This window comes from Rhipicephalus microplus, chromosome X, assembly GCF_043290135.1.
Source record: "Rhipicephalus microplus isolate Deutch F79 chromosome X, USDA_Rmic, whole genome shotgun sequence".
NCBI lineage: Eukaryota > Metazoa > Arthropoda > Arachnida > Ixodida > Ixodidae > Rhipicephalus > Rhipicephalus microplus.
In genome coordinates, this window is record NC_134710.1 from 58,460,147 (window position 1) to 58,604,325 (window position 144,179).

A 144,179-nucleotide genomic window follows, 5' to 3' on the forward strand; every position below is an offset into this window, starting at 1 on the left:
GGCATTGCTATTGGTGCTTCGCCTTTCTGGCAGCAGCATGAATATTTTTGTGCAGCACTCTGAACTCGACAGCAATGACCGATCAAATGGGTACCAACAAAACTTCATGCCCGATAGCCTGCAAGATTGATTTCCGTGAACATGCATATATCATCTGCAAAATACCAGCAGTGAATATAACTTGGTATTTCACATTAATTTTGAAGTGTGAAGGTATTGACACCTTGTGGTGATCTCTTTACTTCCCTCATGTCGCTACGCTGAAGTCAATAAAGCGTTACGAAGACGTCATAATGCCATTTTTTTTTTACCGCATTTGTTCCAGCAGTCTAGACTTCTCGGCGGATGCTCCGAGTCCACGGCCATGGTGCACACATAGGAAGTTTTGTGTTTCATGACACTGCTGTTCAGTTTTCTGTTCGAAAGGACATCCAAATGCAGACAATGCAGAAGTGCATCACAGTTTTGTGTGCTGACGTGGTTGAGCGCTGCACACGCTAGGTGGTGATAGTTGCACCCGGTGGCTTGTCGTGCTTGGAACTGTCTCCAATCAAAACTGGTCGGCAATGAAGAGCCTGTAATTAATTATCTATTGCATGCTGCAGCAAAGGATGTGCCGTGTTATGACCAGTAGGTCCTCGGCAACACATGGCAGCATGTGAGGCCAGAATTTATGTGCCAGTACTTTCATTAGCTAAGGCATAAACCAAATTTCCTCTCATTAAGCTGCAATACATTGTTTAAAACAAGTGTATCGCTCCACATGTTAATTAGATGAAGCTCAAAAAGCAGTTGGCTGGCACTGATCATAATCACCGATTCTCAAGCTCAGTTAGATAACCAGCGTGCTGAATGAGCTCTCTTAATACATACATACAAATGTTTTTCAATCTCGCATGTATTTTTTGTATGTACATACACATGCCCAAACAAATGTTGGTTGAAGGCTTGCGAGAGGCTCTGATGATGAGGTCAGCACCACATTTTAGAGGAATCCTTGTCTGAAATCGTGCAACTGGATAGCACCTCAATGTTCTTGCAGTGTCTTTGTATATAAAATTGGGCAGCACTGCAAGCATTATTTCAACAGCAACGAGGGAACATGGGAATACCAACACTGAAGCTATGACAGACCCCATATGCACCAGTCAGACTACATAAGGCACGAAGAACTGTTCCATTTCACTAGCGAGGCAAAAGATCAGACAGAGACGAAGTTTCATGAATCGCAGCTGCCTATACTCCCAACAAGTGTGGTTATCGCAGTGGAAATATGAGGCCCTACGTAAAAAAACCAGAGAGCACTGTTGACGGGAAGAGGTCTTGCGAAAATGGGAACAGGAAAACGGGAAGATGTCTTGTGTGAGTGTGTTAGCTAGTGTGCTGCTATTTGCAATAGTAAACAGGGTAAGTACTTTACAAGCTTATCTATAACTTTTGATAGTCTTGACTCTGCTCCTAGAGAAAAGCAATTAAAATTTGCTATTCTCTGTTTCAGAAGTTCCTTTCAGCACTTTGGAAGCTACAGGGCCCCTCAGCCAATAGAAAGGGCGATTAGCCCTTCCACATGTATTCATCCATGCCATGTCGTCTGCTCTTCATCTTCACGGCATCTTCTCACCAAATTGTCTATACACACTCATTGCAGATATGGCTGTTTCATTAACTTAAAAATACAGTGAAACTGAAACAAGCAACCTCACTAGGAACTAGGAAGCGTGGACGTGTTGCTCTGCTAAAGATCGGTAGACGTTCATGCTGGCGGATCACTTCACTTTGTGGCCGTTTCTCTCAAACGCTGTTCATGGCTTTCGTGTGACTGCTTCTTCGTCGACGCGTTCATTCGTGTCTCCTGCTGCAATGCTTTTTTGGTTTTTGTTTCCACTGAAAGAGGATCCGACGCGCCCGAAACGCTGTGCCAGGTTGCATGTCAGTTGGAGATGCAGCTTTCCTGGTCTTGTGACACAGCCCAAGCACTGCCTCAGCGCGTTAGGCTTAGCGGATGCGAGTGAGCAAGCAGCATATTTCACTTATGACAAAATGTACCTGATGCTTTATCATCAGAATAAAATGAAACAAATCGATGGCTGCTTTCACCATTTATTGCTGTCAGCGCAGTGAGTAAGCAGCAAGAGCAAGATCGGACCAAAGCGATCGGTCGCTTCTGCATGGGTGCTGCTATGCTGATTTCTAAACCACGTTGATTACTGCCATGTTGATTTCTACTTGTGTCAGTTAGCAGCGGTAACCGACACAAATAATTTAATCCGTACAAAATAAATGCAAAGAATAAACATAGAACGGATTGAAGTGGCGTAACACACACCAAACGAACGCCAATTTCAGTCAACCTTGTCAATTTTAAGGCACTTACTATATGTGGGACTAGGTTTTGCCGTGCAAGCGTGAGACTTTTTTGCACCCCATAGCTTTGGTAGTGCTGAACCACAGTGGTGAAACAGTGCATAGAAAGGATACCGCTCTCAAACCAAGATAAGTATGTTAACTAATGGAAGTCTGTAGGTACAGGCTGGGTAGCATGCTAAGAGCCCTAGAAAGCTTTCTGGCACAAGACAGCCTGAAAACAGCTCTGCAAGAGTCGACTCCTTTGCAAGTGGTTAAATAAAGATCGTCATATAGGACAAAATATTTATTGATATCTCAATCTCCACTAACAAACAGCACAAACTCTATCTCCTGTACAACCATCTTGAAGATATACACGAGACTATCCGGGTACAAGCACGAACAGGTAGAAGCATGTTAGTGCGAAAATCCAATATAATGTACATGCACAGTATAATGCACAATAAAGAAATCCTACCACATTAAACATAGTTCTCTAATTAAAAGAAAATAAAGGACTTCAAATGCTTCGTTTTCAAACAAGTTTATTAAGAAATTGAAACAGTTCTAACAAAGTGACTGAATTCTTTTTACCTTTGTGCAAGAAATGATGGCCTGGCTTCTTCTATAGTAACCATGCATCAGCGAGCCAAGTAATAAAAGACTTCATTATATCTACACGCATTTCTTATTTACAAATGCACAAGGCAACAAGTGTTCCTTAAAATCCGACTTAGAATTCTTCTTGCCATCTTGAAACATTTGACTGTGGTTGTGGTACATGGAGATAAAACTGGTCAAGTTGCCGACTGTGGCATGCATCCACTTGGGTTGTCTTAGAGCGCACGTATAGGTTACGCCGCAAGGCCACTCTGGTAGTTGAAAACACCTTGCAATGGGCTTTGTGCTGCAGCATGGTTTTACCACAAAGATTAGAAAGCGAGGGGATCCCTCACACTACCACAACATGTTGGAAATAAATAAAAAAAGCCTTCACACGAATCTCCAGCACGCACTTCGTCAGTGACTTCGTGGCATTTGACACAGCTTGCACCTTTCATGCTTCAAAAGGTTTGTCGCCAATCATGCCAGTGTTAACACCTTGAAGCCAGATGACTTGGTGGCAGCTGCGGGTGTGTGCAGTCGTCTAAAGCTTTTGATAAAATGCTGAATTTAATTGAGGTTGTTGGAGTTCAAATGCTAAAACCAATTAAAATGATGCATTCTAAAGCAGGGTGAGCGATACTACACCCTTTGTTAAGGACAACGTCAATTACAGTGGTGAGCCGAGGTTCTCCAGGTCATCGAGGATGAACTTCATCGGTGGAATGTACTCCGTGTCACCCAGCGTATCTGTAGGTATGGGCAAAAAGAAGTGGCACCTTGTAACAACAAGAGTACATACAGTATAGACCACTTATAACGTAACCGCTTATAATGCAGGGCTGGTTACAATGCAGTCTTTTTCGACTCTTGTTTACTTTGGCACGAAACCCCATGTATGCGCATACTGCTTATTGTACAGTCCTCCAAGATGAAAGACCGGCTATAATGCAGTTGCCAGAAAATCTTGGTGAAACATGCGGTAGCAAGTGCACGTCTGAAAGGAGGTGCGGTGAGCGGAGATGTCATTACAAAGAAGGGGACGCAGAGTGAATGAACGAAGGGTGGAGTAAAAAAAGAAAACAAGAAATTACAGACCATCTCTCCCAAGAGAACCCTGATGGGATGCGAAGCAGCAGCGATGCCCACGTCGTTGACCCGGTTGAAACGGGTGTGGACGCAAGTGCTAGAAGAACGGTTTGAAGCGAAGCTCTGTGTAGCGTTTACTCAAAGAAATGTTTGTTTGAAACGCAAAGACATGGGAGGCAGGTTGGGTTTCATGTAACTTTCAATAAGTGTTTGACAAGACTTCGTAGTCGTTTGAGTCAAGACACGAGTGTATTACCGCAGCAGGCGTGCGTTTCGCCTTGACTACCACGGCTTTGTGATCGGAGAAGTGTACGCTGAAAGGTTCTTGCGGACACGCAACCTCAAAGTGTCGGCTGCGGGCGCTGCGGCGAGCGTGCTGCAGGTGAAGGAGAGAGTTACGTCAGCGCGCACGTGCGGGGGAAGCGTACAAGTAGAGCATGACATCAAAGCGCAGCTGCAGTGTGACCTACTTAACACCACTCCACCTGTGGCAATGAGAACGTGTAGTGGCGCGTTCATACAGACGCATGTACGTAGGGCATCACGCACATAAGTAAAAGAGCAGCTTCGCATCTATAAAGAAAAGACAGTGGCACTCTGCGCGCTAGCTGAGTAGAAGGAGGGCGGTTGCTTAGGCGACGGAAAAATCCTTAGCACCGGCACCGACGCGGCTACAGTGTACTAGCTTTGCTGGTGTGGCTCCGGCTGTGCGCGGCTTAACATGGCACATGCGATCTCGTCCTTATCAATCGGGGAAAAGCGTAAATATCGAGCATGCTAAAGATATCGCATTAACTCACTCATTCGTAAATTGAAAAACCTTTACAGCTTTATGACAGGAGCTTTCACCTTTGCTACCAAATCACTATGGGCTTGGTGGGTTTTCGTCGTTGATCTCCCATCTGCGAACGCAAACTCCATATCATGCATCCCGCAAGCTGTTCTTGGTTCAGTGCTAGAGCGCGATCTTTTTGATGCCCGATCTTCATGTCTTGGCCAAACTTTCCACCACAACATACTGAATAAAAGGTTAGACCTAATCAACATTGGTTGCTTTTCGATAGCAGTCGCGTGCTATATAAGTCACGGTTTGGTGCAGAATGAACGAAACTTTTTGAGGTGGCTGTACTTGAAGGGAAGGGAATATCATTAATGAAAACGAGGGCTACACGCCCAGCGCTCGAATGGTGGTTTGCAATTAGATTGAAATATCTTGACATCGGGTGCGCGTCGTTGAAATCAAGCGATCAGTGTTTTTTAGCACCCAAACGTTTGGACATGATTCCACAGTTTCTGTGCAATGCACATAATCGGGGCAGCCTGACAAGCAGTCAAATTTTCACGGTAGTGCTTTCTTGTGTTAGACCCCTATCTCCCCTTTTTGTGTTCATTTCGTTGGCAAAGTGGTTGTTTGGACGTTAAATTTTTTTTCAACATTCGGAAATTTAAATGGCTGTAAGCACCATGCATTGCATGCTTCGATTCTCGGACACATGCACTGCATGCTCCACACGGTTCACGCAAGTGCGGCTCTTGAAAGAGTTTGTTTTGGTTATAGTGCGATACTGCTCATATTTCGGATATTCGGGACTCCATAGACTTACACTATAAGTAGTCTATACATATACAATAAGAGTTTCAAACAGAACAAGCGCAATCTACCACAGTAAACGCGAAAATGTTCAGCCTCTGTCACCTCAAAAGGATGCTCACATGTTTTCCTAAATAATATTTTTAAACATTAATTGTAGGTCCATCTGCTCAAAACAACTGAAAGGATACCCCATTCCTGGCACACTTTAAGCGACTCTAAATAACAGCTTTGTTATAGCCAGCGTAAATTTCATTTCCGTAAATAATTCTGTGTTTTGCCTAGAGGCCTGATTTATAGGCACTAAAGAACTGGGTTTTAGGCACTAAAGATAGGCGGGCGAAGTGCTGCTCTAGGCCCACACAATCGTAAATATATGCACAATAAACTTGAGCGAAATTCAGATTTTGGAAGAAATACGTGTGGTATCTGTGTCTACGACAAGAAAGCAAACAGAAATGTTTTAGCTTATAATGGTACAAAGGCGCCAATGATTTAGCATAGCCATGCATTTTTTTTCGGTGGCATTTGCAGAATACAGTATCTCCTTTCTAGTCCAGCATGGCGAGTTAAGTGTCCGTCGTCGAATAAGCACACTCATGTGCCTCTTTTCGCCAATGCTGAGAAGGGCAACACTGGAGCGAATAGCCAGACACCTAATAGGCCAGAAGGGTCTTTTTGCCTCTTTTTAACTTGGTCTAACAGCACAGGGCCAATTTCTCCTGCGTCTGCAAACATCTTAAAGGGCCCTTCACCCGGTTTGAGAATTTCGAGGAGGCAAAAAGAAATGCATGCACTGGGCGGTTACGATCTCATCTGCCAAAATTTGCAATGGTACGCCCCACAAAAGAAGTGAAATATCAGACTGAACCCCACTTGACCTTTATCTCATGGGCGTGCGTCCTAGCATGGTGGAGGTGACGTATACAACAAGAAATGGTCCTGTGTATGTCGAAGTAGTACACGACACTGCGACAAATATTCGAGGCAACGTGTGTGATTTGTGCAATCTATTGCCTGAATAGAAGTATGAAGGTTGACTGAAATATTAAAACATGCAAACAGAATCCATGCCCATTATTTTTTTTTAACTTTGTATAGAGCGAGATGGGAGACTAGGCTGCCTCCTTTTGGTTTGTGTTGGTTTTCTCGTTGTTTCCGCATCATGTCGCAGGCAGCACTCACAACGCTTAGTTTGTTTTTGATGCATCGTCCCTTCGAGCTGTTTCAGCAAGGCGACGCGATGTATCGTGGTAAAGATAGATGATCTATGCTAGCCTCTCCAAACATGCGCACATAGGAGGATCCATCCCACAGAAACGGGCAGTGCAAGACAGAGAACGGTGAAACGACACATAAGCTCTTGCATGCATGACCTGGCACGGGCATGTCATGCGATTGTAACCTTGCCTTCACATGACTTGTTGATGCGTCTGCGTAGTGTGATTTTCTGGCTCCGGGTTGCTCGGATACCGAAGAGGGAAGGAAAAGAATTTGGCTAACGAAGTCTACACTGGGCAAGTGGCAAAGGTGTCAAGCTCACCTCTTTGCATCATGCTTTCGCGACTTGTCATAGACCAATTAAAAGTTTAGTGGTACAAAGCTTTTCATTGGGCATGCAGCAACTTCCAGTGTCTAAGTATAATTTCTCATGTGACCTAGTGAAGCGCAGTTTAAAAAGTAAATGACAAACAAAACAAAACCCACGTGAACATTTTTTAAAAAATCTTCACTCTACTTTCCCATGATGACACTCCATGGTGTCACATTCCTTTTTCATTATCCCACAGCTGCAAAGAAGCATCTCCTGTTTTCTATGCATGCGAGCAGTCGCTTGGGAGATGCTGAGCAGACAATGCAATGCAGATGAATACATGTGTAGACGCTAATTGGCCTTCATATTGGCTAAAAGGCCTTGTAGCCTTGCAATACTGAAAGGAACTTATGAGATGGAGTAAAGGTTGCACCCTGTAGGGTTCCTAAAGCTCAATTTCGTCCAGTGACATAAATACTAATCTCCAACTGTACTTGAAAGCAAAATTTGAAGTTAAGTAACGTTTACATAGGCACCAATTGTGAAATATGGCATTTATAGGCACTCATAGGAATTTAGGCACGAACGTCCAAATTAGGTATTTATAGGCACTATAAAAACACTAAAAGCTCTTTTTAACCTCTAATTTATGTGCATATGTCAAAGTAGCACGATAGGAATGCAGGAAACGAAATAGGCATTTGCCTATAATCCAGTCTAGTTATGATGCCGTGACCCGGACGGTAGGCACATGGGAGCAAAACAATGAGATGTATCGATGCTCAGTCATTTGCTGCATAGATACATTGGTCTCTACAAGCAGCGGCATAGGTGGTGAGCGAGAAAGCTGAAGGAATTGCCAAAACACTGCAATGTCCTGAGCTGGCAAGTGTGTGTCAGCCAGTGTGTATTATAATTTTTTTATGCCACCAGATATGTTTGGTTATGTCACAATGAAGATCTAGGTAATGTTAATGAAAAGCTAATTTTAGTAAGTTGAGCCACAATAGAAATGGCTCACACAAGCTATGTGCGAAGCGATTACAGGATTACTATAAAACGCACAGCGGCATATAACTGCTGTTGTCACTGGCTGTTATGTATATACAGACAGCATTGAGCTATTGGCACAGCAAAAAGTCTTTTTAGCGAATACATCAATTATGTACCTTGTGAACGAAGGCTCCTTGGGTGCCGCTATGAACTCCACTCAGCTGTCAATATGTGCGACTCCCCGAAAATGCACTGCGGAGGCTGAGACTTCAGCTTTTGTACTCAATACAACCGCCCAGAAAGAGGGGGAACGCAATGACAAATACTGTTTTCATACCATATCTTTACAGGCAATGGATGGGGAACCAAAAGTTTTTCATTATTGAAGAAATTGTGTTCCAGCAAAATGCTATTGCGATGCACGTTACATGCCAATTAGACATTCTTCGATGATCATTGCATTCTTTAACAGTCATAACTGAATATAAAGCTATTAGTGGCCATTAGAAGCAGGTTCCCGACCTGCCACACAAGCCAAAATATACGTACCATCTTTGGGAGTCCTTGGAGTCCTTGGGGACCTTGTCTGTGGAACCTCCTGGTTCACTTCCCTTAGCGGACTGCGTGGTTCAGCTCCTGCTGGGTGTGAGCTAAAAAAAAAGTGCACACAGTGCCTCATGCCACTGTACTTTTGCCGTCAGACTTGACGTGAATGATGAAGACAGATCTAGCAGAGATTAAAAATGAGAATGTAACGGAGAAGCATTCCATCAACGAATTGGACTAGTTGTTACAGAGTATTACTGAAGTGGTGAAAATTAAGGGTGTAAAAACATTCAAAAAAATGTTTGAAATATCGAATATTTTTTCGTGTTTGCTATTCGATTCGATTCGCACCATAATTTCACGATACGAACAACCCGAACTTCCCTATGACAAATACAATCAACATTCATCAATTGACAGTGGCCCATTCCGATTTTCAGTATGCTCCACCCCGTCCCACTCTCGTATTGCGGCACAGCTGCCTTTCAGGCTCTGCTACAGTGGCAAATGCATTGACTCAAGAAAATGCCGGTTCCAACATGAAGATGATAGATGTGGCAGAGGTGGAACTCAATTAATGCTGTTTTGGACCGGGAATTTGGGCAGAAAGTACGAAAAATCAGACAGCAAAGATTGTTTGAATCCAAAATTTCAGATGTTCTTAATTCTGACATCTATGAAGCAGATTTGAAACTCCGGTCTAGAAGGAAGCACACCATTGACCGCCACGTCACTCAGGCTTCCAGAGAAGTTGAAAGGGGAGGAGAGGTTGAGAAAATAGCACCTCTGCCTTTCACGTGTAAGGTGTTGTTGGTGACACTTTGGATGCACCCAAATCACGTACATAAATACAATTTTACCTCTGCATTGCTTCGTTCTTGATAAAACACTTATGAAACAGCACCCCACCAGTGCTTCTTCAACCTAACCAAAAGAAAGACTTTCATGTTCCTATTTCATAAGGATATGCTTAAATATTCTCGCCAACTTTTTCTCCTCAATTTCACTTCCAAAAATTAGAAAAATATTCAAGAAACATTAGAAAAATATTTGATTGAATTCGCACACTCACTTCAGTGTTTGAATTTGTTTCGCACCCTAAATTTCCCAACACGCATAGCTCTATTAAAGATAGCATGAAATGTACAAGATGCCCACAAAGAGGGAAAGTGCTCTGCCTTGTGCACTTGGGCACTTGTGCTCTGCCAGTGCCTCCTCTATTTTTTTCAGTGCCCGGGTGAATGCTTCCCTCAGGCCGTCGAGTGCGTGCTCCGCCTCCGCTCACCGCTGCTGCATGATGGCGCTGCGCAAGTAGACTACGGGATGCTGGCGCTGAACGGCAGCATATTAGGAAGCTCGCGAATTCGTTTTTTTCATAAGAGTTGATTTGCCGTCATGCTTCTTGACGACTTTCACGGATGCAGGGAGGATGAAAAGTAACACGGACATAGCGGCACGCTGTTTTCATCTGGCTCTGTCAGGCTGTGCTACCGGTTGGATATATGCGATCGAGTTCTAAAAGCATTCACGTTTTATTTTTTTCTTTCAAGCTATCGCAACCTCATTATTTGCATGCGTCATTATATAATACTGCTGTGTATCATTCTGAATATGTGACAGGAAAAATCAGACGGTCTTTTTTTTTTCCCTTTCTCATTAGTTACCATAAAAAAAAACCACTTGGCGTTCACCTCATGGATTCACCTGAGACGACTGAAAGGCAAAAACTATGCCCATTTTCTTCCGATTTAATGCACGGAATATTTCCTACTTCCTTCCGGGATATTCCTGTGCCCAACATGACTTTCTTACTGCCTCAAGAAGTGAAGACAAAGCTAGCTTCCTGCTTTTCAGCTGGTTATGAAGTGCCCTCGTGATCGGCCCATTTCAACTAAGCGAAGATGTTATATGACACTGTCAAGTTATGTGACCTTCCAATACAAGACAAGCATTTATGATATGTGACGTCATATGATAACGTTCTCATGTAATGATTTCTTGCATCACATGTGTTCACGCAGCTGAAGTAAGAAGATGCTGGATGCCGCCGGCGATCACTTTTTCGCTTTTTATGAGACATTTAAAGCTATCGCCTTTATGCACTGTACAGCTGTAGCTCCATGAAATTGCAGCTTCCGCTGGTGTTTGGGGGGAACGTGCTTGCAGTAAACAAGCAGGACAATTGGTCTCCTAACAAATCTTCGTACCACATTCTAATATGTAGCCGTCATTTACAACCTTAATATTTTATAGATTTTAAGTAGTGGTGACTGAAGACTACTCGTCTCGTTTGGCAACAAGGCAATTGGTATTACTAAACCGGAGTGCGCTGTATCCGAACCGTCAACAAAGGAGTCTATCAGTATTAATGCTGCCTTGCGATCACTGGCGTGTGCAACGCTAACATAACGCCTCGAATCTGAATGGGAGCCCATGGGCACCACACAGCCATTCGGCTCTACTCTGCTCGCTACCGAATTAAGAGGCCAGAGGGAAGAAAAAAGAAACAGAGCTGAGCAGCCGGATATTAAGGCTACAACAATCCGTCCACGAATACACAGTAAGGCTCAAGCAACTGACCACAGGCCGCATTTTTTACGCCTGTCACCTTGGCTCAAGTTGAGAGTCGGCATTAGACTTCAGACTTCAACAGCACCCGTTCATAGGCCATGATCGCCAAAATCGCACCGCATATGGAGCTGCTCTTGTTTTACTTCATGGTGATTTCATTGTTTAAGCTCTCAAATGGTGAATAACATGTCGTAGTTAATCATTTTGTGACACTTGCTTTTTCTCGGTGGCAACACATGTAATGCTTTGCGAAGGGAACGGGTCATGACCTATATCCCTGGAAGCAGTCTAGTGGCATTTTGCTTTATTTAGTGCATGAACTCTAGGCTTTCCCGTAATGTGCAATGCTACTAGGCACTCAAGCTTTTAATATTAGCTCTCAAAACCCGCCTTTCAGTTAGTCAAAAAAGCAACTCTCAGGCAAGCGAACGCCACGGTGACAAAACGATGCGCTGCTACACATTATGTTAAAATGACAAAACAATCTTCTGCGGATTACTTGCATCAGCTATCTGGTATCGGCCTAGCAGAAGATGCGCGAGCGCCTCGAACAAGTAGTCGCAAACAACACATGCTTTTGAAATGAGCCGAGTGTCCAGAACTACAAATGCTTCACAATTTTCATTTTCAAGTTTTCATTACATTTTAAACAACGCGAACACAGCCGAAAACTGAGCCGTATAGCAGCTTCGCATGCAGCCGCGGCATTTGTTTGCGCGAGAAACGACCGTGGCTGCATCTCTACTCCAGTTGCAGCGCCTGGCGGCGAAACGCCACACTAGCACCGACGGCCGCTTCCCATTGAAATCCGCTCCTTTGCCCGGGCACTGAAAAAATTGAGGAGGGGCTGGCTGTGCTTGAATTCTCTATGTCAACGTAAGCATCCTTCTTAGCCCCTTTCTTTTAGGGGCATAGATTGCTTAGGAAAAGAGCCACTAGGGGGATACAAAAGAGCACACCTGATAACCAAATAAACATATGAGCAAGTAAATTCAGCTGTATTAGTAAATTCGTACTTGTACTAACAGGGGCAAAAACCATTGCTTCCACTGACAGGAGGCTTCATAATTAAATTGTCTGCACCAGCTTGCCACGAAGGCAGCTGAGCATTTAAAACAAAGCTTTCTTCCATTCGCCTCGACATCCATTACATGAAGTGAACGACCTGGTGCAAGCACAGCATACAAGGACCATGTGAAGTAAATATTCCAGGAACTGTTGCACACAGTTTTTAAAAAAGTGGGCTTTCTTGTGAAAAAACTATGCTTAAATTTCCAGTGTCTCATTTGTACCGAAGAAAACAAGTGAAAGCAAAAAGCAATCACTAAATCTTGCCTCACACAACTAAGCTTGTTCTAATGCCTTCTAAGTTTTCCCTATTTCATCAGTCCAACTAGTCCTTTCACTTTCTCAAATGAGCCCTAATTCTTTTGGCAACATGTCATGGCTAGCAAATATCGCCTATCTGTTTGGCACACTGCATTGTTGGTACACCAAATTTTTAAGTGTACAATTATTTCTGCGCACAATCTGAGAAAATCATAAAGAGCCTAACGCTGTTATGCCTTGCCATTAGAAAAAAAATTAAATGCATTGCTGTCCAAAAAAAAAATGGGGGGGGGGAAAGACATGGCAAAACGATTCGTCAAACAGAATAGTCCAGAGCTGAGCTAGTTGGTACATATTCTCGTTAAAAGACTGGATGTGCAAACACAGACACAAAAGGGAAGCCGAGGCACCACAAACAGTTGTTAGCGTTTGTGACGTTGAGCTCTCTTGTGTCCATGTTTGCATGCACTTTCGTTTAACAAATCGGCAAATGTGTCGCGACATGAACAAGACCAATGAGAAATGCGGAAAATGTATGAACACATACGAAAAGTTCCAATGTGAAGATGAGTAACGCAGGACACCTTTTGCAACATGCACACACAAAACTAAATTGTCTCAAATATCCGATATGGTGAGACCACATTCAATATCGGTGTATACATATAGATTTCATGCCACTGAACAAAAACTACTTGGCTACTCTTTTTTGCTCGCTGACGCATGCTACTCTCTTCGTGCCTATGATGTATTCTTCATTCATAAGCGATTGAAGCACCCACCTTAGCTTGGCCCACGCCTGTTGCCTCCTTTGTGCAGATGCCAGCTGCTGGGTCTTGAAGGAGAGGGAGGCCCTGCGTTGTGCAATCTGCACCTCCTCTTCAAGGGCTTCAAAGCCTGGGATTGAACTCGTGTCTTTCAAGTTAGCAGCAAAGCACGAAATGCAGATCACTGTCACTCCAACTCACAAAATGTGTGCTTCCCAAGCAATGTGATAGATTTAATTAACAAAGCTTTCCGAGAATTAGACTTCATTGCATATTTATTCCGACATGACACAACAGAAAACCCAATGCAAAAAAAAATATATATAGTCCACCACAGTGCCATAGCGGTTATGGTGCTCGGCTGCTGAGCCAAAGGTTGAGGGTTCAATAAGGCGAAATGCTAGAGGCCAGTGATGTGATGCCAGCGCACTGTAATGATCATCAAGCGATTCAAATTTTCAAAGCCCTCCATTACAGCACACCTCAAAGCCATACAGTGGTTTTGGTACATTAAGCCACGGGCATTATTATTGTTACTCTTACACAAGAGAGACACAAAGGCAAAGAGCCTAGTACGCCTTGTAACATATATTGTGGCTACAACACGTTTAAAAATTTTCTTGGGGACACTTACGTAACACCATATTTATATCAGAGAGTATACTCTGATTCATACATCAGATGCAACACTATGGAAGTGATGCAAGTTGGGTAAGCAAAATGTGCGAGTCCGCACATCTCACATTAGGCTTTAATGATCATAAATGCTTGTGATACAAAAACTAAAAAACGACACTATGTGGTCCAGGACAATGTGATATTAAGAATCGTACAACAGGGCTTGTTCATTTCTGGACCACAAAGCATCTTCATTTAGTACTCAGTCTTCTCCCTCCTCCCTTCCCTCCAGAAAAAATCACACAATGGGTGGTAAAATCATTGAAATATTTCTTGGTGCGAGTGCACATACACTGCAAGAAGTCTCACTATCCTCCACAGCGTTGTACCTGATGTATGAAAGAAAGTATAGTGTGAAGTTCAAAGCATGCAGTTTTACAGCAGTAACTGAACCACATTTCTTGCCACTAGTACAAAAGAAATTATACTTCAATGTTTTTTAAACACATTCTTGTAGAGTGCACTTCAATGGGATTGGTTCGCGAGTGATGCTGAACTAACTGCTTACAATTCAATCGCAAACTGTCCGAAGTGCTTTTTCAAGGGTTGAACTATCTGAATAGCACAGCAAGTCTCCCGGCAAACTGTTTCAGTTTTGAATTTTGCAAACACAAGCAGTGATGGAAGCGAGATATTGCTTTGGAGCAGCCGAGCAGCCTTAATCTCTTTGGAGCGGAAAAGATTGCTAGAGCTAAGGTTGCTTTTGGTGTATTCGGAGCAGATTTGTGTTCCGTTGTGTTCTTAAAGACTCCTGAAATCTAAAACACCACTTAACAATCCAATAAATATTTATATTTATTATTACACATGCTGCATGCTAGTATGCAGCTAGTATACAAGCCGTATAGTAGCATCATTGGCGTAAATCACGAAGGGGGGGGGGGGGGGTCAAGGGAGTTTGGACATTTCTTGTGTTCAGGCTGGGGAGGACAGCCCTTGCAAGTGCCCCCTTTAGATCTAGCTTTAGCACGTGATATAATTGAGTTAACAGTTAAGTATAGTGCAATCAACTTTTTAAAAGGCTTTTTATCTGTTACTGCATAGCTGTGTTAAATACCCTTAAGCTGCGTGAAATATGGAAATCACAAAAAGGTAAATAAAAAAAGCTGAATAGATAATGCAAATGCTCAAGCTCGATCATGACGCTCTTTTTTTCATGTTTTATTTGAAAGCATGATTTAATTCTTATATAAACAAAAATACAACCCATATTGAAAATACGAATTGGTCAGCACGGCCTGATGTGCGTCACCCCTTAAAATTTTACGATTTTTCTGCATTTATGCCACTGAGTAGCATACTAGGATGATAGCATACAGCTTTTTATTGGTTTCGCTTAGGCTCACGGGATGGTTCCCATGGTTCAGCTTCATTCATTCAACTACTTCTTTAGTTTGCCAACCCCATTCCGGAGCCTGTTTCAAGCAGTTACTAGCAAATATTGCTCTTTGGAGCAGCATTTCTCTTTCGGAGCAGTTAGGAGCAATTGGAGCAGCACTTGCATCACTGCACAAGATTACATTGTTATCATAGAGTTGAAGTAAAAGGCAACACACTATTCATTAGGCCTCTGGGATTATTAGTGTGAATAGTGAATTCTAGGTTTAAAGTGAATTTAAAGCAAATAGTGATTTTGGACAATTAATTTCGAATCAAATTCAAATATAGTATATATTACATATAAAGAAAAATGGGCATTCTATGATCTATCGTGCACAATATTTATTTTATTTTTAAATTGAAATAAGGCCTTTGTGCAAATGCCCTTTCTTTTCAGTTCAAAGGAAGTTGAAACAACTTTGAATAATGGCAGGATTTGAGTTACGGTAGATTGCAAGTGATAACCTGTAAAATATGTGACATTTTAAAATTTACTGCACTGAAAGCATATAAGGTGGCATAACAAGCTTTTAACGTAAAAAAAAAAAAAAAACTATGAATCGATTCGAGTGTAACACGTTCATTTAACTTTGAAGTGGGGCTTAGCGGCAGCGCGTCTTTCCCTTGGATATGCGTTTTCAGGGCTTTGCAATCCTTCAACGCGGGGAAGCCACTTTTACAAAGAATTGCCTGTGGATTAACATACTACATCTATTCGTTCACTGCGAATACTTCGAAATTTTTTAAAACTTAAATTCAAATTAAAGCAAACTTTACACTGTACTATTCGTTTGAATATTTGCACAAGCCCAAGCATTACAAGCTATGAACTGTTGATTCTTAGCAATGAAGTTTCATAACATCGATGTTTTGACACACTGCATTGTTGTTGAAAGGCAACACGTTCTGCCACACTGTCACCTTGTCGAGGTGTTTTCAAAAGTAGTGGTACATTCTTTCCTCCACCCCCATCTCTTCTCCAAGTTCATCTATAAAAGCATGCCGAGATTAAAAGTTAGATGCAGACCACAGTACCACTTGAGATTACAATAAACGCATTTTGTGCATTTCGAGATACTGCAAGATGGCATAGAAATCCAAGTAACCTGCATTTAAATTTAAAGGGGTATTGATAAAAAAAAAAGACTTTGATATGACTATTTATTTTTTTCCTTTCTGCAAATATTTTGCTGGGGACTCACCAGTCATAACATGGCACATCACTTGATGAAGCGTGCTACTGATAATTACTGTAATTATCTAACCAGGCACAGTTTCAATCTGGGGAAACTCCGAGACATAATGATGTATACATTCTTTAGTATAATATTGGACCAAAAATCAAATAGTCGCTTCATGAATAGTACTTATTGTCTAGCCACTGCTCAGTAATTTGACCACTCCAACAACTTCACGCACCACGACTCAATGATATTGGAACACAAATGATATTTATACTCAATTTGGATGACATTGTGCTATTTTGACAGCTTAAACAACCACATTGTACAGAAATTTAGATGTCTGTACCCATTCCTTTTTTCCCAACATCGTGCTTAAAGAAAAAAATAAGATAAAACCAAGTCGTCGACCACATTCCACAAAGACGATGTATTAACGATTAGTAATCCGAACAACTAGTACTCGTCCTAACTAGAGCCACTGCCCTCTTCATGAACTTCGATGGCCAGGCCTTGTTGTTTAAATTGTGTCCTCGGTATTCCGTCTATAAAAGTGAAGACGCATGCTTCTTGCATGACTATGTCGCATGTCACCGAAAGACCACTTCAGTAATGTACACCGCAAACTTCAAAAGTTGTCCTAACTTCTCGCAAAAACCTGAGTGCTTGACACGTGTGAAAGTTTGGTTGTTTCGTCATGCTGCATTCACCGCTGTTGCAACAACTAAACAAGAACTCCAAAAGTTTTTGTCCTAACACGAGGTCAGTTCTTGTGGCCCAGTGAATAGCAGTCCCCTGGAATAGTACCCTGAATGAGTGCCACAAGTTTTTTGAAGAGAAGTCAACTCCCGACAATTTGAAGCAAGTACCCCATTTGGCACGAAAACTTGTGAAAATTGAGAACTGTGAAAATAGAACGTTCAATATTTGATTTGATATTCAGTTTTCCTTCATCTGATTTGGTGATATGAAAGGTACTATTTGGTATTCACACACCTTTAACCGTGCAAAAATGGTTATTTTTCATATGTCCCGGGAAGATCACTTTTGCCAGTTTGAAAAGTACTCCAGCACGCATTGCAGCAAACCAAATTTTGCACAATGAATTGCTCTTTCTGAAAATATATATTGTGGACAAACAAAAATATTTTGGAATGAATAAAAATGCAAAAAGTGTGTAACTTCTGGCTGCCAGCTGGTAAACAGTGCAACAAGAACACTATATATGCAAAAATATTCAAGAGAAACATAACTCACAATATACATTTTGAAGACAAATGACCCAGGAACAATATAAAAAAATAATAAATATTGTACAAAATAATTCCATTCACATAAACAAAAAAAATTGGGACCGAAGTGATGCTTCGTTGCTCGTGCCATACAGCGAAGCATTGCTTGGTTTTTCGTAAGACACAAGGAAACCTGCTGATTCTTCTCACCGTTTTTTTTTTTTCCCCGATTAGAGCCTCTAGGTGTTCTAACATAGTTGCATGCCAGTGCTTTGAATAATCCCTCTATAAATCACATGTCTAATCAACTTCGCTATTTCGTCTAGCGTCACCTCTTTTCATGAGCCCCCTCACTCAGCATAGGTTGGTGTTACTCTATATGGTTTGAAACATATTTCTTAGAATTTTACACATCGTATTAAAAAATCAATATCACGAGCAGTTCTAAAACGTTTTGCGCTGCTCCGTAATCAGGGCCAAGCAGTGCTCCGGTGGCCTTCTTGCCATTAGGAACACTGCAGCCGGCTCCAGCACACCGCACCCCAGTGGCATGTGCACCTCGCACGTAACCAGAGTAGCTATAACCCTGTGCACAAAGATCCGCAGCTACGCACTTGCGGCAGAGGAGACAACTCGACGCTGTAAACAAACCAAAACCATGAATAGCTGCGGATGTCTCAGGCTGACGCAAAACATCGTCTCCATAAAACTTGAGGCTGAGGTGCCGTCATCCTCGAACTCTCACTTCTCCTTATTCATTTCAGGTGCTGTTCCAAGACAGTTTAGAGCGACACGTGTGTTTTGCAGCGCTGGTGCGCACCCATGCTCACGTGACGACATAAGTGCAAATAGTGACACTAGATGCAACCCTGTGTCTGATTTAACGATACAAGCGAAACCAAAGCTGCTGGAAACTGGCTGAGAAGTCCACCTCAACACTTTAAACATGCTGCTGCGGACCTTCGCAAATAACTTTTTAGTGACTCCTGGCAACGGCTCGCTATTGAATAGCTGACATTAATTTCTGGCAATTATGAGGCTCAAGACTGTTAATGATGAAGGTGGAACTTTCGTTTAATATTTGGCTTGTAAACGTTCTTATCCTTACAGAACTTCAATATTACTGTAGGATTATCACGAGGGATACGAACTTCTGTCAAGCTTAACAGTCAAGTGCATTTTCCCGACAACAAACGTACATTAGTTCGCATAGAGGTCTGTAAAATATCACATGTAGCCAAAACGGGCAAATTCAAATTTACAATGAAAGTAGAGTGGTTGGACTAACTACTAGAAAGGCTGGATGCACGAGAAACAAGTTTACCATGTAAAAACTGACGATTCAAAGTGTCGATCACCGATGATCGATTTGAATAGGCATGGTAACGAAAGAGTTAAGAAGAAAGGCAAGCCGCCGGCCGGGTGCAGCTAATGCTATGTAGTGTGTGAAATTGCGCGCAAAACTTTGAAGCACTTTCGCGCTGCCTGCACCGTGCTCTGCTGTTCCTTTGCCTGTTGCACATGCTGCGCAGTCATCCTCATCCAAAAATGACTATTGAGACTTCTACACTTTCAGCACATTCGCCAAGCGCATGGACGTGTGAGCAGGCACCAAAAAGCAGCCAGCTGACGCAAGCATGGCAAAAGTGCAATGGTGACTATGACACCACAATAGCTGTGCCAGCTTACAGCTCTGCTGCAGCAGTGATGCCTCGGAGGCTCAGGGCCACCTTCAGGTAGACTTAGATGATGTCAGCATCACGAGGTGTGGCGTATAGCATTGAATCATGCACACAAACATAAAAATTCATATCAATTAACTCCCAAGCGATAATCCATTTTGGTATCGGATGATGTACGCAATTTCACGATAATCGATGCCACAAACTATCTTGGTGCAAAATTTTGTGTCAGTACTCCTAAAAGCAGGAGAAAATGCTTTGACATATTACGTAGTATATGCAGCAGATGCCCAACCTTTTTCACGTACATTGAGATGCTTTTTCTCTGTTTCCTCATGTCTGTAACATAGAAGCCACTAATTTTACATCATGAGGTTTTACGTGCCAAAACCACCGAATATAATCACCAGGCATGCAGTGATGGGGAACTTAAAAATTAATTTTGACCACCTGAAGCTCTTTATCATGCACTGAAATCTAAAAAAACGGGTGATTTTCAATATCGTGCCACTAGAAATGCAGCCACCGTAGGTTAAAAATGTCTCATACCTATCAAGTCTTTATCCTTGTTCTTCAACTGTCTGATGACAGCTTTGAGCTGTATTTCTCGCTTTTTGGCTGCCTTCTCCTGAAGCTTGTACTCTGACTCCCGCTGCTGTAATTCTTTCTTGTACTGGTCCATCCTGCATAAAACCACACCCACTGGCAGATTATTGTTATTACGCAGCAGTGCAAGTGAACAAAGGGCAACTGGTTAGAAGGGCACGGTTAAAAAACAGAAAAGAAAGGTGTGCTTCTCATTACGCGGTACTATATTGAAAACAAGATTCACCACTTATAGAAGCAGGAGCCCCTGCAAAACAGAAAGAAAAAAAAAAACACTAAAATTCAAGTTTAAATAAAATTAAATGCTAAAAAAAAAAGACATCAATGAATCACAATCTTTCAGTTAGCAAGCTGGAGTACGGAACGATGCAATATCTGCTTTGAAAAGAAGGCAAATTTTTTTTTAATGAACATGGGAATATAGGAATAGTGTTCTTTTTTGTGAAATACACTGCCACTCCGGCAATCAGGGGTGTGCTTATGTTTTAAACAGAATATTCAATTCGCAAAAAAGTTGTACGAATCAAAATATTCTTACACCCCAAAGTTTTGAAATAAGCACAAAGATTCACACAGCTCAGCAAAATTTCATTTAATTTGATGTAAAAATAGACAAATAAGTTTCGTTCGACATTTGTTTCTATTAACACATTACTGATTAATTACATTCTGTTGGTTAGTTCACAAGGTTTAATGTCCCAAAGAGACTGGGGTTGTGAGAGATGCGATAGTGGAGTCCGAACAGTTTGATCATCCGTGTTGTAAATGTGCATTGACATTTCACAGTGGAACTTCTGTACGTCACCTGCATCAAAATGAGACTGCCATGGCTGGGATCGTAATAAATATTGGAGTTCAACACCTCAAAACAGCTGTATGAGAGATGCTGTAGTGGAGGACTCTGGAAACTTCAGTCATCTGGGGTTCTTTAACGTGCGCCTAAATGTAATTACACAGGCTTCAAGCCTTTTTCACCTTCATTAAAAATGCAGCTGCCGCAGCAGAGATCTCATTCGGTGACCTTCGGACTAGCACAATAGCCACTACACCACCTTGTTAGGTGGTCTAGTAACTATTAGCTAGACCACCTTGTTAGGCAATCTAGCTAATGAATACTCTATGGACTGCAATTTTGCAACGATCTACAGGTCCGACTCGATAGGCTGAAAGGATAAGGAAATAAGTGTACCGATGCTCCATAAGGCTCATTTCCCGAGTGTTCCAGATGTCTGCTTGGACAGCAGCAGATTTCTTGAGCTGCAAGTAAAGGTAAGTCATTGTATGGTCACAAAATGTAGCAAAACAGTCCAAGCGTGTGCAAGAGGCAGTACCAGGACCAAGAAAATTAGCAAAGTCACTGACATGAACACTTAGTAAAAATGCGGAAGAGGAAAAGAATGGTGAAAGAAGAATAAATTTGCTTCATTTTGCGAGGCTATTAAAGGTATCCAACTATACCTGAAAAAAAAAAAAACAGAAAAAGCGAAGCAAGGAAAGACCATTAGATTTAAGAGACAGAACAAATTGCAAAATGAAACATGAATGGCTAACAGCACAGCAACAGAAAAATATTGCACCAAGAACTTTCTGGTATAAATTATTGTCAGTGCGAATGGCATAGCAGCTACTCAATGATACTCCTTGAGAGCCATAGTAATGAGTTAAGTATTTCAACACAAATAACCCAATTGTGACCAAACGACACTACCACAATATTGTAAAAAGTGATTAAGCATCTCAACATACTAGCCTGTGTGGTGGACATTCCAAAGAAAAACATCAATACTGTGTGAAGCGTCCCAGGCACGTGAACACAATGACTGGCATGCAAGATTCAGGCATTTCATCATGCATAATTAAGCACGTGCCTATGGCATAGTGGTCCAAACATGAGGCTCTGGCACGACTTACTCACTGCTGAAACCATGCCATCATAACACCTTCACGTTTTTCTGATGTGTCAATTTCACAAGGCTAGTGTTACTGTGGGAGTGCATGCATGTGCAATGTACGTGTGGGTGGGTGTCAGGTGGTTGACAACACACCAGAAAGGTCCACTATACATTCATAAAAAATCTATCATACAAGCCAAATAAGTCGTATTCTCATTTTAAAGAAGACAACGACAACGTAAAATAAAAATACTAACTGGCAATAGTGAAAGAATAGAAATTTACGTAAGCCAGCAGTCTATGCACAAAAAAAAAAAGTGCTGCCTCTCTAGCGCAGAATACAACATAAAAAATACAAAATACACATCTAACTTTAAAAGTTGAAGCAGTTATCCCCACAGTTTTCATGTTGGGCATGACGCAGCAACTATCGTGCATAAAGCCAAACAATTGTTAAAATGAAGGTGTAATGGTTACACACTAAAAAAATATGTGAAGTTATTGCACACTGTACACTAGCAACAACTGCAACACGAATAAAGTTGAAGAATAAGGGTATTTGAATCGGAAATTACAATCAGATTGCATGCAAATACTGTAGACAAGGCCAACACCGCGCATCAGATATACAATTGCCGAACAACACAAAATGTTATGCAAGTAACTAAAGAGGCCCACAATGTTGTCGCACGTTTCAAAAGCCCTTTCTCTCCTTTCGAACCAGCGAGCGCACTGAAAGCTATGCAGAGGGGGATGACAAGGGCGCAAGAAGCAACGTCTGTTGGTTAGCATGCGTCATGACCTTGAGCACTTTTATTTTTTTCAATCCAAATGCGTGGCTTATATTCAATGTGATGGTAAATAAACACACTACCATGTTGTGTCATCATGTGGTGGCAGCTCACGATGCTCAAATCAGCCAATGGTCGTGGATTTTGTGTTTATGGCAACTTCATTTGGGAAGAGTGAGATATTTCTAGCTGACTGAAAATTAAGTCGCGAATTTCAGGCTGTACCCTGCGTTATATTGTTTGGCTCGCATGCTTGCAAAAGCCTCGAATACTGATCGGCAGCATTGTCTGATCATAGTGAAGAAATGTGGCCATGTGCCCTTAAGAAAGTAACAGATTGAGTGAAAAGACGTCCCACATCAGAAAGTGTGTAATACCAAGAGCGCAAGAGGTGCTATTTGGCATCTGGCATGAAAAGGATGAAGATCTGAGCTTTGGTGTGCCTACTTTCCTTGAGCTTGGGCTGAACTCAACGGTGATTTTGCTCCTTATAATAATAACCACTTACATTTGGAGTGAGAGTAAAAGCACCAATGCTTATTCCCTTTTCGCCATTACACTGGGCAAAGGTTCTCACCATTTCGCTTTGGCGACACCAGGTCTTTGTTCCAGAGGCTGTAGTTAGCGGGCCCGGAGGGGTATAGTCTGCTGCCTTTGGTTGACCAGCTGGCAAGGAAGCACGGCCTTCCTCCTCATTGAATTTACGTTGACTGGCCCTGAGGGCAGCCAGAATATCCCTACCAGGTTGGCCAAACTGTTGATGCCTTGCACTTCCACTTGCTGTAATAGGTTTAGGAACATCTGGCGGCACTGAACTTCCAGGCTTACCGGCAAGAATGTTTCTGACTGAGAATGCGCTAAATTGGCTACTGCCATCTTTGGCAAAAGAACATTTCGATGATTTTGAGGCAGATTTGTCCCGAGACTTTGCAGATACCTTTGCCTGTGACACGGAGCTTGTTGACATTGGAACATCTTGAACCCTACATTGAACACTTGAAGCTAGAGGAATATGGCAGTCCGGCTGCGTGGAGCTATCACTGAAGGAGCGTGGCGTAGTCTGCACACTACACTTTGACATGTCGCCTATGAAACATTCATTTTGTGTTGTGCTGTCCTGCACAGATGGCATGACTTGCACACCGCTTTCTTTTAGATTGCAATGCAAGAGGCACTGTTGAGTTTGTGTTGTGCACTCTTGTACTAGTAGAGTGGCCTGCACCCCACAGTCTACAACATTCGAAGCTGGCGTGTCCTTTTCACTGTTCTGCACTAGCAACTCACACTGAATAGCACAATCCGTGGCTTTTGGTCTGGTCAGCTGCAAATCTACTTGTGAAGCACAGCTAAGCACCTCCGCCATGACCTGCACTCCGAAATCGGTCCTGTAATCTTCAATCAAAGACTTGTTCACTTGAGAGGCACAGTCTTCCACAACTGGAATGGCTTGGACACCACAGCAGCTGCTCTCTGGCATCACCGTCTGGGTTTCAAAATCTTTCCTATATTCTTCAACCAAAGATGTGTTCACTTGCGAGGCATAGTCTACAACATCTAGAATGACTTGTACACCACTGCAAGTGCTCCCTGGCATCACCGTCTGAGTTTCAATATCGTTCTTATATTTCTCCACCAATGATGTGCTCACTTGTGATGCATAGTCCTTCATGTCTGGAATGGCTTCGACGTTGCTGCAAGTGCCATTTGGCACCACTGTCTGGATTTCCAAATCTGTTCTGTAATCCTCGGCTAAAGATACATTCACTTGCGATTCACAGTCCTTTGCGACTATGCAGGTTTGAACACCACATGCCTGCACGGAACAACTCTTCATAAGAGGCACCTGGTCGCTTAGAACAACAGGCTCGCACACTGCCTCCTGCTTGGTCGGCTCCGCGGCTCTGAATTCTGTGTGGCAGGGCTCTGCCTGAATGCCATACTCTACAAGTTGTTCGGAGTACATACAGCAAAGAATCGCTGCATCTGCGACCTGTGGTCTCTCAAGTACATTGCAACAGGAACCCGTTATCTGAACTCCCGCAGGCTTCAGCAAAGTTTCTGCTTGGTAGCCGACATCCATCAATGTTGTGCCATCAACTACATGCTCAGCAACACTATTTTTAGGCAGCTCATTTGGTACTGGCCTTGGCCTTTCACATGCATCTTCATAGTCTGTCTGGCACATTGCATCTACTGTAGGTGCCTGGACTTGCTGTGACACATGACTGTCTTCTGTCCGAGTGGATTGCAGTGGTGCCTGCAGAAACGGCATGTCATCGGTTCGTGTTGCTCTGGCACAGCACGATGGCTCAGAGACTTTTTGATTGCTAACAAATTTTGGCTGGCTAACGGGAGTGCCGTTCATGCAAAGAGCTGGCGAATGTTTGGGTGTCCACAGCACAGCCCTTGGTGTCTGTAGTCTCGTTCCTTGTAAAGATTCTCCAGTCTTACCACAGTCTGGACTGGTGTAGCTGGCTTCTGAGCTTTCATCGTGCTGGGCCAGTGGAGGGCTGGTGACCAAAGGGCTAAAGAAAGTGCCAGTGATCCGGCTTTCCCGTTCAAGCAGTTGCCGAGATGCCATTAGAGTCTGGATGCAGCATTCATTCATACGAGAGAGTGGCGTGCTGGCTATTTGGCCTGCCTTCTCTGGAGTAACGTGCAGTGGGCACGTATGCATGGGTTCAGACTGTGTATCCGATGCTGTAGTTTCCAGTTGATCTGACTTCTCTGATGAAACAGGCCGCCGAGATGTCTGCACAGATTTAGAAAACAGTGTCACAATCATTAAAGTCTGCCAGTACTTTTCAGAACACCTTTCAAGAAAAGCACAAATAGCTAAAACACTAAAAAAGTTTTTTTTTTCTGCGAGCTTAACAACCAGATATACTAATTAGTGAACACATCCCATTTTTTACAGTTCAAATGTAGTGTTGATTATTGTGCTAATTAGAGGCATATAGAAAGGAATTTGATGGCTTATCAGTATTACTGTATACACCAAAATTGAAGTATTCATTCTATCAAGTACTAGCAGTGTTACTCATGCTACATACACATTTTGGCAATAGTATTCATTTGATCTATCCGGTCTACTATGTAGCTGATTAACCAAGACTTTCTCCTCTATCACACTGCACCGTCCCTTTAAACAATGTGCTCAGCACATGCACGCACTGTAACAAAAAAAAGTAATGACAATTGTCACAATCTTCAGTATTGTTCAGACTCTTCCAAGTAGAGAGCGAGGTGTTAATGATTTGCCTGTCTCAATGTAACAAGAGTACTGTCTCAAAAAGGCAGGAAGTCGCAAAACAAAAGGCTCTACTACTAACATATAGTTCCCGATTCACCAGAGCAGCTGCTGAATCAATACAGATACCCCTATGCTGCAAAAGTACACAATACTACTGTAAAATGAAAGTAGACCTAAGATGGCACGTCAAAAGTTATGACCACATGAAAGACCAACCTCGTTTTGCAAGCTAATGACAGCATAATCATCAATGACTTTTTCACTAGAATGTAACTATTAGGCACAAAGTGTAGAATAAAGCGAATCTTTAACGTCAATAGAAAAAGACTGAAAAAATTCGTCATAATTAAGCTTTATAAAATCGGCAACCTCTTCCGAATTCCTGACAAGGAAAGGGTCACAGATAAGTATAATATCAAACGTTGCTTAAAGAAACGACGCAACTTGTTCTTGCCAGGTGTCATGCTCAGAAACTATAACTTTGAAGGGCACATCTATTTTGTGAGTTCTTGCTGTGAAAAACACTGTAGACAATCAAACTTTTTTTTTTTCAATACTTCTGACCAATTTTTCCAGCTTCAGCCGCTTACAATGCTTTTTAGCTTCAGCCCTTATTTTTGGAAGGCTCGCATTACTGTGTTTGCCAAAACTAGAGTGATGGCTACACCAGCCTTTTCGCTGTACTGAACTAGGGAGAATGCGGCGAAACCACCCGCTTAGTCCAATAGCAAGACCCACAACGAATTATCAACCAAACAGGAACCCACCAACTTGATAGAAAGTTTTGAAAATGGCATCCTGCATCGAGAGGTGACGTCAACACCCGCTGAGACGATATGGGCTGTTTCCTCTTCTGGCACGTACTTCGAGATCTGTCTAACCCAGAATAACAATTCGTGGAGTGACTGATTAGTTTCGATCGCAAACTACAACCCCAAAGAGAGCGCCTTGTTGACCAGTTCTGGTAGGCACACGTCCTTAGATGCATGCACAAGATTTGCGGGTGCTGGCGTCTTGGCAGGAATACGTGTCCGGAGGTGCGCCAACTCCTGCTGCCACAAGAATTTAGTTTCCCTGTCGGCGAGCTCGAGATACCCCCGAAGAACTTTTCTTGAAGCTCCAGCCTTCATTTCATCTTGAATTCCGAACTCAAGGTACTGGCGATAAAATCGCACCTGCCTTTGCCACCCAGACTTCAGTATTTTGCATATCCTCGTTTCATGTCCAGTTGATGGCAGAAACCCACATAAAAGTGTACTGAGCTCACATGGGATCACCTTCTTGTGAACACAGAACGAAAGGGACCAGCACTTGGATCAAGCCAGTGGCATGATGAGAGCTTCGCATTCGCGCCATCAGGTGTCGCCCTCGTTGAAACGACGGTAGTGCCGGTAGCAGCAACAAAAGCCAGGTGAGTCTTTATATATAATCTTTACGTGAAAGGAATAGAGTTTTTTTAGTAAAATTAATAGCTTTTCCAATAAGGCAAAATGAAAAGTGAGGTTAGTTATTCAAAATGTGTACGAGTTCTCGTTTGTAAAATGGGAACGCTGCCAGCGGCGGGGGCAGACGACAGCTGTGCCCGCAGCAGACGATCTCATAATGCGAAAGCAGTGAAATCGGCAAAAGCAGGAAAGCAGTGGTGGAAATGCCTTCCAGCATTTCGGAGCAGCCATTGGAGCAGCTACCTTTGCGTTTGGAGCAATGCAAGAGCTTTCCATGACACACACCGAGGAACAAAATATAGGTTTGTTTTAGTTTATTGTTACTTCAGTGTACATAATCGTTTATACAGAAGCAGCGAACCTGCAAGATTAGCACGAAATATAGACAAACGCAGTATGCCATACATTAGAAGAAACATAAAACAGTGAAGGATATACCACCAACAAGCTAGCTGCAGCATGAAGTTCTAGCAACACGAGTGCGCATCCATCCCGTAGGCGTGCACACGGAGAGGCGAGAGGGGCGCGCAAAGCCAGCCTGATAAATTGACACGATAGGGAGGGGGCACTGTGACGACCCTCTGCCCCCCCCCCCCGTCCCTTTGAAAGGGAACCGTGAGCACCCATATGTCCCCCTCTCACACGCGTTCAAAGCTTGTTTAAAGCTTGTTATTCAAAGCTTGTTACAGTAAAACATTCAAAGCTTGTTACAGTAAAACCTAGTTAATACGTACATATGCGCCAAAATGCGGCTAGCTGCATGCTTAACGTAGTGTGCGTTAATCACCAAGTACTAATTTTTCAAGCGCGCCATCGCCTCTAAAGATGGAATAAGCACAGGGTCACAGCAAACAATGCCTAAAGTGCCCACCACCAAGTCATCCCTTCCTGTTTGCCAATTTTCAGAAATGACTGGCACTCTCGCACGGCTTTCCGATGGCACGCGGTGGCGACATCAAGGAGCATGAGCATTTCGAAACTACTGTGGAGTCCGGGATACACAGCTGGCGTAGCGACTGGCATAGTGACGAAACAGACACATGCGGTTGTCCGCGATAAATGTGTACCGGGATCTGCTACTTAGCAAAAATAGACACAGATGTTTTCGAGACACTGCACGGTGGCAGGGAGCCAATCATCTACTGGCTAGTTGCATGGAGCGCTTCGCCTACTTGACATACAAACCATGACGAGCTGCTTGTGCCCAGGTACTCCGCTTCAGACCGCGCACAGATGCGGAGAGACTATTGTGTTAACGCGGTTATGTGAGCTTTCTGCAAGTGATGCGCTAGCGGTCCTAGCAGCAGACGAAGACACGCTTGGGTTGTCGCCTTATGAAAGCGTGCAATATGGTTATGATAGCGCAATGCTTGCTCTCTCGGTGCCCGCGATCGACAATGCTCAATCTGGCAACAGCGAGCTGCTTTCGTTTGTGCAAAACTGTGCACGCTGAACACGGTACCGCACCACGATTGAGGCGGCAGCGATCAGCGTCCCTGCGCGCTAAGGTAGTCGCCTGTTTTTAAAAGCGTGAAGTAGGCTTAAAGTGGCGCTAGGCCACACGAGTAGGCTTTTTGCCAATTTTGTTGGCGATAAGTTATAGTGGCCCGCTTTTAGGTAGTTGCCACATTGCTTTCGTTCTTAGCTAATCATTACCAGAAGAGGCACCACCGCAATTGCTTAGAAGTCGGAATAACTGATCGGCTGATTCCAAGCTTTTGCAGCAGTGCAAGTGTAGATGGCAACCATAGCATAATATTTGTGATGCTATTCTAGACTTCTGCTCACAATGCGTGTAGTCAACATTACTTTCAATTTCAAAACCACCTTGTGGCGCAGCAATGGTGCAAATTCGACAAAAGAGACCCTTTTGGAGCAGTATGGCGCAGTAATTTCCAGTTGGCGCAGGTTTCCGAGAAAAGCGGTTTCAGCAGTTTTAGAAGAATCAGCGGTTTGGCAGAATGCCTCGCAATTATCATGTCCACTGCTGCGCAAAGTGGTGTAGCAGTTCTGGAAGAAGCGGCACAGAGAATTTCTTTAAAGTGTTGACAGACCACAGGTTTGTGTTCGTCCCCCCCCCCCCCCCCTCCTTTCACATGATAATCTGGAAAGTTAAGCGAAGCAGTAGCAATTCGTCGTTATGTTTCAATACATTATTTGAAGAGCTTAGCGGCAGTACGCACATCGCATCATCAGCGCCTTGGCATCCTGAACTCGCTAGCAGAAAATTAACCTATACGTGTATACACTAGCAGAGTTTTAACGTGTCTCACATGAAATTCGTGATGCTGTGTGAATTGGAATACTGATCACTGCAGCAGCTTTTAGGACAGATTTGGGGCAAAATTTATACTTATGAAAGTACGTTGCAGCGGTGTACAAGTCATGCGCGTCAATAAATGAAGGTAGTCAATTGTGGAAATTACTCTGACAACTTACCGCGAAGACGACGCATATATCACCGAGACGCAGTAATTGACAAAACGCGGCTGTTCCTATAAGCCGTTGAATTAGATCGCGCGCGTGGATCTGCGATTGTGTAAGTACTGCTTCGATGTGTGCACTTAGGAAGGAAGCCAGTGTTGCAAAAACAGGCAGATCTGTTAGACACCACATCATGTACTTGCGTAAAACAAGCATTCTGAGGACAAAGTGGTAAACATCGCAACTCACACAGGATTGGCATATTGACAACGGTCAGCCCTGGCCATCAGCCTTGTCATTAAGTTAATTAGCATATTTTCATAAATAACGTACAATTGATAACATATGCACTTGCAAACTTCCCGAGGATATATGTGAAAGACTTGTTAGATTGTAGCACAAAGTTATTCTATAGAGCTTAAAGCAACAGAAAATGTACATCTTACTGATGAATGTATCACAAACTTATAAAACATAACATTGCATGAAATTTACTGCAAGCTACCCAAACAAAGAAAAACAAAGGTTGGATTAATATTGGGATCTGGGTTCTCTTTCTCTTTTTTTATTTGTATGAGAAGTACACCGAGTGTATGAGACCGAGTGTATGAGACCGAGTGTATGAGACCGAGTGTATGAGAAGTACAAAGAGTACAATCAACTCCCTTACAAATGATTTCAGATTTGAAGCTTGGCTCTATTATGCCAACCCGACTGACCTTCAGGACACGCCAAGAGCCCAAGTTGATGCAACACCAGTGCTGTGGTTCATGCACTTCACAAAGGACTGCTTCACCATCAGTGACCGCAAAAAGGCTCACGCGGGGAGCAGTCCCCTCTGTGAAGGTGCAGGAGCCGAGGCTCAGGTCCTTGGTGCATCCAGGTGAATACAAGTTAGCATAAGACAGATACTGTTGTAGCCCTTGACAAACGCCAATTTAAGAAAGATCACAGATTTTCTCATGCATTTGTCTAGGACAACACGAAGGTCAAGGTCACATCGTTCTTCTCACTCAGTTGTAACGATTCCTTTCACTGCCACTCGAAGGCTTTCTGCACCTCACATAGTTTATCAATGACTTTAATATAGCTGCATCTTGACCAAGAAACAATATGCGATGCCGTGATAGCTTAACAATCCGTTGCATCATGATAACGTTGACACACTTCTTGTTGACGACTACGGCAGCTTTTGGCGTTTGATTCGGTATCTAAAGCTCTCTCCTTAAAATGTGTTTGGGGTAGTTGAGCGACTACCTGTTCCTAAATTTTTACAACGAGGTGTCTTAATGTACCCCTGTCATCGCCACAGTAGTAGTAGATGCTATCCAGGTCAAGATTCTGTAGGGGGATGTGAATAAATAAAAAAATGGAATGAAATAAAGGGACCCACAGCGTGCTAATCGAGTCTCTCGGGACAAGCAAAAATGCTTGACCCACAAACCAACCACTGCAATAATGATGCTCAAAGTGATATGATAATGCTGACAATTCTAAAAATGATTCAAATGAAAATAAGCTCTTTTAGTCTACATTTGCATGTGCTTGTCCACTTACGTTTACAGCTCACTGTCCAATGATTTTCATGGTGTACCAACTGAAATTTCTCTGTTCATTTTTTTTTTTTTCAGACTTTGAAAGTTCTACGACGCAAGGTAAGGCACATACGTAACAAAGTGACGCTTATTCTAATCACAACAGGCCGGCCAAATATACACAACAGCAAAATATGTAATGCATGAATAAATGATATGCATCATGAATACATTTGTATGCATTATTCATTAATATACTTGCCTACATGTTGGAGCAGTTAGCTGCAATTCATTTTTTTTTTCCTTTTTACAGACATACTAGCACACCACTACCTCCTCTAACATGGTAAGCATCTACGATGTGTGCAATGTTAATATTGCATGCACTTATTGTTAATAAATGAATCCTCATTGCCTTGTCCAGTGATTCACAGCATGCACTGGGAGCAGGACGGATGAATTCAGCAGGTATGTAGGATGGCTATGTTTTCGAATTTTATTTCTTCAGATTTGATTGACGATCAATCTTGTTCATCAATGTCAATAGTCGTTTTCGGTGATACAGTTACTGCCCACAGGTGCCACTACACGTTCACATGGGTATTTCTACATACATAGAGGCTAACGCAGCTAATGTGCAACAAGAAACATTGGGAAATGCATAAGAAACATCCAGAAGGGTCATTATCAAATGATTTTAAACCCAGTTAGGTATACTTAAGACAACAAGTAGATAAATGTGAGGACAGACCGAACATGAACACAGAACAGAATATGTGAAAACAGTCAGGGCAACATGTAAGTTTCAATTGAAATTGGCATATGTATAGTGCAAGAAAGCAGGTGCCAGGTCAAGACGAGCACTAATAAGTGCTACAGATGTTTTCTGATATCAAGGCGACAGCTTCGGTATTTGGCCATACCAAGCTTATGGTAAACACCCATAAAACGCTGTACTATAATGTACCATAGCATAAAGAACCCAATTTTTTAAGACCGAACTTGGGTACGGTCCTTGACTTTAACTTTTTAGAAAGGCTTCTCATTAAACAAGGTGCTGGTTACTCATTTACATATTCAAGATTGTCATGTGTTTTTGTAATGCTGCCGTATTGTCACTCTTACTGAACATGAAGCATTTTTCCTGTGAGTGTTATGCACAGCCATCCAGTTATCTGGAATGAATAGTTCTCATCTGGTAAGTTTTCCACTGCTCTTGTGATCCCGTTACGCAGAATATCCCAACTATCAAAGTTTACGTGCCCGTGCTTTGCTTCAGCCACCATTACCATGCCTAAATGTCCGACAGCATGACTACAAGTTGTGATGGGCAAAAAGCACATCAGCAGAAGTTGCATTAAACAGCTCATCATGAGAAACGGACATGGGGAGCTGGTTTAAAAAGTATTTTTTGGACACACACACAGCATTGTGGCCAACACCTCCTGCTTATGTAATACTGCTTTTTATTTTCAGAACTTTCAGAGGATAGCCTCTCCCTTGCAGTGACACCACCTGCCTCACCAGCCACACCGCTGATCACACCCCACGTGTCCACAGCTCTGGCGCAGACCCCAAAGCTACTCAGTGCTCCAGATACGTGTAAGCATATTCACTAAATGTCGCATTGTATCACCATAGCCATTAGTACCGCAGTTTGAAAGATGCCAGAACACAAATTACCGTAAATGTCAAAAACTATTCCACACAGTGGAGTCGGGCAGCCACAAAATGGTGGCATGCCTACTGCCATGCTTTCATGCTTTAAGCTTACTCTTAACAACACTTCAGGACTTCAATATAATGTAATTGTATGCAAAGATGTAAGTATTGAAAAAAAAAATATTTTGCGAGCACCGGTGATTTGTGCAAGCATTAATTTTTGTGTTGAAGTGTAACTAAGCAATCATACAGGTCATATGTAACGGTTAAAGCAAAGCGTCATTAATCCATATCGTAAAACTTCACTTTAAGAAATGCTATGTAAGCTAAGAAATCCACATAGGCGAAAAAAAAAAAAAGGCAACAGACGAAGCACAACTACTCGCGAAAGGCTCTGTATGGTGCTTGCGAATAAAGAAAGTTAGCTTGCACGTAAATTTCTTTATTGCTGACCCACAAGTAATACAAGATGATTTTTCTGGTTTGCATGTGGCATGTATTCAATCGCACCAAGAAAACTAATCTTGCTTTTTTAGCTCCTGCTGGTCGTAGTGGTCCTTCCACAGTGCCTTCAGCGCATAAAGAGGCCACTGCAAGACAGTCGGAGGGGCCCGCAGCAGGAACACAAACACCGAAGCCAGCCCGTAGAAAACAAGCCTCTGCATACACCCCAAGAAAAAAAACAATGAATGCCCAACCTTGTCACCCGTCGCAACAAGTACCGAACAGCATTGGCACGAATCAGACGCAGACGTCAAGCAAAAAATGTCACCTGTACTGAGGAACTGAACAGAATTGAGGCCCGTGTACCAAGAGACCTTTTTGAATTGGTGAAAGTTCAAACTCGGCTCTGCTTTTTCCCAAAATTCAAAAAGCATTGGTAGAAAAAAATGAAACAATTTGGTCTGAACTTAATTTTATTTATTGCCATAGACACAATTCAGTCGATAACAAAAGATTGGTCACTTCAAGACAGGGCATGCTGTGTGATGTTTCATGAAGTAGCCTTGAAACAAAATTTGATGTAAGGTTAGTCCAACGACATCACAGCACTTGCTGTAGCTGTGTCTGGCATATCGAAAGGTTAGATGCAGCCAGTGGCCTTTGCCGTGTCTCACAATGAAGCTACAGCCCTTGCAATGCGACGGCTTTTGCTCGACCTAATTCAACAGCTTGAAACAAAAGGTCACTTGATAAAAGCTGTGATCTGTGACCAGGCCTCAAACAATGCGAGTCTGTCGAAAATGCTTCTCCATTCTTTACACGACTCCTTTTTTATGGTCAACAAGAGAAAAGTATACTTCATGTTTGACATCACACACATGATCAAATGCACACGAAACAATTTGAGGAGACTAAAATTTAAAATTGGATCACAGATTGTAGACTGGAAACACATTGAAATCTGCTACAAAAAACATGTCACACACATTTGGCACCCAACAAATATACGAAACATTTGAAGAGTAGATTGGCAAAAAAACTCGGGTAGCAACACATCTACAGGATGCCCTTCGCTGACATGAGAGGAAGTTTGCAACTCGGGTTTTCAGCGAATCTGTTTGTTTCATTACTCACTCTCATGGACATTGGAAAGCTTCCCATAGATGCAAAAGCTACAGAAGAATTCATAGAGAGAATGGACAAGCTTTTTGACAGCCTCAACAGTTCAGCAGTGAAAAAACTGGACAACGAATTGAGGCATGCCATGTCACATGGCTCTGAACACCACACCTTCCTTAAGCAGTGCATAACTTGGATGCTGGCTGGCACCTCTGTGGGCCTCAGGACAAACAGCCACACACGATCAAGAAATGGCGAATCACAATGAAAGCCCTGCTTCTGCTGTGGCAAGATCTAAAAAAAGAATTCGGCTTCTGCTTACACGACACTTGCAACAGAACCCATTGGAAAACTTCTTTGCACCCGTTCGTCAAAAGCATGGTTGCAACGAAGCAGCCAGTGTTATCAATTCACAGCAGCCTTAAAACATATTTGGATTGGAAAGCTTTTCTGACTATCTCCGCAGCGATACTGCGAAGCGACAACAAATGCGTTCCTCATCAACATCGAGGTGGGTACGGCATTTGTGTCACTAAGCAGCACACCTACTGTCTGCCAGAGCACACAGCATGACTTATTGTGACCATGCGCAGGCTCCTTCACAACAATCCAATGACATGATATATGAGAATGTCATATATCGTGTCACTGGAACCCTTGCAAAGGACTTTTTAACCTGAGGCACACTGACTGCACATGTCATGACACATTATTAGACAAAGATGGGGGACCTCTTTCAGGCAAAAATCGATTCTTTGCACTCCCCAAGGAAGCCAGTGTTCCGGAGCACCTCTTCAGTGCCATTTCAACAGCCACAGAGGAGTGCATATGCTACACAAAGGAATTAGACAGCTACTTCATGCAAGAAGTCCACTTCAGTATACGTTGCACCAATGTATGCAGGCATCTCGCTGAGGTGATGCCAAGGAAGCCTGACTTTCTGCTCACCAGGCCGCAATAACACTTTTGTAAACATGTTTTGCAGCAAAATGCTTATTTGGAACATACCATTTATCAACAAAAACACAGACAGAGGGTCAAGAAAAAGTGCCAATGCAACAAGAGAATTGACAAATTAAATTAGAAATGTTAGGTCCTAAATCACCAGTACTGTATATAGTCCCACTGTAAAAGCTTTGGCTCCCTTAAATTGTTCAATTACAGGCCACAATTTCACTTATTGACCCTAAAGTTCCCCTTTACACATCACTATTGCTCCGTTGTCTTTCTTTCCTTCTTTTGCCCTTTGTATAATTAGCATAATAATAATAATTACTGTGCATTACACATGCTGATTTGATTCATTGATATGTGGGGTTTAACGTCCCAAAACCACCATACAATTACGAGAGACACCGTAGCAGAGGGCTGCGGATATTTTGACAACCTGGGGTTCTGTAACGTGCACCCAAATCTGAGCACACGGGCCTACAGCATTTTCGCCTCCATCGAAAATGCAGCTGCCGCAGCTGGGATTCGATCCCCCGATTTGCGGGTCAGCAGCAGAGTACCTTAGCCACTAGACCACCGCGACGGGGAGGATTTCACATGGCAAAACTACAGTACCATTATGAGACTCGTCCTAGTAGGAGACTCCTGGTTATTTTCAACCACCTTTGGTTTTTCTAAAAAGCACATAAATGTAAGCACACAAGTGTCTTGTGTTTTCCCCAATAAAAATGCAACCACTGTGGCCATCCTTGAGCTTAGAAGTGCTGCAAAGCTTACATGGCTGGTCAATATGTGTAGTTAGCAGTGGATAGATTGAAATGGATCAGCGATTGGCTCTTCAGTAGTTGCATACATCAATAAGCAAACACAAACAAAAGGGGTGTGCAGAAGATGTGCTGTTGATGACAAAGATATTTTTTAATGAACACTTCTTAGTTTATTTCGTTTAGTTTGCTTTTGTGTATGTTTTACTTACATTTACCTTTATTGCTGTGGCACCTCTACCTTTACCGTATTTTACAAAATGCAACTATACAGTCTGCAGTGTTGATTCTTTGTATGTATATCTGCAACATTACATGCATCAGTGCGTTATCTCAGGCTAGCGAAAAAGTGCACCACGACATACGTTGTAAGCGCCTGCACTTGTGAACAAGGTGTTGCAAACACGTCATATGCGTTAATATTACTGTTTACTGTCTTCACAAAGAATCACATAATGCACAAGTCAACGTAAACGTATTTGTGAAGCGATATTGACACGCATACTTTTCTTTTACTATGACCCGAATTCGAGGTTCAATACTGTTAGTAGCACCAATCACACATCACAATACGCACATGGCTGCATCACAACTCTCTGGATCATCTGAGATTCTTCTTATCACATTGCTTGCACGATGTGTGTGTGTGTGTGTGCGTGTCTCTCATAATCAAGTGGTTTTGGGACATTAAACCCTACATATCAATCAATCAACTGCACAGGGAGGGAACCACATTGAACTTTAGCTTTTTGTGGCCAGTTCTCTCAGGAATGACTGGCTCGAACTAATCGCCCGTGAGGTGTTCCTGAAAAATACAGATATTCTCCATTGGACCATCTGTAATTTGTCAAACGAAATACTGGCAAAGTACACTGCAAAACATTTTGCTTCCTGCATAAACAAAAATGCAAACGAAAACAGTATGCTGTTCTTGCTCTGGATGGCTTCATGTGTATTTACAAGGCAAATGTGCACCTAAAATGTGGAAAAAAATAATAAAGCGCATTGAAGAGCAACAATACAGCAACTGTTTTACAATAGTTTATATTCAAAACAAAAAATCAATAGCAAAAAGACTGAGAAATGTGGGTAAACTTAGGAGTACAAAAATTGACAACACAATAGACCTCCACCCACCTGAAATGAACATATAGTTCATGATAAAAATAACCAGAGACAGAGAACAAACATGCGTTCCAAATTAGTTTGTATAGACCTTATGCAAAATTGCTGCCATCTGTTGGGCGCTGTGTGCATACCACCATGTTAAGCCGTGAGCGTGGCACAGTCTGCACTGTCTGTGTGTGTTTACTAGGCTTGTGCGAATATTCGAATGCTTCGAATATTCGAACGAATAGTTGGGTATTCGAATTCGCTTCGAATTTAAGTTATTGATATTTTCGAAGTATTCGCAATGAACGAATAAATGTATAATAATTCGCAGGTTACCGCTGGTAAAGGTGGTTTTACTGCAATGTAGGAGTGCTAAACAGTGAAAACATCCACCTAAAGAACATTTGCTTTACCGTGAAGCCTTCCTTCAAATTAAAGGGGCCTTCACACTGAGCATTCCGGCCGCCGAAAGGGCTCTGAATCCGGTTCGGTGGCGGCGAGATCCGCCGAAAGGGCCCTCTCCGCGCCGATCGCTCTCGGACCGATTTTTGCGGCGTCTGCCGCCGAATCGGTCACCGCGGACCAATAGGAGCGCTAGTCAAGGAATTTTGAAAAATGGCGGCCAAGCCCTACTCACTTGTTATGGCGCAGTGCACGTAACTGAATGTGAAACCAATAACCTACTTCGTGCCTACTTCACCTCCGTATTTTGTGAAAGAGGTGACCGAGCTTGCTGTTGGCGTGACCGAGCTTGTTGCGGTCTTGCAGAGCAAAACGTACCGACCAACGCCACTGGCGTCGGTGGTTTTTCTGCTCTTCGTGCATTACAAGACATCCACTTGCCAGCAAAGTAAGCAGTACTGTCTTTCCTTGCTTTTTGCGTACGAGAATCGTCGAAGTATACACCACCGGATAGCGTAGTAGCGTTTGCGAGCCGCGACAACAACCGGGTGACAGTGCATCCATCCCGCGTTCGCGCCGTAGTAGATGGCATATTCGGTGGCGCGGGCCGCATCCAGTGCGAACGACGCTGCGTTTCGGCGGCAGGGGAATTTCGGTCGCTGTAGAAAGCGGATGTTTCAGTGTGAACTAGGCACAACTGAACATGGTCAGAAAATTCTGCCGATCGGTAGTCGAGGCTACCGAAAACACGCGAGGCAAATATTGTAGCGCAGTACATGGCCTGTAATTCACAATAAAATTTCAAAGCTAAAAACTGCTTTTTTTCCTCAGGAAGTGACACTGCAAGCTCAACAATCACTTGTCACAACCTAGAGGAAATATATGGCTCTGGTCACAGGTATTGGCTGATTTGAGCATGGTGCGCTTGTCCACAAGTACGTGTGCGATCGCACTGACAAGCCGCGTATTCGAAGAAAAAGAAGAGGTGCTCAAGGTCATGAGGTGCGTGTGGAGTATTTTAATTCTTTCGTCGTGCCATTCCTTCCTGCTCAACTTCCAGCTATTTCGTCAAGACGAGAAGAGAGAATGCAATTGCAGAGTGTGCCAATTTTTGGAACTCTGCTCATACTGGACTGATTCTAGAAACTTTGCTGCAGTAAATTAAGGCAACAAGCATGTTTACTGGCTCCATGGCTACTTGAAGAAGTGCTGCAGGGCCCCTTTAAAGGAACATGTCAAATCAATTCTTCATTTTATTAAGCTTATTATGACAGCTTATATAATTCTAGTATAATAAATTTTAAAACAATAAGTATATCACAGGTTATCACTCGCATCCTACCGAAATTACTACTCAAGGTTGTTTTGACTTCCTTTGAGCGAAAAAATAAATGGCATTTGCATAGAGACCATGTTTCAATTTAAAAGAAATATTGTGCAGGTTAGTTTTGTCATCATAAATATTTCCTTTTTTCTATGTCATACATAGCATTCGAATTCGATTCGAAATTATTCTATCGAAATCACTGTTCGCACAAGCCTAGTGTTTAGGTATATGTAAGGCATATCGACATGAGGCGTGTATTGGCTGATAATCGCAATGCTGACGTATTGCTGCGTCCTTTGCTGCACACAAAGAGGAACTCTGAATGCTGAAGGAAGAAAAATAAGCCGTAAACTTTGCCCCTTGTGATCTTTTAAAGCTAATAACGCTTCCAGCCTCAGGCTACTGCTTTTGAAACACGTGTTTCCGTTTTCCTTTCTAAGCAAGTAAGACGCGCAATAGCATTTGTACTCGTGTTCCCTCAAATTACTCCACGCCAAAACAAGAGAGTTTTTGCAACATTTTCATTAGCAGCCATTTAACAAGTGAAGGCAATTCGTTTCCTTCACGCAGAGTCCACGTTCACCCAATAAGCTTCAGCACAGCTAAATGTGCACACCTACATATAGTTGAATGCGTTTTGTTTATTAGGTTTCGGTTACGGTACACGCTGAATTAGAAGCAAGTGTGCGTCATCGGTTGTTCAGAGAAGAGCCCATGGTGTTAAAGCATGTTTGTTTCATGTCGTTTCATATTCTCTGCTGGAGTGTGACAAGCTGCCATTTAGTGAAATGACTTGCGCATGACTGCGAACGTTTTTGAAGAAATCGATGTGCTCGGCACACTCAAAGAAATGTACGCACATGCAATTAGCTGCAATAAAGCTTGTTGCATGAACTTGGCTTATGCGTGAAGCGTACAAGTCGCCTTCACTTGTTAGACAGGTGCTAGTGAAAACGTTGCAAAAACTGTCTCACTTCTGCATGTAGCAATTTGAGGCAACATGGGTACAAATGCTATTGCGCGTCTTACTTGCTTAGAAAGGAGAACCCAAACACATGTTTCGGAAGCAGTAGCCAGAGAAAATTCTGGAAACATCATAAGCTTGAAACAATAACAAGGGGCAAAGTTTTCAGCTTATTTTTCTTCCTTCAGCATTCAGAGTTCCTCTCTGTTTGCAGCAAGAGATGCAGAAATATGTTGGAATTGAGATTATCAGCGAATACACGCTTCAGGTCGATATGCCTTATGTATACGTAAACACACGCAGACTGTGTGTAATGCGCCGGGCTCGAGCCTCTAACATGGCGGCATGCACACGACGCCTACAGATGGCAGAAATTTTACATAAAGTCTATGCAGACCTTTTTGTAGCTTTGCTAATTGAAGTGCACCTATTTTACAACACTACTTATTTGCAATGTCTATCTTTATCGAACACATCTTATCCCCACCCTCTATTTATGCAATTTGGCAAAATAACCTCTTAAAGGAGGCTTCTCGCTTTCTCAGTGTAAGTTTTAAAGACTTGTAATAATTCAATTTCGTGAAATCTACAAGCCGTGCCAGGTCTGAGCGAAGAAATTGAGCTCTTCCAAAGATTTTTTTTTCTAAAACATTGCAGTGAATTTTCTCAGAACAACTGGTAAATAACCAACGATAAGTATTGCGATGTAGGTACTGTTTCCGAGAAACTGTGACCGATAATGTCATGCTGTTTTTTTTTCTTTAACTTTAAGACATCAGTATCGAGCTTTAGCTTAATCTAAAGGATTTCAACTGCAAAATACTTGTGATAGAATTTCGCATTGATCGACTTACCTCACAAGGCTTCCCTTCGCGGCAATTGAAGTTCTTTCTCCCGATGTGATGAAGCCATATTGCTCGCCGTTTGAGGTTTTCCTTTCCACGAGGAACAAAAAAAAAGCTTGTCCTCACTGGCAATGCTGTTCGAGCAGCCAACGCGCAACATCTTGGCATCTCGGTGCAGTCCATGGCATGTTCGAAACTTTAAAAAGCTGTAAAAAGCCTCTGCTGAAGTACAGCGCGCACGTTTGTCGGTGCTTCTACACACGATAATGGCGTCGTTTTCGGCGAGACCGCAAGCGGTGAAGGGGAGCAGAGGCAACAGCAAAGGGGTCATCCGAGATAACTATTAACGTGTAGCGCCTGGCCCAATAGGAAAGCACAAAAGGACGAAGAAGAGGGGAGAGGCGTAGGGGTGGTGTAGGACCGTGATAAGACGTGGTTGTGTCGCAGTCTCTGATTTACTTTTATTTACATTATGCCGTAAGGTCGCGGAGGCATGCCAGCCATTGTACTGCATTTGCTCCGGCTAGCAGCATTGCTTTGACAGCACTCTGTCAAAGCGTACAACCGAATTAGCACTGACTGTACAGACACTGCAGCCCCCGCATGACACCCCGCGAAGTGCTGCAGTGCATGAGACTATTGAGCGTTTCGAGTTCCACTTAACCAAGGGCAAAGGAAACAACCCCCACATTGGGGTTGAAGGGGTAGGAATGGAAAAGTCATTGTGACGACACCACCCCTCCGATTGTCTCACGGCACGTTCGGCTTACGTTTACCCGCAGGTCGCGGGTTCGATTCCCGGCTGCGGCGGCAGCATTTCCGATGGAGGCGGAAATGTTGTAGGCCCGTGTACTCAGATTTGGGTGCACGTTAAAGAACCCCAGGTGGTCAAAATTTCCGGAGCCCTCCACTACGGCGTCTCTCATAATCAAATGGTGGTTTTGGGACGTTAAACCCCACAAATCAATCAATCAATCGGCTTACGTTTTCTGTTCGCGCACCTAAAGCTCGCTGTCGATTCAAGGCACGGAGAGTTTGCGTTGCGATACCGTGAGATCACCGTCGACCTTTCACCACAATCCGGCTTACTTCTCGTGGCTCTCGGAAGCGGGCGGGCTTGCGACACATGAAAGCATGGCCAACGTTACGGTAATCGGGTGCCCGGTCGGCACCTTTGATGCGTGTTGTCGCATTGGCATATCTTTGCCTGCTTCTGCGTTAATCCGTGCAAATGAGCTCATTAAGAGTGCCAATGCAATCAGCGAGCGGTTTCTCTTACAGCGCACATGGGACAGGTGGATAATTGCCCCGTCGTCAAGAAGTTGGCGTGTTACAGGGAAGCTGCTCTATGGCGGCAAAGCACAGTACGTGTAGCACCAAGTCTAGATAATTGTGCGCCGCTAAGCTTGCCTATACCTCTATGACCTTTTCTAGTACTGTTTTATTTACATTTTGGTTGCTGTGTTATTTGGGGAGAGGGCATGAGTTCTCACGTGCACGAAGTTGGTGTCCTTGTGGCAGGTTTGTGATTGAACAAGAGTACTGTCCTACCAGAGGACAAACAGGCGATGATTCACTGACCGTTGTGTAAGGGCGAAGCACCAAGAGAATAAGAAGAGGCCCCAGAGTTCTGCCAGTCGTTCTGAACCGGCCTTGAAGTGTTAAGCACCGTCGACTCTGCCAAATCCCGTAAGGTCGCCCTACAGAAGACTGCTCATCTCCAAAAACTTTTTTTTTTTGTAACTTTGATGTCTATACTTATGTAAATTATGTACAGTATGTAAATACAAGTTTTTCTCAGCCTAACTAGAACTTCTCCAGCATTTTTGCTTGCTCTTCAAGCGACCAGCAAGTCAATTGCCGCTATTTGCCTAGTGGCAGTAACTTTATTCTCCCACTTTGCTATATCACCTCAGGTGGTGCGTCTCGTGCGCCGAGTGGTTAGATTGATTGATTGATTGATTGATTGATTGATTGATTGATATGTGGGGTTTAACGTCCCAAAACCACCATATGATTATGAAAGACGCCGTAGTGGAGGGCTCCGGGCATTTCGACCACCTGGGGTTCTTTAACGTGCACCCAAATCTGAGCACATGGGCCTACAACATTTCCGCCTCGATCCATCGGAAATGCAGCCGATGCAGCCGGGATTCGAACCCACGACCTACGGGTCAGCAGCCAAGTACCTTAGCCACTAGACCATCGGGGCGGGGCGCCGAGTGGTTAGAGTTGGTTTCTTAACACAGAAAAAACCTGAATTTCGCACTACCTTTGAAAAATAGAGGGGTCTTAAGAAGTTTCTCCTGAATTCAACAGATAGTGTTCTGCAGGAAAAAGTGCGACTTAAATTTTGATTGACGTCGTCTGCGTTCGCGCTGCTCACAGCTGTTTTGCATAGTTATGAAACTATGATTTGGCTTTTATTGCATCGTTATTTTGTGATATAATGGCTTCATTTAACATTGATGTGATCATTAACATCACTGGCTATCACATCGAAATAAAATGAACAGATACATTTCTTTCTTTTTCCAAACCAAGGTGGGGGGTGGGTTCCCTATGCGAGTGGGTTTATCACGTGAGTAAATACGGTGAGTAAATATCCTGATGAAGCAATTATAAGCAATACTTTTGGTGCACCGGCAATTGGGTGCCGCAAATACGGGCTGGTTTGTACACTTACCTTGTACATTAATCGTTCCAGCGTAGTGAGCTCCTGCAGCTCCTTGTACTCTTTCCTCAGGTTCTTGAGTTCATTCTCCAAGAACGAAATTCTGCAAACAGAACATTAGTCAAATACAACACAGTGTTTGAAGTTTAAAAACCACAGCACCAGATAATAAAATGGTACAGAGATGGAGCTCATGACAGGGAATTGGGACAATATTATTTTACACAGGATTAAAGAACAACCTTAGGAACAATACACATAAAGACCAAGACAACACTTCAGTTTCAATTTTAGATTGGGTGCAGTGACAAGCGAAACATTGTTAAAACGCAATGCCTTGTGCAAATGAATAGCGATTTTGGTTGAATAATCTCTAATCAAATGTGAACAGTGTATCGCATATTATAAACGAAAATTGGCAGATTTGTCATGACCTAACCTGCACAACATTCTTTAATAGACCTTTTGAAGCACATTAGCTCTGCCAACGGGTATGCAAGCGCTCATGGAAAGAGCCGATACGCCGAAGCAGCCACCGCGACAAGCGCACAGGCCTGACGCATCAACTTCCGTTTGCGCTGTGCCAGCGCTCCTCAGATCAAGAGAACTCGGCAAGGTGCGATAGATTACTGAGTGATTCACAAATTTCATTGTTTGGCTGCTACGGCCCGTCTACGATTTCCAGCTGTCCCCATGTTCAACCAGCTTTGCGGCTGAGAAGCACCATTTAATTAACCATTTAATTCTTCACCATTCAATCCTTCAGGACCATTCAATCCTTCAGTGTCAGTCCGTCTTCAGCATAAATAAAAACAAGTACAACTTGGTAGACTAAAAGATCTAAGTACTGTCCATTAATACACGGATGCATTAGTCAATGTCCTTTAACGCTGTTTAAGAGTGAAATGTTATGTTCTCGTATTTAAAAGAAGCCCTAGAAATAATTGCAATTTCGCAAAGTAAGTTACACTGACTACATGACTGTGTGGTGCTCGCAGCATATGCCTCTACCAAGCTCCCTTGGCAGAGTAACTGCCGGTTGGTATAAAGCTTGCTGGGCAAAAAGATAGAAGTAGGACCAGGAAAGTATTATGCACACCAGAAACCCGTACTCACAACTGAAAGGTTATCACACTGTTAAAAAACATATGTAAGGAAATGGCGGTTATTGCGCACGTCATAAAGAGGCATAAAAAGGCGAACAACCAAAGTGTGTGTTTACAATTGATTATTAAAGTCGAATTTCTTGTGTTATGAATAAAGCGAAGGTTGATTGATTAATATGTGGGGTTTAACGTCCCAAAACCACGATACGATTATGAGAGACGCCGTAGTGGAGGGCTCTGGAAATTTCGACCACCTGGGGTTCTTTAGCGTGCACCCAAATCTGAACACACGGGCCTACAACATTTCTGCCTCCATCGAAAATGCAGCCGCCGCAGCCAGGATTCGATTCCACAACCTGCAGTTCAACAGCCGAGTACCTTAGCCACTAGACCACCGCAGCGGGGTATAGCGAAGGTTGACTTGAACACGGTGCGGTGCCTCAAAGATTTCTCGCATGGTCTGGTCAGGGTGACGAAGACAGATTACTATGCCTTCAAGGATGAAATTTCATTTGCATGAATGAACATGCGAAGTACAATGGGATGGCTCTATTCAGTGAATCTGGATGCTCTCTGAGGCACGTGTTGATATACCAATCAGTCTAGCCTATGTATATGTGAAGACAAGAAAAAAAATCGGTGAGTAGCTCTTGCATTAAAATTCAGAGAACAGTTAACATGCCTCTCATAGTACTTCTCTCTGTCCACTGCGAAACCCTGCGACTTTTCGCGCTCTACAGCAGAAATGTTACTAAGCTTATGCTGCAGTAAACACAACCCTCACCTCGTATCGCTTCCAAACTTCCCTTCAGACTGTGCAGAACGTATGCATAAAATGACTGCAATATTCAGTGCCTTTGCGGGTGAAGGTCATCCAAATTATTCTTTGCTTGCAGAGTGAATGAGCTGTTCACAAACCGATGTGATGTGATGGGCAGGATACCGCACCTCCTTGCAGCTGGAAACTGTTGTTCATGCAATGTGCCCCAGATTTTTTTCTTTCTTTTTTTATTTGCCATGCGTAAGTACATCATTATTCTTCATTGCACAATATTTGAATGCACCGCCGCAAAATTCAACAGGGTCTCACTCAATGTGGAATATACTGCCAGCAAACATGCTCCACAGTGACACTTAAACACCTTATACGAAACCACAAATTATCAAAGCAAGGGATCTCGCAAGTAAATTTTAGTTCAATCCCTTCGTCTTTAAACATGTTTAGAATGCGTTTACTTTTCCTTTTTTCCAGTGTAAGATGTTTATAAAAATAAAAAAAATTCTAGCTTAGCACTTTTCTGCAGTCTGGTGTTAACGGCTCAATCAAACTGCAATAGTATTAAATGCCATAGGGCTTTATGAGCAGTTCATCGTTGAATAGCTATGAATTCAGTGTTCCAGTTCACATTCCCCACAACAGTGCAAAAACTCTCATGCTGCTCATCAGCTATAGGTTCAATGTACACCTGCCCAGTGATACCTACACTGACTGTGTTGTCCATTTCAAATTTCATACATAAATATACATGCAGGTGCATTCGGACGTATCTGTCGGAGCTAACACGGGAAAGATCCAGCCCTGACAGCGTTCAGTTTTCGAACTGATTTTTTAATTATCGCGCTGCACCCGCCGCGCGGCCCAAATGCCAACTTCTTCCTTGACGAGCATCGCATTGAGGCGCTACAGGGCTCCCCCCCGTAGAGCGAGAGCCGTAGAAATCACCAGAGGAGTCACCCAGTGGACATGCTTGGATGTTGACATTTGGACTTTAGATTGAAACCCCGCGGCCGCGAGAGCGGCGATATACGCAGGTTTCAGTCGATCAGCAGCTACGACGTCTTCACGGCCATTGATGTCCAGCGTGAACGTCTTAGGTGTACGATGGAGTACGCGGAATGGGCCATCATAGGCTGGTGTTAGTGGTGGCCGTATTTGGTCACGCCGAACGAAGACGTGACTGCAGTCATGCAGATACTGACTGACGAAGACATACTGGGGGTGTCGGTCGGCAGGAATCACAGGAGCAAGGTCCCGAAACGTGGTGCGCAGCTCTTGAATGCACGTGGAGGCATCGTGAGTGGAAGGCGGCGATGATGGCTCGAAGAATTCTCCTGGAAGATGCAGGAAAACGCCATAGACTAGTTCGGCTGATGAGCAGCCGAGATCCACTTTCAATGCTGATCGGATGCCCAGAAGTACGAAGGGGAGGTGGTCGAGCCAACGTTCCCTTGGCTGGTGAGCAGTGAGGGCAGCTTTCAGTTGTCGATGAAGCGGTTTGACCATGCCATTGGCGGAAGGATAGTAGGCAGTTGTGTGGATGTGTCGAATGCCCAGGATATTGGCAAGTGCGGTGAAAAGGGGCGATTGAAACTGACGACCGCGATCAGTGGTGACGACAGAAGGGCATCCAAAGCGCGACACCCAGCCGTTTGTGAAAGCTTTGGCAACTGTTGGTGCTGTAATGTCGGAAATGGTAAACGCTTCCGGCCATCTGGTGAAGCGATCCACACATGTCAGCAGGTAACAGGCTCCTTGCGATGACGGAAGAGGACCGACGATGTCGAGATGGACGTGAGAAAACCTTGCGTCTGGAGGCCGAAACGGGGATGTTGCCATGACAGTGTGACGGTGAACTTTAACGCGCTGGCACTCAAGGCAGGTTCGCGCCCAGCGTCGGACATCAGCATTGATGCTTGGCCAAAGGAAACGAGATGTGACTAGCTTCTGGGTCGCACGAATACCAGGATGTCTCATGTTGTGCAATTGATCAAAAATTGCACGACGAAAAGCTGAAGGCACGAAGGGCCGAGGGACACCAGTAGACGTTTCGCACGTTATTAATGAGGTAGAAAATGGAAGCGGGCACTCCGTGAACGATAGAGACGTGGATGAAGAGCGAAGACGATGCAGCCTAGGATCGTTGCTTTGGGCAGCTGCTAGCTCTTCCTTGTCTAGTGGTGGCTGGGTCAACAAGGCATCGATGCGGGATAGTGCATCAGCAGCAGCATTTTCCGGCCCATGTACGTTTCTGAGATCTACAGTGAACTCGGAAATAAAGCATAGTTGATGGATCTCCCGTGCAGTATAATTGCTGTGATTGCGATGGAAGGCAAATGTCAGGGGCTTGTGGTCTGTAACGACGTAAAAGTACCGGCCCTCCAATAAATGACGAAAATGTTTGATGGCGAGGTACACCGCGAGGAGTTCTCGGGCAAATGTACTGTATTTTGTCTCTGATGGCTTCAGTTTTTGCGAGAAAAACCCAAGTGGCTGCCAACCGGATACGTGCTGCTCGAGAACAGCGCCAACTGCCACGCTTGATGCATCGGTGATGAGACGAATTGGGGCATCAGGGCTGGGATGTATGAGCATGGTAGCGTCTGCCAGAGCCTTCTTGGCAGTGTCGAAGGCAGATGCAGCGTCCTTGGGCCACTCCAGTGGCGCAGCCGGGTCTTTCTTTTTAGCCAATAGGTCGGTCAAGGGCTTTAAGATTGTGGCGCACTTTGGAAGAAAGCGGCGATGGAAGTTTAGTAGGCCCAGAAATTCTCAGAGTCTCTTCAGTGAAGTCGGGGGTGGAAAGTCTTGAATAGCCTTCACTTTGCTGGCGAGTGGTTGGATACCCTTTGGAGTGACAAGGTGGCCTAGGAACTCTATTGTAGCGACGCCGAAGAGGCACTTATTGGGATTAATTACGAAGCCGTAATCATCTGGGCACGGCTTCACCAGCGGAATGCGGTTCGCTAACCCATTTGTCTTCATTCTGCAGTTCTGCCTCATCCAGCTGTACCCCGCCAGCAATGGCGACACTGGATGGCTGAGCATAAACGGAACGGCGCTAATCTTGAACAAGAGGGTCCTACACGTGCTGGTTCTGCTGAATGGAATCAGTCCACGCAAGACAACATCGGCGCATCTCGGTGTGCAGAACCAACTGGCAGCGCCCCCCTCCAGACCACCTATAAAGGCCAGCCTCCCTGAGGCAACGGTCACTGGGCACGGCTTCACCAGCGGAATGCGGTTCGCTAACCCATTTGTCTTCATTCTGCAGGTAAGCAGAAACTACGGTAAATACTTTCGCTCAAGTGACCGCTTCTTGTTGGTGTTGCCGTGCCTACGGCTGTTTAGCATGGCGTCAGATAGCACGAAGTATCTTAAAAAACTGTTGTTGTTGGGAGGAGACATTGAAGCTAACCCAGGCCCCACCCTTGAAGAAGTTTTTAACCAACTGAAGGACATTGCAAGCGACATTAAGGAAATAAAAGAAAAGCGGCTAGTAGACATTGATAACAAACTTGACGCTCTGTCAGTCCTTGAGGTGGAGCTTGGGCACTGTAAAACGCAACTTAATTCAATGACTAGGGTAATACAAACATTAGAAAAAAGAATAGAGGATCTTGAAAATAGGAGCAGAAGATCCAATCTAATCATATACGGATTGTTGGAAGCACAATCTGAGACAAGTGAAACCCTCGAACAGGCAGTAAACAGGGACGTCATACAGGATAAACTCAAACTACAACCGATTGCGATCGAGCGCATCCACCGGCTAAGTAAACCAGCTCCCAATAAAACCAGACCAGTTATCTTTAAATTTGTGGATTCGCGTCAGAAGGAAGCCATACTAAAGAATGGAAAGCCCCTTATGGGAACTGATTACGCTATTGGCGAAGATTTCTGTCGCAAAACTCGCAAAATTAGAAAAAAGCTTTGGGACAGTGCGAAATCGAATTGAGCTAAAAAGGAAAAAGTGGCACTGGCTTTCGAGAGGCTGTACATAAATGACTGCGCGTTCGTTTGGGATGACGAAAAAGAAGAAAGGGTGCCACTGAACAAACAAAAAAACTACGAAATACCAACTCGGCCGAACACGCGGAGTACCACACAAAAGAAAAATTAACATTGCTAAACGTGAATGCCAGAAGCGTCGTGAATAAAGTACAGCCTCTTGAGAACTTGTTGCTACTTCATGAACCAGATATTGTAGCAATCACAGAAACCTGGCTCTCATCAGATATACTCGACCATGAATTCACTCCCCCTAGCTATTCTCTGTCATCCGAAAAGACAGACAATCTCGAGGCGGAGGCGTCGCGTTGTTAATTCGACGTTCCATTTCATACACACTACTGCCAGACGTTCCGGACACAGAAGCGGCTTTCTGCAAAATTTTGTGCAATTGCACAAGCATAGTGACGGGTTGCATTTATCGTAGCCCATCCTCTGGTTCGGAATGCATAGTTTCCATCCACAATTTTCTTCAGCAGCATGTCCATAGCTCTGCAGTCGTGATAATGGGTGATTTTAACCTTGCTGACATAAACTGGAGTACCATGCACCACACTTCACAGGGATCAGAGGATTTATTTGATTTAATGTTAAATTTCAATCTCCATCAAATTGTTTCATGCCCAACTCGTGTTCAAAGAACAGCCACAAGTGTACTAGATTTAATACTTATTAGTAGTCACCTTAGCCATGTGGACACTCAAGTTGATGTTGTAGAGGGCATTTCAGACCACAGAGTGCTTGTTTGCCGGTTAACACTTGATCACAGATTACACCTACAATCAACAGTAAACCATGTCCCAGACTTCAGTAAAGCAGACGACGCCAGCGTACTAACTTATTTAGCCCATGAGTTTTACGAGTTTGTGGAATTGAACTGTGATCCCGTCACAACTGTAAATGACCTTTGGCTAAGGTTCAAGCACATTGTTCTGCACTGCATGAATGAATTTATACCACTGCGGCGTACACGGCCGCAAAGACATAACCCTTGGATCACAAGAGAAATTCTACACGCAAAGCGGAAAGTCAAACGACTTCGGAAAGCAGTAAAAAAAAAAAAGTGATGCAGTGCGAATACATCAAAATTAAAAACAGCTATTTCACACTAAGGCCAAAACAAAGCAAGCAAAACAACATTACTTTGAAGTAACGCTACCGTCATTCATTACTGGTAACCCACAAAGGTTCTGGAAGCATTTCAGCCCTAGAAAAAACAGCAGTCCTGAACTTTAGTTGCAACAGAAAACGGCGAAATCTAATATGTACAACAACTATTTCCACTCTGTTTTTACAAAAGATGACGGGAAAATTCCCCAGCTTGCACACAAAAATAATATTGGAATCAGCCCTATAGATGTAGTTGATGAAGGAATATTTTCTCTTTTGCTCGACCTAGACCCCAAAAAATCTTCGGGATCAGATGACATCCCCAATCCCTTTTTTAAGCGATATGCCGAATGGTGCAGCAAATACCTTGGTATGATTTTCCGCAAATCTCTCGCCGTAGCAAAACTTCCAGACGACTGGAAAAAAGCTAAAATAGCACCGATTCCCAAAGCAAGAAATAGCGATAATCCTTCAAACTTTAGGCCAATATCTTTAACCCTTCAAGCCCTGAATTTTTTATTCTGGTTAGATACACTTTTTGTGCATGTTTTTCTCGTAGTTAGGACCTCAGAAGACCAGATACAAAAACATTGAGCCCCTGGTACAAGCATTTTTGGATTAATTAACGTAACATCAAATTAGGTAATTAGGGCCCAGTGATTGGGAAAAGGAAAAAAATGGCTTCTTTTTTGCTGCCAATCAATGGTGTACACAAAATGAAAACGAACGCCTTACTTTTCAGCCTAATACTCACTGAAACAGCTTCGGTACGTCGTCCCGAAAATGGCGCTCACCCGCCTCAACTTACGCACCTCGGCTTCACGAAAGACCTCTTGTTTTGTTTTGTTTTGTTTCCCTGGGAGGTTGGCTCATACCCAGTCAGGGGGATTGGCCAAGAAAGTGTAGTGCAGTTTTTCTGTGATCATTTTAACTATGTGCAATGAATTGGTATTATAATAAGACTAATGTAAAAATAAAAACAACATAAAAAGAGCAAACGAAAAAAAAAATCAAGTTGAGCAATTTTGAGATTTGAGGTGTTATGTTTACCACTCAGCTGCGTTTACTTCACTCTGCCCTTGAGAGTAATAAATATTTTTTTTTTATTGAAGATCACAAAGGTATACGCTTGGTTGCCTGAATATAATCGCAAACGGCATTGAAAGCATCCCTGTGGCAATGTCCTAAAGCTGAGGCGCCAAAGCTTAGCGCCGTTTCCGCCGTCAATCTAAGGCCTATTTTCCGAAATGGCATCACTAGTAACCTTTTTCTAAGTATCTCGTAGCGGCGACAATACAAAAAATAATGATCTAGTGATTCCATTTCTCCGCAGAATGCGCAGAGGGGTGATGTTGTCTGACCAGCTCTGTGTAGATACAGGTTTACGGGGGGGACACGACATCGAAATTTTGTAATTAAGACTTCGAGCTTTCTGGACTGACTCCAGTGGGGTTGCCATGGAAACATGAGGTGGTTATAGTCTGTCCATGTAATTACTTTTTCTATCGTATCAGTGGAGATTGCTGATTTTCGATATCTTATAGCCGTGATATATTCTACATCTGGCAGTATGGACAAAACTGGCCCATCAAGTGCGGCTCGTGCTAAGGAATCGGCCAATTCATTTAATCTTAATCCACAGTGACCCGGAACCCATAGTAATCTCAGGAGTCTCAACTGCGGCGGTACTAATGTTTTGAATGTGCTTAGAATTCGAGAGTTCTCTGAAGCTGTCAGAGCTGCACAAACTGAAAGAGAATCCGTCATTATTATTGCATTGTTTTGATTTGATGGAAGTTTTCGAAGAGCTAAAATAATCGCCAAGAGCTCCGCTTCAAAAACTGGAGTAAAATCAGGCAGTCTCACTGAAAAGAACCAGTCAAGCAAATCAGAGGCAATGCCTACACCTGCCTTTTGATTATTTACGGAAGCATCTGTGGCTATTATATTTTTAGTTTTTGCATGCTCCAAGTAATCTAATAATATGTTATTTAAAAATTTGAGGGATTGTAATTTTGGCGTTTTGGGGGAATATATCATCATACTCAATAATAACATGACAATTCGAGTCATTAGTCTCAATTACATTTCTAATGTTCACATTTATACTTTGTAGATTTTTTTGTACAAACATTATCTGAGGTGTGTGAAACCGTGGCCGATGAGCAAGAAAGAAGGCGTCTGGGTTTGCGATAAAAGCATATTGAGATCTTCTTGCCGGTAAGCTATAAAATTTTAAAAATGCTTGTACGGTCAAAATTCGAAATCGACAAAGTAGTGTAGGCAGGCGCGCTTACTGGTACAGTACGTTGATAGCCACAAATCTAGGGAGTCCCAGACACATTCGCAGTGCTTCTCGCTCCAAGAGAACTAGAGGTTTCGTTTTATAAGCAGGGCCACCCGAGAATAATATGCAGCCGAATTCCATGATGGGGCGCATGTACATCTTGTACAACGTTATCAAGGTGTGCCTCCGTAACCCATATTTCCGGTTACTTAGCTTGTGTAGTAAGCCTGAAGCCCGCTGTGCTTTGGTAGTTATATACTCTATGTGTGGACTCCAGTTAAGTTTGTCATTATAAATGATTCCCAAATATTTTATAGAGTCTACTTGCTGGATGGGTTCCTGTTTATATAGAATTGAAATTGAAATTGGTTCTGCAAGCGGAAACGCCATGAGCGCGCTTTTGTTGACATTTAACGATAACGAAATCGACTGCAACCAAATTTCTAACATGTTAATATATCTTTGTAATTTAAGTTGTAATGAGTAAATACCACAGTCAGCAGCAAAGAGTGCGATGTCATCAGCATAAATGTAGACAGTAACTTCTTGATCTGTTAGAATTGTGCTCATTAAAGTATTAAATAATATTGGAGATAAGACTGCTCCTTGGGGAACTCCGCGCGTTTGTTTAAATCTAGATGAGGAACATCCATCCTTGACGCAGTAGAATTCTCTTGATTTTAAGAATTCTGCCACCCACTCAATAAAATATTGTGGGAAGTTCAAGCTCTCTAGCGTATTTAACAATATGAAGTGCTCCACACTGTCATACGCCTTGGCTATGTCAAGCGTTACTAAAGCAGCGTATTGCCTTCTTTTACGCGCGAGCTGTATTCGGCTCTCTAAATCAGCATGGGCACACCAAATTGAGAAATCACTACGAAAGCCGATTTGGTTCGGTTTTATTACTAAATTGTCTGCCATACAGATACTTACTCGGCTATGTAGGACCCTCTCTACTAGTTTGACCATGTTAGATGTTAGAGAGATTGGTCTGATATTATCGACTGTTAATCCTCCACCCGGATTTTTTAGTATAGGAATCACCTTTGCTATCCTCCAATCCTGCGGCACCCATGAGTTTTTTAAGGAGTAGTTAATAACATTGGCGACGTCTCGAGGCGATAAATTGAACAGAATTTTAATCATGGGTACTGTGATTCCATCTGGGCCAGGAGATGCACAGGGTAAATGTTTAATCACGTTGGATACTTCAGTCTGTGTCACTTCTTCAAAGTCAGACTTTGTCGTAGACTTGTGCCAGTTGTTTGGCACTACTGAAGTGAATCTGCTTTCCAGACCTTTACCGATTGCCTCTAAGGTAGTGGTCATTTCTTGTGCCGACAGATTATCACAAGCTACATTAACTGGTGATGGCAAGATTTTCCGAGCTCTCATATATCGGAACAGGGCTTTCATATGTTTAGGCTTCGACAGGTATTCATAATGCCTTCTGTCATAATCTTGTTTAGCCTGAGCTACCGTTCTTTTAAAGCCCGCCGCAATGAATTTATAATCGGCCCAGTTTTGTGGGGATTGATTATGTAAGAGCTGCTTCCAAGCTGCCTGACGTCGTCGGTGCTCTCTTGTACATTCATCATTCCACCAACGGCTATATACTCTTTTTGTGGATTCAACAGTAAATTCGGCTCTTTTGTAGGATCGTTTAATGACTGCGTTTATTTTCAGTGCTTTTTATCATCGCTCTCTTCCGAGTGAAAAGCCAGTGCTGACTTCAGGTCATTCCTAAATTTAGTGTAATTTACAAATACTCTTACATTTGAACAAGATGGAATTATCGGACAAGAAATTTCAAAACTTATCGGTAAGTGGTCACTGTTGGTGCCACAGTCCAGCGCTTTCCAAGAAGAAGTAGTAATGGCTGAACTGACAAAACTTAAATCTAAGGTCGACCTGGAGTGATTACGAATAAATGTGGGGGTTCTGACGTTGAGGCACGTCAGGTCATTGGCCATTGTCCACTCCCACAAGCGTTTCCCACTAAGATCAGTTCTAAAACCCCAACTCGTGTGGTGGGAATTAAAGTCTCCAACTAAAACTTTGTCTTCGCACCACGATTTTGTAGCTTGATCCAAACTTCGTGTGTCTTGAACTCCATCCGGAAAATACATATTAACTAAAGTGAAAGGAGTGCAGTTGGGCAGTGTAATGTCTACTGCCGAAAATTTCGCATTCTGGCGACATATGTTTGTATGAGCATTTGACTTTCATACTAATTCTATTACTAATAAAGAGAGCTAGACCCCCACCTCTCGATGGACGGTCTAATCGAAAATATTGGAAGTTATTTAAATGGAACAAATTATGTGCAGATAGCCATGTCTCTTGTAATGCTATAATATCAGGAGCGAATTTAGAAGTCAAGTATACCAAATCCGTAGATGCAGAATGGATTGATCGGCAATTCCAATGGAGAATCTTAAGCGACCCTATGGTTTCGAAAGAGCTGCTTCCGCTATAGCTTTCTCTAGAATGCTTTCTTTCAAGAAATCCCTCTTTGAAAGGCTCTCCTTTTCTTTGAGATACTTTTTGTTCTTTGTTTGTTTCGGTGAGTTAGTTTTCCTTGACACAGGGGATCTAGATCTCTTCAGGGACCTAGGGTCCAAATGCATGTCATCGGAATCTATTGTATATGCAGCTTTGTCCTCACTGACACTCTGTATATCTACTGCAGAGGGTGCTGTAGACGGAGAATACGATGGTGCGGTTTCAAATTCCTCATTTTGGCTGTGGACGCCTATTGCAGAGGCTCCTGCGGGCTGATAATACGATGGCGCAGTTTCAGATTCACCGTCAGCTATTGGTCGTGAACTCTCAACATGTTGGGATACTAGGCCTGACTCTCCCGCTGTACCAAATATGCGAGTCATCTGGTTAGCCAAAATTTGAGATAGAGAATCGCAAAGGTTAGAAGTCAGTCGTTCCATGGCTTTTTCAAGAGCCTTTTCTATGGCCTCCGCTATATTCAGGGAAATCGACCCATTTATTTCCGAGAGATGTCGTGCTGCAACACTGGCATACCCCTGAGTTCTAGTCTGTATTTCCGCTAGGGCTTCTCGTCGAGAACAGCGCCTACGCCCTATAATTTCAAGAATTTGCATTTCTCGAGCCTTTGCAGAACAATCAGGATTATCTGCACAGTGTTGTTCGTTGCAGAGACAACATTTCTCTTCTTTAGCTTTGCAGTAATTTGTTTTGTGGTTGTCACCACACACTCGGCATCTGAGTTCTGACCTGCATCCTTTAATAGTGTGACCGTATCGCCAGCACTTCGTACACTGGAGTGGTCGCGGTGATAGCGGTTCCACTCTGTATATTAGTGGCCATGCCTTGATTTCGCTTGGGCGATTCGCTCCAGCAAAGGTTACAATTACCGACTCAGTCGGCGTCTTCTGCTTCTCTACTAGTCGTGCACACCTATAAACGGAAATAGCACCAGTCACGGCAAACATCTCTAATACCTCAGACGGGGTCAAGTTAACATCGACACCGCGAACAATACCTTTCACACATGCCAGATGCGGAGGAATAAAGGCGCTCACCGGATTGGTCGCGAAACTCGAACACTCCAATAGGTCTTAGACACAGAGCTGATCAGATGAAAAACATAGAATACCACCTCTGCCGAACTGGCGGACCTCTGTGATGCTGTGAAAGTGAGACGTCACAGCTCTAAGCTCCGCCTGGATCACTTTCGGATTCTTCATCCGAATGAAGCCGTCATTGCTAGGGACGAGGGCCACAGGAACTGCGGGAATGCCGTTGCGTAGAAACTGATCTACTGGTATTTCCTGTGGCGGAAGTGAAGCAGACCAGGGGCAAGCCCCGGGTCCAGGTGAAGAAAACTGCATCTAAGTGAACTTTCTAGCGCTAAAAGCGCTTACTTAGCTGTAAAAGCACTATAGGAACACCTAATAAAGACAAAGAAAGCACAGCCACTACACAAACTTAGGCCAAAACCCTAGAGCAAGCACGACAAGCTACTTGCGTGTTCGAGCGTTCAGCTTCGAGCGTCCGGTTCCGATGGCTTCCTTCAGTGGATTCTTCTTCATCATCTCCTCGGTCGCGCTTCTTCTTCTTTGTGGCTGCTACCTCGACAAACATGCCGCAATATTGATGTGAATTGCAGTGGGGATCATTCAAGAACTATGCCCCCAAAAATGAGCAGTATTGGTTGCGTTTCCGAGATCCTAGGGCAAATGATGTGCGGTGGTGTCAATTGACACCGCCAGGGCCGAAAGGGTTTAAACCAGCACGTCATGCAAAATATTAGAACATATAATTTTGAAACACTTAACCGTTTCTTTAGAAGGTAATGGCGTTTTGTCATCTTGCCAGCACGGGTTTCGCAGCGGATTATCGACTACCACGCAACTAACAGAAGTTGCTCACGATTTAGCATTATCTATTAACAACTGCATGCAAACGGATATCATACTATTAGACTTTGCAAAAGCGTCTGATTCCGTATGCCACAACAAATTAGTTGCAAAACTTCGAAGTATTATTGGAGATGGAATATTAACAAATTGTGTTAAGGACTTCTTAACTAATCAATCACAATATGTCCTGTATGACCATGTACCATCAGAAAACTTGCCTGTTACGTCCTGAGTACCACAAGGCTCCGTTTTGGGGCCTTTGTTATTTCTTGTTTTTATTAACGATATCACAGACAGTATCTCTTGCACCATTAGGCTTTTCGCCGACGACTGCATTATTTACAAAGAAATTAACAGTCATTCAGATCACCTTGCACTAAGCGATTCTTTACACCATCTTTCCAACTGGTGCGACATGTGGCAAATGTCGATTAACCCCAAAAAAAAAACAGTGTGCATGATGATAACCCAAAAAAAAAGAAGCTATCCAGTATGACTACAGCATTAAAGGCACCAGGCTTGAAAAAGTGAATGCGCACAAATATTTAGGCGTCACGATAACGTCAAGCCTCAGATGGGATGCGCACATTTCCAACATTACTTGTTGGTTGCTCTGCGCAAGCTCTTTTATCTTCGCAGATGCCTTCGGTTGGCCCCTCACTCAACCAAGCTTTTAGCCTATACTACTTACGTAAGACCGGTATTAGAATATGCTAACACAGTATGGTTTCCTTATACAGTCACTAACATTCAAAAGCTAGAATATGTACAGAGGAAGGCAGCAAGATTCATCTGCAACAAATATAAGCGCACTGATTCTCCTACAAATATGTTAGCAAGCTCTAGCCTCCAAACACTTGCGATTCGAGCAAAACAAGCGCGCCTTAAATTTCTTTTTCAGCTACTTCACAACCATTATAAAATTGACCCATCATTGTACATCCGTCCGTCAGACTCCCGCGTTATTAGGCACAAACATTCATACACACTGAAGAGTAGTCTTACCGCAACGACACGTGCAAGCACTCCTTTTTTCCACTTGCCATAAGGGAATGGAACTGTTTGGATTCCTCCATAACTAGTGCGAAATCGGTATGCGACTTTGCACTAAAATTATAAAATATGTTCTCTTAATGCGGCAATACTCGCATTACCAGAAGCATTGCGCCACCAGTGAAAGTTTATTAGTGGAGTGTACAAGTGTTAACTGGAGTGTTTGGAAGTTTGCTATTTGTTTGCCTGTGTACCACTGCACTTCATGCAAAATTTCTCTTCTTTTTGGTGATGGTTTCTTTGTCTTTGCAGATGTAAACAATTTGTATATTTTTCGCTCTTATACTTTGTGATGACTGTCATTTCACTACATTCCTGTTTCTGTTTTCTGCACTGTTAATGTACCACCTGCATGTACAATCTGTGCGCCCACCTGCTATGGTCTCGGAATGAGACTGGCAGTATTGAAAATAAATAAATAAATAAATAAATCCAGGCGGTGGAACAGGGTGCGCAGGTGGGCTTCATGCTCAGGGTCGGATGAGCTTGCTACAAGGAGGTCATCAAGGTAGGCAAATACGAAATAGAGACCTCGCGTGACATCGTTGATAGTGCGCTGAAAGGTCTGTGCAGAGTTGCGCAATCCAAAAGGCATCCTCACATATTCAAACAGACCGAATGGGGTGGTGATGGCCGTCTTCGGAATGTCGGCGGGTTCTACAGGAATCTGATGGTAAGCCTTCATTAAGTAAATCTTAAAGAAGATTGTGCACCCAGCCAAATTTGATGCGAAATCCTGTATGTGAGGAAGTGAATAGCGGTCTGGTAAGGTGTGGGCATTGAGAGCGCGGTAATCCCCACATGGTCTCCAGTCGCCAGGATCTTTCTTCGGCACCATGTGGAGTGGCGACGCCCAGTTGCTGGAGGAAGGCCGCACAATGCCGAGTTCAAGCATGTGCTCAAACTCACGGCGGGCGATGGCGAGGCGTTCTCTAGATAGTTGACGGGGTCGTGTAAAAATGGGAGGTCCAGTGGTCACAATGTGGTGAGTGATGGAATGCTTCACCGGTGACTCTCTGGTCTGCAGCTTCGTGATGCTGGGAAAGTCGTCGAGTATTTTTGCATACGGCGAAGCAGGTGTGAGAGCTCGCAGTCCCGTTGGCGAGGAAGTACAGAGTACACCGTTGATGGAGAGGCGGGTTTTGCGATCAATGAGGCGATGAGCATGCATGCCCACAGCAAGGTTGAAAAAACTGAGGAAGTCAGCTCCAAGAACAGCTTGCGAGACGTCAGCGAGGATGAAAATCCAGCGGAACGTACGGCGTAGTCCAAGGTCAAGTGTAAGAGAGCGTTGTTGGCCGTATGTGCGAATGGCGGAATTGTTGATCGCTTGGAGTGGGCAGGTCTGTTCGTTGCGACGGCGATCTGCACACGAGGCCGGGATGACGCTAACCTGGGCTCCTGTGTCGACGTTCAGTTTTCGAACTGATTTTATTATCGCGCTGCACCCGCCGCGCGGCCCAAATGCCAACTTTTTTTTTCCTTGACGAACAGCGCATTGAGGCGCTACACATCTATTAAACAAGCGGCAGAATGTTCTTTTCGTTTTGTGCTCACATGGCACCAATGAGCAGCAAGCAGAGGAAAAGCCGGTTCACTAGGCAAACACATTTCCCTAAATGTTTCGCGCGCCCGCGAGGCGTTGTGGGATTGCTTGAAAGAGGTCTATTGAAACAAGGCCTGTACACATGCCTTTTTTTTTTTTTGGAATCTTCGTTGGTGCAAAAACAACTTTGAATCGTAGCAGGATTTGACTTTTGGTAGAATGCAAATGATAACTTATAAAATATATTACTTTTTAAAATTTGCTATACTCGAAGCACAAAAGTTGGTATTACAAGATTTTTAAACATAAAAATATGAACTGATGTGAGGGTAACATCCTTATTTGACCTTAAAGCGGGGCTTCGGGCGAGTGCAGATTTTCTCTAAATATACGATTTTACGGCTTAGCATCACTTCACTGCAGTGAATCCACTTTTACTGAGGGTTACATGCAAAATAAAGTACACTTGTATAGGTGCTTCCGTGGCTTAGCACCACTCCACTGCAGTCAAACCACCTTTACAAAGTGTGACATGTGGACTAATATGCACCTATTCGTTTATTTTGAATATTCAAAATTCTCAAAAATATCGATTCGATTCAAATCATATTTAAAATCTGCATTATTCATCTGAATATTCAAACCTATAGCTAACAAATTTTATAGCAGCTGTGCTTTAACGTATGTGCGCTCTCTCGCATTTCACGCCCATGGGCAGGAGCCAAACCCTTGTTTCTGAGCTTAGCAGTGCAACAAGTTAGCCACTAAGATACCATGACAGGCTCTATTAAATACAAGGAGTGAATGCCTACGACGGCTTCTTAAAAGGACAAATGCTATGATGCGCTAATAATTGATGCCCATACATGGTACAACTGTAGTTAAACTAAATGCACAACAGACAAAGGCATGCAAGAGGAAAAAAGTGCTTCCTCTTTTAAAGGTCAGATTTGTGTGTCACATATGGCGGGAGTGATGTGTGTGAAGGTCCAGTACTATAAGTCTTAGTACACTAACACTTGCTTGGTGTTTCAGAATTTTCGAAAGTGTTTGGCAAACTATCAGTTCATGAAAAAGGTGTCAGTTAAAGTTATAAGCAATGCTCAGGGGTGGAACTGGGTACATGGGTTTGGGCGCAGTCCTGGGAGCAGGCAAAAGTGCCTTTTGTAGCAGGCTTGGAGCATCCGGAAAGACTTTTTTTTAGAGAAAGCTTGGAGCAGCCAGAAAGACCTCTTTAAGTGAGATTGAATCCAAAAGAGGTAACTGATAATCTCGATTCTCAATTGCTATAGTTCTTTAACAAGGGTGCCAATAGTTGCCATGTGCACCCTGGTCCGAGGAATATTGACATGACTCATCCATGCATAGTAAAACAAAGGCAAAGCCTTGAAAGGAACGAGTTCCTTACATGCTTTTCTCATAGCACTGTGCCACTTCCACATGACATTGTGTCCTGAGTTCTGATTTTTTTTGTGCTTTAGCACCAGCGTTTGGTGTGAAGCATGCTGGCTATTGGCGTGGTGCCTTCTTTCAGAGGAGGGTGCAGGAGCATGCATGCTTCATAGAAGCGGCTGTTGGTGGCTCGTGTAGCTGCAAAGGGCTCATTAGGGGCTGTGCTTGGGGGCTTCTTTTAATGTTGTTTAAGTGCTCCTTTGTGTCAGCTTTGGTTACATGCTTGTGTGGAATCACCTTGTTTTATGGCTGACTAAACTATCAAATTTTTTGCTTCTATTTTTGGGGGACTGCCGCTTACAAATTTGGCCCTTATAAATAACTAGGCAGGCAGCTGTGCTTTTTTTTTTGAAAATTTTGTCTGCTGTTGATGCATTAGTACTCATCACTACCAGTTCCACGACACTCCTCATACAGCCTGAATATGCCATTTACACTGCTGCTGCTTGCACTTATCTTTTTTGTATGCATGTTTTATATTTGCTCACATAATAATCACGTTTTCTTCATTTTTGGATAATTTACTGACTTAAAGGTTTGATTTGTACAGTAGATAAAGTTTTGGAACAGGTCGACTAAATCTGAAACTGGAAGCTGGAATTGTGATGGCTACGTTGTGCCATAACCAAACCATATCAGGTTGAAGTGTGCCTACCTTCATGTTACAGGTGCATGTTTAGATTGCCTTGTAATGAAGAAGCCCTGAAAAGCCTCTCCAAGTAATCATCAAATGTCTTCATTAGAGAAACCTAATTCATCCCAAATTGACTGTTGGAAAAGTTTTTGAAATCTGCGAAGTACTAGCGGAGTTACAGGAATTTGTCACATGCTTTACGTGCTTTTTTTCATCTTTTGTTTGAGTGAGCACACTCAAAGCCACGCAGGAGGGGAGGACTAGGGGCAAGACACTATGCCTATTTATTAATGTGCATCCTGACCTTGAGCGCTTTCATTCCCCCCCCCCTTTTTTTTTTCTTCAAACATGGCGCTTCTCAGTGTAATCACGAACATGTGTACGGGCATGTGGCAGCCTCCCGTTGCGGTTGTAGACATTGCACTTGAAGCACAGTCAGTTGGATAGGGAGTCTCATTTTTTGAGGGAAAACAGTGTTTTTCAGGTGACTGATAATAAATTATGAATAACAGGCTGCGTGCTTCCCTATAATGTCTGTCTCACATGCTCTCAAGTTGCATGACTACCCTCGGCAGCATTTTCTGACGGTGCTCAAAAAGTGTTGCGGGGCCTTTTCACTTGCTTCATGGAGAGTACTGTGTACACTTTACTGATATTGTTGAAAGGAATGCCCATTTTAGCCTGTCTGATTCCTGTATATCTGCCATCTGCTACACTTTATAAAAACAATTTTAATACGATTTAAGTGATGACAGCAGATGACCCAGGCCACTAAATTGCTGAACATTTAAAGTTATCGTCAAGGCACTCGAAGAACAAGAGGAAAAGGTCTCCTCACTGGTGCAAGTGTGCCCTTAATTGGCTATGCTTTATATGGTTTTGCCTGCTTCAACATCATCAAAGTGCATGAAGAACAAGAAGAAGAATTCTCTGTGGCACGAGTGTGCGATCAAATGCTTAGCTATTTCTGGTTTTCCCACTTCTCTTGAAACCTATTGTTACAGTTTGGGTGCCAAAGCGAATTTGAATATAAAAGTGTGAGTGTTAATTAAACATTTATCTAGAACTTCTTAAATACTTCTGGAATTCTTTTCAAATACTTCGTGTGAAATTCTAGAAAAAAGTTGGAGAGGCTTGCGAAGTTTATTCTTATGAAATGAAAGTCTTCCTTTTGGCAAAATTTATGAAGTGTTGGTAGGGTAGCGTTTCGTAGTTGCCTTATTAAAAATAACGCAATGCAGCATTTGAATTGTGTTTATATACATCATTTCATGCAGCCAAAGAGCTGATCGAATTTCAGGTCGAAAACCACTATAGCTAAGCCCTTGCCTCTGCCACATCTATTATCTTGTTAGAATCTGTCTTTTCTAGAGCCAGTACATTTGCGACCGTAGCAGATCCAGAAAGGCAGCTTTCACGCAATACGAGTGTGATGAGGTGAAACATAATAAAAATTTGGAGGGTTCCTTTTAGTCAGACATTGACCGTATTTTTTGTCTTTGGTAAGCTAGAATAGTTCAAATAGCAAAATTTGCAATACGAATTGAATTGAATGGCAAACATTATTTGAAAGATATTAAAAAATATGAATATTTGTCTACCCCTACTTATTCTTTACTTCACATTTTTACCCATTTTTTGTTCTCGGTAGAAACGACGTGCCATTATAAATGCTGTGCTAAGGCCCCAGATCAGAACTCATGCACGTGCCTAGAGCTGCACGCATGTTCTTCTGTGAGACCTTCTATTTACCTGTTTGAATTCAATATTGTGAAACCTCTTGGATCAATTTTCACTATTGAAACTTTATTCTTCATAGTAGTTAGGCTAGTAAATTGCCCTCCCACACACAAAAAAAGGATCACAGAGACATTTTTCCAATGCAGGTTCATCTGAGAGGCAAAAGAAGAAGGCTTGGCTGCGGTCGTGATGCAAGGAGGCCACAAAGCACCTGTGGAGTGTCCTTGAGCTTCAGAATAAGAGCCTCATAGTAGCCCCGCGTTGGAGTACTTGTGCATCAAGAGGACAGATAGGTGCCCCTAAACAGGGCCCTGACAGTGAGAAATTGGAAGGTTGTGGCTAGTGATTATTGCCCAAAGAGGGACTGACACAAATTTTTTTGTCTTGCATTATTAACATTGTTGACAGCCTATTAGTCACAATGTGGCGAATTGCTTGCTGCAGCATGGGAGAGATGGACAATTGCTGTCTGTTTATTACAGACTAGTTTTATCTTGGCACAGCTCCGAGAACATGAGCCACATGGTGCAACAAATGCCAGCTAGCGTGCAAAATGGTACACATAAAACGGGGTTTCCTGTTGTAAGTAGCACTTACTTGCACAGCTGGTCTATCAATAGTGAAGGCAGGCGGTGACAACCGACTCAAGAAAAAAAAGCGCTGGGGCAAACAGCTCGCGCTCGGCACTTCTGGCTTAAGAGATGGCCCACTATGGTATATTGTTCTTCTTCCTCCTTACACACAGAACACTGTTGCACTTCCGTGCTGCCTGCATCGTGTGGTCATTCTTTTGATGCTGCCTATGCAGCACAATGTCGTTGTCATCAACTTAATCGTTGTCATTTTGGAGTAAAGATTTTCTTGAGGCATCCTAACGTTTCACATGTTTACATCAGGCATAGACACAGCAGTCACTGAATAGTAGCCTGCTAGCACAAGCGTGGCCAAAGAGCAACAACGACTATGATGTCAATAATGTAGCTGTACCAACACTGAGCTCGGCCACAATCGTGGCGCCTGGAAGTTGGGACTCAGCTTCAGGCCACTTTCAGTGATTTTATGATGCGAGGTGCAACATGTAGCACTGGATCAGGCACCCAAACTTCAATATTCATATAATTGGCCGTCTAAGCTACAATTGTTCATCAAATTTCGTAGATATATGCATGTTCGAGGGAATCGATGTCACAGGCTATATGAGCCACAAAATTTTGTGTCAGTACTCTTTAGGGTATTTTGCTGTATTTCAACCTACAGGTAAACAAAAGAGTAAAATATTGAGTAAGTGCTGCATGTATTTGCCCATGACTGTGCAGATGGTTTTGCAAAATTTGTGAATCAGCCAGCAGATGAGCACGCACCTAGCCGGCTGAGAAAGATAAAAACACTTCCTTGCAAAATGTTTAATCATATAACTAAATTTGACGATGCAAAAATATTTGTCTTGTTTTTCTCCAATGTCCCGACACTACACTACATGCAACACTTTGTTCCACTCATTTAGTTTACTGCACTTTCGAAGCACCATTAAATTGTTCATTGTGGCATATTCGTATTTTTTACACTTTATAAACTGGCATTGCCTTATTATCACGCTTAGGCAAACATTACTTATGATCCTTACTGCTTGCCCATAGGAATCGATGATGTTCTGCAGAAGGACTTGTTTTTGGGCTAGTTTATGCTTGCTTAAAATTATATGGTGTTTGGTTCTGTGTGACCATTCTCTCTTTTTTTTTTGCACTACGTTATGATTTTGAGCATGAACTGGGGAATTCATGGGACCCCTATCACCTATATTACCCACAAACCCTCTAACTCCTGTATGGCCCTATACCCCATATGCCCTATATGGTCCATAAGCCCTATATCCCTTATATGGGCCGTAATCTCTATGCCTCTTATATGGGCTGTAATCTCTGTATCATGTGTATTTAATAATATCATATGATACAGGTCGAATTTTCAGTATGGTTGGATCCCCTGATGACGAAGCATTGCGGATCCGGCCACTGTCTTTCGGTTCGCAAGGTCGTCTTGGCTGCGGTTTAGAAATTCGCGATGGAAAGCTTTGGCAGCAGCACTCGGATGTCAATTTATTGAACGATTTTATTGGTATTACGGGCATTTCTTAAGGTGCTATTCGACGGCTTTCGTCAGCCGTTTGACTGAGGCGTGCGTGGGACTTTAGCACATGCTCATGATAAAATTGGTCTCCGAAATGTGATTTCCTTTTCGCAGATAACCAGCAGTTATGGACAGCAGAAGTGGCAGTTCTGTGGCCCAGAGAATCGTCAGTCGATGCAATAACATCAAATACAAAGGACTCTGTTAAGATGGTCAGTGCCCGCATGTGCTTCGTTCTGCAAGTAGGGATTCGTTAACGTGCTACATTTTAAAAGGAAAACTGTGTATTTGGGCCATCTTCTTGGTTGCTTGTGTTTCTTTTTGCAAGAGTGCGCTTTCGCGTCGAGTGTGCGCTGTGGGGTATTGCATCTGCCTTAACCGTAATGGTTTATCACAAAAGTTCAAGTTTTTTTGCAATAATAATTATCGTACTTGTAGCTTTGCAGGTAAGGAACGATTTATATTCGCAAAAAGCGTTGAATAAATTGAGCTTTGCACAAGTACAGTAATGCATGCAAGAAGTTGGTGGTCGAGTTATAGATATCTTACGATCATCCCTACTGAATAGGTGTAATGGCCAGTGCGACCATACAAGCTCTTTCTTGGATACCTTTAAAATGTGTAGTTTGCAGTATTCTATTGTTCACTCGGACAGTGCGTACCGTGGGGCTGTTCCCACGCTCATCTTCTTGATTAATTGCTTCTCATTAAAATTTTCAATGACAAAAATACAAGAAGGATGTATTTGCATAGAAGAAATTCCGGTAACTTGCTTTACACAAATGTGAAACTACTTGCACGCTAATGCTCAGGCTTTTAAGTTCTCTCTCTGAGTTGTGCTACATGTCCTCACAAATGCGCTGTTTAATGAGCTCAACTCTAATTAAAAATTGCCACATTCAGGGTCTCGCAAACTTCCGGCTGTTGGCCCTCACTGCAATGTTGAAGCGTCCTGTTTAGCTACGATAGCCGAGCGGCCACAGTAGAAAGGCTTTCATCCCGGGTTCGAATCCCAGATTGCGATGGGCTTTTTCCTCAACGGGAAACCTTCGTTCCCCAGAAATATGTGTGGATTTCTTTCGTAGTGTCATACATAAATGGGTGGACGACATTTGCTAAGCCTTGCGGAGCAGTGCAAAGCTTTCCTTGTTTTTGTTTACACTTACCCTCATTATAACGAAGTTGCATATTACAGGAAAATAAGTCTGTTAAATCTAAAAATTTGTTGTGTAAAAGTATGTTTTTAACACTATAGTAAAGGCAAGATTCTTCTTCTACTTTGTTATAACCGATATCTTGTTATATCCGGTTTCGTTATATTAAGGTGTAAATGCATTTGTTTGCAGGCGGTCGTGGCCGGTGCACCACGCCTTCGCAACGATGCCCATAAAGGAGAGGCTGCCTTCGTTCACAAGTCCCTGAACACATCGAGAGGGGAGGGAAACGAAGAGGTGCGCAAGACCACGACTGGCCGACTGCTCAGGTGAATAGACGAGTGCCTTGTTCGCCGGGATCGTGCGCTCTTGTCGAAGGCCGAGAAGTATTGGCTTTACAAAACTATTTAGAGGTAACAAAGTAACCATGCGTGTATGTCTGTCCAATGTTTAGCATGTATATTATTAGATACCCTGAAAGGCCTGCTGTAGAGAAACTTCACGTCAATTAAAGGGGCACCGAAGGGAAAAACGATATTTCTCATATTACAGTAGAACCTCTTTATGAAAAAGTGGGATATAGCAAGCTAACAAATATAACGAAGCGATTGTAATTCCCCTTGAATTTCCCATAGACGCCCATGTATTTAAAACATTGTTTTAACAAAATGAAAGCTTCTTCACAATGGATATACGAACCATTCTTTGTTCACACTGAGCATTTGCTGATCATTTTAGTATGCATCAATTCAATATCTTATAGCATCTTGCGCTCCCCGAGAGTTGCCTGCCAACACGCGCATGGGTGCGAGTCTCCCTGCCTCCCCTTTCCTTGGGGACTAATCGACTCGCCCCCACAGCAACTCATGCGAGCATGTGCATCTACTGGCCTGCCGTCTCCAATAAAACTAGTTGACCCGCCCGTGCATGTGGCCTCCTTTCTTTTCTCTTCAGCTCTGCGCTGAGACAGCGGAGATTGAGGCTATTTTTCTTTTCGTTTTCTGTGGAAGAGCTACCCCACCTCTATTCGCAACTTTCAGGTACTGTGACGCCGCGGATCGATGAAGGCTGGAAGCTGTGTTGAGATGATTGAAACTTTGAACCTGCTTCGAACAATAGACGCTGCTGCTTGTTTTCTCGCGTTTGTGGTCGTTTTTCAACGTTGTGATAGGTCTTGATATTGCCGTAACCCTTCGAGTTTCTGGAGTTAAAAGGAAAGTAGACAGAAAGAGAAAAAGCCGACTGATTGCACTGCAAGCCTCGATGCTCTGGGAGTAAAATTAGGCATCCCGTTCAAATTAGTGCCCCAAAAGCCACCAGTGATTAAGAAGGTTCTATTTAGCAGGCAAATAACCAAGGCTCGTGAATGCATGGAGCACCCATTTTCTGCACGAGTACAGTAACTTTGAGGTTTGCAGTTCTCGTGCCTAGTTCGTCTGCTGAATATAATACAATTTTGCACATATTTATTTTCCCAATATGTTACCCGGCATTTATTTAGTTAATATATTATGTTAGCGCTCCCCTACTTGCTCATAAGCAAATCCAACAGCCATTGAAGCGCGAAAAATTGAGTCTTTGCCAATTGTGTACTTTCCGATATCATTTCTTGTGAGGCTATCATATGAACGACAGCCATGTTCAATGTATAGTAGCGCCGTCAATAGGTCGTGAAAGTTGCGACTCAGTTTCCGCCGCTAGACACGAGGTGGTCAACGGCAGTGGCAAATGTAAGCGTGAAAATATAGTAATTGAGCAGAAGTCGGCAATGTTGAAAGCCGTCGAGTCCGGCATGAAAAAAAGAAATGGTCGAAAGATTTTGCCGATGTTGCCAGTGAGTGTCCCGCGGATGACCCGGCCCTGACGTCAAGGGACGCTCTCTTTGGCGCATGCAATGTGCCTGGCTGCGAGACATCGGTGCTGATAATGACGCGGTGACAACCAACTAGCTGTGGCATGTGGGAATTGTGCGTACAACGACGGGGGTGCATGTCGACAGTGACGAATGTGTTGACGCCCTGAAACTTAATCTTGGCGAACCCGTACCAACGCCCGCGCAACGCAAGGAGGCATTGGCTCGCGCAAGTGCTGGATGCGACAGACCAACGCCTCCTCTAGAAAGATGCCTGCGACTTGAGCCGAAGAGCTGGTTCCCGACCCTCTCCTGTTCTCTCTTCCTCCATTGCCCCAACCAGTGTCCGCTGTGAGTGCTCCTTACGGTGGCCGCTTTAAACCTTGCTGCTTCTGAGATAAAAGGATTGTGGCAACAAAGTGGCAACAAAGTCATGCCTAAGTGATGGCGTCACTTTTGAATCCAGTGAAAGTACTTGGATGGATGGATGGATGGATTGATGGATTGATATGGCTGTACCCTTTAGATCAGGCAGTGGCAAATGCCACCTAGCTGTGATTCCTAGTGAACAAAAACTAGATTTATCTTTTTGTCCCCCTCTAAATAGTAAAGTTAAGGACTTAAACTTGCAGTGAAGAATTTAATTTTCACTTGTGGCTTGATTGAAGCCACCAATCAAATAACCTCCTTCTAGTTAATTCTACCCACTTAAAGTCTATTTTTCCGTCCCTTTCCCTAAACCCTAGTGCTTTGAAAAACTCTGCGCCATCATCCTGAACTATAGGGTGAAGCCCTTTAAAGAACATTATCAAGTGTTCAGGAGTTTCTTCCTCCTCTCCACATGCACTGAATACCGTGTCTACTCCTTCGTATTTAACCCAATAAGTTTTGGTTTGCAATGCAGTAGAATCTCGACGATACAAATCTCACGGAGTCACACAAAATATTCGTAATAGCCGATATTGAAATCGTCAGAACACATGCAAAACTACCCAAATTAACACTGAGTCGGAGGCACTCATTTTCGGCACTAGAGAGAAATTTCTTTTTTTGGAGAAAAAAAATCTCGGATGTCTTTCTGCTTCTTTTTTTTGTCAAGTCACTAAGCAGACTTCCCTTAAATCCGTAAAAACGCGTGCACGTGTCGTCACTGATTTCTTCGGCAACCATAGCACGCCTCACGACGTCGAGCGCGTGCAGAGTTTCAGCCGCCGGTGGTGGTCCTTCATCGTTGCCCTCGTCTATTTTCTCGCTATCGTCGCTGGAATCGGCAACGTTACACGTGGTCTCGTTGACAATATCTTCCACCGTGGGCGCACCACAAGTGGTAAGATTGTCATCCGCCGTACAAAGGTCATCCGAACACCCGCCATCAAGGCATTCCTAACCCTCAATGGTCTCCTCCGACTCTGAAAGGACCTCTGGCACCTCTTCGAGAATCCTTAAGAAGCCGCATTTGCCAAAGCAGCTCACAAAGGTGGTCGGTGTTACTCTATCCCAAGCCGTTGCGATAAAATGAACGGGGTTGAAAAGGCTTATTCGCCGGCCACCTTTGTCTGTTTTGTCGATTTCGGCAAGGAGGCGGCGCACAAGAACGCTCTTGAAGTGGTGCTTGACGTTTTTTATAATCCCAGCATCAGGCAGTTTCAAGTGCATCGTCTTGTTTGCTGGCAAAAAACAAAACAGCTAGACGTTTTGTAGCGTCACTTGCTTCGGGTGGGCGGCGCAATGGTCAGGAATCAGAACCACGACCTACTGTACTCCTGACCTGCCCAGATGGCGGGGTTCCTATGGGAGGGCGTGTCCCTACTCTCTTTCAATCGCTCCCCATTGATGGCGCTACCTATAACCTGTTCGTCTGCTACTCTACGACTGTTTGGGCAGCGCTGGAGTAAGAATGCCTGCATTCTGTGATGAACTGCCTACTTATATATGACTATTTCATCACTTAGACGGCTGGGAAAGCAAGCTTTTCAGTGCAGTAATTTATTTATTGCACACTGGTTCAGAAACATGGGAACCCGTAGACTCGCACAGTGTAGAACAACCTATGTGGTGTCGCCATTTAATTGCCAACGATTTCTGAATGACTCTTATTATGTTTATTTCCGAATAATTTTTCATTTGTGCATAGTAATTACACAATATCTGTGCTCTATTGGCTGAAATATGACCACAAATGCTCAAAGTGACGTCAGTAACTAGTGCCATACCACTCGTAGATTATGGCCCTAATGGCAGAAAGTAGACACTAAACATGGGTGGTGGAGACGGGCTGTCTGGGCAGTTCAGGAGTAGAGTAGGTCATGATCACAACAATCTTCGATTCTTGCAGGCCATTCCTTTTTCAAGAAGAGACAGAAATTCTTTTAACAGGGCCGCCGTCATCCACGCTTTTTGTTTGCGTAATAGACGCATGGTAAATGGCTCTCGCGCTAAAAGCTACACTAAAGGAAACTATTACGTTGTCGTTGATTGATGAAATGGCGGACCAGAAACCTCGTAGTGTTACTTTTGTGCCAAGAAAGCGCCTATTTTGAAATAAAATCGCGTTTTAGTGCTTCACATCGGGTTAGCACACTTCAAATTACCCACCTCTAGAAGCGGACCGACCGGACCGGCTCACGTCACTGTTGCCGTGCACAGCGTTGCCTGGCTGCGCTAGAAGCAGTAGACTGAAAGCAGCGGGAGCCACAGCAGCAACAACGGGCATTGATGAATTTTCCTCCATTGGCTTCGAGATTGCAGACATTTTTGTTTCAACTGAACCTTGTTAGATAGCACCAATTGTCCCGTGTAACCACGCAAAAATTGAATTTTTTAAGCACTCGCGTCTCCATACTAACGTCCCAGCGGTTCTTTTTTCATGAAAACGAACAAGCAGCACCCAGTTTTTAACAACGGTCTCGTCAGCCTTCTTAGCTTCCCTGCAGACGCTTTTGTACACGAGATCGTGTCTCGTCTTGAAACAGTGCAGCCACCCACCTGAGGCCTGGAATCCGTCGATGTGCAGAGCAAGTGTGATCTCGTCGGCTTTATCACGCAAAGCTTTGCCGTCAACGTTCACAACGGCTATAGTACCCTCCTTGAACCAGATTAAAAAAGCTTCTTTAAGCTTCACATGTTGGGCTGTCTTTGCTTGCTTCGGGTTGACACTGAATTAAAGCGCATTTTTCATTATTGTGTCCCGCTGTGCAACAATTGTGCTCAATGTCGACCTAGCGAGGCCTAGCTCCCTAGCCAACTCCCTGCGTTTTTTTGGGGGGGATCCTAATCGACCTTTCTAAAAATGTCCAGTTTCTTCTTAAGGGGGACACTGTACTTGAGACGAAATGCCAGATATTGTTTCAATGTTTATAAAGAAAATTCACAGTGTGATTGAGTTTTCGATGCTGATTTCAAAAATGTAATTATAGTTCCTCTAAACCAATTAGTTTTTGAGATATTCTAAAATTATTCACCTATTGTTTGCCGGTATAATGACACAAAAAACTTGTGATGCTAAGCTACTATTGGCACATGCGTGTGTACTAATGAACATAAGCTACACAACGGCAGGAGTGCTTTTTGAATTGATAATTTTAGCAAGGTTTGTCGCACCTTTCATTTTAGTGTTGCAGACACACCCACTTTATGCTCCAATTTCTGGCAAAAAATGTTTTTTTTGAAGATCTCAATCGAAAATTCCAACCTATCATTGTGTAAACTAAAGATACAGCTACATGCCACAACAAAAATTAGTCCTAGCTGCTCTGGAGGCAGAGATATATTTTAGACAAATTTGCAACTGCAGCAAACATTGAATCCTGTGAAATCATGCAAATACACAAGTCTATTTTGGGCAGACAGTATCACGGAAAAGCTGTTTATTTACAATGGTTTGCAAATTCAGCTTTTTCGGTTGGTACCAGGCATGTGGTCCTTCATATTTGTGTCACCTAAATGGCATTTTTTCAATGCCCGCTGCATGTTTTCCGCAGAGGCACACTTGCGAGCTGATGCGGTCGCTGTGTGCTCGTCTGCCGACTAGGCCGCTTATCAGTTCGGTGATGCCCATGTGCGACGAATGTGCGCGCGTAATCTGCGATCCGTCGTATAATAAAGCGGTTTTCCAGCTTGTCCAGATTGAGTTGTTGATGTGGCAGACTGAACTCGTGCACTCGCTCATCAATTTCAAGGCTCCAAAAGCAGCGAGGTGTTAGTTTCATTTTCGAGTGGAGGCCGCGGTGCAATATGTTCATCGTTGCGGACGCGTCGTTACAAGCACTCTACCTGTTGCCAGTAGCCTTCATTGCGCGGGTGGCGAGGATGTTCACTGTAAGCGGAGTGATTTTCTGTAGTTTGCCGACGCGCGGTAAACTCCACTCTGACGACCCGTCACGCAGTTCACGTCAGACGGGGGGAACTCGCGGCATCGGCACGTTTAGTGATAAGGCTGCGCTTCTGTTCCATCGTTGCAAAGATTGCTTCACTTCTGCTTGTTTACTTGCCGTCCTGTAACTGTTGAGGCTTCAAAACACTGCAGCTTTCAGCAATGTTGTCGACAACCGACGGGCTTGTACGTGAGTTAGGCCTACACCGGTGACTCGGCGAGGGCCGTTGAGCGCCGTGAGTTCGCTATCCTTCCTGTCCTGAGTGATAGCGTGGCTCTTTCTGAAGTTCACAGCGAACGAACGACCGCCACACCCGCTTCACAAGTTAGTGCGGCGACGAACTTCTTTACTGCGGCAGGCAGTCGACAGCACCATGACAAAATGGCGCATGTCCGTGCGCGTCACGACGAAGAAGCAGACGCCGGAAACGCCACTTGGCCAATCGGGTGCCTAGGTTTTGTCACGTGCCTGAAGTAGCCAATATAATCATGCGGTGGTGCTTCTCGATGTCGCGTTTTTCCTGAAAAACCAATGAGCAAGACGAGCCACTAGTAATTGGAAATTGAAAATGAAGAACGACCCTTTCAAATGAGACCAAGATGACCACAATAGCTCGTGTGTAAGGGCAACGGTTTGGCGTGGAAAAAGCGCGACTTTAGCGTCTATTTGTGCTTAGATTCATCTCACAGGGGTGTTGTAAATTGATTTTGTGCCAGAAATAATGACGCGAGAAGCTAGAAACATCTCAGAGGAGTGCAAAAATAGTTGCATATTATGGAAATGTGTGAACTTCAAAAAGTCGATTTTTTCGCGATTTTTGGCCTTTTAAACCCGTGTCCCCCCTTAAAGGAGAGAGCTTTCCGCTTGCGAGACATAGCGTGCTGCGACTCCGCAAAAAGGCACAACAAAGCAAATACGTGTGCTCGACTAGGCACGGCAGTGTCGACAGCTCCCGCACTACAGTAGCCACTGTGTCCGCACCAGGGCTAACACGTATCACCAAGCAAAACGGAGATCGGATTGGATTTGTGTGCCCACCGTGGCCAGTGCCATCTGGAGCTTTCAAGGGAAAGCAAAAGGCACACTGGCGCACTCCGGCGTCCGAGATCGCGCGGATATTGAAGCCTGTCGCCCGCTGCTAGCAGGCGGTGCTGACAACGTGCCAAATTGGCAGTCCGGCATGCATTAGAGCGCGTGCGTGCACGCTGCTTGCTTCTGCAGCCGTTGATGGGGTGGCGTTTATTCGTAATAAATGACTCGAGTAAAAAATCTGTAACAACTGTACTCTAGCACACTGTATATTAATGGGCCTCGGCCAGGATCACAAAAATTCGTATCACCCCGAATTTCGTATCAGCCGTGATTGTATCGAGATTCTACTGTACTCCCGTCCTGGCCTAATAGAGAACTATCCCGAGAATTATCATAGATCTGTTCTCTGGAAATTTCCTGCTTAAAAGTTTATAGATTACCAGTGCCGACTTTTTAATGATGCCTATTCTCCACATGTCAATCTCCAGTTCCTTCACCTTCTTCTTAACTGATAGTTTTTTTTTTATTTGGCCCCCTGCTATTTTCTAAGTCATCAATTTTCTGGTTTGCTGCGTCCATTTTGTATCGACATTCTTCATGTGCAAATCGCTGAAAGCGTTCCTAGTCCAACGCTCCTCCCCCATTTTTCTCAATCACTCAAATTTTATCTTCCTGCAAGCTTCCTTGCCCTCGAATGATGTCCATCCTATATTGACGCATATTGACCATATTTTGCTTATAATACCGCTGTGCAAGAGACCACAGACCTAACACCATTCAAAGCTTGTTTATGGCCGTCGCGTCACAACACCGTTAGACGCTATGCTCCTCATAGACCGGGACACCAGCGGAAATGACAGCGTTGATGACTTCGTTGAGAAAGCCGAGGAAGCCCGCCAGCTTGCACGGAACCGCATTCACACGCAGCAAGATATCGACGCTCGCCGTTACAACCAAGGCCGTAGGAACGTCTACTATCAACCAGGTGACCATGTATGTGTGTGGACACCAGTTAGATATCGCGGGCTTTCGTAGAAGCTATTGCGACACTACTTTGGGCCTTACAGAGTTGTGCGCTGCCTCAGTGACGCGAATTACGAGGTAGTTCCTCAAAGCTCGGATACCAGTTTAAACCGAAGACGTCCACGTCCAGAAGTAGTCCATGTAGTATGGATGAAACCGTACCACGCCCGCGAGTTATGAACACTTTGAACTTTTTTTTATTATCCAAAATAGCGCGGGCTTATGATTTTTTTTTCGTTGACGTGACCATCTTTTTTCATGGCCATCTCTAGCATTTTAGTCAATCGACAGGGACGGTCGCTCTTGAAAGGGGGGAATTGACGCAAGGTAGGCTGGCAGCTATAGTGGTCAGCCTTTGAGGAGGATAATGAAGTGCTTCTGTGGGCGCGTGTTCTGGTGTTCGTACTTTCTGGCCTTCGATCAGGAAAGTAAACGCCCTGCTTTTGTGCCTGCGTCCCTGTGCCTTTGTGACAATATGACCTTGTACTCCCTGATTTGGTGTATATCCGTGAGCTCCTAAAGCAAGCCTGCCTATTCCACGTTGCTTAATTTGTAACCTTGCTTGAGTCTTTGATTTCATGTGAGAGACCGCATTGCCGATAGTCAGACCAGGAACCATGACCCTTTTCCAAATTGCTCTCACATCATACCTATTGTAATTCAACGCTGTCCTGTTTTTCATCACCACTGCATTCGTGTTACCTTTAGTCGTTATGTATATTTTGTGTTCTCTTAGGTACTCGGTCCTATTGCTTATTCACGCGCCCAGATATTTGTATTTATTCATTATCTTTAGCGGGGCTTTCTGTATCCTAAGCTCACTACTTTCATTATCATTAAAGATCATGACTGCTGATTTTTCCTTACTGAATCTCGAATCTAACCCATCTGCCTCATTACCGCAGTTGTCTATCTCTTTGCAAAATTTTCGTGTTATCGGGCATTAGCATTACAGTCGAACCCCGCTACAACGAAACAGACAGGGCGCGAAAGAAATTTCGTTGAAGCGAAAATTTTGTTGTAGCGAAATTAAAAAAATATAGCTGATCTGAGCTAGCAAAACCAAAGAATGTTTATTCTCAAAATTTAAAAAAAATGTCTGCTGCTTCCTATTCTTTCCCAGCAGCGTCACGACGTGACTCTCACCCATGCATAGCGAGGCCATGGTGAAAAGCATGCTGAAACGCCTAAAATTGCCTTCGTTAACGAACCAAACAGTTGCATTGACACATTAACGCCAGCAGCTGTTTGCCGTCAAAAGTATCCGACAATGCCAAGATGGAGGCAGGGTACTGTGGAGTGGCGACTTTTGCAATTTTCTATGCGATTATTATCATCCATCGCTCGTGGCTAGCTGATTTTGTTGATAATGCGGACGAACAGCCGCTCTGATTAGTTACCACACTAGCCAAGCACGAACATAATGATAAGCATCGGAAGCGGAAAAGGCATCGCACCGCGGTTGCACCCAGCAGCCACGTCAAGGAAACCATGAACTGAGTGACTGAGCTTCAACTTCGGATTGTCTGCGGCTCAAAAGCAAGCCAGTGGCAAAAGCAGGGAAGTCTCATTGCTATCGCTATTGAGCAATGGCGGCGCCCCTGCTTGCTGAACAGCGGTGGTTTCTGGTGGTGCCAACGCGTGTTTTAAACTTTGTTGGCAGATTTTGAGGCTGTGAAAATTAAAAGTTGAAAGATTGGGTTTACTGCATAGAAATAAGTATCTGAGCCTGGAGTCGCATTGTAGAATTTTGTTGAAGCGGGACGATCGAAGAAAAAGTGTTCGTTGTGGCGACAATACTTATGCATTGACTCCTATGGACTGCTGACATGGAATCGTGAATTTTTAGTTGTAACGAAAATTTCGTTGAAGCGGCGTTCGTTGTAGTTAAGTTCGACTGTATATCATCTGCGTACATCAATGCTAGTAGTGCCTGTTCAATCAGTTTTCCTTGTTTGACGAAAGAGAGGCTGAAGCCAAGTCCACTCCACTCTAATTTGGCCTCTAATCCTTGTAGGTACACCATGAATAAGAAGGGTGACAGATGACACCGCTGCCTTATCCCCCATTGTATCTCTGTGGGCTCGAAATCCTGTATTTCCCGTTTTCTAACAACCTTGTTACTCTTATAGATAGTATCCTTTAAAATATTAGTGACTCCATCTTCCACAGCTAGTGTGTCCAGTATTCCGCACAAGTCCTCTTGAACCACGCTATCGTACGTTCCCTTCATATCCGAAAAGGCTAGTCACAGGGGCTTGTGTTCCTTTTCTGCTATTTCGATGCACTGCGTCAGTGAGAACAGATTGTCTTCCAATCTCCTTTGTTTCCGAAGCCCATTCGGCAGTTCCCCCAGTACGTCCTCATTCTTAATCCATGCCTGCAGTCTTTTCTTTGTAATCTCCATCATCAGCCTGTAAACCACTGATGTCAATGTTATAGGACGGTAGTTGTTTATGTCAGCTTTGCCCTCTTTCCTTTATGGATCATGCTCATCCTGGTAAGTTTCCATTCATAGGGACTTCACTAGTGTCGGCGCTAAGTGCTCCTTGCGGAAAAAGCACTGAACCACGAGGAACGTCCCGTCACCATGAGAAAGTGTTTGATGCCACAGGCATCTTTTTAGAGGAGGCATTAAACAGACCTGCTGTGCCACTTCTTAAAATGAAGGCGAGGTCGGACTCGAAATAGCTGCTGCCGCTGAAACGGCAGTCATCCACGTGAGGAAGAGTTGGCAAAAGTGCATTAAGGGGAGACACTCTTGAATAAACTTTTTTTAATTTATAGTTATAGACACTTGAAAATTTTGTTATATAGTTTTTCATGGAGATATCAAATATGCAATCATTTTTGTGTACCTGCTATAGTTATTGAGTTATTCCACGCACAATCGCAAAAAGTTACATGTTTTGCGGGTACTCTTTCATGTACTTAACTTTTAGTAAAAGCATTGTCTCTGATCTTATTTGACTCTTAGTAGATTGTAAAGTGAAAATTTTTATCCAGATATGTCACAGAAATATTGCAACCAAGGAAGAAAAATTGTATTGAATGACTAATTATTTCCAATCTCCCTTGAAACAATAACCTAATATTTTCACAACTAACTCTGGTAGGCACTGCAATTTAAAGTAGATATTTGCATTCTGCATGTGTTGAAGAATATGCGTGCCAAGTTTCGTTATTATACAATACGAATAAGTGTCTAAAAGGCTGCCCAGAAATTGTGAAATAGTAAAAAAATGAAAATGAGGAAAACAAGTTTAAAAGTTTGGAAAGTTGGCATTTATTAGGACAATATTAGGAATTTATTAGGAAAATTAGGGGTGGGAGAATATTCAGAACTTCAAGCATTTTACTAATAGTTTTCTATTTCATTTGATTAAAATTAAAATCTTACTGTTAGAACTTCCCGAAGACCTGCAGTCAAGGCCAGATTGGCCGTGGCTTCTTTAGATTTTACAGTGAAAGTGGTTATGAGACAGGAGCAAGAGTCGCGTGTGGTGCTGTAGTTCTAGGCTGCCGCCGCTACCGGTGTCCGGTAAGCAGTGTTGAACGAAAAAAAAAACCTCAGTAAGTAAAAGACCAATGACCAGGGTTCGTAACGGTCCTTGAAAAACCCTTGAATTTCGATATAGCATTTTCAAGGTTTTGAAATTGCTTAAATTTGTTTGAGGTCCGTAAAAGTCTTTGAAATTCATCAATCAAAGCTCGTTCAGCCATAACCAAGTGTATTTTTTGTGCACCTGGCAACTATTTGCTCTCTAGCCTACAAACTATCTAAGCCTATCTGTTTTTTCTAGCCATATTGCAGTGTTGTAGTACAGTGTACTCTTCTAGTACACTGTAGTTGTGGTAGTGCTTGCGTGGTTCATCATCAATGATGGAGCTAAGTCTGGCTTTTTTGTGGAGACTACAAGTGTGCGCGGATATTTGCAGTCGCATCGCTTATGGTGGAACTATGCCGCGCAAGTGCAAATTCCAGCTGTCTTGCTTATGCATTGCTGCTTATAGAGAGTGCATTGCACAGGATACGTCGAATTGTGTCAGGCTAATACCCCTGTCACACAGGCACCCGCGAAGACCATTTAACTCCCTTGTCCTTACGACAACGAAGATGCGGTCCGTGTCACACGGCCATCCTTATGCAAATGAAAGTAAACGGAGCATTTCGTAAAGGACGTTCAACGATCTCCCTTCACAGCAAAACGAGGTACTCTCATCCCCAGCAGTCTAGAGGTCAGAGAAAAATTTCGAGCACTAAGTGGCCACAGTGAAAAGAATAATACATTTTTGCAATATTAAACGTTCATTTGTTGTAGTACTCATTCACAACGCGTGTTTGTTTTAACAAACACGCGTTCCATGATGTTTTAACAAGGCAGTGCAAGATATTGACAAAGTTGTGTTGCGCTGTGTGTTATTGCTCGGACCTGAATGTAACGAATGTAGATATGCAGAATGATCTATTTCAGCTAAGTAAATGAAAAATAGACTTTCATAGATCCAGTGTTACTAATACACATGTATGGCATATTTTGCACATACATTTGCGCCATATTTTCAGGTTAACTTTTAAAGTTTTGAAGATATTGTCTGTAGAAATTTTGGATTCGGCTTCGTTGGTTGTGAACGAAAAAAGGAGATAGATACCAATAGACAAAGGACTTTGCCCTATGGGGAATCAAACCCAGGTCTTCTGCTTGGCTAGCATGTGTTCCACCACAGAGCCATGCTTGGGCTTAAAACTGTTTCGGAGGGACAAAAAAAAAAAAAACAACCTTATAATACGAATGTTGCAGAGTGTCGGGAGTTGTTTTAGTGCATATAATAATGCGTGGTAGAAGACTAATATTGCACAAGGTTTGAAAACATGTTGATTGCGCAATGACTTCAAAGCAATCATTTTGTGTCTGTCTATCTATTATAAGGCACTTAGAGATGCTCTGAAACACCGACATAACGAAACCGGATATAACATAACAAAGTAAATGAAGACTGGTCTTGCGCTAAATATCGTTTTACGAATATAACTTTATAATGTATTTTTGGATATAACGAACCTATTTTTGAGTAAGATGCAACTTAGTTATAATGAGGTTTGAGTGTAAGTAATTATCATCAGCAACAGCGTCAACAGTGTTCAAGTGTGTGCGTTGCCTTCTGGACACGTAGTGCGTGCTTCGAAAACTAGGGTGTGGTTGGCTCTTTCCTGCTCTACTTGCAGTAATCGGTCTAGAATAGTTGTAAATGGTGAGTGTTACATGCACAGACGTTCTTTTCTCGCGCCACGTTTCAATGAACACTAAGAGCAAATGGATCTTTCCCGTATTAGTAAAGTACAATTTTACATCCCAGAAACACACTCCTACCATGACACGACGCTTTGTGAGAAAATGCGTGAAAAGGAAATGGGGGTGGCGATGCCACTTTGAGATTTCCACACCAAACACCATGACATAAGAAATTTGGAAGGCATCTACTTGGTCCTACTTAGTTTCCGGTCAATAAGAATGAAGTACAGTCGACTCTCATTTATTCAAACTTGAAGGGACCTCCGAATTAAGCAGTTTGAATTATCAAAAGTTCTCAGATGGATGGCGCTTGGTGTGGTGACACTACAAATTATTATTAGGCATTGAATTTATCACATCTAAAGATTTTTCAAGTATTTTAAAGCCTAACTATACGCAATGAACTGAAAGCAGATGTGTGAGGTCCACAAGTTTATTGACTATTTACTGATGATCATACCTTTTAAAGAAACTGCTTCTTTGCTACAGGTGTATGCCCTCAGCACAAAGCTCTCTATACCAGTTAAGAAGCACCACGGTTTACCATGCGTTTGTGTGCTTTGTCTCAAACATATGTTACTAGTAAAGCCATTTTCTTGAAGGCTTGAGGTGCCTATTTTTCATTTTTAGACTGCCAAGATTATATAAGCACGCTAATTTTTAACCAGTAGTTGAAAGCAGCAGACAATTTCTGTTATGGAGCTGCAAAAAGTTTGAATTAACGAAATGATGGAGTTTGAATTAACAGGCTTTTAAATACATTGAAAAAATAGAGGGCTAACCAAAAAATTGAATTTTGTTTGAATTAACTCACGGAGTAAGATAATAAAGGAGCGCCGACTCCGTTGCCACTCCACGCTTTCGCATAGGACACATCATGCAACGCGCACGCGGTAGTATAACTCATTCTTTTGCACTTCTCCTTCGCTCCTCTTCCTGCTTTCGCACATGCTTCTTCCTCTCTCGGTGCGTATCACAATGCGTAGCGCCACCTGTACATCTGCACTAATGAGTGCATGGGCGAACTGGCGGAAACCAAAAGCAGCGGCAGCAGGGAGCGGCGAGCGCGGAGCGTGTATAAAAAAAAACGTATATATTGTCATGGGGTCGTGACGTGGCCGAAGACAGGAGACTTTGTGTTGGAATTTAACTGTTTATTTGGGCGAACCTCTACCCGATAAACGGAAAGTCCGATTACAGTAGCAATCTTAGACTGATAGCGGCGAACGGAGCGTCGGCCGTCGATCAACTAGTGACAAGCAGCGAAGCGCGTCGGCATTTTTACTCTTGCCGTCGAATGTTCTAGCGTTATCGCTGGCGGTGGCGTAGGTTCCAGAATAATCTGTACAGTTTGCAGAGTAGACGTGATCTTATCGAAATGATCTACTACAGTCCGGAAGCTTCTCGAAAACTGCAGGCGCGGTTTGCGCTGAGAATTGTGTAGTGTTTTGGGACGATAACAAAACTTGGGAAATGGAACGTGGCAAATGCATACTCATAATGAATTACGAAATAAAAACATCATACCACTTTGTTACACTTGTGCAAAACACTCCTACAGAACTTTAGACAAATCAGACGAAAAATTCTGCGGAAAAAGTATAAAACAGAATTTTTCTGTCCGCCTCATGTCTCCTTCTATCGGTGGGATGAATGCCGAAAACACTGGTGGGTGCAGGTGAAAATCAAAAACTGAAACCGCGTGCGGTTTTGGCAGGCTTCAGCAAGTTTGGTTACGGTCATTTTAGGCATGTGCACAATTTTTTGTTCTTGTGAGCTGCCGTGGACGTCGTGGTAGCGTTTCTCTGCCGTTTGCAGGCAGGCATGCAGGCAATCGAACACGCCGCCAGTTTGAACAGTGAGAAAAAAAAAGCGATAATTGGTCTCTGGCGCAATACAAAGCTGCCTCAAGTACATAAAATACTAATTCTAGTTTAACGTGTTTGTTTTTAAGCAAAATGATTCTACGTGCGACAATTTCTTGTCCTACCAATAGATTGTCAAGATTGACCACATTCGGTGTTGGGTGACGCTAGTGGTCAGTTTTTATCGACTTTCAACATCATGTTAAAATTATGATTTCTTTTTTCTGCCACAAAAGCATGCTTGTTGCCGCCAATGTGATGATCTTTTCATCGGTGCCAGAATCAGAAAAAGTTTTTTGAGTGGCAGGCAGTCCTTTTAAAAGGTAGCATAAAAAGCGAAATATATATGGAAAAGTAACTTACACACTTGTTTTTTTATTCATATGGCCGTCGGGTTCAAAATTCAGTTTTTTCGCACACCTCTGAAATGCGAACATACAGCTGTTTTGTCAAACGGACTTTGTTCTGTTGCGATTTTCAACATATCATGTTTCAGTTTGTGTCGTGTGAAATGCTGCTAGGATAGAGAAGATAACCAACCTCTTTAGGTATGAAAACTAGAATTATTTGTCCTAAGTGCGTAGCACTAAAAGGGCCCTGTTTGTTGTCCATCCACTGTCTTACGTTGCTTGGCCATGCAGTCGTCAACACAAGTCTAACACAAGGCTAACATTGCTTAAAGGGATACTAAAGAGCAAAGTGATTCTTCGCATATTAGTACTCTTACTGTGTCTTGACGCTTAGTAAGTGAGAAAACGCGTGAAAAGAAAACGTAGTTGGTGAAAAGAAAACGTAGTTGGTGAAATTCTCGCACCAAACACTGTGATGTAGGAAATTTCGAACGCATATACTCGGTACTATGCAACTTTCTGTCAATAAAAATGAAGTACATTGTAATCTGTGGGTGCCATTGACTAAGCGTATGAAGTTTTAGAAAACTTCGAGCTAAAGCCACCTAAATACTGAAAATAGATATTGAAATTTATTACATGTGCAAAGATCTTGGCACGAAATTTCAAAATGAAACTTCACCCTTGATATTCTGCTAATAAGGAACTTGTGATAGGGAAATATGTGGCATTAGAGTTATCAGAGTGCACTTTGTAAATCTAGAGGAAGTCGATTGTTCCTCTGTAGTGTTTGACCCTTTAAGACCAGTGCACAATAAACTATCTAGGTTTAAAATTATGTAGCCTATGGAAATAACCAGGAAGCATCGTGAATAATGTTTATAGGACATTTGGCTGAGACCTGTGCCGCATAATAGAGGGCGCCACCGTCTCTGCATGTGCATAATTGCCAAGGGAATCGCTGGGTTGCCTGTGTGTTGTGCACTCGCTCAGATTCCGTGGTAGTAAAGCTGCATTAGGCGGAGGATTTTGAACTACACCAAAACCGGCCCAAGAATTCTGTTCGCCCATGATTTGGCACAGGATTTTTTGCTTCGAGCATTTCCGGGAGCCAGGCAGCTGATTGCTGGGGCCGTGTTTTGTCGATTGCGACAGCAAATATTCGGTATTACTACATTCAAACAATGATATAACGAATCTGGATAAAACAAAATACTGGTTATAGTGAAGTAAATGCAGATATACTCAATATAGTGTTGGGCATATAGCTATATAATGATTTTTTGGATATAATAACGTTATTTTGGTAAGATCCAACTTTTTTATAAGGAGGTTTGAATGATATCAATTGTGACTACAGTCAAACTGTAGCCACATTTTTTACCAGGCGTCCTCACTCCTGCCTCGTCCTGCCTTTTCAGATGTGCACCAAGTGATCCTCGACCAACATTGCCGAGAAGTCCATCATCATCAAAGATGTGACTTATGTAGTGGACACGGGCATGCACCGTGAGCAGAGGTTCAACCCGTCCATGGGTGGGAGCCTTCTCGGCACGCTCCCGACCTCCCAGGCCAATGTCCAGCAACGACCAAGTCGTGCGGGACGCGAGTTGCCTGTTTTTGAATGTTATTAAGTAGACAGTATTAATTGTTAATAGCATTGTATTGGGTGTATTATTATTAAAACCACTTTTATGTAGGCTTTATTGTTTCAGATTTACTTTCATAATGGTTATCAATGTATCTATGTGACGGTAATCGTTAGTTTCGCGTTTTGTTTCCGATACAGTTAAATTTTTTGTTTCCTTTGCTAATCTTAAAGAAAATGTGCTTCAGCCCAATACGTTGGTCACTGAAGTGGCTGGAATGCATTCGAAGTGGCTGGAATGCCTCTCATAAAAAAATCTTGTGTTGCTTTTTGAGCGTGCGCAGACCATGGACCTCCATGGCACAGACTGAGTGGCACGAAGAATTTCCGTCTGTATAGCCCGTCGCATGTAAATGACGTGTGTGGTTTTATTAATTACCACATGTTCAAAAGTATAAACTGCTGAATGGTGAGTGTGAAGTCCCCAGAAGACCTCGACGCTGAAAACAACTTAGTCCTGAAAAGTGTGCTTGAAGGGTGGGTAGGTGTGCAGCTCCAAATTTTTGTGGCGGACTAGAACAGTTTTGCGGTGGTTTGGGGGGGAGGGGGGTGAAACCGTACTCAGTGTATGCTCGTGTATGCGTTTCGCATAAATATGAATGTAAAATTCGAAATTTAGGAGGGCGCGATCGCCCTCCTAAATTGTGTTGTGTGCCACCACAACAGTGGTGGCACAACCACCACTGTTGTGGTGGTTGTGCCCGCACATTGCAGTTGTTATGGAATAACGGAAGTAGTATTTCAATTATCAGAAAGACGAGTCGTGTGTGCAAAAATAATTTTTCAGGCATCAATTAAGCCGATTGTCATCCTATTGCAGACTTCAAAAGTGTCTTCTTAGAGACTTTAGACGTATTCGCAAATCATTACATTTCATACCCATAACATTAACCACAAAAACGGAGGTAGACTCAGGCTTGCATATGTATTCAAGCTTGTAATCTCTGTGTTTTTGGCCCTGGAACATTTTTTCAGCATAAAAACACTGCCGACCAGTAGTTGAGGCTTCTGAGAATGCGTGAGAAAAAAATTGTAACAAATGACATCGCCTAGTCAGGTAGAAATCATTTCCTTTTCCTTCTACAAATGATGCCATATATCCAAATGGCCACGCCATATACCCGAAGTCCATGGCCATTGACTGATTTGAGCATCGTGAGATGCCTATCGCGAAGCAACTGCCTACAATGGGATCCCGTACTAGCAATCCCCGCCTACAAGTTGTGGGTGCTGTCCACTTAGTAACAATCTAAATCCAAATGGTTTGACCATTTAGGTCAAGTGGTCAGGCCAATATATTCCCTTTGAAAATAACATCAGCTGTCAATTAAGAGCAAACCTGACTTGTTAATCTCATTATACCGAACACGAGCTTCGAAATATTTAACCATTAAGACATTATAAGCCATGCTGTTGGATTGCATGAACTTAATGTCAGTGAACGTTACCTGTGGAAAAATATGTAAAAAAAATTGCTCCTTGAACGTCACGTCCATGTGACCTCACTTTATCTGGGTCACCATACCATCAATTCCAGTTTAAGCCAGGTCTCAACAGCCAATGGGTAATTTGTGTGGCAGACTTCATAATGCTAAGATGAAATAACTGCTCCTCATAAACCTTACTACATATATCTTCTTTTAAGAGTCATGGTGTAATTGTAAACTTATTTCTTTGAACTATGTTTTTTGCTTTGCAGCTTCACTAGTTTTTGTGGCGTCCGCAGCGTATCAATGAAGACCAAGTGGTTGAAATTGCCATTAGAATCGTGCGTTGTGAAGGGATGCTTAATTCACACGTAATTTTGATATTTGTCATGCAAGTTTCAAATAATTGTTTAATCAACCTGACCCTTTATACACATCTCTCAACTGGCAGAAACTGTCCAAGAAAGCACTAAGTGGACCGTCATATAAAAATGTCGGATTCCAATGCTGAATACCATTTGGACTTGTAATGATGTTCAAACATTCCATTCCGAAGAGGAATGTTGTAGTGTGGGTTGAACTAAATGAAATTGCACAATCAACTTGGCTATTCGATATTCCAACAGGGTGGGCAAATTAAAAGTCGCTGTTCAGAACTGTCAATTCTTGTTGGGCTTTACCAGTCAAGTACAAAGTTCCAATTGATCATTCAATTTCGGTTGTTGCTAATAAATAATAGGGCCAGTTGGATGAACTGACTTCAATTTTGAGAATGAACTGGAGTAGCCCTTGTGCTAGCACTCCAACTGCACATTTCAGAACATCCACTCAAAACCTGCTATATAAAGGGTCACACACATTGAGGCAAGCTCAAATTGCAATTTTGCAGTGGGTTCCAATGTTTTTAATTGAATTGAAACAATTAAACTTGCCAACACAATTACACATAAAGTAGCTTGTAAGAATACGGCTTTGAGTCTGCTTTATTAAGGGTCTATTTTTATCATTTATTAAGTATTAACTATTTTGGAACAAAGCTTTCTTATGTGTGAAGGAATGTAAATCATAGCATGAGAAAGAGAGAATTTTCATTACCGCTAGTCCAGCATGTTATACAACAATTTTCATAATGATATCACACATTGTGGGTTTTCAGATTGTGATTCGGTGTATCACTAAGGCACACAGATTTTCATAAAAAAATAATACTAATCTTTCCAAATAAGTTAATTGTATACCATTCAAAATGCAGCAAGAAAAGCTGTGTGATGCCTCCTTTTTTATTACGTTCACAGCTTATCATAAATTTTGGTTTGGTTTGGTTTGGGAAAACTTCATTGTGAAAGTCCTACGGCGTGCGCCCTAGGACACGGTGGGCCGCTCGCACTATGGGACAGTAAGGGCGAGACCTAGCGCCGCATCGTGGGCCCTCTGGACAGACCAAAGTTGCGATGCTATGTCCGGACTCCGGAGAATGGAGTCCCACTTTCTAGACGATGCTGTATCGGTGCCGCATACCAAAGGGCACTCCCATATGATAATTAAATGAAAAATCCAGATTTAATTTGCAGTGATGACAGAAACTATACAAAATAGTTGTACACACATTTACTTGACAATACTATTGAAATGTTTCAAAATGGGGCTGCTATAGAGAAGATTGATGTTTCTACTAAATGAAACTATTCAGGAACATTCAATAGTGCTAATTTTACATTGCATTCAGTGTGCAAGCAGAGAATGAGACCTTATGACTGTAGTTTTTTACATGTTATATAAGTACGTATGCCAATAAAAAAACATTTGCTCATAAAACTTTGAAATTTCCGATTGCGTTTTGGGTCACTCACTGGAAAATTCATGTGACTTCAGTGGGTCACCTGTTAGTGTGAATGGAGCTAGTCAATATAACCAGTGGGTGCCAGAATTAAACTAGCAGGTGAGCCCAGTTTATCCATTGGAACAAGCATACAGCTCTATTCAGATTTCATTTCTCTATGGTGTCACTATGCCTAAAATACTTAAACAACCGGTAGCACAAACATGTTCGGATGGTTTGACCAATTAGGTTGACTGGTCAGGCCAATCTATGCAATTGGACACATGAGTAGCTCTGCAATATTTGTCGGACCAGTTGTTCTCATTGGAGACGCGTCTACAAACCATGAAATACTTCTCTATGAAATACCATGCTGTTGTATCGGATGAACTTAGCATTGATGAAGACGGGGACAAATGTAAATTGAAAAATTGCTCCACAGATACTACATTAATTTGACTAAACATAACCTAACTCAACATGGCAGAAATATCAGCCTAGTAAGTTATGCAGGTGCCAAGAATAAAATGGCAATTTTCGTGGCTGGCTGTAAAGTGCACAGATGAAATAAATGACATCCCCTCTACAAAGATATATAGTACAAAGATATTTTATTTCAGGAGTTATTACAAACATTTCTGTAAACTATTTTTTTGAAACCAATTGATACATTAGTAAAATCCAATTGGAACAAAATGGTAGAATTTCCATTTGAACCATCTGGTAAAAAGGCTGCTACTTAGCCAGTTTCTATACTGAAATTTGATGATGAAACACTCGACAAATTTTACTCAGCTGGAAATGAAATGCAATTAATATCATTTAGGTATGTAACAAGGCCTACCTGGAACTGAGTAACAAATGGACCTTTGACAATGTCCTGTTGCTTCAATATTACTACATGCATGTTGACATTTGGTGGGATGACGCGTGTGTGCCTGAGAAGAGGATGAAGAAAGGTCTCCGCTCGGTGAAGCAGAAGAAGCAGGCGACGTGCAAGTAGCTGCCCGTGCTAGCTCTAGGGTTTTGGCCTAAGTTTGCGTAATTGCTGAGGTTTTATTGTCTGTGTTAGGTGTTATAGTGCTTTTACAGTTTAAGTAAGTGCTTTTAGCGCTAGAAAGAGCACTTGGATGCCGTTTTCTTCACCTGGACAAGGGGCTTCCCTCTGGTCTGCTTTTCTTCCACCACAGGAGATACCAGTGGATCAGTTTCAGCGCAACGGCATCCCCGCAGTTCCTGTGGCACTCCTCCCAAGCAATGATGGCTTTGTTCGGATGAAGAATTCGAAACTGGTCTAAGCGGAGCTTAGAGCTGCTACTCACTTCCACAGCATCACAGACGTCCGCCAGTTCGGCAGAGGCGGTATTCTATGTTTTTCATCTGATCAGCTCTGTGTCCAAAACCTACTAAAATGCTCAATTTTTGCGACCAATTCGGTGAGCGTCCTCATTCCCCCGCATCTGGCATGTGTGAAAGGTATTGTTCGCGGCGTCGATGTTAACTTGACCCCATCTGAGGTATTAGAGTTGTTTGCCGTGACTGGTGCAATCTCCGTTTATAGGTGTTCACGAATGGTAGAGAAGCAGAAGATCCCGACTGATTTGGTGATTGTCACCTTTGCTGGAGTGAATCTCCCAAGCGAAATTAAGGCGGGGCCACTAATATACAGAGTGGAACCGCTATCACCGCGAGCACTCCAGTGTTCGAAGTGCTAGCAATACAGTAACACTATTGAAGGAATCAGGTCAGCTCTCAGATGCCGGTTGTGTGGTGACTACCAAAAAGCGAATGACTGCAAAGGTAAAGAAGAGAAATGTTGTCTCCGCAACAAACAACACTGTGCAGATAGTCCCAATTGCTCAGCTAATGCTCGAGAAATACAAAATCTTGAAATTATAGGGCATAGGCACTGTTTCCGACAAGAAGCCATAGAGGAAATACAGGCCAGAACTGAGGGATATGCCAGTGCTGCAGCACGACATATCTCAAAAAATGAATGGGTCGATTTCCCTGAATATCGTGAAGGTCGTAGAAAAGGCTCTAGAAAAGGTCATGGAATGACTGGCTTCTAACCTTTGTGATTCGCTATCTCAAATTCTGGCTAACGAGATGGCTCGCATATTTCGTACACCAGAAAAGTTAGGCCTAGTATGCCAACATTTTGAGAGTTCACGACCAATAATTGATGTTGAATCTGAAACTGCGCCATCGTATTATCCGTCTGCAGGACCCTCTGCAGTAGGCATCCAGAGCCAAAATGAGGAATTTGAAACCACACCATCGTATTCTCCGTCTGCAAGACCCTCAGCTGCAGATATCCAGAGCCAAAGTGAGGATAAAGAGGCACATACAATAAATTCAGATGACCGTAGACCGTAGGTCACTGAAGTGATCTAGACCCCCTCTATCTAGGAAAAGTAACTCACCAAAACAGACAAACAACAAAAAGTATCTGAAGGGAAAGGAGAGCCTTTCAAAGAGAGATTTTTATAAAGAAAGCATTCTAGATAAAGCTGTAGCGGAAGCAGCTCTTTCGAAACCATACGGTCGCTTAAGATTCTCCATTGGAATTGCCGATCAATTTATTCTGCATCTACGGATTTGGTATACTTTACTTCTAAATTCGCTCCTGATATTATAGCATTACAAGAGACATGACTATCTGTACATAACTTGTTTCAGTTAAATAACTTCCGGTCTTTTCGACTAGACCTTCCATCGGGAGGTGGGGGTTTAGCTTTCTTTATTAATAATAGAATTAGTACGAAAGTCAAATGTTCATACAAACATAAGTCGCCAGAATGCGAAATTTTGGCAGTAGACATAACATTACCAAACTGCAGCCCTTTCACCCTAGTTAATATATATTTTCCGGATGTAGTTCAAGACACACAAAGTTTGGATCTATCTACAAGGTCGTGATGTAAGGACAAAGTTCCAGTTAGAGACTTTAATTCCCACCACCCGAGTTGGGGTTTTAGAAGTGATCTAAGTTGAAAACGCTTGTGGGAGTAGACAATGGCTAATGACCTGACGTGCCTCAACGTCAGAACCCCCACATTTATTCGTAATCACTCCAGGTCGGTCTTAGATTTAAGTTTCGTCTTTTCAGCTATTACTACTACTTCTTGGAAAGCGCTGGACTGTGGCACCAACAGTGACCACTCACCGATAAGTTTTGAAATTTCTTGCCCGACAATTCGACCATGTTCAAATGTACGAGTATTTGTAAATTACATTAAAGTTAAGAATGATCTGAAGTCAGCGTTTGCTTTTCACTCGGAAGAGAGTGATGACACAAAAGCACTGAAGATACTGAGGGGTAATTCTGGACGCCTAAATCACCACAGGAAGAAATAATCACAGAGAAGGAGCGTCAACTCGCAACTGATTTATTTGCAGGAGAAACGCAGGAAATATATAGCCGCACACGCATGTGCAGAGCACACTACTTCACCTAGTCACATGACCACAGACATAAACTGAGGACGTTCAACCGGCATATCTAATCAAGCAACGAAGCGCAAAAATCAAACTCAGACTTGCGCAAGACGACTGACGTGTTACTTATACACAAGTCACCTGTTTTCTTTATCCAGAACGCTTCCATTACTTCACGGGCCAGAGCATCTGGGCTTTTGGCGAGGACAGAAACGCTTGAAAACCTCGCCTCACAAGAACAGGAGCGGCAGTGCGCAGGCAAATGTGCTCCGGAATTATTTCGATACATGTTCTAACAATTTTGAATAGCTCCGAGTGCGGCACATAATAGAAAAGGTCTTCAACATCGACTGAAAAGTCGTACGCACCACCCTGGAGGCAGTGCAGAGTCTGCGTAACATCATCCGAGTTCTTCACTGCAAACGGGTCTCTGACTTCAACCGTGCTAAGGTGCTTGAGTCCTCGCCAAAGGCCCAGATGCTATGGCCCGTGAAATAATGGAAGCGTTCTGGATAAAGAAAAAAGGTGACTTGTGTACACGTCAGTCGTCTTGCGCAAGTCTGAGTTTCATTTTTGCGCTTCGTTGCTTGATTAGATATGCCGGTTGAACGTCCTCAGTTTATGTCTGTGGTCATGTGACTAGGTGAAGTAGTGTGCTCTGCACATGCGTGTGCGGCTATATATTTCCTGCGTTTCTCCTGCAAATAAATCAGTTGCGAGTTGACACTCTTTCTCTGTGATTATTTCTTCCTGTGGTGCTTTAGGCGTCCAGAATTACCCCTCAGTATGACGAACCAACTAGCCCAACAACAAGTACTTCTAAGGCACTGAAGATAAATGCTGTCATTAAGAGAGCCTACAAAAGAGCGAAATTTCCTGTTAAATCCACAAAAAGGGCATATAGCCGTTGGTGGAATGATGAATATACAAGAGAGCACCGACGATCTCAGGCAGCTTGGAAGCAGCTCTTACATAATCAGTCCGCCCAAAACTGGGCAGATTATAAATTCATTGCAGCGGGCTCTAAGAGAACGGTAGCTCAAGCTAAACAAGAATATGACAGAAAACATTTGAATACCTGTCGAAGGCTAAACATATGAAAGCACTGTTCCTATATATGAGAGCTCGGAAAATCTTACCATCACCAGTAAATATAGCTTATAATAATCTGTCGGCGCGAGAAATGACCACAATCTTAGAGGCAATCGGTAAAGGTCTGGAAAGCAGATTTACCTCAGTCGTTCCAAACAACTGACACAAGTCTACGAAAAAGTCTGACTTTGAAGAAGTGACACAGACTAGAGTATCCAACGTGATTAAACATTTACCCTCTGCGGCTCCTGGCCCAGATGGAATCACCGTATCCATGATGAAAATTCTGTTTAATTTATTGCCTAGCGATGTCTCCAATGTTATAAACTACTCTTTAAAAAACTCATGGGTGCCGCAGGATTGGAGGATAGCAAAAGTCATTCCTATACTAAAAAAGCCAGGAGTAGGATTAACAGTCGATAATACCAGATCCATCTCTCTAACATCTAAAATGGTCAAACCAGTAGAGAGGATCCTACATATCCGAGTAAGTATCTGGATGGCAGACAATTTAGTAATAAAACCGAACCAAACCGGCTTTCGTAGTGATTTCTCTATTTGGTGTGCCCATGCTGATTTAGAGAGCCGAATACAGCTCGCGCGTAAAAGAAGGCAATACGCTGCTTTAGTAACGCTTATGACAAGGCGTATGACAGTGTGGAGCGCTTCATTTTGTTAAATACGCTGAAGAGCTCGAATTTCCCGCAATATTTTATTGAGTGGGTGGCAGAATTTTTAAAATCAAGAGCAATCTAGTACATCAAGTATGAATGTTCCTCATCTAAATTTATACAAACGTGCGGAGTTTCCCAAGGAGCATGCCTTACGCCAGTGTTATTTAATGCGTTAATGAGCACAATTGTAACAGAACAAGAAGTTACTGTTTACATTTATGCTTGTCTACATTTATACTGTCTACATTTATGACATTGCATTCTTTGCTGCTGACTATGATATTTACTCACTAAAACTTAAATTACAGATATGTTAATATGTTGAAAATTCGGTTGCAGTTGATTTCATTATTGGTAAATGTCAACAAAAGTGCGCTCTTGGTGTTTCCTCAAAGAACTTGTTGTTGGGCTAGTTGGTAGAGCATTTCGGGCGCTGTGTGTGTTTGATGCAAGAGTGTGTGCGTATGTGAGTGATCGTGTCAAGTTAACTTTTCGAAATTGGTGTTTCCGCTTGCAGACTCAATTTCAATTCTATATAAACAGGAACCCATCGAACAAGTAGAGTCTACAAAATATTTGGCAATCATTTATAAAGAAAAACTTAACTGGAGTCTACACATAGAGTATATAACTACCAAAGCACAGCGGGCTTCAGGCTTACTACACAAGCTAAGTAACCGGAAATATGGGTTACGGAGGCACACCTTGATAACGTTGTACAAGATGTACATGCGCCCCATCATGGAATTCGGCTGCATATTATTCTCGGGTGGCCCTGCTTATAAAACGAAACCTCTAGTTCTCTTGGAGCGAGAAGCACTGCGAATGTGTCTGGGACTCCCTAGATTTGTGGCTATCAACGTACTGTACCAGTAAGCGCGCCTGCCTACACTACTTTGTCGATTTCGAATTTTGACCGTACAAGCATTTTAAAAATTTTATAGCTTACCGGCAAGAAGATCTCAATATGCTTTTATCGCAAACCCAGACGCCTTCTTTCTTGCTCATCGGCCACGGTTTCACACACCTCAGATAATGTTTGTACAAAAAAATCTACAAAGTATAAATGTGAACATTAGAAATGTAATTGAGACTAATGACTCGAATTGTCATGTTATAACTGAATATGATAATATTTTCCCCCAAAACACCAAGTTACATACTCTCAAATTTTTAAACAACATATTATTAGATTACTTGGAGCATGCAGAAAGTAAAAGTATAATAGCCACAGATGCTTCAGTAAATAATCAAAAGGCAGGTGTTGGCATTGCCTCTGATTCAATTGACTGGTCCTTCTTAGTGAGACTGCTTGATGTTACTTCAGTTTTTGAAGCTGAGCTCGTGGCGAATATTTTAGCTCTTTGAAAACTTAGGTCAACTCAAAACAACACAGTCATGATGACGGATTCTCTTTCAGTTTGTGCAGCTCTCGAAGCTTCGGAAAACTCTCAAATTCTATAGACATTCAGAACATTACTACCACCGCAGTTAAGGCTCCTGAGGTTACTATGGATTCCGGGACACTGCGGATGAAGAATAAATGAACTGGCCGATTCCTTAGCACGAGCCACACTTGATGGCCTAATTTTATTTGTACTGCCAGATGTTGAATATATTACAGCAATGAGATATCGAAAATCAGCAATCTGCACTGATATGATAGAAAAAGTAACTACATGGACAGAATACAACCACCTCAATTTTCCATGGCGACCCCACTGGAGTCAGTCCAGAAAGTTCGAAGTTTTAATTACTAAATTTTGATGTCGTCTCTCCCCCTCCCCTAAACCTGTATCTACACAGATCTGGTCAGACGATATAACCCCTCTGCGCATTCTGCGGAGAAATGGAATCGAACATTATTTTTTTCCTCCCAAGCACACTGAACGAGCCCAATGCTGCTTTTTTAAAATTAAATGTATGTAGGTTGGCACCAACCTCTCCTTACATAAATTTAATTAAAAAACACTATTTTTTGTATTGTCGCAGATACGCTATACTTAGAAAAAGAATTCTAATTATTCCATTTCTGAAAATCGGCGTTACATTGACGGCTGAAACTGCACTTAGCTTTGGTGCCTCAGTTTTGGGACATCGCAACTGGGATGCTTTCGATGCAGTTTGCGATTATATTCAAACATCCAAACGTATCCCATTGTGATCTTCAATCAAACAAATATTTAGTATAAAAAAATTCTAAATGGTGAGGTGAAGTAAACGCGGCTGAGTGGTAATCACAACACATGAAATCTCAAAGTTTCTCAAATTGACTTTTTCATTTTTTTCATTTGCTCTGTTTTCAGGTAGTTTTCTTCACATTAGTCATAATATAATACAGATTGATTACACATAGTTATAATGTTCACACAAAAAATGCACTACACTTTCTTGGTCAACCCCCTGCGTGGGTAAGAGTCATCAGTCCAGGCGAAACAAACAAAGCTCGGTGTCTGGTAAACTGGTCACGCCACTGCTGCTGGTTTGAAATATATTTCATCCACAGCCTCGTCGATACGGCGTCTCTTCTCTTCCGTAACATATTTGGTGGAGCTGGAACGTTCCCCGTCCTCACCACGAAGCTTCGCAGTGGCCGCACTGCACAGCCTCCAGCCGTGGCTTCCAATGATGCCTAAAAAAAGTACTCACGCCTGCCGCAACACAAACCGTCCGTGTCGCCGGTGGTGGAACTGTGGCCATCAATGCAATGTGTACCGCTCGTATTAGCCTTGCTGGCTGCCATGTTCCTGTTTTATTTACCATGCTCGACAATTGACCTCATGACCCCATCTTCGGGATGGACTTCTTATCGTCGCGTTCTGCCCTGATCGACTGTTCCACCGGTACTCTCTGTTTAGAACTTCCTCTTCTTCCATATTCTCTCCCCGAGCTGTTGATGAGCCTCTGTACCACAGACTTTAGTCGGATACCTCCAAAAGTCCTCAAATTATTTCAATTGGCAACAAGTCCGCACGTTGTTGATGGTGATTATGTTGTGAGGCTTATTCCTGATGTTTTCCTGGTGCGCGACATCACTGTGCCACACTCCGTCCTAACCATGGCCTCTAACAGAACATATCTGCCCATTATCAATTTTGATTTCACCCAGCAACTACTACCACACGCAATTTCAGTCGCCATGCTTCGACCCTTAATTGGTGGCCACGTCACCGCTTTTGCGGCAGACGCATGCTCCGCTTTCCATGTCACCCGCAGCATGCCACATCCCTCGATGCGGCCTTGCAGCCCATGATCGACCCGAAACTCAAACCTGAGCAATCCGACGCCATATTCCGCAATCTGGCTTCCTACCGCGACATATATCACATCGACAGCAGTCCACTCGGTCAGACTTGCCTTGTGAAGCACCGCATTAATACTGCAGATTCTCCTCCAATTCACTGCCGACCATACCGGGTGTCTCCCACAGAGCCTAAAGTAATTCAAGAAGTCAACAAGATGCTATCCAAAGGAATGATTGAACCCTCCTCGAGCCCTTGGGCATCCCTTGTTGTGCTTGTTGAAAAAAAGATGACACCTGGCGCTTCTGCGTTGATTACCGCCATATTAATTGAATCACGAAAAAGAACGTTTATTCTTTACCCTGAATCGATGATGCCCTCGATTGTCATCCCTGCGTGCTATACTTTTTTTTCAATTGACATACTTTCTGGCTATTGGTAGATTGCGGTGGACGAGAAAGACCGAAAAAAGACTGCATTTGCAACTCCCGACGGCCTATACCAATTCAAGGTGATGCCCTTTGGGCTATGCAACGCCCCAGCCACGTTTGAGTGTAAGGTGGACTCGCTATTACAAGGGTTGAAGTGGTCAACATGCCTGTGCTACCTGGATGATGTCCTTGTATATTCGCCTACATATGAGACGCACCTCCAGCGTTTCTCAGCGGTTCTCGAAATCTTCCGCACTGCTGGCCTTCAACTGATCGAAATGTCACTTCGGCCGCCAGCAGATTACGGTGTTGGGCCACCTTGTCGACGTATCAGATGTGCAGCCTGACCCGAAGAAAATTCGTGCCATCACGAGCTTTCCTGCACCCCAGTCTGTCAAGGACGTCCGAAGCGTTGTGGGACTTTGTTCCTATTTTTAGAAGATTTGTGAAAGATTTTGCAACGATCGCTCGACCACTAACCGACCTTCTGAGGAAAGACGTGATTTTTACGTGCGGTTCCGCTCAAGCTGTCGCTTTTTCTCACCTAATCACCCTCCTCACGACTCCACATATATTGGCCCACTTTGACCCGTCTGCTTCGAGAGAAGTTCGAACCGATGCAAGTGGTCACGGGATTAGAGCCGTCCTAGCCTAACGCCAGCGGGGACACAATCGAGTTTTCGTCTAAGCTAGCCGCATTCTCACAGCTGCCGAGCGCAACTATTTAATAACAGAACATGAATGTCTTGCTCTTGTTTGGGCAGTCACGAAGTTCCGCCCATATTTATATGGCACTAATTTCTTTGTGATAACGGACCACCATGGGCTATGTTGACTTTAGTCACTGAAGGATCATACTGACTGGCTTGGGGGGTGGGCTCTACGACAGCAAAAATATACCTATACAATCACGTACAAGTCGGGACGCCTACATCAGGACACAGACTGCCTCTCTCGCTACCCAGTCGATGAATTCAGCACCATCCCTGACACCGACACTGACACTTGCGTCTTCTCCGTTTCGCAACTGAGCCGTATCGGTGACGAGCAACGCCTTGATGCATCCTTGCGTGCTATAATCGAACATGTCGAATCACCACTTTCCGACAGGTTCCATTGCTCATTCGTTCTCGACGATGGTGTATTAAACCACTAGAACTTTTACCCAGATGGACCAGCCCGGCTGCTCGTTATTCCAAACCATCTCCGCTCAGCAGTTCTCGACGAACTCCATGGCCTTCCAACTGCTGGTCACCTTGGTGTGTCACACACTTACGACCGGATTCACGGACGCTTCTTTTGGCCAGGGCTTTCACGCTTAGTCAGAAGATACGTTGCGGCTTGTGAGAAATAGTGCCGCAAAACACCATCGACACTTCCCGCCGGCCACCATCAACCACATGACATTTCATCAAAACTTTTCTTCCCCTTTGGTTTAGACCGCCTCTGCCCTTTTCCCTTGTCTTCTTCTGGCAACAGGTGGATAGCTGTGGCCACATACTACGCCATGCGTTACGCCATCACACGAGCACTTCCAACAAGCTGCGCAACAGATGTCGCTGACTTCCTCCTCAAGGTCGTGATCTTTCAACATGGAGCTCCACGCCAGCTGCTTACAGACCGTGGCCGCACCTTTCTATCAAAGGTCATAGCCGATATCCTTCAGACATGTTAAACGAGGCACAAGCTCACTACGTCGTACCACCCGCAGACAAATGGACTCTCGGAGCGTCTTAATCGAACACTTACAGATATGCCTGCGAAATATGTTTCTTCCAACCACTGTGACTGGGACCTGGCTTTTCCATACAATACATTTGCATATAATTCTTCTCGCCATGACACTGCTACTTACTCCCCATTTTTTCTGTTGTTCGGCTGAGAACCTACATTAGCCCTAGATCACGCCGCTGCTGCTGGTTTGAAATATATTTTATTCACAGCCTCGTCGATACGGCGTCTCTTCTCTTCCGTAACAATATGACCACTTCGAATCAAATGCCTACTAACACAGGGACATTTTATCACAATATCCAAACATTTAAATTAGAAGAGCAATGTTCCATCCAATATGTGTTGATCCCAATTGAAATCGTACGATCGTTTGGATTATACAAAATTCTAATGTTGTGGTGAAACGGAAACCTTACACCAATTGTCATGACCATTTGAAACTATCAATCTAAATTGGGTGATCAAGTTGAAGTGCGAGGTTGCATTGGGTTTTAGCTCATACCAATCAGGGCCCAATAGGTATGACCAGTTGAACCAACTGACATCTTTTACTGTGTTGGAGAACAACTGGAGCAGAGCCAATGGTTGGGCATTCCAATTAGACATTTCATATAATCAATTTCAAACTTGTTGGTTAATAGATTGCACTGGCTGCGGCCAACTGAGACCAACTAGAATTCGCAAACGATGTCAATAGCTTTTCTTCAAGTTGCATCGAAGTGCTTATATCGTATCCTACGAAGTTCTAGGGCTAGGCAGTATTAAACATACGTGTATATTAGAAACTTTGCCAGATAGTCTTTGGGCGTCCTTTGTCTGTACCATATGTTCAGCTGGATCAGTATGAATTTTCAGCACACCATACTAATGATATCAGTGCGGCTTTAGTAATGCATGGCCGTTAAAGTTTTATGTGAAGGCACTTGAAAGACACGTTGAGGCTAATTTTGCTAATAATCAAACAACGAAAACAGGCAGATGATATGCAGAGGTGACGCATTAATCCGGTTAAAGGCACTGGTGGGTAATAGCCTATTGTTCGACCCCCCCACCTTCACCCACCCTGCACAAATACCAAAAAGGTTCCGTGATTTGAGGATTTGAAATTGAAAGAGGCCTACCAGTGCAAATTAAAGGAACACGAGAAAACTAATCAGTTGTTTTATATTGATAAACTGCACTCTGAGAACTTAAATGTCATAACTTTCAATGTCATAAGTTCAATATTAGTTGAGAAAATCACGGTTGAAGTTTCATTTAAATTCCCCGCCATAATCTCCGTGCATGACAAAAAAAAATTACACCATGTATTTTTCGTATTTTCGCGACATTGGCTCCATTAAAATTTTCAAGGCTTTGTATGCTAACTCTATGGCACCCCAGATTACTATGTACTTAAATTTTATCGATTAGAAGCTACGTTGAACCTAGTAGACGTTTTCAAATATTGAGGATGTCGCAGTGTTTGATGCGGGAATCTCAAGGTGGCGTCTCTACCCGCAACTTCTTCTCGGGCATAAGAAATAATAGCTGCAGAAGATATGGCGGCCATTACGAAATCACGTCTCGCAGCTTATCGCTATCATTCACAAAAAGGGAAGTGTGAAATAATTGAACTGATTGTACACATGGAACACATATTTCAAGGTAAAAATAGACTTTGGATAACTTGTGCAGTGAGCTTTATAGAACAAAAGTATTAGGATTGAAGTTAAGAGACAAAAAAAAAAACAGCAGTATGAATTGAAGAGCAAAAGTGTAAACCAATATTTCTCAGCTAGTGTAAAAAGACAAAAATAACATTGGGTTTACAGTATATGTGGAGACAGATTATTAGATTGTGTGATAAAATGATAAACCTTGCAAGAGTAACATGGAATGGTCTTCTGCAAGACACGTGGTATGATTCAAGAACCTTGGGTGAGCCTTAAACTTACAGTGAGCAGTAGGTTACAGTGGCGATAATCAGGTCTGTACACAGACTTCTTTTTTGGGAGGGGGGTATATGTGTGGAATGGCCAACTTAGGCAACCGGTGGTCCATGTGAATGTGTGTAAATACTTTAGCATTACCCAAAAAATTAAAGCATGAAAAAAAATTCAAGAAGTGTCAGAAACTCCTCAATTTCCCCCTTGTTATGGCCCTAGCGATGATAACACAACTGGTTGCCTGACTGCACAGAGATACCAATGTAATGAATCCATACACCTCGATTTATTCTTCAGAGTTCTTTGAAGTAATTTTTCTCGTAAAAGCACGTTATTTCTGTCATGCTGCAAGATGGGTGTTTAAGAAAGGAAATTTCGAGACAAATTGCTACCGGCAGGTTCGGCCCCTGCCAGAGGCAAGTTGTCGTTTTGTCCACATTTTTTTTTCCACATCTGTATATCAAGGACAGCAACACACTCAAAACAGTACAATAAATGTTTCTATACCTTTTTTGGCTTCAATATCTGCTCGTTTTTATTGAGACAGGGAAGTGTTTTCCAAGCCATGCTTCCGCCAATGCCAATGCCGCTCACGTAATGACCGCACTGTTGTACACATAAAGGCTGGATATATCTGAACTTTTGTTCTCAGATGAAGTGCTGCTGTATATACTTTGCCAGAACTGTCTTGTGTTGTCTAGTAGTGTAAACAGAAAGCAAAAAAAATCCTTTGAACTCGAAGGAGAAATTGCTTATTCCAACTTTTCCTCCAAAAGATTTTATTGAAAATACGTAATGAAGAATGTGCTGAGTATGTTGCAAAATTTACACTGAAATTTAATGTGGAATAAAAGCATACAACTGCAGTTGATTCCTAAGGGAGTGGATAATTTCGGTAACCTAAATTTTGCTTTGCTGTCACATGCGTTCTCACGAGTTTCATTCGAAGGCATAATTTAAGAATGGACCAATATCCTAATTAACATGTGCACATTTTTAAAGAACCGAAAGCCTTTATTTCAGATGTACTCTGGCAATGCTTATTGTGCAAAAGTCAACATTTGCAAATGAAAACTTAGAAGGCCTACTCTTGGTACTTTGTCCTCATCTGGTACTGGTGATGAGCTCAGTTTTTTTATATTGATGGCGGCTGTGAGCAGGGCTGTGCAAAAATACAAGACATACTGAGGTGCTGAAACACAAAAACAAAACACTAACAGAGTAGCTCTACTAGATACAATACTTAGTGTACTTCAATAGAGGAATTGATTACTCCTGGAAGTTAACATCAGGGACCTTTCCAACCCGTGCCACCAACCCTTTTTAAAGGGACACAAATGAGCAAAACGTTTCTTTACGTATTAGTAAACTACCATTTTGCAATCCTGAAAATGCCACCCTTACTGCGACATGACACACACTTGCTAAGCAAAAAAAAACGCCCGAGAAGAAGTTGCGGGTAGAGACGCCAACTTGAGATTCCTGCACCAAACACGGCGACATCCTCAATATTTGAAAACGTCTACTAGGTTCAACGTAGCCTCTAATCGATAAAATTTAAGTACATAGTAATCTGGGGTGCCGTAGAGTTAGCATACGAAGCCTTGAAAATTTTCATGGAGCCAATGTCGCGAAAATACGAAAAATACATGGTGTAACTTTTTTTGTCATGCACGGAGATTATGGCGGGGAATTTAAATGAAACTTCAACCGTGATTTTCTCAACTAATATTGAACTTATGACATTGAAAGTTATGACATTTAAGTTCTCAGAGTGCAGTTTATCAATATAAAACAACTCATTAGTTTTCTCGTGTTCCTTTAATTTGCACTGGTAGGCCTCTTTCAATTCCAAATCCTCAAATCACGGAACCTTTTTGGTATTTGTGCAGGGTGGGTGAAGGGTCGAACAATAGGCTATTACCCACCAGTGCCTTTAACCGGATTAATGCGTCCCCTCTGCATATCATCTGCCTCTTTTCGTTGTTTGATTATTAGCAAAATTAGCCTCAATGTGTCTTTGAAGTGCCTTCACATAAAACTTTAACTGCCACGCATTACTAAAGCCGCACTGATATCATTAGTATGGTGTGCTGAAAATTCATACTGATCCAGCTGAACATATGGTACAGACAAAGGACACCCAAAGAGTATCTGGCACAGTTTCTAATATACACGTATGTTTAATACTGCCTAGCCCTTGAACTTCGTAGGATACGATATAAGCACTTCAATGCAACTTGAAGAAAAGCTATTGACATCGTTTGGGAATTCTAGTTGGTCTCAGTTGGCCGCAGCCAGCGCAATCCATTAACCAACAAGTTTGAAATTCATTATATGAAATGTCTAATTGGAATGCTCAACCATTGGCTCTGCTCCAGTTGTTCTCCAACACAGTAAAAGATGTCAGTTGGTTCAACTGGTCATACCTATTGGGCCCTGATTGGTATGAGCTAAAACCCAATGCAACCTCGCACTTCAACTTGATCACCCAATTTAGATTGATAGTTTCAAATGGTCATGACAATTGGTGTAAGGTTTCCGTTTCACCACAACATTAGAATTTTGTATAATCCAAACAATCTTACAATTTCAATTGGGATCAACCCATAATGGATGGAACATTGCTCTTCTAATCAAAATGTTTGGATATTGTTATACAATGTCCCTGTGTTAGTAGGCATTTGATTCGAAGTGGTCATATTGTTACGGAAGAGAAGAGACGCCGTATCGACGAGGCTGTGGATGAAATATATTTCAAACCAGCAGCAGCGGCGTGATCTAGGGGTTATGTATGTTCTCAGCCGAACAACAGAAAAAATGGGGAGTAAGTAGCAGTGTCATGGGGAGAAGAATTATATGCAAATGTATTGTATGGAAAAGCCAGGTCCCAGTCACAGTGGTTGGAAGAAACATATTTCGCAGGCATATCTGTAAGTGTTCGATTAAGACGCTCCGAGAGTCCCTTTGTCTGCGGGTGGTACGACGTAGTGAGCTTGTGCCTCGTTTAACATGTCTGAAGGATATCGGCTATGACCTTGATAGAAAGGTGCGGCCACGGTCTGTAAGCAGCTGGCGTGGAGCTCCATGTTGAAAGATCAAGACGACCTTGAGGAGGAAGACAGCGACATCTGTTGCGCAGCTTGTTGGAAGTGCTCGTGTGATGGCGTAGCGCATGGCGTAGTCTGTGGCCACAACTATCCACCTGTTGCCAGAAGAAGACACGGGAAAAGGGCAAAGGAGGTCTAAACCAACGCAGAAGAACAGTTTTGATGAAATGTCATGTGGTTGAAAGTGGCCGGCGGGAAGTGTCGAGGGTGTTTTGCGGCACTATTTCACACAAGCCGCAACGTATTCTGACTGAGCGTGAAAGCCCTGGCCAAAAGAAGTGTCCGTGAATCCGGTCGTAAGTGTGTGACACACCAAGGTGACCGGCAGTTGGAAGGCCATGGAGTTCGTGGAGAACTGCTGAGCGGAGATGGTTTGGAATAACGAGCAGCCGGGCTGGTCCATCTGAGTAAATGTTCTAGTGGTTTAATACACTATCGTCGAGAACGAATGAGCAATGGAACCTGTCGGAAAGTGGTGATTCGACATGTTCGATTATAGCACGCAAGGATGCATCACGGCGTTCCTCGTCACCGATACGGCTCAGTTGCGAAACGGAGAAGGCGCAAGTGTCAGTGTCGGTGTTAGGGATGGTGCTGAATTCATCGACTAAGTAGCGAGAGAGGCAGTCTGTGTCCTGATGTAGGCGTCCCGACTTTTACGTGACTGTATAGGTATATTTTTGCTGTCGCAGAGCCCACAACCCAAGCCAGCCAGTATGATACTTCAGTGACTAAAGCCAACATAGCCCGTGGTGATCCGTTATTACAAAGAAATTAGTGCCATATAAATATGGGCGGAACTTCGTGACTGCCCAAACAAGAGCAAGACGTTCATGTTCTGTTATTAAATAGTTGCGCTCGGCAGCTGTGAGAATGCGGCTAGCTTAGACGATAACTCGGTTGTGTCCCCGCTGGCGTTAGGAGAGGACGGCTCTAATTCCGTGACCACTTGCATTGGTTCGAACTTCTCTCGAAGCAGACGGGTCAAAGTGGGCCAGTATATGTGGAATCGTGAGGAGGGTGATTAGGTGAGAAAAAGCGGCAGCTTGAGCGTAACCCCACGTAAAAATCACGTCTTTCCTCAGAAGGTCGGTGAGTGGTCGAGCGATCGTTGCAAAATCTTTCACGAATCTTTTAAAATAGGAACAAAGTCCCACAACGCTTCGGACGTCCTTGACAGACTGGGGTGCAGGAAAGCTCGTGATGGCACGAATTTTCTTCGGGTCAGGCTGCACATCTGATACGTCGACAAGGTGGCCCAACACCGTAATCTGCTGGCGGCCGAAGTGACATTTCGATCAGTTGAAGGCCAGCAGTGCGGAAGATTTCGAGAACCGCTGAGAAACGCTGGAGGTGCGTCTCTTATGTAGGCGAATATACAAGGACATCATCCAGGTAGCACAGGCATTTTGACCACTTGAACCCTTTTATTAGCGAGTCCACCTTACACTCAAACGTGGCTGGGGCGTTGAATAGCCCAAAGGGCATCACCTTGAATTGGTATAGGCCGTCGGGAGTTGCAAATGCAGTCTTTTTTCGGTCTTTCTCGTCCACCGCAATCTGCCAATAGCCAGAAAGTAGGTCAATTGAAAAAAAGTATAGCACGCCAGGATGACAATCGAGGGCATCATCGGTTCAGGGCAAATCTTTTTCGTGATTTGATTAAGATGGCGGTAATCAACGCACAAGCGCCAGGTGTCATCTTTATTTTTAACAAGCACAACAAGGGATGCCCAAGGGCTCGAGGAGAGTTCAATCATTCCTTTGGATAGCATCTTGTTGACTTCTTGAATTACTTTAGGCTCTGCGGCAGACACCCGGTATGGTCGGCAGTGAATGGGAGGAGAATCAGCAGTATTAATGCGGTGCTTCACAAGGCAAGTCTGACCGAGTGGGCTGCTGTCGATGTTATATATGTCGCGGTAGGAAGCCAGAATGCGGAATATGGCGTCGGGTTGCTCAGGTTTGAGTTTCGGGTCGATCATGGGCTGCAAGGCCGCATCGAGGGATGTGGCATGCTGCGGGTGACATGGAAAGCGGAGCATGCGTCTGCCGCAAAAGCGGTGACGTGGCCACCAATTAAGGGTCGAAGCATGGCGACTGGAATTCCGTGTGGTAGTAGTTGCTGGGTGAAACCAAAATTGATAATGGGCAGATATGTTCTGTTAGAGGCCATGGTTAGGACGGAGTGTGGCACAGTGATGTCGCGCACCAGTAAAACATCAGGAATAAGCCTGACAACATAATCACCATCAACAACGTGCGGACTTGTTGCCAATTGAAATAATTTGAGGGCTTTTGGAGGTATCCGACTAAAGTCTGTGGTACAGAGGCTCATCAACAGCTCGGGGAGAGAATATGGAAGAAGAGGAAGTTCTAAACAGAGAGTGCCAGCGGAACAGTCGATCAGGGCAGAACGCGACGATAAAAAGTCCATCCCGAAGATGGGGTCATGAGGTCAATTGTCGAGCATGGTAAATAAAACAGGAACATGGCAGCCAGCAAGGCTAATACGAGCGGTACACATTGCAATGATGGCCACAGTTCCACCACCGGCGACACGGACGGCTTGTGTTGCGGCAGGCGTGAGTACTTTTTTTAGGCATCATTGGAAGCCACGGCTGGAGGCTGTACAGTGCGGCCACTGCGAAGCTTCGTGGTGAGGACGGGGAACGTTCCAGCTCCACCAAATATGTTACGGAAGAGAAGAGACGCCGTATCGACGAGGCTGTGTATGAAATATATTTCAAACCAGCAGCAGCGGTGTGACCAGTTTACCAGACACCGAGCTTTGTTTGTTTCGCCTGGACTGATGACTCTTACCTACTCAGAGGAATTTGCCAAGAAAGCGTAATGCATTTTTTGTGTGAGAACTATAACTATGTGTAATCAATTTGTATTAAAATATGACCAATGTAAAGAAAACCACCCAAAACAGAGCAAATGAAAAAAAGGAAAAAAGTCAATTTGAGAAATTGTGAGATTTCTTGGGTTGTGATTACCACTCAGGTGCGTTTACTTCACCTCACCATTTAGAATTTTTTTGGATACTAAATAATAATTATTTGATTGAAGATCACAATGGGATGCGTTTGAATGTCTGAATATAATCGCAAACGGCATCTAAAGCATCTCTGTGGCGATGTCACGAAACTGAGACACCAAAGCTTATTGCAGTTTCTACTGTAATTGTAACGCCTATTTTGAGAAATGGAATAACTAGAATTCTTTTTCTAAGTATAGCGTATCTGCGACAATACAAAAACTAATGTTTTTTTTAATTAAATTCATGTAAGGAGAGGTTGGTGCCAACCTACATACATTTAATTTTAAAAAAGCAGCATTGGGCTCGTTCAGTGCTTGGGAGGAAAAAAATAATGTTCGATTGCATTTCTCCGCAGAATGCGCAGAGGGGTTATATCGTCTGACCAGAGCTGTGTAGATACAGGTTTAGGGGGAGGGGGGAGAGACGACATCAAAATTTAGTAATTAAAACTTCGAACTTTCTGGACTGACTCCAGTGGGGTCGCCATGGAAACTTGAGGTGGTTGTATTCTGTCCATGTAGTTACTTTTTCTATCATATCAGTGCAGATTGCTGATTTTCGATATCTCATTGCTGTAATATATTTACCATCTGGCAGTACGAATGAAATTAGGTCATGAAGTGCGGCTCGTTCTAAGGAATGGGCTACTTCATTTAATCTTAATCCGCAGTGTCTCGGAATCCATAGTAACCTCAGGAGCCTCAAGTGCGGTGGTAGTAATGTTCTGAATGTCCTTAAAATTCGAGAGTTTTCCGAAGCTCTGAGTGCTGCACAAACTGAAAGAGAATCCGTCATTATGACTGTGTTGTTTTGAGTGTACCTAAGTTTTGGAAGAGCTAAAATATTCGCCATGAACTCAGCTTCAAAAACTGGAGTAAAATCAGGCAGTCTCACTAAGAAGGACCATTCAAGTGAATGAGAGGCAATGCCTACACCTGCCTTTTGATTATTTACTGAAGCATCTGTGGCTATTATATTTTTAGTTTCTGCATGCTCCAAGTAATCTAATAATATCTTATTTAAAAATGTGATAGAATGTAACTTGGCGTTTTGGGGGAAAATATTATCATATTCAATTATAACAACAATTTGAGTCATTAGTCTCAATTACATTTCTAATGTTCCCATATATAGTATTGGGAGGTCGCTGCGGTCGCCGAGGTAAATGGACGCTCTTCACGTCGGCTCCGTTCTCATAGAATGATTTCTCAACGAATACAGCCAGGCACCGCTCAGATTTATATACCATTTGATTCTTCTCGTCACCGAGAATCCGAAGAGACCATTTTCTAAGATGGGTGATCATTTTTCGAGATTTTACGACCGAAAACCAGCCCCCACCAATAAGCGTCTACTATTCCTACGACTGGCGCTCTGCGTCGACTGGGGCGGCCTCACGATAGCCAGGCCTCGGTGTTCGCGCCATACAGGCCGTAATCATCAGTGATGGAGATATCGCAGCAGAATGAAGATGCCTACCAACGGAAAGACGAAGGCGTCACCCAATGGGAAGATGACACAGGGAACGGGTGGACAGAAGTTCGAAACAGAAAACCTGCCAAGAAAGGTAGCCAGGAATGCCGTGGTAGCCCTAGCTCTACGCGAACGCCTAGAACGCGCTGTGCAAATTTGATATCCAGGATAACCAGAGCCCGCAAAATGCCAAGTCTCCCGACAGGCGACTACAAGATAGGTATAAGGCTTTCAACTTTCAAGCCACAGCAATAGGTTGTCGTCCTGCTTCGAGATGGGAATTTTGCAGTCATTTCCACTGTACGTAGTGTTGTGAGTGTCGAACCATCTCTTTATGGCTTTCATGAAGTTGATTGTGGATGCTGCATTCTTGAATAGGACAAGAGAGGAGTTGCCCCGCAATTTTCGCAGATGTTTCAGTGCGCCAATGACTTGGAGCGAGAATACTTGCACGGAACGCATTACAATCATCTTTTCCAGGTTAAATGGGTATACTTGCTTTCTAGTGAGGTTCCTCGCCAGTTTCACGGACATTCCCTTTCGGTGCTCATATAGCTTTTGCACAAATGTGCCAGTAATGAGGCCTGTGCCATCTGAAAATTCACGCTCCAAAAATTGACTGCGCACATTTTTCAGAACATGGCAAGGATTGAAACTTTAAAAAATTACCCGTTCATCATCGTGGGGGTGTTTGACTACAGTTGACAGGGAGCCGTTTCCCATGAGTTTGAACATGGTTGTGTTCGCAGAGTAGTTATCTGTAACAATGCGGATGATCACAAACCCACAGTCCTCAACTGCTGCAATGACGTCTTTCGTCCAGGCAAACAACTCTCTCCCGCTGAGCTGCTTCGTAAAAAAATAGGAACATGGGATCTTGTACGAAGTTGTTAATCCATGAAGCACAAAGCAAAGCACTCTGTTAGCAAGACTTTCATTCGTGCTCTGCGAAGCAATGTTTTCTGGCCTGTCTCTGATGCCGAATACTGCACCAGACTTGCAGTCGTATATGCACTTTGGCTTTATTGAAGCCTCATCAATTATTAATGAAGCCATGTGCTGCTTTTGGCTGAAGGGAGAAGCCTCGTGAATCAGTCTTTCCTTCGTTGCACTACTCATACACGAGGACGATGAGCTGGGACCGACGTATCGCTGCAGTGTGCACTTATGTGGTAGTGTCAGAAGCGCAGCTCGTGCATGATCATAGCCTTTGGGTGAAAGAAAGCGCCATATTACACACTCTCTGACGATTTCTTCGGGGAACCTTCCGGTAGCTCTCTATTTGGTGAAGCAGAAAGACAGCTTTTTTCTCTCCTTTTTCGGCATCCGCGGAAATCTCTGTCAGTGAGGAATGGTGCTTGTTACTACGGTAAAAGTTGGCCACCTTTATCGTGCCTTCTAGCTGCCACTTGGTTTTCCGGCAAGTGGAGCGGTGGTACACTACTTGTGACCGAAGCCTCACTATCATTGAAATGTGTCGAATGACTAGCTGTGCATTGTTATTTGTTTGGGTGCATTTACTAAATTTCTGTTCGGCTTCTCCTTCCGACGACTCCAAAATAGCATGCTTGTGATATTCTGGCTCTGTTTTTCGTTTCATCAGTTTGCTTGAAGGAGCAGAGTCTCGAGCTTTAGATTCTTTGCGTGGTTTCTTTGCAGGGGGCACCGGGTAGGATGGGTATCCTTCAAATACGGTTGGCACCACGCCAAGAGCAAGTTTTTTAATTTTGCATCCACTGACATAGTCACTCAAAAGAAAATGCTTGCTGCAAACGACAGTGGAGGGAGACTTGTCATTAATCACGAGATTTTCCCGGGAAATGTTTCTCTGCCATTTCGCGCATTGTTCCTCATCCGCAGGAAATTGGTGAAATGACACGCCGGCAGTCTTTCCAGACCGCGACTTGCAAAATAGCACACAACAGTACACCATGTGCGCGCTGTGCGAACGCTCCACCAGAACACCAAGCACACACGAAGGTCTCTTCGCAAAAGCAGGCAAGCACGAACACGAAAAATACGTCGGGGAAACTCACTGCGACACGTGTATCCAAGTGCGATGCGTACGGCAGAAAGCTACTTTCCCGAATGGCGTGACCTGGTCCGTGGCGGATCCGGGGGGGGGGGGGGGGGGTAGATATACGTGGCCCCCCAAAAATACACCGCTCTGGCAGTGACGTCTTCAGTCGTACGCCCGCATAAAACGCTGAACATGGCACCGCTTGCTGGGCGCCGGAATTTCTTCAGATTATCTATTTTTCACACCCTGTATCATAGTAACACATCATTTGCGGGGTCGTATATTTTACCGCCATGTCATACTTATAGTCGCACCGATCATGCTTACAAAGGTAACGCTATCTCAGTGGCTCGTCATAAGGACGAGATTACCCGTCTCATTGTAGAAACGAGCACAAGGACGCACTCGGTAATATCTGCATCAGCATGGTCATCCCAAAACTACGATATGGTTACGAAGAACGGCGTAGTGGAGCTCTCCGGAAATTTCGATCACCTGGGCTTCTCTGACGTGTACCTAAATCTAAGAACACGGGCCTGAAGCATTTTCGCCTCCGAAAATAAGGTGGTCAGGTCTTAAAAAATAAAGATTGTGGTGGCTATAGTAGCGCTGCCTGTGCGTCTTCTTTTTCTGAGTGCGGAGAAAGCCACACTGTCCCCACACGCACATGTACTTCCTTCACCGCTTCCTACAATAGGAAGAAGCAATTAGCACGAGAAATTGGCCGGGCACGGCTAGTTTACAATACGAAGCGCATGCGGCGCAATAGGCTTTGGGGGGTTGGCTCGCGATGCCCTCTCGCGGAGCGCGCCGTCGTGACTGTATAGAAAAGTTCCATTATACTCCCCGTGGCTGCTCAGGTCGTAAGGAAAGGGAGCGCACGCCTTCAGACCGGCCGTGGTCTGATTTAGCTCGGCCCTTGTGCTTACGTCGATTTCTTTTCCCACGGACCCCATGTGGCTTGAATATTAGAGCCCCTTTAGAACCGTCTTTCGCTACACTGTTGGCCTCAGGGTTCTGGGTTCCCCTAAAAGCTGTGGCTTGACGACCCATCCTATTACCAGCCCTTCTGCCCGTCGAACCGCTATAATGAATGCCATCCTGTGCCAAGGGGCGAGCGCCGGGCTCGTACCAGTCATGGTTCACCTTCATTGCGCTGTATCCGAGTCCTAATACCCCTGATGACATAGTTAACCTCCACTACCCTCCTTTCAATCCCACGAGACTGCCCCCAGACCTCTGGGCCTGTGCATATGATTACATGCACACTTTTAGACGCGACTCGGAGTTTACGCATGCCACCCTCTCGCAAGGTCAGGGTCGCAGCGCCTCTACCACGGACGGGTGGCGAAACGTACTCAGAGACATTGCTTTCGCGACAGGTGAGAATGCCGTAAAGAAAGAAGCGCGTGCAGATGCAGTCTAGCTTGGCAGTGTTCCTTAAAGACACTTCGTAGTCCGTCATGTTGACGCTAGTTGACGCCGGCGCTGAACACCACGAGGGTGAAATTTCACGCTTGATGCAGTTAATGCTTCGTGTGGACGCTAGTGGACGCCAACGCTGGACGCCACCAGCGACAACATTTCCCGTTTGATGCATGTCGGTTGATATTTGGTGCTTAACGTCCCAAAGCCACCATATATGATTATGAGAGACGCCGTAGTGGAGGGCTCCGGAAATTTCGACCATCTGGGGTTCTTTAACACGCACCCGAATCTGAGCACACGGGCCTACAACATTTCCGCTTCCATCGGAAATGCAGCCGCCGCAGCCGGGATTCGATCCCGCGACCTGCAGGTCAGCAGCCCAGTACCTTAGCCACTAGACCACCACGGTGGGGGCTTGATGCGTGTGATGCTTCGTGTTGATGCTAGTTGACGCTGGCTCTGGATGCCACTGACGGTTACATTTGGCACTCGTTGCAGTAAGAGCCAAACCCCATAACCGCGAAAAAGCTCGCGACAGCGATGAGCGACGTGACGTAGATTGCCTTCGCGCGAACAGTCGCTAGCGCAAGCAAAATTCATTCACGCGACGGCTTCGGCGAGCCAACTCCAATGTTCCAGGCGTGAGGCTGTCTACTCCTGGCGAAAATTCCGCGTAGTTGGAAATATGCAATGTAAAAATAAAATATATTGCTGTCTAATGAAACGGCGAGTGTTTATTATTGCCTTGCAGCACTATTTTATGGGCACGTGCATAAACATCAAGTTATTTTTTCGTTGTGCACGCGTGACTCGGGTAGAGAGGAGGTGGTGATTTCGCGGCACATGAAGACAACCGGCAGTACGTCAATCGTATGCATCCTGTTCCGGCGCTTTGAGCACAGCACCTCCGGGCGATGGGCGACGGTCTCCAAATCTGGCAAACCAAGTGATCGCGCGAAAACTACCACGCGATACGTCGCGCGCACGCCCTGTTTCGTCGTTCATAGCATCGCTCGTCGCTGTCGCGTGCATTTTCGCGTTTTTGGGTTTTGGCCTTTAGTTGCAGGTGTCGATATAACTGCAAACATGTAATCTGGTACTCCGAATATATCCTGGTATATCGTCGCTTGCGCTAAATAACAAAATATCAACTCGTGTGCGCGCATATCTACCGAACAAGTAATTTGAAATCATCTGTACACGTTGACCAGTAGCAAGTGCGAGAACCAACTATAAAAAGAAAAAAAAAACTATCGGCAGCATCAGCCGACAATATGTGGCTGCTCCTGCAGTAACTTTAAGATTTTTCAGAGTTAAAATGTGGATGCTTGAAAAAACTTTGCGCTCTTGCTAATCCGCACGTCATTCGATGCCCGGAAGCCGTTCGTCACTGTCTAATCAAGACACAATTGTTATTTGTAAAGAATTGATTGATATGTTGGGTTTAACGTCCCAAAACCACTATATGATTATGAGAGACGCCGTAGTGGAGGACTCCGGAAATTTAGACCACCTGGGGTTCTTTAACGTGCACCCAAATCTGAGCACACGGGCCTACAACATTTCCGCCTCCATCGGAAATGCAGCCGCTGCAGCCGGGATTCGAACCCGCGCCCTGCGGGTCAGCAGCCGAGTACCTTAGCCACTAGACCACCGCGGCGGGGCTATTTGTAAAGAAATATCGCGTCACTCTTGAGTGTGGAACTTGTAAACATGAAGTCCAACGGCGCGTTCTTCGGGTAAATAGTCATTTTACAACCCAGTAAGTAAGCTTTGGCGTGGTGTAGTGGGTAGTATGCTCGGTTCGTAATCAGAAGGTGGCAAGTTAGAATCCCATCAGGGGTATTTTTTACTTTTCTACTTTTTTGTGTTTTATCTTGAATACGTGCTGTTTTGCTTATATAATTGTTTATTTAAGGCGAAAGGGCACCCCCCTTTTAACCCTGTGAAGCCATATTGCGCAGAGTACTGGGACGCTGCCGCTCCAGAGTCCCAGTACCAGCGCTGGGAGGCGCTGGTACTAGTGCCATACTGGGCCCGTAATCAGACATGGCGCTGGACGCTGGTACGCAGTGGCGCTGGTTTTTGCAATAGGGCATGCAGCACAGCATGTCCACAGACAGACAGATGCATGGACGGACAGACCCAGACAGACGGATGCACGGACGCGTGCACGGATGAATGGACGCATGCATGAACGAACGGAGATGCACGCAGGATGAACGCACGCATGGATGAACGGACGGACGCATCCACGGACGGATGGACGTATGCATAGACGGCCAGATGGACAGATTGACGCACGGACGGATGAATGGACGGACGCTTCACCCCACTCAATATCATTCACTCCGTTATTATGCCATGATTTTTTATGTTTTGCTAATACGTTTGCTTCACTAGATGTGTTGCACGCTCGTATTAAGAAAGACGGGGGCATTTATAGTGTGCTTCTAAATCCTGTGTGTCGAAATTCGAGAATTCGAGCTGCAATAACGTCAGACGTAAATGAGAGCATATATGTTCTGGGCCTCAATTGTAGGTACATTATTACACTACTTTTCGTTTTGGTAGTCATGGGACTCATACCTTTCATTACTGTTCTATAATACATTCATTTGTGGGGTTTAACGTCCCAAAACCCCCATATGATTATGAGAGACGCCGTAGTGGAGGGCTCCGGAAATTTCGACCACCTGGGGTTCTTTAACGTGCACCCAAATCTGAGTACACGGGCCTACATCATTTCCACTGTTCTCTAATACACAATGTTCCGAATGTTTCACAAAGCTAACCTGTCGTGCTTTCAAAACACACATACACATACACACAAACACACACACACACAGATTCACTCACAGCCAAATAGCCGCGCCACCAGTCAGTATTGCTACGTTCCGCAGCACTTCCAAGCGCGATACATTCGTTTACTCGTTGAGATGTTTTTGCGTTTGTGAAGGCAATTCCAGCACAAAGTGCCTTTATCGAAGACTAAAGGCCGCGAAGCCACGTGCTTGCAGTGCGCGCAATGAGGAGTGGACCAAATAATGACGAGCACTGTAGAGGACGACGCACTTGTCCTCACTGGGGTATTGTAACTGGGGGATCTTCGATTTTTAATGGCGAATTTCGTTGAGAGAACAGGAGTAGAGGAGCAGGGCAATGAGGAGTGGGAGGCAGAGCAATGAGTGCAGGGACACTCGTATAGCCACTGGAACGTGGCACGCTCCCGGAAAGCAGGTGAGAGGGTGACCCGAGACCTTCCAATCTGGGAAATGCCCACAATGTTGCCAGCAGAACATTGATGCGCAATGTTGCCCACTAAAGAGTAGCCCTCGTCTTGCGCATGTGCGAGAAACCTGGGGACGTTTACGTCGTGTTGCTTAGGTACAATCGAGAAAGACAATATTTTGTGCATTTGTCTCTAGATTTTAAGGCCCTGGCGTGTTGCTGCTCTCTGGCTTTGCGCAAGCGCAATTTTTCTTACACCATGCTTAGTCTCCGCAAATCGTGCAGCTCTCTTGTAGACAACGTACCACACAAATCACTGCCCCGTAGCCAATCCGTTAACATTGTGGTGACTGTACTACTTGCTCGATCGACAGACGTAGCAAGCTGTAGTGCGCTGCCTTGCCACAAAAGCTTCCGTGGAAGCTCTCTGGAAGGTTTTGGGCAAGTTTCGGGCTAGCAGACGCCAAAAAGGTACGATATGCGCTCAGCGCCAGCTTTGTGAGGACTCGACGGATTGGAATGTGGGCGCTTGAGGACTGCGTCTTTGCTTGTCATTACGTATGGCGTTATCTTCTAAAGCCTGTTCCGCCTTGCAAGGTGAGACGATTACGAGTGGCCGCGAGTGTTTGAAGGTACTGTTCATCGCTTTTGTTATGTTTCCCGTGAAGCCTCCTCCTGTGAGCAACGCGGCGAACTGTTGCCTGCTGGCTGCGTCGTGCACATGCCTCAAAAGTTATGTACTACACGTTCGTACGTACGCATAGAAACAACTATGGAGTTATCTATTTTTCGCAGTAGTCGAGACTTTGTTGGTAGTTTATGGAGACATGCTTGCTTTATGTGCAGTTAGCGAAGACGATTGTGCTCGAACTAGCTCGCTCCGTCGTATATTTGCGTGCGTGAACCTCTTAGAACCTTTGTCCTGACTACCCAATTGATCTTCGATTGTGATAAAAGGCACGACTGTTCGTGATGCTCGCTGGTCGCGAGCAGCGTGCGTAGCCACTTCGATCCATGAGCCAGCATATGTGGTGTGATATTACACGATACGAAGCGAAAAAAAAGGAAAATGAGTCCAGAAATGTATACATCTTTTCGTTACCCATTTCATCGTTGGGTTTGCCTTGTTTCACCTCTTCGAAATAATAACGCTCAGTATGTACTATGACCTAGTAGGTCAAATCAAAGCTGAAATACATGACATTTGTTAAGTACCACTTAGGACTGGAAAACAGGCTGTTACGACTCGCACCGCTGCCGACACTGTTGCGTGGTGCACCGAGGATAGTTATAGCACGAGAACAAAACGACGACACAGAGACAAGAAGGACACGAAAGACTTCTTGTCTCTGTGTCGTCGTTTTGTTCTCGCGCTATAACTATCGTCATGCCATACCAACTAGCCCAAGCTGCCACACTTCTAAGGTGCACCGAGGTCACGGGCCGCCAAGGTCGCCAGCCGTTTGGTAGCGTGTGTTTCTCAGCTCGCGACTGCTTCCGCGCAGAGCTGATAGGCGAGCGGACAAGACGATGGTGAGTTGAGGCTAGGTTTATGTACAGCATAGAAATAGAGGCATTGCATATTCGGCACTGGGGCCGACAGCTTAGCGACTCGAAGAGCCGAGATGTCTTCTCTCGATGCAAACGTCGGCTGCTTGGCGAAGTACCGCATGGCTCCTTATATGCCCCAGGTAATCCTTTACGTCACGAACGTCCAATCAGAACTGCCGCCAGATCGCGTCAGAATCCTCCAATGGGGACCCGCCGCTAATTGTTGCGTCATGATCCTCCACCCCGGAGCCGCTGCGCTGGGTTGCACCCAACGACGAGTGATGGTGCCACGCATTTCGTAAGACTCGCCAGACAGGATGACGCCGCTTGCATAATCGGGTGCTATCAGGCCCGTGGGTTGAGGGAGCTCACCGTGCGTTGCGTAAGACACACCGGCGCGTCGGGTTAGGTGACGTCGTGGAGATGATGGCGTTAGGCGGGCTCGCTCGCGGGCCTTGACCATATTGCCTTTGCAGAGGTATTGACGTGCGGTCTCGACTCTCAGGCGTAACAGAACCCCTGCCGCCAAAAATGCGCCGAAAAGAGAAGCTGCTTTACGTGGCTTGGTTGTCGCGCGCGCTCGTTTACCCGGTCCCTCCAGGTTCTCTTCCAGGACTAGGGGGAGGATGTGGCAGCAAGCTCAGTTTCGTCAATTCATTCTATTCTTGAGGGCGGATCCCAGCTCCACTGGCTTGTCGCCAAAGCTTCTCGACTAGCTTCGCTCGTTTCTTCTGACGATTTTTGGTCTCAGCACTTGTGAATGGTTCTGCAACTTGTCAAGAACGGTTCGACAACGGAAAACACACGACACAAGCAAGTGCCCTCGGTTACCCAACAGAACACCCGACAAAGTATAGTACAACATATACCTAGCTACATGTCAATCGGAATTTCGTTCCCTCTACGTCAAGAGGCACATGTGGGACACAGGACTCTTAAAATGAGAACTCAAATTTTGTTGGCTCCTTGAGATCACTCCAGATGAGAGCGCTCAGCTAAAGCCGTGATGAGGACGAAAGTTCGCCCTCACTCGCCAGCGAGAGACCGAAAAGTGGAGAAGGTACTAACTAAAACGGACCGCTCAATGCGTCTGCATTAGCGTTTAGCTTTCCTTTTTTGTGGCGAACGTCTAAGTTGTGTAGTATCATGCTCCACCTCAGTAGCCGGCCACTTTTAGGCGACATGTTATTTAACCAGGTTAGAGGACAGTGGTTCGTTTCGACAACAAAGATCGAACCGGAGACATAACAGGTAAGCATTTGAACAGCCCACACGAAGCAAGTGCATTTCTTTTCAGAGATAATGTATGCCTCTTCCCCTCAGCTCAGTTTTCGACTTGAATACAAAACTGGCCTTTCGTTACCAGCACTGTCTTCTTGACACAATATAGGTCCCATGCCGCGATCGCTCGCATCGCGTTGAATGAGAAATCCCTTAGACAAATCAAGTGCCATGAGAACGGGCTTTTAGCTTAGGGCCTGTGTCAGCTTGCAAAACGGATTCTCTTTTTCTGAGTCCCATACCACTTTAACCGGCTTGAACTTTCGAATTGCGTCAGTTGGAGGGCTGGCAATGTTAGAGTAATTTTGCACGAAATGCTGATAGTATCCAGCTAGGCCGAAGAATGCCCTTATCTCAGATTTTGTGGTTGGTCGTGGATATTTCACGACGGCGGCTACCTTGATTTCCGAAGGTCTACGCTGGCCAGCCCCAACACGTGTCCCAGGAAAGACACCTCGCCGCACCATTGGTGACATTTAGCAGGTTTCACGGTGAGACCAGCTGCTTTCAACCAGCTCAGCACGACACGTAAATGCTCTACATGTTCTTACCAGCTGTTTGAGAAGATGGCGAAATCGTCAAAATATGCAAGAGCGAACTCAGAGAGGCCATTAAAAACGTGGTGCATTAAGCCTGAAAACCAAAAGGGCGCATTTTTCAACCCAAAGCTCAGTTTAAGTGGAAAATACGTTTCGAATGGAGAAACGGACGCGGCACTGCGGCTAGCGCGCTCCGTAAGGGGTACTAGTCAATACCTTTGCATGAGGTCTAATGTGGAAATATAACTAGACTGTGACACAGTTTCTACCCTCTCCTCTAGATTTGGTATCGAGTAATTTTGGTCTCGAGTTATGGCATTAAGACGCCGATAATCAATGCATAGCTTAGGGTATTTTCCTGGCACTTGAACCAATATTAGAGCAGATGTATAGTCACTCTCCCCCGGTACTATAACTCCTAACTCGAGCATTTTATCGATCTCCTCTTTCATGATCTGCTTTCGCACAGGGAAACATTGGAACGGCTTACTACGGATTGGCTCCTCACAAGTTATCTTGATATCTTTTTAAATTATCGTCGTGTTTCTGGGATGGCCCGAAAACACGTCTTTAAACTCGGAAACAATGCTCCTCAAGTCCTCCTTTTGGACTTCACTTAACCTAGGCTCCAGGTTCAACTCCTCCAAGATTATATCGGATTCCCTTTTGATTACATCACTAGATTCTTCTTCCCCGGAAGCATTCAAAAGCAGATTTAAGACCGCTTGACTTTGAACGATGGTTTCATCAAGTTATTGTGGTAAATTTGTTTCGGACGCCTTTCTAATTTCACTTCATAATTGGTACCAGAAAGCTTTGATATTACTTTGGCAGGCCCTTCCCTATGAACCTCAAACTTGTTCGTTTTGGATGGCCACAACAGCATTCATTACCTGACTACCCACTTCAAAGGTGCGTTTCTTCGCCGATTTGTCGTAGTACTTCGACATACTTGTGCAGCCTTCATGTGGCTTTTCTCAAGATCTTTCGTTTTTCCAAACGTCTGAAGGAGGTCTAGATCATATGCAACTACATTAGGGTCCTCATCGAATCCCTCCCAGGATTCACGTAGTATTCGCATGGGTGTTCTCAAACTCCTGCCATACTCAAGCTCTGCAGGGCTAAAACCAGTGCTCTCATGAGAAGCTGATCTCAAACCGAACATAGCGGGAGGAATACGCGCTTCCCAGTCGCATTTTTGCTCGTAACAAAGAGGTCCGAGTATTCGTTTCAGAACGGAATGCATACGCTCTACCGGATTAGATTGCGGGTGATGGATTGAGCTGTGCACTACCTTTATTCCACATTTATCCAAAAAGGTAGAGGTAAGGCAGCTGGTGAAGACACTACCATTGTAGCATTGGATTTCAAAAGGAAATCCGACGCGTGCAAATATAGACAGCAGTGCATCCACGACATGAGGGGAATTGGGTTCCTTAAGTTGTATCGCTTCCAGAAATTTTGTGGCTACACAGAGGGCCGTCAGGATGTACCGACAACCTTGCCTTGACTCTGGCAACGGCTCGACGATATCAATTACTAGGCGCCGAAAAGATTCTGTGATAATTTACACACGCTTCATGGGTGCCTTCCAATTCTCCGTGGATTTCCCCGCTTTCTGACAAGTGTCGCATGAGCGTACGAAGTCTTCGATATCCTTCCAGCATTTCGGCCACTAAAACTCAAAGGAAACTCTAGCCTTGGTCTTCTTTATGCCGAGATGCCCTGCCCACGCGTTTTCATGCGCCAGTTCCAATAGTTGGCGACGATACTTTTGTGGCACCAAGAGCTGCTCATACTTGCAATCTTGCGCATTTGTGTAGCTCCGATACAGAAGCTTTGCATTCTCAAAAAAGGAAACATTCTTTTTCTCTTTTCCCAAGTTTGCGCTTTCCATTAGCACTCTAATCGAGAGGTCCTCACGCTGCTCTCGAATGAGCGTTTCTCCATCAACCCTCGACAGCTCACTCCAACTTTCCGCTACAGGCGAGAGCGTTGCACCCCGTTCACTCTGACTCAATGCCGCCATGTCGTCTCCTCCCCGACACAAACCGCACCAGTTGCTTCGGCGACGGGCCGCTCGAGTGACTGCTCAAATGACTCACACGGAGAATTTTCTGTCTGAGGTTCCGTCGACTCGCCGCCAAGGTCACTTTTTTTAACTTGGTGCTTCACCACATTGAACAAGATCAAGCCTCCTGCGAAAGCTTCCGCGCTTGCGATCGCGTGAGGGCTATGTACGCTAAGTTGGAGAAGAACGATTTACCCTGCTCTTTGAGAAGCTGCTTTGAGTTATTAGAAAATAGATAAGGAAAACGATCGGGAAGCGCGGCAGACACAGCCGCTTCGGTGCGAAGCTTACCGAACGGGCCTTCAATGACAACCGTAGCGTTTGGTAAACAAGCACTCTGCTCCACGGCGACTTGCCCGATCCACACGCATTCTCCTGTAAAGTCATCCGGAGACACCAACGAAAGATGGACAACGTCCATGGTTGCCGCTGAGTCTTGAAGTGCTCGACACGTTTTCACATTCGCACTAATTTCTTCGAGATGCGGCTCTAACAACTGCATTATCTTTTCCAATTCTCGGATTGTTGCGTAAGCAAACTTTTGTTTACAGTTTACCGCATTGTGCCCTTACTTTTTGCAGTTGTAGCAGATTGGCGGCTTCCGTAATTCAAACGCTCGTATGGTATCAGTGCGTTGTTCAGGAACCTCACTCGATTTCTCCGTTTCCGTTTGCTCTTCCCCTACAGTGCCCTTCGTAAGAGACGGGTCCTTCCTAAAATTAGGGTGTGGAATGGGTTTCTGTTGATCAGGTTTCTTTGAAAAGCACTCTTCCCATTCATCCTTTTCAACGCGCACTGCCCTGTTATGCCACTTTCGGCGAGTATAATACTCGTCAGCTAACTCTGCTGTCTTGTTAAGCTGCACTTCGCCAAGTTTGTCCAGCAGCCAAAGCTTGACTTCATCCTCGATGCAGCGGAGGAATTGCTCCAATGCAATCATTCTACCACTTTATCGCGATTGTCATAAACACCTTCGCCCTTGAGCCATTCAATTAAATGGGCTGTAAGACGAAATGCGAAGTCAACGAATGACTCATTGCCTTTTTTGCGTACCGGAACCTTTACCGGAAAGCCTTGAGTGACAACTTATAACGTCTCAAGAGCACTTCTTTAACCTCGTCTTAACTCTCAAACGGTTCTCTCGACAAGCACGTTATCACGTCGGACACTTCGCCGGGTAAAAGAGCTAACAAGTTCTGCGCCAAAAGAGACCGCTCCAAGGCATTTCGCTCACTGACGTGTTCGAATTTGACGAGACACTTCGCCATGTCCTCGCCGACTACGAAAGGTGGCAGTTGACCCCGAATTCAATTACCGCTGACCTGAACTGTCGCAGAGGCTACGCTAAGCGCTTGCGAACACTGTATACTACAGGATTGCCAATTCTATTCGTTTCAACTCGAGGCGCTCCTGTCTCTCGAACTCATCACGGCGTTCTCGCCTTTCAGCTTCTTCGCGTTGTTGAACTTCTTGCCTTTCAGCCTCCTCGCGGCGTGCTTTGATATCCGCCCAGGCCTCATCGACTTCATCAGCCGTTACTCCTGCATCCTCCATGATCTCAATGATCGCTTGCTTTCGTTTCGCACGGCCCAAAATTAGGCCAAGTTGCTCACAAATTTCGTTGAGTTCCTTCGCTTCAAGGTTCTCCATTGTTCATACTAGCCTCTTGCTGTTTGCCCCTGTTAAGAATATACTTGCCGTACCAACTATAAGTCGACTAGCTAGACGCGCAAAATATTTTTAACACTGCCATGTTTACACCCTCCACATACCCTTTGGTTTCAGTTTGCTCCGACTTGGCTTGAAACGATCAAAGCTCACTCACTAATGCTTCCCACAGCCCTTCTATAAACTACTATAACCGGTGCTAGAGTAGTCTGGTGAACTGAGGGGAAAACGTCAGGCACTCACCGCATCGATGTCGCTGACAACGGCCGATCCCGCAGCTGCCATCCACTGTTAAGACTCGCACCGCCACGGACACTATTGCGTAGTGCGCCGAGGTCACGGGTCGCCAAGGTCACCATCCGTTTGGTAGCGTGTGTTTCTCAGCTCGCGACTGCTTCTGCGCAGAGCTGATAGACGACCTGACAAGACGACCGTGAGTTAAGGCAAGGTTTATGTACATCATAGAAATAGAGGCGTTACATGTTCGGAACTGGGGCTGACAGAGGGACTCTAAGAGCCGAGATGCCTTCTCTCTCACGCATAGGTCGGCTTCTTGGGGTCCACCGCGGGGTTGCGCCATGATAATCAAATCCGGAGCTGCTGCGCTGGGTTGCACCCAAAGACGAGTGATATTGCCACGCCTTGCGCAAGACTCGCTAGACTGGATGGAGCCGTTTGCATAATCGGGCTGGTATCGGGCCCGTGGATTGAGGGAGTTCGCTGTGCGTTGTGTAAGACACACCGGCGCGTCGTGTTAGGTGACGTCGTTGAGATTATGACGTCAGGTGGGCTCACTCGCGGGCCTTGACACAGATTGCCTTTGCAGAGGCAATGACGTTCGGTCTGGACTCTCAGGCGTAACAAGGCCCAGGCAAGTTCAAAACGAGTCGAAAACGTGTCATGCATAAGTTTATTTTATGTACGACGCGCACTCGTGGTACTGATACAAAAGCATGTTCTAACTTTAGACAAAAACGTAAGTTGGTCAACGCGTGCTTGCGACGCATACCACGTGATGGCCGAGCAGGTATATATCCTCGAGCTCTTCTGGGGACACGATCACTTTCATGTGATCGTGTCCCCAGTGAGCAATGTGTTGTTAGCTGGAGACTTTAATGTTCCGTCCATCGACTGGTCCGGTGATTTTCCGCAGCCACTCATCTGTGCGGCGGAACCCATTGTGGACCTTATGCTCTTTCATAATTTAACGCAATTAGTCAAACAACCCACGCGCATTCAGAAAGACAAGAGCTCACTCTTGGATCTCTTTATTGTTAGCCAGAGTATTGCAAGTCGAAACGTTGATGTACAATTAATGGAAGGAATTTCAGATCATAAAATGGTTTTCTTGTCGATCCCTGGAAATCGTATCACCAAAACAGAGAAATACCGACGGTCGGTTCCAGTTTTTTCACGTGCTGAAGATGTGGACATTATTGACGCTCTAGACATGTCGTTTCCAACATTCTGTTCTCTTTCCGAGTCAAAGGATTGCTCTGTCGAAGACTTGTGGCACTTTTTTAAATCACTTGTTTTGTCGTGCATCGAACGATTTGTGCCCTTCAGAGAAATTTTCAGCCGTAGGGTTAATCCATGGATTACAAGGGAAATAGTGCGCATGGGACGAAAGACAAAAAAATTAAGAAAACAGCATCGCAAGTCTCCATCACCACCTAACAGTGAAAAACTTGTGTCAATGCGCAAACGCCTTCAAGAAAGCATTAAAAAGGCTAAAGAATTTTACCACAAAGTAACTATGAAAAATTTTCTTCTCTCGTCGTCTGAAAAATTTTGGTGCTATTTTTCCTCAAATAAGAAGTCAATTTCTAACATTGTAGTTAACGGGGAAACCGTCACTGACCGACTCACCATTGCAACGTCTTTTAACGACTTCTTCTGTTCAGTATTCACGAAAGATGACGCTATTACACCTTCAGTCAATCAGTTCGAAAACATTCCACCAATAAGCAACATTTCGATATCCCAGGAAGGTGTCCTTTCTCTTTTGCTTCAAATTGATCGTAAGAAAACACCCGGAATAGACTGTATTGATTAACACTTCTTGGTGAGGTACGCTGAATGGAGCTCACATTATCTGCATCTTATATTTAACAAATCCTTATCCCAATCTAAGATCCCAGAGGACTGGAAATACGGTAAAATTACGCCTATACCTAAATCGAACACTCCACATTTGGTTACTTCATATAGACCTATCACCCTCTTGTGTACATGCGCAAAAATATTGGAACATATTATGTTTAAGCACTTATCAACATTTCTAGATGAAAACAAACTTATTGACCCCAGGCAATATGCGGCTTCCGAAAAGGTCTATCTACCGTAACACAACTATTAGAAACAGTACATGAACTCGCCAAAACCCTTGACAGGCAAGGTCAAACTGATATTATTTTTCTAGATTTTGAGAAAGCGTACGATCGCGTGTCGCACCAAAAGCTGCTCTTAAAACTTCAACCCATACTGAAGAACGATACACTTCTGTCATGGATAAAATATTACTTAAATTTAAGACGACAATGTGTAACAATTGATGGTACGTGCTCTCCAGCAGAGACAGTTATATCCGGTATACCTCAAGGTTCGGTGCTTGGGCCACTTTTCTTTCTTGTGTTCATTAATGACATAGTACAGGATATACCAGTTAAAATTAGACTATTCGCAGATGACTGCATCCTCTATCATGAAGTTCAAAGCCGCTGCGACCAAGTTCTTTTGAATTCTTCTTTAGCGAAAATACAAACTTGGTGTTCAACGTGGCAAATGAGTGTTAACAAGACTAAAACGGTAGCCATGTCAATAACGCGTTAACAGCATCCCCTAAGCTTTCCATATTCCATAGATAATCACACTCTTTCCGTTGTAGAAAGGTACAAATATTTAGGAGTAATTCTTACCTCGGACCTTAGATAGAATGAACACATTTCGTATATTACAAATAAAGCCATGCGTAAACTTGGATACCTTCGAAGGTCATTGCGAAAATCAACCAAAGAAATAAAGTTACTGGCTTACAAAACTTTCATTAGGCCCTCCCTCGAATATGCATCGGTTATATGGGATCCGTACACAAAAAACAACATTGATAAACTAGAACTCGTTCAAAGGAAGGGCATCAGGTTTGTTCATAATTGCTATCGCTGGCAAGTATCTTTAACTTCAATCTTGGCAGAATCAGAGCTGGATACATTGCAAAAGAGACGTCAGCGTGAGCGGCTCAAGTTTTTGTACTCCCTTTACCATGATATGCTGGCAATAGACAAGAGTAATTTTATCGACCGGGTTGGTAAGCGCTCGATGCGATCACACCACACGAAAAAATAAAGGATTTTAGCTGTAAAACAGACACATTAAAAAACTCTTTTTTTCCGAGAACAACGCGTGAATGGAATCGACTTCCATCCAATGTAATTGATTGTAATACACTAAATTCTTTTGCTAAAGCATTGTCAGATTATCTATAATTTTTCGGTATCTTTGTCGTCACTCCGCTTTCCTAGTATCGCGACATCTGCAACTGATATGTGATTGTGAAACAATAATGTCGTTCTGATGTTTTTTTTTGTTGTTGTTGTTGAGTGTGTCACATTGTAACTCTGCTTTGTTTTAGCGGTGCACCTCGGTGGTGTTACTAATTACAGTGTCCTCTTGTACAATCCAGATTTCTCCTGCTCTTTCCAGTCATGTCTTGTATATTATTGATTGTTTCTATCAGTGTAGGTCTGGCTTGGTACCAAACAAGTTGTTGATAGTACCTGCTGTCACTTTGTTGATTGCGTAATTGAATATTTTTATTTTTATTTTTTTCCCGCTCATTGTTGCGGTTGCTTTGTGGACGTATTTGCGTATGTTCTTGCGTTGTTTTATTTGTTCTGCCCGCTCCTGCCAAAGGCCTTTTTCAAAGGCTGGCAGTAAATCTGAAAATAAAATAAATAAATAAATGTGATTTCGCACCGTGTTGTGCAGTGACTGATACACAACTGAAAATACGTGAGCTTGTTGAGCCGTCAGCGTCGTGGCAGCTCACCTTGTATCGTTCTCGAGGAGGCGTGCGCCAGCTGGCCGTTTCGTTCGCGGATGCGGCGAGTGATCGTGCGAGCGTACGAAGTCGTACCCGATCGTGCGAGCATACGAAGTCGTACCCCAAATGCGTACGCTTGATGATATCATTTCAGCTTTTTGGCGAGATTAGCTACGTATTTCCAAGCGGACAATGCAGAAAAAAAAAGCAACGTGCACGCGCGGTGCGTTGTTTCGTTTGCTGCCACGACCGCAGAGTTTGTTTACGTTTACGCTGGCTGTCCCAGCGTTCGATTTTGTGATCTTCGGGCAGCTTCGGGTTGTCTCGGGTTTCCCACGTACGAGACCACGACGATATTTCCTGTCCAGACCAATCCGCATGCAGCCCACAAGCTCGTGTGTATGAAGCACCTAAAATGTGCGAAACCACAGTTTCGAAATGAACCCACGAGGAGAAACTCACAATATTTATTTTCTCTTTATGGCACGCCTTTGCTTTTCTTGGGTCACGTTTTTAAGTTTGTGTGTCCGCACACGTACCGATGTACACTTGCCGAGCTGAGGCCTTTGTAGGTGCACAATTTTGGGCTCTACGCTTTCTTTACCCAATCTGACCAGAAATATCTCAATAGCAAACAGCGTCAATTACTTGAATGTATCGTCCGGGCGCTTAACCAAGTAGTAATTTTCAGTGTATTCTGTGCATGCATAACTCATTTTTTTTAACCACAAAACGATGTAATTCCTTATAGATTTGCATACTCTCAGTAGTCGCGCGGATGGTTCATGCTTAAAACGGCACGTTGGAGGGGAAAAACCAAAAGTCAAGCAAGCGCTTAACTGGCTCACTATAACACTATTGTTTTTGGCGTTAGCACTTAACTACCATAAACCTAAAATCATGGTCTTGCTTGTTAAAAGGCAGTAGTCAATTTTCAAGTGTTTGTAGCAGTCACGTGATAAAGAGAGGTTAATGTGTTTGGAATGCACGTTTGGAGTGGTCTCCGTGAGTTATTTGTTTTGCAAGGTTGAACAAAAGCGAACGAACTAACTCTCACACAGCAGAAGAGTGTTCACCTCCTAAAAATTTTTGTACGTGGGGTGAAAGGTACTTTCTCGATTAAAGTGTTGCATCTGTCTGGAACTCAAGAAACCGATAACTTGCATAAAAATAAGGTTTCATATGAAAATATTACATTGAACAGACTCTGCGAAATAGAAATACTCGCTGAAAGCTGACGTTTCTATTGACAGCGACAGGGTCTATCAATGGCGCGATTAGGTCATATTGGTGCAGATTACTGAGGCGCACTGCCTATTTTCGATGAAGGCAATACTGAAATGCAAAATCACTCAATTGAGAAGCGACTTCGTAAACGATGGTGGAATGGCCGTCAAACCGGCTTCTCTTGAGCCAGACGGAACGTGTTCGGAATGTGAAAACTCGCGTAGATAGCGGCAGGAGTGGGGCTCGTAGAACAGAAATCGTCGGGGCGGAGAGGGGAAGGAAATTTAGCGTACGCGACGCAGAAATGGGCTGCGCTGAAGAGAACTGCGAGTATTCTGTGTGTAGTCGCTCAGTGGTTCAAGGCTGTTTCACTTGAGTGTGCAGGAAGTCGGGGATTGGTGCGTGCAATAAAAAGCTAGCAGTTGTTCCGTGCACGAATGCAACCGATGACGGTGAAGCTGGACGCAAACGACAACGCATCTAATGTCGCTGGTGGCTTTAATGAAGGCGGTAAGGTGGGGAGCGGGTGGGGAGAGCGTCCGCTGCGTTGAGCGACTGAGTGAGCCGTCGGCCGCCATGCCTGCGCTTCAGCTGCAAGTTTTGCTTGGAGAGCTTGTCCGGCGCAGGGAGATTAGACAGCGGGGTGCGGGTGAAAAGCTTCGCTCAAAAATAAAAGGGAAAAAGAGAAAAAGAAAGAGAAAGGACGCTTGTGAGCAGGCCGCAATAGCGCAATCGGGCCCCATGTGCAATAATTGCCTTCTCAATCTATCGCCTCGTTTCGGTACCCGGTGGATGCCTCATCCGCGCAGCAAGGAAAAGAACGTCTGCGCACGTAACATAAGCCGTTTCGAACTATTCTGGAATGCCTGTTGAAATACAGTTTCCAATTGTCTACTGCGCCATAATGCTTCCTTTTGCGAATGGCTGAACTACCCGCTAGTAAGGCGACACATGCCAGCTGAATGCTTCGTTGATGCTGTGGCTGATAATTAAAATTAATCATGCTTGTGCGCCTTGTAATTTGTGATAGTTTAAACCAACCCCGATTGTTGCGTAATTCCCGTCTTCTGACTCCTGGCGCTATTATAAACGGTTTTGTCAGGCCACATTACAAGCGTTAGACACACTTTGGAGTTCTACTGCATGACATTCATACAGTTCTTTTCTTTTTTTTTATTTTGAAGAATGAAGTATCGACGTGGGTCCATGCCAGAATAACTGCTTGCCGCGAAAACGTCGTGGGTTCGATTCCCCCTCGAACTATGTAAGAAATGTATTTTTATTTTTATATTTGCATCCATCTTGAGGTTTCATGCACGAACGACGCCAATTTTCCGCTTACAGCAAGCGACGCCGATACCGACACCGGACTTTTTGTGAAACGATGGTAAAAAAATTTCGCCATATCCACGAAGTGAATGATGATGAGTGGGCGAAGCTCCGGAGGTAAACCTGGTAAACCATGAATCCTCTGTACATTTTGCCCACTCGATTTTATTACATCGCTCCCCCTAGCGTACGTCGCCGCACTAAATCGAACGATTGCCTTCAACCAATGACACGCGCCATATGTGACATCATTCCTATTTTATAAGATCTCGCGTCTTTCATCAACTACAAGTACCGCTTTCTAGTTTATAACATCTTGCATCTTTTCATCATCAGCTACAAGTACATCCATCTAGTAAACACTACAAGAACTAAACGAGAGGTGGCTACATACAGGAGACGGTACCGCCATCTAGTGAACACTGCAAGAACTAAACTAGAGGTGGCTACATACAGGGGACGGTACCGCCATCTAGTGAACACTGCGAGAACTAAACTAGAGGTGGCTACATACAGGCTACAGGGGACGCACAGCCCACGCCCTAAGGAGCTTCGCCCCTAAAAAATTTTTGTTGCTTAAATGGGCTGTGCTTTTTTCAGCTGCACTATTTGTCGGACTCGTTCAACTCAAGTAATGCGCGGGGTCATACAAGTTGTTCCAATAATCGAAATGACACAAACGTACCCCACACAACATGGCACTCAAGGGTCGGCCGCGGAGTGTGCCAAGACTGCGGCATTTGAGTCAATCGTACGCCTTGTCAGCCGGCCTCTCTGCTTCCAGAATTTCCAGTAGTGTATTGCAACCGGCCAAGCTGAATTGCCGGACACTGGTAACAGGTGACGAATGTAGAATACACAGTACGGGTACGTAAAATAAGCATCAATAACGACGAAAGCAATAGTAATTTTGATAAAGAAAAGAACGAGTTTGAATCAGTCAAGGAAAACATCAAAGCAGCTACCTCGTTTGAAGATATTGATAAGAAATATCACTACCAGGAAACACAAGGGAAGCGCGGGTAGAGAATGAAGACGACATTGCCTTCACTGCAATCTCTCTGAGTTTGTACGAGCCATCGCGGACTCAGCGATCGCGGACTCAGGGCCCATTAAAAACCCCCGTTAAGTTACCTTTCCTTGTGTAACAATATTATTGCCGCTCATAATTGAGCTTTCACAGTGCATGCGATCATGCTAAAAGGAATAAAAAACACCGTTCAGATCTCGACAACGAGGGCCAACTCACGTTGTCATACAGCGGAGGTCGCCAACCTATAGCTCGTCTTATAAATCGTCATTTTAAAGAAAGAACAAAGAATGAATAAAAACTGCGCATCCCTATTTGTGTTCCTTATCGGGGCTCTCACTAAATCGACAGGCGGGCGTGGCTGTTGGCAACAGAAGGGCACGCGGCCTGAACGAAAAAAAAAAAAAACATTTGGTTGGAGTTCACCGAAGTAGTAGTGCACGGTTGTAGCACTAAACGAGGATCATTACTCGTGCAGGGGAAAAAAAAAGATTTTGCCGACTATTAATCACCCACTGTTACTTTCATTGGCCCATTAGAAATGGTTTGCTTCGTGATTTGCGTAATTTTTATTGCAGACCTTTAATGGGTTGTGACGACCTATATTTTAATCATATGCACAGTTCAAGTTGAGACTGTGCCGTAAGGGTAGAAAATTTTCTATTATTCATATATATTTGTGCAATTTATTGCGAACCTTCTTCCTTTCTTTCTTTTTCTCTATGTGTGACCTTCTTGGAGTAATGTATATCCACTGAGGAGTTTGTTTTCCATCCTACTCTTTGCTACCTAGAGGACATTAAGTAATTATTTTTCATTTGAACATACTGCAGTCTTTTCACGGCCCATGCAGGAGTGGAGACAAGAAAATACATACTAAGCATCGAAAGAAAATAGATAACGAAATAACAAGAAAGAAGATACAATGTCATACAGCTCATAATTCAAAATGGACACACTGTATTGTGTTCATAAATGATTGAATGGTGTTACAGCGCACAATGTTACTATCTAGTCTTTTCCAATGGTGGATAGCTGACGGAAAAAACGAGTGTTTGTGAGCGTTAACACGACTGAAAGGTTGGTGGGGAGTTTTGGAATGGTTCAGTCGCGATGATTGTTTGGGCGGGTCTAGCAGGTAATGAGATCGTGATATGCAGAATGGACCATGATATAATGGGTAAAAAAATTTATTTGCGAATTAATTCTGCGTTGCGAAAGAGATTCTAAGTTTGCCCTTGCGAGCAAGCCTGCAGAACTGGATTGCCTCGAGAAGTCTGAATATACAAATCTAACTGCCAATTTTTGTATTCTTTATATTTTATTATTGAGGTGCTTTTGATGAGAACTCCAGATGAGATCGGCGTACTCTAAACATGGTATAATTAGTGTTTTGTATGCATTAAGTTTAAGGTGTGATGGTGCAGTGCGCAATCTTCTCCTCGGGAAGGATAGCTTCCTCTTCGCTTTACGACATATAACTAAAACGTATGGCTAAAGCATAAATAACAAAATAAATATGAGAAACAAGAATAAAAAATGGATAAGAGGAGGTTTTTGTTTTTTGTTTGTTTTTTTTTTGAACATAAGCTTAGTTGCCTGCGCCTGTGTCATGGACGCGCTGAAGAGCATCCTTGGGATGGGATCATTACGTGACGTCAAGTAAAGGCAGAACCATGCTTTAATGCATACCACTAACGCAAGCTCGTATGTGCCATAATATATTTTATTACAATGAAACGAACAATGTTAAATACTAAAAAAAATATCTTTGGCCGCCTGCACCAATCAGTGGTCACGTGACCACGTACAACTGACCATTCCTGTTTTTGCCGCCAGAGGCTTCAGTCAGTCAGTCAAGAACTTTAATATATGGTCCTGAGGAGTTTAAGCCACCAGGGTGCCCACGTGGGACATCCTAGCAGCCGCTACCGTAGGCGACGCCCGAGTCGGGGCGGGAACGTGGTGGCGTTCCGCCAGTTCTTGGGCCCTCTGGACTGCCTTAAGTTGGTTTTGGAGATTGGGGCTCCTGAGTGCCTCCTCCCAGTCGGACTCACTGGTGAGAGGTCCCTGAGGTAACGCGGGACATTGCCAGAGCATGTGCGCGAGTGAACAGTACACTTCTGTGCAATCTGGGCACTGTGAATTTATGTCTGAGTTATAATGGCTGAGTCGGCCCCGTGATGGGTACGATCTCGTTTGTAACATTCTAAAGGCTACTTCTTGCGCGCGTTCTAGTTTTGAATGGGGTAAAGGGTATCGGCTTCTGTTGTGTCGGTAGTGGGAGGTAATTTCATGGAAGGTGAGTAGTGGGTCATTAAACTGCACGTCTGGGCCCAGCTCTTCGGTGGCTGATTGATCGTCACGGCGGGTCAGTTCTCGTGCTCGATCATGAGCCATTTCGTTGAGGTTGGGTTGTTGTGGGTGAACGTCTTTGCCCATGTGGGCAGGGAACCAAGAGAGGTAGTGCGAGCCCGTATATTTCCGTGTTTGTAAAATGCGGGCTGCTTCTGGAGCGATGTTGCCGGTTTCGTAAGCCCGAATGGCGGCGCGAGAGTCTGTGAAGACATTAGTGAGTGAGGGGTCGGTCATCGCTAAAGCTATAGCAACTTGTTCGGCTATGGCGCTTGTTGATAGCCTAACCGAGGCGGCTGAGCGTAGGGCTCCGTCGCCATCTACTACCGCGAGTGCGAAAGAGGAGGAGTTACCGTATTGCGCTGCGTCGACGAATGCGGTAGAGTTGCGATTCGCGGCGGTACGGTTTAGGATCGCGCGAGCGCGGGCCAGCCGTCTGCCTTCGTTGTGTTGTGGGTGGACATTTCGCGGAAATGGGGTTACCATGTAAGTAGCTCGGACAACTCTGGGGAGGGTTACTGCGCGTTCAAGGCAGGGGTGTGGGGACATGCCGGCCTCGCTTAGAAGTCGGCGGCCTGCCTTGGAGGAGGAGAGGCGGATCACTTGGGCCGTGGTCTGGGCCTCGATCACTTCATCGATGCCGTTGTGCATGCCTAGTTGGTCGAGACGGGAAGTGCTCGTGTTTTGAGGCAAACCAAGGACTTGTTTAATGCTTTTGCGCATGAGTGTGTTTAGTTTCGTCTTTTCTACCTTCGTCCAGTTGTGGGCAGAGGCGACGTAATTGATGTGACTCATTAGGAACGCGTGGTATATGCGCAGAAGGTTGGCCTCTCCAAGGCCTCGTCTACGACCCGAGACTCGCTGAATGAGTCGGAGCATGTTCTCTGTTTTTGCTGTGATATGTTTAATTGTTCTTGCATGACAGCCAGTGGCCTCGACGAGGAGGCCGAGAATGCGTATGGAGTCCACTCGGGGTATTCGCTGCCCATCTTTGGCGTGTAGCGCTATGGGTAGATCACCTAAGGGTGTTAAGTTACGAACGCCTTGGCGAGATTGCCGGTACAGTAGCAACTCTGATTTTGTGGGCGACAAGCGAAGTCCAGTGTTTTTTAAGTAGGCTTCTGTGGTATCGAGAGCAGTTTGAAGGGCTTGCTCCAACTCCGCCAATGAGCCTCCCGGGCACCAGATGGTGATGTCATCTGCGTATATAGCATGGTTTATGTTTGGGATGTCGCGGAGTTTGTCAGATAGTCCCTTCATTACTATGTTAAATAGGAGTGGAGAAATGACTGCCCCTTGTGGTGTCCCGTTGGAACCTAATGTGTAAGTATCGGATGTAAGTTGCGATAAATGCAGCTGAGCTGTTCGATTTTGCAGAAAAGAACGAATGTACGCCTGGAATCTTTTACCGAGACCAAGGCTGGCAATGGATTCCAGTATAAAGCGGTGTGAGACGCTGTCGAATGCTTTAGTGAGGTCTAGGGCGAGAATGCCACGAACATCTCTCGTTTTTGAGTCGAAGATCTGTTTCTTTAGTAATAGCATGACGTCTTGTGTTGAAAGGTGCGGACGGAACCCGACCATGTTGAACGGAAAGAGTTCGTGATCCTCTATGTAGCGCGATACACGATTTAGGATGACATGTTCAGCTGCTTTTCCTATGCATGAGGTTAGGGAAATCGGGCGTAGATTGTCGAAGTTGAGTGGTTTACCTGGCTTTGAGAGAAGGATTACCGTGGCCGTGCGCCATTGTTCAGGTACCTGGCCAGTTTCCCACATGTAATTAATGTCTTTTGTGAGTAGTGTGATGGCTTGGTCGTCTAAATTTCGCAACAGGCGGTTGGTTACCTTGTCAGGACCGGGGGCTGATCTGCTGTTGAGGTTGTGTAATGCCTCCCGAATTTCTGACTCCGTGAAGGGTTCGTCGAGTTCGGGTATCGTTTCGCATTCTATTTCTGGGTAGTCGGTGGGTTGTGCTGTGTTTAAGGGGAGGTGACGTTTGGAGATTTCTTCAAGAAAGGATGAGTTTGTTCCTCCCATCTTTTTGTGCGAGTGTAGGAGCCGGTCTATGGCATGACTCTGGTTGTTTTTTGTTTCGCAGTCGTCCAGCATGTATTTTAGGAGGTTCCATTTACCCCCAGTTCGCATGCGGCCGTCGACCGCCGAGCAGAGTTCATGCCATTGGAGTCGTGTGAGCTCCGTGCAATATTTGGCAATGTCTTGGTTCAGTATTGATAGACGTTTTCGTAAGCGTCTGTTTAGTCGTTGTGTTTTCCAGCGCGCGAGTATTGACGCTTTTGCCTCGAGCAAATGTGCGAGGTGTGGGTCCATTCTCGGGACCTCGAGTTCTGTTTGTATTGTTTTCGTTGTTTTGGCTATGTCTTCCTGAAGTGAGGTGAGTAGTTCGATGAATGTGTTGTATTCCTTTGTGTTGTTTTTGCGGAGGGTGCGGAAGGCATCCCAGTCCGTTAGCGTGAATGTACGGGGTGGGGCTGATGCGTTGGGTAGTTCGGTTCGTATGATGAAGTGATCGCTGCCCAGGTTTTCCTGCGTATTGGTCCAGGTGTGGCCTGTGACGTTACGGGTAAATACCAAGTCCGGCGTAGTGTCGCGTTGTACCGATGTTCCAAGTCTCGTAGGGAATCGGTGATCTGTGATGAGTGTGAGGGACAAGTCGTCAATTGCTCGCGTGAGGTTAGTGCCTTTAGCCGTTGCCTGGGGGTAACCCCATGACGGGTGGGGGGCATTGAAGTCGCCTGCTATAACAAGCGGAGAGTTTCGCGCGAGCGTTGTGGCTTTAGTTAAGAGCGCGTGGAAGGACTGTCTGTAGTCTGTCGGGGAGCTGTAAACGTTAAGGATAAAAACGCTTTGTTTTAAAAAACGGTTTGGTACGAGTTCGACGAGTATCGCTTCCAGGCGGCTGCGGGTGGGTAATACCTCATGTACTATGTGAGCAAATTTCTTGCTAATCAGCGTGGCTATACCTCTCTTGGTATCCCCTCGTTGTGAGATGGGGTGGTAACCCGATAATGTGAGAGTATCACAAAGGGTCTCCTGCAGTAATATTACATGAGGCTTCTTGGGTTGCGCTTTAATGTACTGCAGCAGTGGGGTTTTACGGGTCGCGAAGCTAGCGCAATTCCACTGCCAAATTTCTAACGTGTTTTGGGTTGTGGAAGCCATGATGATTACATTGAATTTGGTGGCCCAGGCAGATTTGCCGTAGGATCCACAGAAACTACTGTTCTGGCTTTGGTTTTAGCTTTTATGGTGGCTTTTTGCTCTAGTGCTTCCACCCGGCGTGACAGCGTGTCGATGTTATCGTGGTTTTCTCGCGTGAGACGTAAGATTTCGTTTAGAGTGTCTTCTGGTGAGTCGCTGTCATTCGTGTCCGCTTCGCGGAGTGGTGGGGCTCTGCGTTTAGGTTTGCTAACATCTACAGTGGATGAGGGGGGATCTTTAGGAGCTGTGAGAGTTTGTATTTGGTGCCTCGCCTCATTTAGTTGTGTGGTGAGCTGTTGTATGGTTGCCCGAAGACCTGCTAGTTCTTCTCGTAGAGTTGTAACTACCTCGCTTTCATGCTCTGGCAATGAGGGCCGCGTTACCTTTGTGACTGGCGGCGTGCTCCGTAGCGGTGGTTTCTTCCCTTGGACTCGGTCCGCCCATGTCAGCTCAGCCTGGCGAGATGGGGAGTGTCTCCTGGAGCGGGAGTGGCTGCGCTGGGCACTGCGACGTCTCGCTGTCGGTGTGAGGGAGCGGCTTCGCCTGGATGTCGCATAGGTGCTCGAGGTGGCGCTGGAATCGCGGGAGCTGGCTCCACTCGATCCTCGGGAGCGGCTACGACCGCGTCGACGGCGTCGGCGTCGTCGTTGGCGTACGATGTACGGAACTTGAAATTTACGTTTGCAGTCCTTATCGGCAGTGGGGTGTGGTCCACCGCAGAGGGTGCAGTGGGGCTTACATTGGTGGTTTTCGGGTGGGGTTTTGAGTCCGCACTTTCGGCACCACGTTGTGTTAGGATTAGGGCTTCATAGGCCATTCATAGGCTTCATAAGCCATTTTTTTGCACATTTTATTAAAATACAAGTATGAATCCACCTTTTAAGAGAAAAAAACAGGGCTGGTTTTAGTCAATGCGATGTCCAAACATCAGTGGAGTCATCTACTTCCATGTTCTAGCTGGGCCGTTGTAGGTCCTGCGGCAAAAAGTAAGCGTGTCGCTTTCATTGGTTCTTCTGAAAGTGTAGAATGCACCGATGTCATTGCGCAAGTGACGACGGGAAAAATGGCGCTTTGATAACTTTCGATCAACGAATAAACTGCATCAATTTGGAGATAGAGTGACACACAGTGACTATTTTTGATATCTGAATTGACGTGGGTGTGACGACATTGGCCGGCCGTGTTGGTGGGTTTGCCACCACAAGTCGCATCTAATACTCATATGGTCCCAGTTAGACTACGCCGAAAGTCATTAAAGCACTAATTTTACTTCCTTTGTAGAAAAAAATCTTGTTTATAAGTATGAAACCTTAAAATCAATTCTAGAACGACGCCAGGGGCGCTGCACAATTGCCACCACTGGAGGCACTGTAAATGCTACCTTTAGGTAACATGTAAGGAGCGTATGCAGTAAATCTAGCCACCACGAGGCGAGTCTTCCGTTATAGATTTATAACTTATAAGACGCCCGTGGTGATTAGAATAGGCCTATGACGTTAGCGAGAGCGAAATGCAAAAAAAGGACTGTTTTTTGGCGTCGCCTACTTGAATTTCGAAATTTGAAGATAATGACAACAGTTTTCGTGCACCGATTTCCATAACTCTTTGCATTCTTCGACATTTACTACTGCATGCAGTGATAACTAAGGTACTCACAAAACCGTCACATGGCCTTTTTAAGGCCTCAAATTGGAACAATGGTAGCGGATGAAGGAAGAGCTGTAGCGGTCCGCTAACAGGCGGAAAAAAAACGGTTGAAATGGTGCAATTATGCAATCAATTTGATTGATTTGTTGGGTTTAACGTCCCAAAGCCAATATATGATCATGAGAGACGCCGTTGTGGAGGGTCTAGGAAGTTTTGACCACCTGGGTTTTTTTAACGTGCACTGAAATCTGAGCACGCGGGCCTACAGACATGAGGTGTACCTCAGGGCTCAGTATTATCTCCGGTGTTATTCAGCATATTACTAAGTTCCATTCCAACTCATCAGGATATCCAAATTTACGTATATGCAGATGATATTGCTTTCTTCGCAACAAACAGTGATCTGCACTTATTGTATCAGGCATTACAGAATTACATGAACACGCTAGAAGGATTGCTTGACAATATCCGTATGTCATTGAACGTCAAAAAAAGTGCGCTTCTGCCATTCTCTTTTAAGGATCGTGTCGACATTTCCCTGATGTATCGTACCGAGCTCATTCCCCAGGTTGATTTCCTGAAATACCTAGGCATCGTATATAATAGGACGCTAAATTGAAAAAGCCATATAGACGAGGTTGGCTGTAAAGCGTCACGTGCCTTGGGGTAGTTACGCAAATTGGGAAACAGAAAAATAGGATTGCGTAGGAGTTCATTGATAATGATTTACAAGATGTATGTGCGGCCTATTATGAAATTCGGGTGTGTATTATTTTCAGGCAGCGCAGCTTACAAGATGGGACAATTAATATTATTAGAAAGAGAAGCTTTGCGCTTGTGTCTTGGACTCCCAAAATTTGTGGCAAATAATGTTTTGTATGTGGAAGCGCGCCTTCCACCTTTGTTAACTCGGTTTAGAATACTTACAGTTCAAACTTTCTTAAAAATATACAATTCGCCTCTGCGACAAGCTTCATACGTTTTTATTCAAAAACCAACCGCATTCTTTGGAACACAATGGTCTATAGACTACACTCCCCTCAGATTAGGTTCGTCCAAGCGTTGCTAGAGCCTCTCAATGTATATATTTATCAGATTTGCATAACGAAGACACCTAATTCGAAACTTGAAAAAAATTTGATGATATTTTCCCCTCTAATGCGAAACAACTGCCCCTTCAATATTTAAATATTCGGTTAAACGATTACTTGACTCATCTGTCCATAAACAACATTATTGCGACGGATGCATCCGTATTGAACAAAAAGGCTGGAATAGGCATCTTTTGTACTTCTCTCGACTAGTATTTCTCAGCTCGATTACCAGATTACACGCCTATATTCATCGCTGAATTATTTGCTGTAATTCTAGCGCTTCGTAAACTTCCTGCAAGCGAATCAGAAGCGGTCATACTTACCGATTCTCTGTCAGTATGCACTGCACTATCTACAGCAAAAAATTTGACATTACTGAGTATGATTAGTAGTTTATTACCAGAAAACCTGAAAAAATTTCACTTGCTATGGATACACGGCCACTGCGGGATTTATCCAAATGAGATGGCAGACTCGTTAGCCAAAGCATCTTTAAGCGGACCACTCTTACCTATTTTACCTGATTTCGCCTACGTAACAGCACTCAGATATAGAAAGGCTTGTTTGCACAAAGAAATAGAAAAATTATCATTAGATAAAGTCAGAGACTTCGTACATCTAAGATATTGCTGGAACAAGCAATGGTGTGTATCTCGGCAGTTAGAAATTACAATCACCAGATTACGATGCAGAATTCTGCATCTGAATTACTACCTACATAAAGCTGGACTAACAGCATCTCCGTTGTGTCTCTTTTGCAAGGAATCGAAATCAATAGATCATTTCTTTTTATCCTGTCAACGTAATGCTTATCAAAGGAAAAGACACCTGGTCGAGCCAATTGAGAGAGAGAGAGAGAGAGAGAGAGAGAGAGATGAATAGAGAGGAAAGGCAGGGTGGTTAACCAAGCTTGGCTCGGTTGGCTACCCTACACTTGGGGGGTGGGGGAAAAGGAGAATAATAGAACGGAAAGAGACAGAAAAGAAGAGGAGTAAGAAAGAGAAGCATAAATAGTCAGCTCGAGACTACACAGCACGGCCTCGCACAGTTCTTTCACAAGCGGTCGTGAAGTTTGGTGGTTCTTAAAAAGTACAAGAGGTCTTTCGTGGCTTTGCGCGTATGGGAAGCCGTCGGCCAAGGTCCCAGGATCTTCTCTTCTGTAATCGGCCGTGAATCCAGCTGACAGAGCTTGGCTTCCATAATACATCGTTTGGTCTGGTATGCTGGGCAATGACATAGAATGTTCTCAAGCGTTTCCTCGCAGGCGCAGATGTTGCATGCCGAAGTGCTCGCCATTCTAAGGAGACGAGAGTACGAATTCGTAAATGCCAAAACCAATTGAGAAGCTAGGTTTAAAAATAAACGTGAAACTAATTTTATCCTTCGGAGGGATTACATTACGTTATAGCCACAGGGAGGATTTTTCTACTGTGTGCGAATACATAAGGGCAACAAAGAGATTACCCTGTTAGCCTATTGTTATTATTTACGGCTACTAGACTACCTGAATGCCTAACTTAGCACACTTGATGATCCTGCCGACCGGTTCTTGGCCGATCCCCTTTGTGGGCGAGTGCCAGCAAAGTTGAAGGTTCATCATCATCATGATCTTCTGTAAAGGGCTTCACCCTGTAGTTCAGGTTGATGGCGCAGAGTTTTTCAAAGCACTGGAGTTTAGGGACAGTGAGGGAAAAATAGACTCTAAGCGGGTAGAATTAACTAGAAGGAGGTTATCTGATTGGTGGCTAAAGTCAAGGCACGAGTGAAAATTGAACACTTCGCTGCAAAGTACAAATCCTCAACCTGACTATTTAAGGGAAAAAAAATCCAGCTTTTGGTTCATTAGGTATTACGGCTTGGTGGCGCTAGCCACCACCCGATCTAAAGGGTACAGCCATATCCATCCATCCATCCATCCATCCATCCATCCATCCATCCATCCATCCATCCATCCATCCATCCATCCATCCATCCATCCATCCATCCATCCATCCATCCATCCATCCATCCATCCATCCGTCCATCCTAGCAACAGGGGTCAGCCACAGCGGCAGCGGCCGGGGCGATAATGGTGGCCCAGTGTAGCGCAGCCGAAGCGGCCGAGCTTCGATGTTTGCGCTAGGCCTGGGTCTCTTGTTCGGTGGCGCGGTGGTGGAGCAGGCGGCGGTGGTTGGCGGCGGCCGCAAGCGGCAGTTATGAGTTCCCGGGAGTGCACAGCGATGCCCCTGTCGCGGACGCGGTCCCTGATCGCCAACATGAATGGCTCGGCGCCTTCGTCAGAGGCCGGCTACATCGAGAAAAACGCCGCCAACAACAACAACTCTTCGGCGAACGGGCGCAGTCTGCTGCTGCCACCCATGAAGAGCCAGACCATCGCGGGCTTCAAGTTCCAGTCGAGCGTTCACAAGCTCTTCGACGTGGACCAGAACGGCGACTCGCCCGACAGCAAAGCGGTCGCCGTTTTCGGAAGCGGCGGCGGCGGCGCGGGGAAAACGTTGGTGGCCACGCCGGAGCAGGTGATGCAGATGTACATGCACAAGCTGAGCCCGTACGAACGCCACGAGATCATCAACTACCCGCAGATCTACTTCATAGGCGCCAACGCCAAGAAGCGCCAGGGAGCGCCAGAAACCCCGAACAACTGCGGCTACGACGACGATGAAGGTTCATACCTCCACGTTCCCCACGACCACATCGCGTACCGCTTCGAGATGCTCAAGGTGATAGGCAAGGGCTCCTTCGGCCAGGTCGTCAAAGCGTACGACCACAAGGAGCACCAACACGTGGCCCTCAAGATGGTTCGCAACGAGAAGCGATTCCACCGGCAGGCGCAGGAGGAGATTCGCATACTGGATTTCCTGCGTCGTCAGGACCGCGACAACACGTTCAACCTGATCCACATGCTGGAACACTTCACCTTCCGCAAGCACACGTGCATCACATTCGAGCTGTTGTCCATCAACCTGTACGAGCTGATGAAGAAGAACAAGTTCAAGGGCTTCTCCCTGCAGATGGTGCGCAAGTTCACCCACTCGCTCCTGCAGTGCCTGGACGCGCTGCACCGCAGTCACATCATACACTGCGACCTGAAACCCGAGAACGTGCTGCTCAAACAGCAGGGTCAATTGGGCATCAAGGTCATAGACTTCGGGTCGTCGTGTTTCGAACACCAACGCGTCTACTCCTACATCCAGTCGCGCTTTTACCGAGCGCCGGAGGTGATACTGGGTGCAAAGTATGGCATGCCCATCGACATGTGGAGTCTTGGCTGCATCCTAGCCGAACTCCTCACGGGGTACCCACTCCTGCCCGGAGAGGACGAGGCCGATCAGCTGGCCTGCATCATGGAGTTGCTAGGCCCACCGCCTCAGAAGTTACTCGACCAGGCCAAGCGGGCCAAGAACTTCATCAGCTCCAAGGGCTACCCGCGCTACTGCAGCGTCACTACGCTACCCTTCGGCGCCGTACTTCTAGGCGCGGGACGGTCTAGACGCGGAAAGCTGCGTGGTCCTCCGGGCTCCAAGGACTGGTCAAGCGCCCTCAAAGGTTGCGACGACCCAATGTTCGTGGACTTCCTCAAGCGGTGCTTGGAGTGGGACCCCGCGAGCCGCATGACTCCGGCGGCGGCACTGCGGCACGCCTGGCTCCGACGTAGGCGACCGCGTACTGCTAAAAAAAATTGGTAATAAACACGTACCTTAACCGTAGCAACCAGAGCACTACATCAAGAATTGTGTTTGACAACATAGTATGTCGTATTCTGGCAGATATCTCTAATGAAATATGTGATGCCTTCTTTAATGGTGCCATTGATTCTGCTTTCTCATTGTTTTTTTTTCTTTTCCCGACCACTACAGATGAAGTTTTTTCGACAATCAAGGCAGTTAACGCCACGAGTCCTGGACTTGATAATATGAAAGCTAACCATAATAGATGATTGTAGAACACATTGCTCACGTTCTTTCATCTGTCATCAACCTCGCTTTTAAATCTGGTGTTTTTCCTCGTGAAATAAAACGTGGTAGCGTCATCCCTGTTTCCGAAAAAGGTGATGAGACACAATAACAGAATTATAGACCCATTTGCGTTCTTCTATTTTCGAGCAAAATACTCAAAATAATCCAAAAATAAATCACGAGTAATTTAAATAAAAGCTATATTCTTTCCGCCAATCAGTTCGGCTTTCTCTCCGGCTTTCAACAAATATACTTCACATAACACTTACCGGTTACCTCAAAAAGGCGATTCATCCAAGTGAATTTGGAGCAGTCATATCTATAGACCACTCCGAAGCATTTTACACTATTATTCTCTCTATTCTTTTCGCAAAACTCGAAGCTATTAGAATAACCAGTCCACCTTTGCTCCTTATCCGCAGTCATTTACAGGATAGAACAAACTGTCGATATAGCTGTTTTTTATTCTAAATAAGCAGTGGCTAACACACGTGTACCAAAGGGGTCTATTTCAGGTCCCCTACTCTTCTTATTTTATATTATTGACTTGCCGCCTTGCCCTTTTTCATCTAACTGTATTTTATATGCTGACGACCCGATGATATTTATTTCTAGTCACTGCCTATCTACGCTAATAAATTACCTAAATGAAGATTTTTGAAATTGTGTAGGCTTTGTGAAAATAACTTCAAATATATCATAATAAGGCCAAATATGTCATCTTTTCCTCACATCAGCATTCAATCACTCTTACTGAAACATTTCCATGAACAATCAAACTATCTCTTCAGCTAACAATTTTACGATTTTAATGGTCGATCTTGATCGCCCCATTAAATTTCATCTACACGTCTCTAGCGTTAAAGAGAAAATGACCTATGGTATACGCGTTCTCATCAAAACTCGGCTGCATTTCTTCTTTTCTACTATCATATCCCTTTGCACTGCAATTTCATTTTAATTTTTGAATATGTTTCGCGCCCTACTCTTCTTACTCTTGATAACTTAGTTAGTTTGTTTGTATCCTTTAATCCATGGCTCATACCCACTCTGGGGGATTGGCCAAGAGAACATATAGTCTCATATGGACGATAAATGCATTATTGCTTACAACGAAAAAAAAAGGGGGGGGGGGTTGGGGGAGTTCTATAGTGAAGACAGTATGTTAAAAAAAAGAAAGAAACCAAAGATTTAGATAGTGAGAAAAAAGAATCAACAACAAAGTAGACACTAATAGCTACAACTTGATTTTAGGAGTCGACCAGACAGCTGGTTTTGCCAAACCCGATTAATTTGGTATATCACGGATTCATCCAGAATTGAAAATTACTTTTCGACCCGTTTTTTTAGGGGGTATCTGTTAACGTGGGCTTTATGTTGAAAAACGTTAAGAGTCTTGAATAAAATTACACACCGCCTCGAATGCATCTCTGTGGCAATTTTCCAAAACAGAGGCACCAAAACTTAAAACATTTTCTGTGGTTAAATTTAAACCAAGCTTCGCAAATGGAATATCTAAAAGTCGTTTCCTACTTAATGCATAGTTACGACATGAGCCAAAATAATGTTCAATAGTTTCTGATTCTTCGCAGAACGGACAAAGGGGGGAAAGTGTCAGACCAGCTCTGTGTAAATAAAAATTTAATGGGGGGACACGGCACCGGAATCTGCAGATTATAATTTGAAGTTTTTTTGACGGACTCCACTGGGCTTTCCATGAAAATTTGAGGTGCTGATAATCTGTTCATTGTGTGATATTTTCTAAACTATCTGTAAAAATAGCGAACTTCCTATATATACCCCTGATAAGTATTCTAACTCGGGAAGTACTGAAATTACTGGTCCATCGAGTGATGCTCGTGCCAAAGCATCTGCCAATTCATTTATTTGTAATCCGCAGTGACCTGGGACCCACACTAATTTGAGGAGTTTTAAATGCGGCGGTGCTAATGTGTGGAACGCTGCTAGGGCACGAGATTGTTCAGAGGTAACTTAGCCACATTACTTTTCTTCTTTTTTTGAATGATTTTGTTAATGCTGTTCGTTGATTTACTTTTTCGTATTATATTACCTGTGACTATTAAGCCTCAACATTGCTATTTTGTATATATTATTCACCACGTTATCATGCACAAGACGACCCATTTCAGTTTGTGACTACGGGACATCATTCTGTATATTCTTACGATGTACTTAATCCTTTGTTTATTTCGAAATGCATGATTCTGATTCCTTTTTTAATTTAATACTGGGTGCCTTAGAATTATGCCACACGAACTTTCTGACAATAGCATCGTAATTCGTGTCTCAAGAGGCTGAGTAGAGGGTTGTGTGGCACGTTATTAGCTGTGTAGAATACCACCTGACCGCCTATGAGCTCTCAAGGTCCCCTGACTCGTAGCTCGCCTGGCTTTCTTTTCCAAACTGTTTGAAAGTTCAGAAAAAAAAAATCAGGTCTGCGTGGTAGGCGCAGCACTGTCACAGAAAAAGCTAGAAGAGCGGC

The 144,179-nt window shown here is 44.1% G+C and overlaps 4 protein-coding genes across 4 annotated transcripts; 2 read left to right on the forward strand and 2 right to left on the reverse strand.

The window, feature by feature from the left end:
* Positions 1–2,637: 2,637 nt before the first annotated feature.
* LOC142761651 (uncharacterized) lies at positions 2,638–27,363 on the reverse strand. Its single transcript, XM_075876830.1, has 7 exons — positions 26,832–27,363; positions 23,389–25,563; positions 21,318–21,385; positions 20,072–20,205; positions 13,385–13,499; positions 8,706–8,806; positions 2,638–3,699 (listed from the first exon to the last, which is right to left on the reverse strand). The coding sequence occupies exons 1-7, from the start codon at positions 26,859–26,861 to the stop codon at positions 3,620–3,622; spliced, it is 2,703 nt and encodes a 900-aa protein (XP_075732945.1). The 5' UTR covers positions 26,862–27,363; the 3' UTR covers positions 2,638–3,619.
* A 6,193-nt stretch (positions 27,364–33,556) lies between these two features.
* On the reverse strand, positions 33,557–41,418 carry LOC142775436 (uncharacterized). The gene is made up of 2 exons (XM_075876832.1): positions 41,069–41,418; positions 33,557–33,789 (listed from the first exon to the last, which is right to left on the reverse strand). Exons 1-2 carry the CDS (start codon positions 41,240–41,242, stop codon positions 33,649–33,651), a joined length of 315 nt encoding a protein of 104 aa, XP_075732947.1. The 5' UTR covers positions 41,243–41,418; the 3' UTR covers positions 33,557–33,648.
* A 5,781-nt stretch (positions 41,419–47,199) lies between these two features.
* Positions 47,200–84,624, forward strand: LOC142775435 (uncharacterized). The gene is made up of 5 exons (XM_075876831.1): positions 47,200–48,888; positions 63,997–64,182; positions 66,092–66,189; positions 67,324–67,460; positions 84,342–84,624. The coding sequence occupies exons 1-2, from the start codon at positions 48,571–48,573 to the stop codon at positions 64,099–64,101; spliced, it is 423 nt and encodes a 140-aa protein (XP_075732946.1). The 5' UTR covers positions 47,200–48,570; the 3' UTR covers positions 64,102–64,182; positions 66,092–66,189; positions 67,324–67,460; positions 84,342–84,624.
* Positions 84,625–139,849: 55,225 nt separating this feature from the next.
* On the forward strand, positions 139,850–141,418 carry LOC119177411 (dual specificity tyrosine-phosphorylation-regulated kinase 2). Its single transcript, XM_037428885.2, has one exon. It carries the CDS (start codon positions 139,916–139,918, stop codon positions 141,404–141,406), a length of 1,491 nt encoding a protein of 496 aa, XP_037284782.2. The 5' UTR covers positions 139,850–139,915; the 3' UTR covers positions 141,407–141,418.
* The last annotated feature ends 2,761 nt before the right edge of the window (positions 141,419–144,179 follow it).

Coding starts and splice junctions, on each gene's coding strand:
- LOC142775436 (XM_075876832.1), bottom strand. CDS start 41,242: ATGGACTGCACCGAGATGCCAAGATGTTGCGCGTTGGCTGCTCGAACA. Junction 33,790..41,068: donor GCGAAGGGAAGCCTTGTGAG/GTAAGTCGATCA, acceptor GGGTGTATGCAG/AGGCTTGTTTTCTACGGGCT.
- LOC119177411 (XM_037428885.2), top strand. CDS start 139,916: ATGAGTTCCCGGGAGTGCACAGCGATGCCCCTGTCGCGGACGCGGTCC.
- LOC142775435 (XM_075876831.1), top strand. CDS start 48,571: ATGCGGTTCGCTAACCCATTTGTCTTCATTCTGCAGTTCTGCCTCATC. Junction 48,889..63,996: donor CATTTGTCTTCATTCTGCAG/GTAAGCAGAAAC, acceptor TTTCCAATGCAG/GTTCATCTGAGAGGCAAAAG.
- LOC142761651 (XM_075876830.1), bottom strand. CDS start 26,861: ATGCCATTTTCAAAACTTTCTATCAAGTTG. Junction 21,386..23,388: donor GGTGTCGCCAAAGCGAAATG/GTGAGAACCTTT, acceptor CTTTACTTGCAG/CTCAAGAAATCTGCTGCTGT. Junction 8,807..13,384: donor CAGGCGTGGGCCAAGCTAAG/GTGGGTGCTTCA, acceptor CTTTTTTTTTAG/CTCACACCCAGCAGGAGCTG.